The sequence below is a fragment of the Hibiscus syriacus genome, unplaced genomic scaffold (assembly GCF_006381635.1).
Source record: "Hibiscus syriacus cultivar Baekdansim isolate YM2019G1 unplaced genomic scaffold, ASM638163v2 tig00111640_pilon, whole genome shotgun sequence".
Taxonomy (NCBI): domain Eukaryota; kingdom Viridiplantae; phylum Streptophyta; class Magnoliopsida; order Malvales; family Malvaceae; genus Hibiscus; species Hibiscus syriacus.
In genome coordinates, this window is record NW_024063142.1 from 208,116 (window position 1) to 333,710 (window position 125,595).

At 33.4% G+C, this 125,595-nt stretch overlaps 8 protein-coding genes, 1 long non-coding RNA gene and 5 pseudogenes across 9 annotated transcripts; 8 read left to right on the forward strand and 6 right to left on the reverse strand.

Moving 5' to 3' along the window:
* The window catches only part of LOC120166523, an 8,509-nt pseudogene extending 4,263 nt beyond the window's left edge, over positions 1-4,246 (reverse strand).
* A 5,344-nt stretch (positions 4,247-9,590) lies between these two features.
* LOC120166465 (probable indole-3-pyruvate monooxygenase YUCCA4) lies at positions 9,591-11,104 on the forward strand. Its single transcript, XM_039175720.1, has 3 exons — positions 9,591-10,367; positions 10,459-10,830; positions 10,946-11,104. Exons 1-3 carry the CDS (start codon positions 9,720-9,722, stop codon positions 11,102-11,104), a joined length of 1,179 nt encoding a protein of 392 aa, XP_039031651.1. The 5' UTR covers positions 9,591-9,719.
* Positions 11,105-20,441: 9,337 nt separating this feature from the next.
* LOC120166464 lies at positions 20,442-23,902 on the forward strand (annotated as a pseudogene).
* Positions 23,903-24,852: 950 nt separating this feature from the next.
* Positions 24,853-25,757, forward strand: LOC120166467 (mediator of RNA polymerase II transcription subunit 15-like). The gene is made up of 2 exons (XM_039175721.1): positions 24,853-24,954; positions 25,006-25,757. Exons 1-2 carry the CDS (start codon positions 24,875-24,877, stop codon positions 25,751-25,753), a joined length of 828 nt encoding a protein of 275 aa, XP_039031652.1. The 5' UTR covers positions 24,853-24,874; the 3' UTR covers positions 25,754-25,757.
* On the forward strand, positions 25,734-29,529 carry LOC120166524 (annotated as a pseudogene).
* Positions 29,530-51,081: 21,552 nt separating this feature from the next.
* On the reverse strand, positions 51,082-55,620 carry LOC120166525 (annotated as a pseudogene).
* Positions 55,621-56,471: 851 nt separating this feature from the next.
* On the forward strand, positions 56,472-62,905 carry LOC120166371 (annotated as a pseudogene).
* Positions 62,906-63,623: 718 nt separating this feature from the next.
* LOC120166370 lies at positions 63,624-69,308 on the reverse strand. Its single transcript, XM_039175631.1, has 10 exons — positions 69,097-69,308; positions 66,355-68,878; positions 66,071-66,261; positions 65,908-65,979; positions 65,673-65,825; positions 65,407-65,570; positions 65,147-65,294; positions 64,419-64,541; positions 64,215-64,302; positions 63,624-64,105 (listed from the first exon to the last, which is right to left on the reverse strand). Exons 2-10 carry the CDS (start codon positions 68,855-68,857, stop codon positions 63,921-63,923), a joined length of 3,627 nt encoding a protein of 1,208 aa, XP_039031562.1. The 5' UTR covers positions 68,858-68,878; positions 69,097-69,308; the 3' UTR covers positions 63,624-63,920.
* An 855-nt stretch (positions 69,309-70,163) lies between these two features.
* Positions 70,164-71,476, reverse strand: LOC120166372. The gene is made up of 4 exons (XR_005519924.1): positions 71,375-71,476; positions 70,857-71,199; positions 70,341-70,517; positions 70,164-70,237 (listed from the first exon to the last, which is right to left on the reverse strand). It is a non-coding gene; the product is annotated as an uncharacterized LOC120166372 (long non-coding RNA).
* An 8,915-nt stretch (positions 71,477-80,391) lies between these two features.
* LOC120166526 (ADP-ribosylation factor 1-like) lies at positions 80,392-82,231 on the forward strand. Its single transcript, XM_039175781.1, has 4 exons — positions 80,392-80,583; positions 81,883-81,933; positions 82,022-82,084; positions 82,199-82,231. The coding sequence occupies exons 1-4, from the start codon at positions 80,392-80,394 to the stop codon at positions 82,229-82,231; spliced, it is 339 nt and encodes a 112-aa protein (XP_039031712.1).
* Positions 82,232-88,216: 5,985 nt separating this feature from the next.
* On the forward strand, positions 88,217-91,639 carry LOC120166368 (probable protein phosphatase 2C 27). Its single transcript, XM_039175629.1, has 4 exons — positions 88,217-88,716; positions 89,360-89,560; positions 90,013-90,224; positions 90,932-91,639. Exons 1-4 carry the CDS (start codon positions 88,600-88,602, stop codon positions 91,491-91,493), a joined length of 1,092 nt encoding a protein of 363 aa, XP_039031560.1. The 5' UTR covers positions 88,217-88,599; the 3' UTR covers positions 91,494-91,639.
* A 797-nt stretch (positions 91,640-92,436) lies between these two features.
* LOC120166369 lies at positions 92,437-93,904 on the reverse strand. Its single transcript, XM_039175630.1, has 5 exons — positions 93,752-93,904; positions 93,607-93,656; positions 93,438-93,510; positions 93,005-93,072; positions 92,437-92,867 (listed from the first exon to the last, which is right to left on the reverse strand). Exons 1-5 carry the CDS (start codon positions 93,813-93,815, stop codon positions 92,670-92,672), a joined length of 453 nt encoding a protein of 150 aa, XP_039031561.1. The 5' UTR covers positions 93,816-93,904; the 3' UTR covers positions 92,437-92,669.
* Positions 93,905-106,745: 12,841 nt separating this feature from the next.
* LOC120166410 (protein CHLORORESPIRATORY REDUCTION 6, chloroplastic-like) lies at positions 106,746-107,940 on the reverse strand. The gene is made up of 4 exons (XM_039175659.1): positions 107,689-107,940; positions 107,342-107,473; positions 107,044-107,252; positions 106,746-106,959 (listed from the first exon to the last, which is right to left on the reverse strand). The coding sequence occupies exons 1-4, from the start codon at positions 107,900-107,902 to the stop codon at positions 106,753-106,755; spliced, it is 762 nt and encodes a 253-aa protein (XP_039031590.1). The 5' UTR covers positions 107,903-107,940; the 3' UTR covers positions 106,746-106,752.
* Positions 107,941-110,827: 2,887 nt separating this feature from the next.
* LOC120166445 (uncharacterized methyltransferase At2g41040, chloroplastic-like) lies at positions 110,828-114,324 on the forward strand. Its single transcript, XM_039175700.1, has 8 exons — positions 110,828-111,069; positions 111,450-111,550; positions 111,622-111,762; positions 112,368-112,449; positions 112,730-112,923; positions 113,039-113,150; positions 113,569-113,673; positions 114,053-114,324. Exons 1-8 carry the CDS (start codon positions 110,905-110,907, stop codon positions 114,179-114,181), a joined length of 1,029 nt encoding a protein of 342 aa, XP_039031631.1. The 5' UTR covers positions 110,828-110,904; the 3' UTR covers positions 114,182-114,324.
* Positions 114,325-125,595: the final 11,271 nt, after the last annotated feature.

Below are 125,595 nucleotides of genomic sequence, written 5' to 3' on the forward strand. Positions count from 1 at the left end.
CTCTCTTATATAACTCAAATTCTCCAACTATTTGAGTTTTAAATTTGTTATTAGTGGTAAGAAATTTATTTTTATGTTAGTATTTTTTTAAATAGTTATTATTTTTATATTAATATATTTATGTAAATATTATTTTTTATTAAAATAATATTATATAATTATTATTTATTTAGAATTATTTATTTATTTTGCTAATTATATTGTTTTGTCTACAGTTATAATGGAAAACGAAATGCTGTTGCGATTGGATATTGATCATATCTCCAGACATTTTAGCGATATGGTAATATTTTTTATAATTAATGTTAATATTTAAATTTATTTTTATTTTAAAGTTATTATGAATTTATATTAATTTTTATTTTTTATAATATATATTATTTAGGATGCTGATCGTATTTTAGAAACTTTTATTAAAAATCCACGTATACCGACACCGGAACGTATTTTTCCATATTTGGCTTATACCGGGTTCGGGTATATTGCAACAATTATAGGCGGTTGCAAACTCGAACCTGTCCTAATTTCTGCACTAATTGAGAGGTGGAGGCCCGAGACACACACTTTTCACCTTCCATGTGGAGAGGCAACAATTACATTGGAGGATGTCTCTATGCATCTGGGGCTTCCCGTCGACGGAAATATGATGTGTGGTATGGCGGATGGTGATTGGCAATCAATGTGCATTGATTATCTTGGAGCTGCTCCGCCAGAGTTTAATGGATGTAGAATAGCTTTATCTTGGTTGAAAGCTAATTTTGAGGTTTTAAATGAAAATGCTTCAGAGGATCAAGCAAAGGCATGTGCTCGGGCATATATTCTACGAATAATTGGAGGAATATTGATGCCCGACAAATCTCACAACCAGGTGCATTGTATGTGGTTGCGGCATCTGATCGATTTTGATGAAGCTGGAAGATATAGTTGGGGTGCTGCAGTTTTGGCATTTCTCTTTAGAGAAATGTGTCGGGCGACGAATTATAAGAAAACTGCTATTGGTGGATGTCTTCTGCTTCTACAATCATGGGCGTGGTTCCGCTGCAAGGGATTGAAGCTAACTCTTTCAGAGTTAATCTGCAAGAGAGGTGGTGCGATTGTGGTTTCTTTCAAGCACTCAAATATCCATGCTCTCATGTCATTGCTGCTTGCTCACATTCGCATTTGGACTACAAAAATTATGTTGATCCCGTATACCAACTTTCACAAGTATTCAAGGTATATGAATTTGAGTTTCCGCCCATAGGAAACGAAAGAGACCCAAATGAGATTCAAACTTGGCTTACAATTGTACCAGATCCATTGCTATTGAGGGACTCAGGTCGTCCAAAATCTACTAGAATACATTGTGAAATGATATTCGGGAGAAGTCAACAGAACAAAAACGATGTGGGCATTGTAGAAACATCGGGCACAATAGAAAAAAATGTCCAGCTCTGTTATCATCATATAACCGTTAACTCTTATGTAATTAATATTGTATTTAAATGAATGTTTTTATTTCTAATAATTTTAATGTTATTGCATTTATATAATTTGTCAATGTATGTACACCTAAATAATTTGCATTTATATACGATGACACATTTCATGTTCTGATTGGAAGATTAAATTTATTAAATTAAATTTTCAATAAGACTAATTTTATAAAATATGTAAGTCTTAAAGATTAAATATGTAATTATACTAATTTATTAACTTATGCATCAATATTTTCGTTAAATATTGATATGAGATGACTAGATTGATAACATTTAAATAATTAACTGATAAAATTAATAGATCGATAATCAAAATCAAAAATACTCGAAACTTGATAATTCTTACATTATAATCGAAACATTTTACATAATATATTATTAATTTATAATAATAATAAAAATAAACTATTTATTATAAAACAAAATACGTGTCTGCTGAGTTGGCAAAGGCGCGTCCCCGGGGACGCCCTTTCACACGTGGCATCCAACTCAGCGAAAAACACGGGTAAAGCGCGCCCCCGGGGACGCGCCTTTGCCAACTCAGCAGAAAGGGTGCTAGTTCTGGAAATATTGGTCAAACGGTGTCAGAAAAGTAAAATTAAAATCAAACGGTGTCAGTTATGTAAAAACCCCTCCTAAACATTAGGATATCAGCGGTTTACAAGGAGCGACAAAGATGTTGCTCTGGGGGGGTTAATATTCTGACATTTTTTTCTCAGTGACACATGAGTTTCAAAACTTGCAAAATCCTGGTAGAAGAAACTTGGAGTTACATCCTAAAAATCAAGCAAAATTAAAAAATTAGGGCAAATCAGCAATTTGGTATTTATGATGGGAATAGAATAAGAAACTGAAAGTTGCAAAAAAAAAATGGGAAAATATTTTTTAAGACATTATAATTAGACTAAAAAAAGGGAAATTCGGACAAATATAACCTCGTCTTCTTGAACTCAACTTCCAATCTTTAAAACACTGACGGTGTAAAATAAAATCCCCTCGCATCGGTGTCTGACACGGCGGAACTAGGAAAATGCGTGACTAGGAAAAGACGTAATTGGACAAATGAAGGCTGAACTACCCGAAACAGATGCAGACTAACGAAATTAGGGTTTACTTTCAATTATGATTTGGGTTGGCAACCTTCATTCCAATCAGACTTGTAATTTAGGCCCAATAACACAAGGCTTTGATTTCAAGATTAATTCATTTCAATGCAAAAAAAAAAAATTATGAAAAACTATTTTTGTTGGTACATCAGATTTATGAAGAAGAAAAAAACTATTAGTATTAAGCTAACACTTTTAGAATATGGGTATATTATACCACTAGTTATCAAATAATTATTTCTTTTTTTTTAGCCATCAAATTATTCTTTTTGAAAAAAAAATCATTAACGTTTGTCCTTTTTTATTTCGGCCACCAACGATTAAAAAAATTAACGATGGTAATGTAATTTTCACATTATTCTCGCTTTCATCATCAACAATTCACAATTAATCTTTTTAATAAATTAATGCTCGTCTACAGAAAGGGTTCAACATTTTATTATTGAGCTAAGACATGTAATTATTATATTTCTAAGGTTAAATGGTACTTAAACCCTTATGCTTTTCGAAAAAGATGTAAACTTTGAATTTATTTTACATTCAATGTGAGTTTAAATTTTAGAAAAAATATTTAATCTATCTATTTGATCAATTCATTGATAGTCAGATATTGATATAGCAGTCTACAATACTAACATGACGACTCATGGTATTAATATGAAGTTTTGTGGCGAATGATGATATATTAGAGGGTTTAATTGTTTTTTTAAAATTAATAGCTTAATTAAGTTGTTAAAAAATTCAAGAGTCTAGTTGATTTTGAAATATTTAATTGTATTTTTAATATTTTTTAAAAAAATTTGCAATTAATATTGTTTATTTTATTAAGTTTACATTTATTTTTAAATACTTAAAGATTTTTATACTTTAAATTTAAATAATTTTAATATTTAATATTAAGAATTTAATATTATACTAAGAAACAATATATATAATATTAAGAATTTAATATTATACTAATAAACAATATATATATATATATATATATATATATATATATATATATATATTATGTTGTTTATTTCAAACCAAAAAATGAACTTGGCTCATTGGTTTGGCTTCTCCTTTCTTCCCAAGGGTTCTTGGTTTGAATCCTATATTCCAATTTACAAATCTTAATTTTATTTACACCAAAGAGTGAGAATTATTTTAATTTATTAAAATTATGACCAAATTGGTAGAATAGATAAGTAATAGTAACCAAATGTGTAATTATACTAATTTTATTAACTGTCGCATCAACGTTTCCATTAAATGTTAACGGCAAGGTGTTCAATTAATTAGTTGGATTATCAGATTGACAAAAATTAAAAAATGATGATCGAAATTAAAAGATATTATAATTAGGTGGTCAATGATATAATTTACCCTTAAAATAATCTTTCAAATATTGTACTTGCCCAACATCTTGCGGTAATCCCCAGCCGTCAGATTAATTTCTTTGTTCGTTTGATGTACCACCAAGAGCAAAGCCAACAACTATCTTCAAATCAAAAGCACCAAACCCGATGCTGTTAAAAACACGCTGTCAATCTTTTCCAAACGGGAAAATATGATTGATGACACAAAGAATTGGAAAACCACGCGATCGGCACGTGTTTTACTGGAAAATTCTGTCACCGTCATATCAAAATGCTCTAATCCTTGTGGGCATCTTTTCATCGGCGTCTAAACGTGCTAACGGGTTTGAAACTTCGGCAATGCCATTCACAGTCAAAACGTGTCGGGATTGTACAGTCATTTCAATAAATTCACGCGCGTACGGCGCACCTCGATATTTCACGTGACGTGGAAACAAGAAGTCTGTTGTACCACGTGACTACTAGTGGTGACGTCGAGTTATGTCATGTTACATCACTATCATCGTCCGGAACCCGGGGAAGGACCTGCGTCTTGACGTAACTGAATTCTGCGTTTTATGCACATTGAGGAGTCCGTACATACCTTCTCCCTGATTACTTTATAGTTTTTTAGCCGGGTAATCTGTTGGTCAAATAATATTTCGGGTAAATTATACGAGTGGTTAATTTTATACTTGGCCACCCTCCCAATTATAAGATTTTACTTTAATTTATTCAGATCGATTTACATTGTATACATAAATACTCCAACTCGAGACTTTACTTAAATAATATTAAATTATTTATCACTTTAATCAACTCTATTGACGGCTTTTATTACTATATCATTATCTCCTACATTAAACATAAATCATTAGTAAGCTTTGGTGTTTCAAGTACTATCACATGAACCTAAATCACTTTTATTAATTAATTAGGTCCAACTAAGGGAAATCGTATGCTTAAATCTTAATTAATCCCGACTAACTACCAGTATTCTCGCGAACATCATTGCAAAACCAGGTAATAAAATTTGTAGTCATTGAAAAAAGTTGTAGCAAAGGTACACACCTCCTTGATATAATATACTGATCGAATCAATGCTTGAATGATGGCATTTTTCTTCAATCTTTGCTCCTTTTGTTGAAGATTCGATTCTGTGAAACCAATTTAAGTTAAATAATCCGTGTAAGGGGAACAAAGAGAGGGGAAAGTAGGGGCAATTGAGTGTACTGGATGGGGCTAGGGTTTTGGTCGGTCCAATATTTGATTTTTAAGTACTTCAAGCATGCAGCAAAACGACTCGGTTTATTTGAAAGAAACGAGAACAAAAGCAGGATCACCCAATTTTAAAGTACAATAGACAAAGTAAACAACAAAAAAATCATCAATATTTATTGTGTTTGACACCAGAAGAAATGAAACAAAAGTAACGATTATTATTATATAACTTAAAAAGGTGTTGGTAAGGTTTTAATGAAACCTTGAAAACCTATATAAATTCAACCAGGACAACCTATTGAAGTTAATTTATTATCAGAACACTTTAAATAATAAATATGATAACATCTAAAGTTTATATAATAACTCAAGTAAGAATTACTTTCGTAAGATAGGATCTGGTTCATAATCTTATATAACTTAATATTGTCTCAATCAAAAAATTATTGGGTGGTTATAAAGTAATATTTGTTTAAATTTCTCTTAAATTACTAACGATGTATAAATATCTTACAAACACAACTTCTCAAACCATTATACTCAAGAAAAAATAACGAGTAGTATCCATTAAAGGATAACTCTTAATCATTTGTTATATTACTTTTGTAAGATGGGACCTGGATCTAACTCTTCAAAAATCTTATATATGTAACTCAATATTGTCTCAATAAAATATTATTGGATAATTATAAAATAATATTTATTCAAAATTCCCTTAAATTACTAACAATGTACAAATATATTACAAACACAACTTCTCAAACCAGGATACTCTAGAAAGAGTAATGGGTAATATCTATTCAAATATAACTATCAATCATTTGACATTGAACGCTCACACCCATGACGTTTTTTATGCTTGAACTCAAGACCTCAAAAAACAAGAATAATTCATTTACCATTGAGGTAGTTTGATTCGTGAATTAATATATCTAATATAAACATTTAAAAACATGTCTTAGCTTTATAAATCACAGCCTAAAAAGTTATGCCCATAATCAAACAATATTGCTTTTAGTAACATGATTAATTTAGACATTACTATAAACCTTTTTAATACTTTCTATGGAAATAAAAGTACATGGAGGACCATAGTCGTATATAGTACAGCAGTAATGTGGGCTCCAAATATATATATATATATATAACCTACTTACACAATATAAAACTCTTTTAGTTTTACACATATTTAATATGATTGAATGTATAAAATATATGGTTGAGATTAAAAGTAAGAAATGTGAAAATATTTCTTTTAAAAAATAAAAAAATAATCTCAATTATTTATTTTCACTCATCCAACAATTTTAATATCCTATATATATCATAAAAATCGTTGCAAGCCCCTTTAGATCCCATGTATCCAAACATTATTCATCGCTGCTATCATCTTTATTACGTAACGTAATATATAATATCTTATTTCTTAAAGGATTATTATTCCATAGTAGCAGTAAAAAGATACTCCATACCAATGCTTATTTGAATATCGATCACATTACATATTAAAATGATCATAAATTATAACACATGAATTAGAAATCTAAAATGCTATTTAAAATTATAAATTAAAATAATAAATGTAACCTCAAATCTTAAAATTTTAAAATGTATAACTTTAAATCATAAATGTACGAATCAACTTACCTCATTAGTTAAAGGAATCGTTGTTGTTCTTAGAGGTCACGAGCTCAAGCACCAACAACTACAACATGTAATTGAATATTCATTTTCAAATGATTGAGAATATTTAGAACATATATTAATTTGTAATCACCTTGAGCTTAATAAAAAAAAAGCCAACAACCAATTAGTCTAGTGGGAGGATCGCCCTCACCTCTGCAGTACCTAATATAGATTAGTCAATCAATATATAGAATACTAATGCTTATACCAAAAAAATAAATAAATAAACTTTAAATCATAGATATAACCTTCAACCGTGTTAAAATCTCACCAATTAATAAGATATTTTTTTTATTGAGACTATATGAATATACCAGAATTATTGATAGTGAACTGTTCTCTTTTGGCTCTTGTTTTTTCAGCTTTCAACAACTCCATGGCATGCAGAGATGGACTTGGGGAGTGGGTGGGGCGGTATTCTTCTAAAAATATAAAATTATCATATATTTTACATCTTTTATTGAAAATCTATTTTAATCTCTCTAAAATTTTATAAATTCAAATTTATCTATTTAAAATTTTAAAAATTTAAATTTATCCCTTTTAATTTAAAATCCTATATCCGTCTATGATGACATCTATTTTTTTGGAAGGGTGAAATTGAATTAGACGTTTGTATTCAAATTAAACTTGCATTAAATTCCTTTGACTCACGATAACATTATTATTTACTGCAATTATTATTGATAACGAAATACAGTGATTTGGACCCACTCAATATAGTAAAAGATGGAAGCTTTTAGAAGTCTACTACTTAAAACTTGAAATATAATGAATATAAGATCATAGCTGCAATGATATCAGCTCTAACTCGAGAATTATTGCACTCGAAAAATAAAACAAATATAATATTTGATTATCTTATTTAATTCAATCATGAATAGAGATGAATCAAGAGACGTGTGTGAAAACGGTCGTCATCTATGAATTTAAAATTATAATATTTTTTAAATTTTTTATATATATTTACTATTAAAAATTTATTTTCATCTCTTTAAAATTTTAATTTACCTCTAATATAAATTTCACCGCCATTATAGCTAAAATTGAAGAAGGAAAGTCAAGTAGCTAGGTAGCTGCACATCATCACTCACCAGCCACAAAGCTACTATGCACGTTCTTCAAGTATAATATAAATATTACATTAAAAGAAATTATTAAATTTAAACATTAAATGTTACTTTATTTTTATTTTAATATTATACTACAAATATAAATTTATCAATACAAATTATATTAAAATCATAATTTAAAAATCTAGTTACAAGCAACGGCGGAACTAAAGCAAGACTAGAGGGGGCCATGGCCCCAAAATTTTAAAAATTATAATTTAAATTCTTAAATTTAAAAAAAAAATTACCTCTTTAAATTTTAGAAATTCAGATTAAATTCTAAATTTTTTTCATGTTCTCAATTAAGCTCCTCCTATAATTTTTTTTAAATTCTCATTAAGCCACTCAAAATTTTAAAAATTTTAATTATACCCTAATTTTTTGGAAACATATATAAACTAAACCCTTTAAAATTTTTAATTTAAACTTCTAATTTTTTTAAAATTTTAAATTACCACCAAACTCTATTTACGCCTGCGGAAAATAAAAGCAAGAAAGTAAAATACTCCTTTCATTGACAACCTCTCTCCTTCACTCGGTTAATCCGCTCGATTTCCAAACATGCAACACCTAACGCAGTGCACAGCAAAATTCCACTCGATTGCCAACAGCAGCTCTGTACTTCTTTTAGCTATTTCTACCCCGACCTCAGTAAGTGTTAGATGAGTCAAATAAAATTTTGTTGAGTTATTTGATTTGACAGATCTTATTTTATAACTTGAGGTTGATTTAATTTTTTACTTTAATTTATAAAATTCAAGTTTAGTCAAAATTTTGAGTTTCTTTTTAAATTTAATTGGAAATATTTATAATGTATTTGACTTTAATTTAAAAAATAATATACTAATTATTAAAAAATTAATTTCGAGTTGTATTTTACAACTCGATTTGAACTTTAATTTTTTTCGAATCGAGTTTATAAAATTATAACTTGAAATTAATTTGAGTTATAAAATTATAACTTGAAATTGATTTGAGTTGTAAAATTATAACTGAAATTAATTTGAGTCGGGTCAAGTTTCGCTCATCCCTAAACCGGACGATGCAATGCGGTCGTGAAAATACACTCTTGTTCGAATAAATATACCTAATTACCTATTCACTGTCAATTGTTTGTGTTGAATTGAAATTTATATATTGATATTGAAGTATTCTTTTTATGAGAGAATAAGAAATTGAGTAAATATAAATTACCTTAATTGTGCAGATGAGAAAGAAAATATAGTCCGAAAAGCATTGAATTTGTAATTCACATGAACAAGCAATGTAACAAGTGGATTTCTCTGCTCAGTTTGCCTAACTTTGAATTGCAGCAAAAGAAGTACAAGTAAAAATCTGCAGAGAGAACTCAAAAACTGATAAGAAAACAACCTTGACAAACAGAACATATCCTTTTCCTTAAGCTTCACGCCTCCATTAATACCTATTACCTCCCTTTCTCCTTGCTCACTGCTAAAATTAATTACTACTTACAATCATAAAGAGAAATCTCCCTATTATTTGCTTTTTTTTTCATGCATTTATGATCCCCTTCTTTTCTACCTCCATTGACTCTTCGGTTCCTCCCTTTCGACTGCCTTTTAGAAACCCCACCTCATCTGCATGGAACTTGTATGAATTGATAAAACAGAGCATTACAGAGTGAAAAGAACAGGGCAAGTAAAAGAAGAAGAAAAAGATAATTACAGAGGTCTCTTTCTCCAATTCTTTTTAAGCTTTCTTTCACTATCTTGTTTTTCCAATATCATTCCTTTTTTCTTGGGATTGTTTCACGACATGGGTTCTTGTAAAGGCGAACAACAACAACATCGTCACGACGAAACTCACTGTGTTTTGGTTCAGGGGCCTATTATCATAGGTGCAGGACCCTCTGGTCTAGCAACCTCGGCTTGCCTTAAACAAGAAGGTGTACCTTCTCTTATCCTTGAGAAAAGTGATTGCATTGCCTCTTTATGGCAACATCGGACCTACGATCGACTCAAACTCCATCTTCCCAAACAGTTTTGCCAACTCCCACTCCTTGGGTTCCCGCAAAATTTCCCAAAGTACCCGACTAAACACCAGTTCATATCTTACATGGAGTCCTACGCTTCACACTTCTCAATCCAACCTACGTTCAACCAAGCAGTGACAAGCGCCGAGTTTGATCACGTTACGGGGTTCTGGAGGGTTAAAACTCAAGATTCTGAATACATTTCAAGGTGGCTCGTTGTCGCCACTGGTGAAAATGCTGAGCCTTTAATACCGTACATTCCTGGGATTCATACATTTAGTGGTCCGGTCCTCCATACAAGTTCATACAAGTCTGGTTCCGAGTTTAAAAACCAAAGGGTTTTGGTTATTGGATGTGGAAACTCCGGCATGGAAGTCTGCTTGGACCTTTGTCGATACAATGCAATTCCTCACATGGTTGTTAGAAGCACAGTAAGTTCATTTCATACATTAACTTGTACATTTTATACAAGTTTTCGTTGCCGCTCATGTTGTTTTCCGTTTGATTTTTTTCCTTGCATAGGTGCATGTATTACCGAGGGAAATGTTCGGTTTCTCGACATTTGGTATGGCGATGGCGCTTCTCAAATGGCTCCCTCTAAAGCTAGTAGATAAATTGCTTTTGCTGGTATCCAACTTCACCTTGGGTAACACGGACCAAATAGGTCTCCGGCGGCCGAAAACGGGTCCAATCGAGCTCAAGAATGTTACTGGAAAAACTCCAGTGCTCGACGTCGGTGCACTGGCACAAATAAAATCCGGTAAAATTAAGGTAATTGAAGGTGTGAAAGAGATAACGAGAAATGGAGCTAGGTTCATGGATGCGCAAGAAAAGGAGTTTGATGCGATAATATTAGCAACTGGATACAAAAGCAATGTGCCTACTTGGCTCAAGGTACAATATTAATGACCCCTTTTACAATATAAGATAATGTATTAATTCATGTGTTGGATAACCCAAATAGATTTTCCTTGGGAGTAACTTTTTTTTGCGTCGAATGGAAATATAGGGATGTGATTTTTTCACCGAAGATGGCATGCCAAAAACGTCGTTTCCTAACGGATGCAAACTGTACACAGTCGGGTTTACAGGAAGAGGGCTTTTAGGAACGGCTTCTGACGCCGTTAAGATTGCTCAAGACATTGGTGAACAATGGAGGACAATCTAAGACTGTAACGAAAAGAAAGTAAATTGTCAAAAATAAAGACGGTGATTTTCTTTTTTTTCTTTTTTTGGTCCTTTCTGTTGAACATTGTAAATGCATCAATCTTTTTTGGGGGGTCGGTTGCATCCATCCATTTTTTTTTACCTCTTATGAGGTTGACATGACGACGTATGTTTGTACATAATAAAGTATTAATAGAATAGACTGTTTAAAATTTTTATAGGAAGTTGTGATTGAAATATGGTAAATTACATTATGAGTCACCAATTTTCAAGTGTGATTTTTATTCAAAGTGTAACAAATTAATTCAGTGACCAGGCGCAAGAGCTCTAAGATAGAGGGTCTTGGGTTTGATTATTGTATTGCAAAAATACATCAAAATGAATGTTAAGGATACTATATTATAAAAATAGCAACATTAAAAAAAATAGTTGATCTTATTCCCATATGTAATGAGGTAAGGGAAGGTAGGGTAGTAGCCTTTCTCCAACGCCAGGTTGAGAGCAGCTTTCGTGGAAGACCTCCGTTATGAATTGCCCTCAGTGAAACTCGATCTCACGACCACAAGAGCTCTAGTAACAATAGGTTTCTAAAATTATAAAATTTCGAAGGTAAAAAATTTAAAATTGAACCAAAGGATGGATCAAAGCAAATCTAAGGCCTCTTTAAATCTAAGAATCAAAGTTCAAATAAGCATGCGAAGAAAGTAAAAGGCACGAAAAGCTATCTCTAAAGCTATTAATACAGAGGCCGACATCCTCCACGGCAGGACAGGACCACCAGAATATTCACTTGATTCTCAACATTAGTGCTCCATCGAACCTCAATATCTCCATTAGATTCGTAGTCTGGATTTTTTTTATTAAATAGACAATGTATTTGCGTTTAGAAGAGTCAGGAGAATTTTATAGGAAATTTTAAGATTCATCAACCTCTATTGACGGTGGATGACGACGAATGTGGTGATCAGCGGCAACTAATGCAGTGGTTGATCTCTAGTTAGTTTAGGCTGAGAGATGGAGAGGGAGAGGAGGAAAAGGAGAATAAAAAAGAAATAAGGAGAAATAAAAAAATATTTTTTTCTAAAAAATAAAATGATGCCATTTTAAACCGAATTTAGATTTATTGAGTAACCAAAATAAGAACAACGTCAAAGTTCAGTGAATAAATTAAAAAAATTAAAAGTATAATGAGTAAAATAGAAAAAAGTAAAGTGCAGTACTGATCTAAATAATTTATCCTATTATTTTTATTATAGAACCTGAAATCGCCTTATTAAAACGGATAGCCCGACGTTCCTGCAATTAACTCTTAGCACACATTAATTAACTTCTTAGATTTGTCCATCGTTATTATTTTATATTTGTTGTTATATATATATATTAAGGGTACACTACACCGATAGTCTCTTCTGTTTTCGTTATGATTGACTTTGGTCACCAAAAAAATTAAGGAGAATTGTACCTAACATTATAGATATGTTTTATTTTAGTTCCTAACGTTATTGATTCGTCGAATTTAAATCCATCCGTCATTAATTTATGTACATAAATTAATGAAATTATTACGTGGTAATTAAAAAATCATGTGGTCCCCATCGCCCCTTCTTCCCCCATTAACCACTCACGGTCTCCTTCCAATGTTAAAACCCCCATGTCACAACTCTGGTTCTTGGTTATTCTCCTATGAAAATTGTTGCACCTTTTCCTGTTGAAACGTCTCTAATGGGGTTGTAAGCTGGTGACGGATTGAGATGAATCCGACAAGAGGTTCCTTGAAAAGAAAAGAGTCTCGGTTTCATCTTAAGTGCTTAACCACCACCGCCCATTGTGATGATTATTACCAGTAGTCCATTTCTTGCCATCAAAACCAAGGGCTGAACCTGAACCAGAAACAATAAAAAGAGGAAATCCAATGTTTGTGTTTTGGACAACTCCAGCTTTGGTTCCGATAATACTTGGAGAGAAATGTTGTATGTTCCAATGACTATGATAATTTTCTCAGTTTTTCGATTCAAAACCTTCGATATTTCGACGCGACGATTCTGAATCCGGCGGCTATTTATCTTGTCGGAGAGTAAAGAGCAACTTATCGGCAACGTGTTAGGTTGTTTACAAGGGTTGTGGGAGATTAGAGTGTGGTGCGGTGGCCATAGCTACAAGGGTACTTCGTGGGGTGGCTAGCGACGGAGCTCTGTTTGTAAGCGTGCTTTGGTGGATATGGTGACGAAGACTGCATGAGTGGAAGGTGGTGGATATCTTAAAAAATTATGTTTTGTTTTTTAATTATTATGCGTTTAAGACTTTAAGCTCAAGAAGATGAAGAGAATTTTTATTTTTTATTTTTAAGTTCCACGTAAGATTTCTGTCAAGGGTTAACGGTAACAGACTTAAATTAGACGGATTTATAACGTTAGGTATCATCCCCTTAATTTTTTTGATGATCAAAATCGATCATAACGAAAACATAGGTGACTATCTGCATAATTTTACTCATATATTAAACTAAAGTCTTCAATGCAAACAATGGTTAACTTTTTCATTTTTGTCAGATAAAATAATAATATAAGTTATTTTTATTTGGTATTGGTATAGTTTACCCATATATTAAACTAAAGTCTTCAAGGCAAACACGAACATATTGTTTAATTAAAATTTCAATATAAAAAATGTTTACACTGAACTTTTTTAAATGTGGTGTCTAAACTTTTTTCAGTCTATTCAGATATTTAATGTTACAAGCATTATTATTTTTTATGTTTAATTCGTAACGAACATTACATTTCACCATTAATTAACATATGTTACATTCATTTTTTTTGAATTTTTTATTTTTCAAAAAGAACTTGGAATTTATTTTTTAATTAATACTATATTCGCCTGCCTCTCCCCCTTTTCCAGGCAGCGGCACCAATTTCCCCAGCTCAGTGGTGCTCGACGCTAATTCAATATTCAATCCATCAGTTCGGCATTTTTTTTTCCTCTCAAATCCTAGTATGAAACTTTCGCTTTGGGATTAAATCTTAACTAATTCTCTCACCCATTAAAATTTGGATTAGAAATTTAAAAGTTTATGATTTTAGGGGTCTAGGAATTGAGACTAAAGATTTTAGAGTTTTTCGGTTTTTTTGTAATTTATAAAGAAATTTGGATTTTTTTATAATTTTTATAATTTTTAAAATATTTTTTTAAAAAGATTTAATTACCACACGAATCAGTTAAACATTTATCAATAAAATTTAACCATGAATTTTTTATATAAAAGTAGACAATACACTATATGAATTCAAATAGAAATACGAAACAATAGAGGGTTTTTGTAGAAATAGTCAAATGAGGACAGAGCAGCCATGAGAAGGTAATTGGTGTTACTGAACACTTCACTACTGTGTGGCATTCCTGAGCATGACGCCGAGTACACAGTCTATCATAACACAACTTTGTTTGCATCTAAAATCACTCTACGCTCTACAGTCTTTCCTGAAATTTGCATTTACCTATGCATAAAATGAAGCTATAGACAACTTTTTTTTTTCTTTCTTCTTCACGCTGATAATTGAGACAATGGTGGGCCGATCTGACGCATTTCCTTCCGTTCCCTTCCAATGACGAAATTGTACGACTTTACTTTTCTTCGTAAAACGGATTGATAGCTCTGCTTCGTTCCTTTCTTTGCTCTCCAGGCAATTGCTGATGTAAACCCCTTTTTCTTCTCTCTGCCGTCATAACACAATTGTACAGTGAGAGAGAAGTGAAAGAACCGACGTGCAAAAAATGTGGGGAAATGTGAAAGAGTCCAAAGGGTGAGTTAAAATGGAAGGTGGGCATTTGGATTCTGGGAAGAGGAGCATTGAATTCGAATATCACTATCACACGATTTCAAAAAGCATGCGTTACGGTATTCAGTCTCACACCTCACTCTTTTTTTTTTTTGGCACTGAGAAGAGGCAGATTGAATTGTTCAATGATTACACAAACAAAGGTTTCTCGGTTTTTTTCGTTTTTGATATCCATCTTTTGCATGCACCCCACCTGCTCGATGTATCGTCCACTAATTTTTTTAATTCACCATCGTCGGGTAATTTAGGATGCTTTCAAGAGGAAATTTTTCAGACCCACACGAAGAAGTTTAATGCTCCCTTGAGGTGTGACGTTTTTTCTACTTAGTAAATAGAGACGAAGTTCGGGTATAGAGTTATGATATGCAACAGTTCTAAATATTCACAGAAATGTAAGCATTAACCAGAGAGAAAATCATTTTTAAAGTTTAAAAAAAACATAATGAATTGTAAATTAAATAAATTCAAATTCAAAATTTCCAAATTCTAAAAATAAGGTAATCAACTTGTGGCTCGACTCTCAATTTGTTTTAGAAAACAAAATATCTCTAGCGGAGTTGTCAAACTATCGCAACCAGCCCCTCGGGGGAAAGGCCGACGAGTTACAACGATGGGGTTTAGAAGTGTTTTTGAAATGAGTTTATGAAATGTTGAGAGTCGCCACCAACCATTTTAAGGGTGATTGGAACACAACAAAAACCAGATAATTTTAATGAAACGTTATATTTTTATCAAAACACCAAGTTTGAGGTATGTGAAAACCAAAAAACATGTTAGGGAGTTGGTTATGCGTGAGAAAGTGTTATCACCCCCACAGCGTCCAGAAATTAGTACCTAGTTGATTACCCTATATTTTAAATTGGAAGTTTTGAGTTCAAAATTTTATTTAATTTAGAAATCACCATGGATGCAAAGTTGAAGAATTAAATCCAATAATATTCACCCCCAAGCATGAATGTGTGAGATCAATTATTATGCCCAATAATCATACATTGCCTCGAAATTTAAAAAAAAGGTTTTGAAAAGGATATTCATCTACTTCGGGAATTACTAATGGTCACCCCTGAGCATAATGCGGAGAATACGCCATTAACTCCTTGGTAAATGAGCATTGCCTTACTTTTAAAATCGGAATGCAATCAAACGGTCAATTTATTAAACTTAATTAAACTAAGTGATTAATTAATGTTTCCTTTATTCTAAAGTGTCAAATTATGAAAATTAAAGAACCTAGAGGTCTAAACCTAAAAATTTAGGCTATAATGTTAATCCAACTTGATTTTAACCAGTTATTGAATATAATAATCAAGATGGTCCCTTGAGCATTTAGGCGAGGGCCAACTCATATTACTCCCTAAATTAAGGGACTAAAGTGAAATTAAACTAGAATGGAGGCTTTAATTAAGGACCTAATTAATTATGTTAAAAGAAAATCTAATTAAGTTCTAAGGACTAAATTGTGAAAAGATCTAAAGCTAAGAACTAAATCTAAAGTTTATGGACTAAATAAAAAATCTAAGGCTCTAATTATTGACTAAATTAAAGAGAACCTAAATCTAAATGATTCAATCTAAAATTAAGACTCTAAGACTACATTATAAATATACAAAATAAGGCAAAAATACATACAATGAATTACATGGCTAAATGAATCAAAATTAAAATAGGGACTGAAATGAAATCAATAAAATAATTCAGGGATCAAAATTAAAATAGAAACACTTAAATAAGGGACTAATTAAAACTAACGGAATAATTCAGGAACCTTATTTTAATAAAACACCAAAATTCAACATGGTAACCAAATTGAAATAAATGGGAATTAAGCATAAATAAATTAGAAATATGACATTGACCAGGATACAAAAACACGCGTGAATTAGAGGGACAAAAACACTATATTTCAATTTTTACAACCCTAAAACACACTAGCAAATGAAATCTGTAAAATTGCATAATCAGGATATCAAAATTAAATAAAACACAAAAAGAGCACTACAAATGACTGAAATGTAAAAACACGGACAAGTTCGATGGTTTGAATGAAATTAACCCAAAAAACCAGTTCATGTTAATTAATGCAACACAGAAATTCAAAATAGCACATTAAGGACAAATGAATTCAAAACAACACAAATCAGTGACCAAAATAGAAAAACAAAAGAAACATTCAGTAGGCCGTAATTTTCCTTTTCAAAACTATATCAAACAAAAATGAAAAGGTAATTTTTGCAAATAAAGCCTGAAACTTGAAATAAAGATAAAATAGCCATAATCAGTCACCAAAATGCAAAAAAGAGCTAAAAGTAGAAGGACCAAATAATAATTATTCCAAATTGTTTAACATAAAATAATCCTACATACAAATTGGGAATATTACAGAATCAAGCCGCAAAAATATGCCCAAATTTCTGGCAGCAAAAACAAGATCATATGCAAAAACTGCATATATGTGGCTGAAATCACTTGAGACTGCAAGAAAAATTCCCTATCAAAGAACTGTAGTCAGGATAGGTTCTCCTTTTGTTGGGCCAAAGTTCCTATTATCAAAGAACCTTTCCTGCTCAAAGGATTCGTACACACAAGATCATATAATAGGGCTCATCAAGTCGAGGATGTAAAGTTCACCTGGTCATGCACTCATGCTTGATTTAATATCAACACGGTCAAATAATAAAAATTACAATAAGATGGCACATGTAATATATTTATGTAATTTATATAAAAATGAAGTATTTTTTCAAAGAATAAGATTATAATATTCATTAGTTCATCAATAATTCTTTTATTATATACATTATAGACAAATACGTTTATAATTATCATAAATAAACTATAACATTGAGCGATTGGTTACAGTTTGATGAATAATAAAGTAAATAATTGAGGTAGTGACATGCATATATAGATCACTCTAACATCTTTGGAAAACTAGACATAGAGGAGGGAAACATGAAACATATCCAAAATGAATGAATGAAAAACTAATCCCTCCTTAATCACAATTTCTTTCGACACACATATCCAAAAACCAACGAAATATCATATACAAACGAATAGAGAAACTAAACATTGAGAAAGCAACCAACCAAGAAATCTTGTAGAACCACATACAAGAAGAAAACTTATAAAAGAAACTTGCATCGAGAATCCGAAAACATTGGTAGCTATATACCCTTTATCAATAAAAAGGTCAAAGGGAAACATTATTATAAATACGTTAAAATACAATTAGAAAGTAACGATATCAAGGGTAACCTAGTCACTAAAGTTTGAGTAAATTTTTATTCTCACCACTGAAGTTTTAAAAATTACAAAACAATCACTGACTTTATCAATTCCTAACAAAATGGTCACTTTATCTGTTATGTATTACCTACTAATTAAAACATATGTTTTATTTTTCAGTGGATGAATCTTTACTCAACACGCCAGAGGACAAAATTGACTTTGAGAGGGTGGCCTTGAAGGATCTCATTCTACTTTCTGATTATGAGGAGCGATTTGCGGTGCGAGTTCTGATTTTGTATAAAAGTTATGATACTTTCCACAATCCTGCATAGACTTTTGGCATTAGAATATAAGTTCTATAATTTTATATCTTTACTGATACATTGCAAAAAGGAATGGATGAACTACAAAAATAAACAAACCCAGAAAAAGAGGAAAAAAGATGATCCATTGCCGAGGCTCAAGTTAGTTCTTTGCTAATTTTTGTGACCTTGTTTTCATGGTGATATTAAAATCCTAAGCTTGGACCGTGGGAAGACTTTTGTGATAAATGGATGAACTATTCCCTATACTGCTGCTTTAACCCTTTCTATAATCGGTGGTATGATCTGAGACTAAACATTTGCAGCATAGGGATACAAAGATACAAAATAAACAAATCCAGAAAAAGAGGGGAAAAAAGAAAAAAGACCGAGTGAAGAAGGAAGGTGAGAGGAGAGTTGGAGAAGAAAAAATATATAATTTTTTATAGAATTTATATGTTTTGTTTTCTTTTTAAAGGAGTCAAAGTTGCAAAATACATCAGATTTCTGTCATGCATTTAATGGTCGAGTGACTATTTTGTTACAAACCGATAACGTTAATGATCATTTTATAAATTTTAAAAATTCAACGGTGTAAACAAAAATTTATTACAGTTTTAATGCTACCCTAAAATCAAACAACAATCAACTGAAAAATTTAAAAAGAAAGATAGAAATGACAGAGAAGTGGTTGAAGAAAGACACCACTGCTGCCCTTACTGCAATTACATATAAAAAATATTTTAAAAAAGATTATAATACAATAAAATGTACAAAATCACTATAGGTCTAGTGTGTAGGCCTTATAAGGCAAAAATGTTGAAAAGAGAGTGGACTGTTTTGAAATGGGCCCAATGTTTTACTAACCAAATACATTAATAAATTATCAAACCATGGTCTACTCTCATGCTGTTTAAGGTTATGCAAACGTTCATTTTCTATAAATGAGATTTATAAAAACTAATACTACTATGATAATATATTTATACCATATGGATTTTGATAAACATTCAAATTTATCTCAGAATATAATTTGATATTTTATTTTTAATTATTTTTATTATATTTATGACCAATGATTTTTATTGCGTTAAAAATTAATTAAATAAATGAGAAATATCAAAATCAAAGAGGTTGAAATCGGAAAAAGAAGAAGAAGAAGCAAAAAGGACATATTGTTACTATTCTTATTAGTATTCCTAAGAAACCTATCCAAGCAAACGGAGGAGGTCCAATCTTTACTAGGGATGATTAATGAGTTGAACATCTCGTGAGTAGTTTGAACTCGATTCGATCAAAGTTTGATAAAAATTTGACTCGAATTCGAGCTCGGCTGAAGACCTTAACTTATTGAGTCGAGTGAAGTCCAACTCAACTCGATAAGTTCGCGATATAATCTTTTTAGTAATTAACTTAAAAAATTACTTCATACATTCAAAAATCAAACCTTATTTATTATTTTAATGTATTTGTAAATTGTTACTCTAGAGTTTAGACTTTAAAAATGACTTAATATACTCTTTTGATAAATTTTTTATTAAATTTATTAATTTTTGTTTATATTAAATTTTATATGATTTAAGTAGATTTTACCTATAGTTAAGAAAATAAAGATAGTCATAAAAATATAATAATAACGTTAAAACTTCGTTGAGCTTAGTGAACAAAGAGACGAACAATGAGCATCGAGCTTAATGAACAACAAACCTAACGAGTAATAAATTTTCTTAAAGAGAGGAGTCAAACAAAAATTTAATGAACTTAACAACCAACGATTCAAATAACAAAATTTTGTAACAAATACAAATTAAATATTACTTAACTCGCGTCACTCAATAATCATATTTACTCCTCCCACCACTTTATTAATGTTGTTACTATTATTATCCGGCCGTACAAACGAAACCCTCCTCACGCGCTTTCACTTGACGCACTTTTCCCAAAGTTGAAAAAGACAGCAGAAACAGCACAGTTCATTCACTAACTCAATTTCGACGCCCTTTCGGTCGGTCTTCTCCGTTCCACTCCTTAGCTTCTATCAATCTCAATTCGGTTCTCCCCTGTTCAGTCCTTTCTGGTACGATCCTCTCCCCCTTGTGTGTTTGCCTATTTTTGTTCATTCGTGTATATCCTAATTGTTGTTTTGGGTTTTTCTTAATCTGTTGTTTTTAGATTGAATTTTTTTTTGGGGTGTTCGTTGACTGAGGATGGGTGGTTTTGTGTTTCCCTGGTTCATTTTGATAATTTTTGAATATTAGTCAACGATTCCACTTGTGCGGTTCGGGGGTATAGAGTTTCGTGCTGATCGAGGAACTGAGTGTATTTACATAAGGGGTAGGGTACTGATTTGATATCAAGTGAGGCACCTTCGATAGATTTTTTTTAAAGATTATATATATATGAGCTTGTTTTACAAATGGGTTTTTTCCCCTCTTCGAATTTCATTGAAGAAGAAATCAAGAAAGAGAACTAATACGATTTAGAAAAAAATATGTGCAGCTAAAGAACTGTAATGGTCACCCTCGGATTTGTCACCGTTCTTTCATTTTACAGGGAACTTCCATTGAAATGGTCACCGTTTTTTTATAGGGTTGGGTGGGTGGGTGCCGCTGGCATGAGGGCTTTGAGGTAGGCGGAGGTGGGGTGTTCACTGTGGTGAAAAAATAGTTCTTGAAACAAAGTTAATTTCCTTTTCTTCCAATACTGAAGCCGATACTAATGTTGTGTTAGTTAATCTTATTGCGGGATTTTGATTTTGATTTCTCTATCTCCTCTTTTTCTGAGCTGAAATTTCAAATGTGCAATGACTATATATTGTTTAAACTGAATTCTACTCTTAATTTCTTGTTTGTCAAAAGAAAGTGTTCATGGCCTTTGTTTGGTCGAGGCGTGAGTGTTCAATTCATTAGTAAGTCGGAAAGAAAATAGATGCAATGAGTTAGGAAAAATCCCCATTTAACCTTGTTGCACTGGTGTGCAGTTTAAGGGTTATGATATGAGAGTGCAAGTGATTTCGTTTCTTTCTTTTAAATTTGTTGTGTGAATGGAAGTGTGTAATTTTTGTGGATGTTGGTTGCTATAGTCCCTTTGTATTTCAGAATTATACTTTTATTATATATGTTTCTCTTTTTATTCATATTCAAGTCCAGAAGGGATAAGAGAGCTCGATATATTTTCTGATTTAGTTGCTTTTTCATTCTCAAGGGAACAGGAATTGTTAATTTATGCACCTTATGGTGGCAAATAATTTAAGTTGATCATCGGAACTTGACAAATACAAGGCACAAAAGTGCCCATTGTTTCAATTCCCGTTAAGAAGTGGTACATAAAGATGGTAACCTTGTTTTAGGTTTCTATGCTTACATCATTTCCAGCTGTGTTGGTGAACTTAGATGGGTGTTTCCTCTTTGGAACTGCATTCTGAAAATATAGCTGATACCTGTCAATTGTTAATGGAGAGATCAGACAACTTAAGTGAGCATGTTATTGACATGCCAAGGAGCGCTGATGCTTCCTCATCAAACTTGTCTCATGAAACAACTTCGAATGGTTTGGACGTCTTGCAGCATGATGACAGACCGTCTAGTAGTACAAGAGTGCTAGTTTCTCAACCTCCAACATCTTCTTCCAATGTTATGAACTCAAGGACCTCATCTGCCATAAGGAGAGGGGATGCCCGTCGTCGTCGGAGTCCATTGAATTCTGGTTTGTGGATTTCTATTGAACTGGTTCTTACAGTGAGCCAAATTGTGGCATCTATAATTGTCCTGGCTCTGTCAAGGAATGAGCATCCCCGTACACCGTTGTTTGTGTGGATTGTGGGTTATGCATCTGGATGTGTAACAACCCTCCCTCTTCTGTATTGGCGTTACTGGCACCGTAACTAGGTTTCTGAGCAACACTCGGCTCAACATCGCAACACTTCAATTATCAATGTCCCTGCTGGACCCTTTTCTCTCTCCGTTAGTAGGACTTCTGATGTGGGTGATCAGCATACTGCAACTACATCTCCTAGAGGTGGTCAAAATACAGTAGTAACAAGTGCAAGGTACACTTTTCTTATTGATAATTTGAAATGAGACATTCAAAGTACAATTTAGTTGCCAATCTACTGGTCTTTATCCTGTAGAGTTAAAGCGCTGGTGGATTACTTCAAAATGGCTTTAGATTGCTTCTTTGCTGTTTGGTTTGTGATTGGAAATGTCTGGATCTTTGGTGGGCATTCATCTGCCAGTGAGGCTCCTAACATGTACAGGTAGTGGGCCTAGTTGCATTTTTTGCATTCATCTTTTAATTTGTACTTTTTCCAAGAGTTCGCCTTTTTATACTTTGCAGGTTATGTATAGTTTTTCTTACGTTTAGCTGTATTGGATACGCAATGCCCTTCATTATATGTGCCACGATCTGCTGTTGCCTGCCTTGTATAATGTCTGTCCTTGGATTTAGAGAGGATCTATCGCAGACCAGAGGTGCCACATCCGAATCCATAAATGCTTTACCTACTTACAAGCTCAAGTCGAAGAAAAGTAGAAATGATGGTAGGGAAGTAAATTCGGGTGCCGGTGAGGGTGAAGTTGTGGCTGCTGGAACTGAAAAGGAGCGCATCATCTCCGGAGAGGATGCAGTGAGTCTTTCTTTTTATTATTGTTTACAGAATTCAGTTGCATGTCTCACAGATCTCTCCTTTACATATTTTCAGTTGGAATTCATGATTGAAGATCTCATAAACGACATTTTAGCATATTAAGTTTTATCGAGCATGTTTTCTTCTTACGTTGCTCAACTATTTTCTGGCCATCATATTATTTGGGTTCTGAATCTGCTCAGCTTTGTAAGTTGCCGTTATCACTTAACTATATGAGCTCCCAGATGACCAATAGATTATGCACTCCGTTTCTGTGATTACCATAAGTTGTGATGAATATGCAGCACTGGTAAATTTACTTGGGAATGGTTCATGAAATATTATATGGTTTGTTTTTTATGTGTGTTTTTGTTGTCCGATTCATACTGATACAATGGCACCACTGGGATTATGTGTAGATCTGCTGCATTTGTTTGGCGAAATATGCAAACAATGATGAGCTGAGGGAGTTGCCGTGTTCTCATTTTATGCACAAGGAATGTGTGGACAAGTGGCTTAAGATCAACGCTTCCTGCCCTCTTTGCAAGAGCGAGGTTGGCGAGAACTTACGGGACACAATCTCGTGCACAAGTGCCACCATCTTGAGTTCTCTCTCTGGAGCAAACAATAACCAGCGACGAGGTGAGACATGGACCTGTAACAGTTCTACCAATTCCGCGATTTAGTTCAATAATAATAGTGTAATGAAGATAGGGTAGTCGTATAATATATTGATCCTTTGGACGTGCAAGATATCTTTCATCTGTTGAGGCTGATTGCATGAATCGAAATGAAATTTGATTAGTGGCTTAAATGATAGGAGAGAGATATAATATATTGCAGGATTTGCAAGAATTTTTTCATATTTTTGTATGTTTGCTTTCAAAGCAATGAGAAATTTATAAATTTGATGGGATATTCAAAGCAATTAGGTAATTATTTCAACTTCAATATTTATTCACGGGATTCGATTCAATTCATTGAACTAATGAATTAAAAAACAAATTAAGAGATGAAGGCTTCTGCGTTAATAAGATTTATTGAAAAAAAATAGTCCTTTTATATATGAAAGTATCATTTGATTTTAAATTACATAAAAGTGACAACAAAATTAAGAGATGGCAAATGGTACATGCGCCAATCCATTAATCCGTCTATAGAATGTAGTAGAACTGTAGCACTTCAGTTTCATCTTAAAGAAAAGGGTAAATTACGCATGTAGTACATAAACTATCAGTTTTGATATGTTTTAATACTTAAACTTTTAATTTTTTCAAAATCATACTTAACTTTTAGTTTTTGTTTCATTTTAGTGCCCATAGTTAAAAACTTAACATGTCTACTATTTTAGTATCAATTTTAGTACCTAAACTTTCAAAACAAATATTTAAAAAATCAGTGTTAATTTTTTTTTCATGCATACTAAAATAAAATAAAAAATAAATTTTAAATATGATTTTAAAAAAAATTAAAAGTTTAGATACTAAAAGGGATTAAAACTGATATTTTAGGATAATATCAAGTGAAATCAAAATATACAACTAATTCTCTTTTTCTACCTTCCCTTCATTTTTGGATTTGGATAATAATCGATCCGAGTGTTTCCTCAGTTAAAATTATATGTATATCCAGCCATATTTTGTTTTTAAAATTATATGTATATGCAGCTATCTTTGCAGCATATAATCTTTGCAGCATGTCCTCAGTTAAAATTATATGTATATCCAACCTATGAATCTTTGCAGCACCAGATACCTATTAATACGCCTATTGGGCAAATGGGATTTGTGTCAAATGATCTCGGGTCACAGTTTGCCTCGGTACCAACTCCGCAAGGTGGAAACACAGAGTGCCAAACATATAATCAGCTACCACAACAGCTACAAAGTGGAAAGACCGAGTCCCAAACATATAATCAGCTACCACAACAGCAACAAGTTGGAAACACAGAGTCCCAAACATATAATCAGCTACCACAACAACTGCAAGCTGGAAACATCAGATCCCAAACATATAATCAGCTACCACAACAGCAGCAAGGCGGAAACATTGGATCCCAAACATATACTCAGCTAACACAACAGCAACAAGGCGGAAACATTGGATCCCAAACATATACTCAGCTAACACAACAGCAACAAGGCGGAAACATTGGATCCCAAACATATACTCAGCTGCCACAACAGCAGCAAGGTGGAAACATTGATTCCCAAACATTTACTCAACTACCACAACAGCAACAAGGTGGAAACATTGGTTCCGAAACATATACTCAGCGACCACAACATCTCTTAATGTCTGATAAGCCTGTAGGAGAAATAATTCCCACCAAGTTGGATAGCCCGAGACAACACCAGTTACCAACTTTGAAAAAGCGCAAAGCACCAATGGAACCAATTTCTCCTAATTCTATTCCTCAAACGTTATCTTTTCCAAACAAAAGAGTGGTACAAATGGAACACAGGCCTTGGTTGCAACCAATGTCTGCTCCTAGTAAAAGACCTGTTCAGATGCAGACAGTTTCCAATTCACCTGGATCACAGTCTTCCTCAGCATCAAACAAGAAAGCAGTTCCAAATAAATCTGGGTCAACAGCTTCAAGAAATCAGCCTGCACAAAGGGGGCCCACTACCAAAGGTTCAAAAGGAGTCATTTGAATCTGTGAGGTCCAAGATGCGGGAGAATTTAACTGGTGCACTAGCCATGGTTTCTCAGAAGCAAGGTGAAAATGCAATGGTGGAGAAGAAATCAAATGGTGAAGCTGTAGGTTCCCCTGGGAAGAGAGAAGATGTTTCTCACACTGCTAATTTGAGTTCTGGTAATTCAGATTCTGTTTGCGCTATACCTGCAGAACTGCAAGGGACATTGCTCTCCAATCTTGGTGGTTCTGCTGATGGAAATAATGATGCTGCTTCTCAAACTTTGCAATATGATGGGCAGCAACTTCAAAAAAGCGATAGGTTACCTGATGAGGATGTTCCATTTAGTGACAACATTTTTGCTGGAGATGAGCTTTTGCAGGGAAATGGCCTTTCTTGGGTATTAGCACCTGAAATAGATGTGGCAAAGGAAAAAGAATTTGAAATTGATGGAAAACAAATCCCGGATAATGAGAAAAAGGGAAAGGACGATTTAGAGCAATCATTACCATCTCCACAAGAGTTGGCATATCAAATTGAAGCAGAGCTCTTTAAATTATTTGGTGGTGTGAATAAAAAGTATAAGGAGAATGGCAGATCTCTGTTGTTTAACTTAAAGGATCATAATAACCCTGAACTCAGAGAAAGAGTTATGACTGATGAAATTCCCCCAGAACTATTATGTTCTATGAGTGCTGAGGAGCTGGCTTCTAAAGAGCTTTCTCAGTGGCGACAAGCTAAAGCTGAAGAGCTTGCTCAAATGGTAGTTTTGCCTGATGTAGAAGTTGATGTTAGACGTTTGGTGAGGAAAACACATAAGGGTGAAGTTCAAGTAGAGGTGGAACAAATTGACAGTTCTGCGGTGGAAGTTTCAGCTTGAATTTCAGTCACCCAGCGACCTAAAACTGATTCAAAACAAGCTTCTAAGAATGATACTGTTGGGAATAAAGATGAATCCGATGCTGCAGGTAAAAGGAATAATCCAGAAGACCCAAATCTTACCATTACCATTCCTTCAAGTGAAGGACCTGATCCAATTCAAGGGTTGATGGGAGAGGATGAATTGAAGGATGCAGATATTCTTCCCCCAATTGTTTCCCTTGACGAGTTCATGCAATCTCTTGATTCAGAACCTCCATTTGAGAACTTACCTGGAGATGCACATCCACTTCTGATAAGAATGACTCAGAAGTTGGGTCTCACTCAAAGTCTTCTGGTCTAGCTTCACAAGATCTTTTGGATACAATGCCTAATAAACATGGCAACACTGGTTCAAGCAATCTTAAATCTGATTCAGATGTTAAGCTGAATGACAATCCTACAAAAAAGGAAACTGTAGTTTCTGTGGCCCCTTTGCAGGGTGAGCGTGTCTGGGAAGGGATGCTCCAGCTGAACATCTCATCCATGACCTCTGTCATTTGTATTTTTAAGAGGTAAGTTGTGCAAGCAGCATGTTAGGCAAGCCTAGGTTGTTCGTAGCTCCTTTTCTTTTTTCCTGATCATAATTTATTATGATTCTTTCCTTCGTGTATCTGTTCGTATATGCTTCTGTTTTGATGCTACATACCACAATACTGATTTCATCTTATCTGTGTAGTCGGATGGGTGCAGAGGCATGTGTTTTTTTTGTGAAAACAGCTTAACTATATCACAAATGAATCTAGATGAAATTAGATTATAGTGTGTTGCTTGAAGAGGAATGATCACTTCTAGGTGGAAATTTTAAATAAATTGGTGGAAGACACCCAATATCTTTTTTGGCTTACGTGATTATATATTTTGTTATGGTCTCTTTTTTTGACTTGCTCAGTAATTGTCCTTGAATTTTAACCTCATAAGGAGGAGATTACAAATATTATATTAAGGTAGGGGTTGCTGCGCATATTAACTATTTAATTTTTCATGGTGCAGTGGTGAAAAAACTACTACAAAGGACTGGCCTAGCCTTCTTGATATTAAGGGCCGAGTCAGACCTGATGCGTTCGAGAAGTTTCTCCAAGAGCTTCCTATGTCCCGGAGTCTCCAAGAGCTTCCTGTACTGCCATATTGTTTCCCAAAAGAAAATTGGGGTACCGAAAACTTTTTTATCCCAGTTTTTGGCTTCCATTTGTTTATTTTTGTTCAGTATAGAGGTAAATCTCATTTATGGAACATTGATAAGCTTTGGGGGAATTTGTTAAGCCTTAACGTAAAAATTGAAAAGACGAAAGAGATGGAACTTGAACAATATTCCTCGTTTGATTTGAACAAGAAACATGGAGAACAAGGTATATTAATGAAAAGATTGACTGCATCATCTGAAAGGAAGGGATTAAACTGATTGGCATTGCGTACAGTTGAGCGATGAATATCTGGAAAGCAATAAACGTCGCCTTGTACAAACGAATTCCGCAGGAAATAGATTCAAGGAACAAAACGTCGCTAATATTGTTCAAATTCATTTCCCTTGGCAAGTCAAACGTTCGGTAAACTCGAAACATAAAAATAGTAGAGTAAATATTTGAGATCCCTGAAGCAACTATAATAAACCATTTTATTTAGGAGGAATTAAATTTGATTTGCTTTTTTGGGGGGGTTGAAAACGGGCCTTTTATAATTGGTGAACTCGCTAAACTGATGCAACTCTCTGATGTTTTGCAGGTGGTTCATGTAGTTTGCAAGGAGGGATCAACCGAGAGTGAGTCTGGGAGCCTTGTTGAGGTAAAGAATATAAGAAACATGGAAATGAGGATTCCGTCTTTTATCTTATTATTTGTACGGTTAACTTAAAATGCTGGCCTCGTGCAGGCGGCTGATTCATATATTTTGGACGGGAGACTGGGTTTTGCCGAGGCTAGCCCTGGAGTTGAAATATATTTTTGTCCTCCACACGCTAAAACTCTTGAAAGGCTGACTAATATCCTCTCCATGGACCAACTTCAGGCTCTTAAAGCTGTTGATAATGGTCTAATTGGTGTTGTTGTATGGAGAAGAGCTCAATTAATTTCACCCAACTCAACGTCGCACCATAAATACACCTCCAAAAAGCAACACTTTACTCCTACTCCTGTTAGACCTCATGAAAAGGAAGATGCTATTACCAACATGAATACTAATTTCCCACCAAAACCTACTTCAGTTAGTGCTACCCATGTTGGACCTCCTCTACATTCCGTACCTCTCCCTCCTGATGACGATAACGTACCCCCAGGATTCGGCCCTGCTGCATCCCGTTATGAATGTGACCTACCCGAGTTCAATTTCTCGGGTGATTCAAACCCATATGGCCCGAAATACCCCACTGGGTACCAATCTCAGCGTGTTGGGATGGCCTCTTCTCATTTACATAGTCGATCATCTCACCCTGTTGATCAAATGAGGGAGCTGATATAGAAGTATGGACAATCGAATAGTAATAATGGACCTGTAGGGGTTTCGATGCGACAGTGGGATGACGATGACGATGATATACCTGAATGGCAGCCCCTAACATCTCAACAGCATCATCTGCAGCCCCCACATGGCAAGGTTCGTAGATTTCAACAGCCGATGCAGGCACCTCATCAGTTGCCCCACCAGACGTTACCAGCCATGCATGTTCAAGGTCAACACGGGAATCGGTGGGTTCCTCCGCCTGGTTCACCTTCCCCAGGCCAACCATCTGTTAATGGACCTAAAATTTACGGAACAACCGTAGGAACCAGGCAACCTGCCTGGCGAAAAGATGCTCCCCACAGTAGAGGCTTTTAGTTTCCATCCTCTTGTAAATCCATCGTTTATGTAGCCGCTTCATTTCGCTCTCATCTAATCTTCTCTGAGTTTCTTTTTTCATAACGTAGTTTCTTTATTTAAACAAGAATGATAATAAAATAGTCGGTATCAGCTATTCATGCAAATTTTAAAAATGTGATTCCTCGTGATTGATATCGGCCATTCGAGGAGGTTCAACTCCCATAAAAGCTTATGTAACTCAAGTTCATAGTGATCTAAGTCCATATATCATCAGCTCTAAGAGTTTACAGTTACAAATATATAAATACGATTATACATTGCGTATACAATTTCAACCCGTGTCCCTCAAGAATATATGAATTACACAATACAACAGAGGAAGAAAATAAATAAATAAATAATCCGATATTAGGGTAAAGTTACAGCTCTGGTGTTTCAATTCAGCCTAAACAATGGCTTGGGTGGTGCACAGGGATCGACTTAGGGGGAGTGGGTGGGGGCGGTTGCCCACCTAAAAATAAAAAATTACTATATATTTTAAATTTTTTTTAAATATTTTCTATATAATATCTATTTTCGCCTCCCCTAAAATTTTATAAGATCAAGTTGCCCCGAAAAATTTTATAAGTTCAAGTTCGTCCTTGCAACTTAAAATCCTGCATCGTACCCTGGTTGTTTTTGCATATGATATATTACAAATACAAGGTCTGCCGGAAGCTGATTTTGCTGCTCGATCGTTTCCTTTATCCGGGAATGTTATATTGGTTCCTTTCTTCCACCCTGGCTTCACATAAATGCTAAATATTTCTGATTCCTCAACTTGCCGCCTCTATGATCTAAAATTAAAGATTGAATTTCAAGCATTACAAACAAAGTAACGATGCCATGACTGCTAAAATGCAAAGACGACTTACTACTTTTTCTTTTTGAAAGTTTAATTACTAGTGTAAACACCCGTTTTTGTCCGGGTTTTTTTTTCCGTTATTTTATTATTATTATTATTATTATTATCATTATATTATTATTTTATTATTATTTATTATTACAATTTTTGCAGGCCTAATCCCTAAGCCCAATTCAGATTACAGAGGCCCAACAACCCGAAGCCCATTTGGCCCAGAGACCCTAAGCCCAATTCAGATTACATTGGCCCAATCCCGGTTTCAAACCCTAAATCAATTTAGGGTTTCAAACCCTAAATCAGTTTAGGGTTTCAAACCCTAAATCAGTTTAGGGTTTCAAACCCTAAATCAATTTAGGGTTTCAAACCCTAAATCAATTTAGGGTTTCAACCCTAATCCCCTTCCAGCCGCCGTGTGACCCTTCTCTGCCTCAGCCGCCACAGCCGTTGGACCTTCATTTGCCCAGCCGGTCAAGCTGGCTGCTTCCCTCACCGCCGCTGTCATCGGAGCTGTGAAGAATCCATCCATCAAACAGTGACCGGTCCCTGTAAAAACAGTAACCAAATCAAAGAATAGTGGCCTAAACTTACCAAATCTAAAAACCCATTAAAATAACACCCGAAAATCCCGAAAAATCGGGATTTTATTCACCTAAATCAGAGAAATCAAAGGCTATCTACCTAGATATCATCATGATCTCAAGGGAAATCCACATGCAAGAAAAGATAAAAGACAAAAAGAAGAGAAAAGAGGGGGTGATAACCAGAAAAGGAGAGGGAGGGCTAAAAAAAAAAACAAAGTGAAGGAGATCTTACCCTTGTAGAAAACCTCGTCGTTGTAGCCTAGCCAGAACAGAGAAGGCCGCATTGAAGGTAAACTGTCCCTTATTTTGGATCTAGGGTTTTCGGATAGGGGTTTTCGGTTTTTTTGCTTGGGGTAGGAGAAAGGTTATTTGTTCTAAGGAAGAGAGGAGGGTTGGTCGTGGTTTGATCTCTCAAGCCATCGCCGCTGGCTGCGGCGGCCGTGGCCTTTTTTTTTTCTCTCCACGGCGGAGACAGAGGCGGAGAGGGAGAACTTTGAGAGCATTCTTTGGCTCTCTGTTTTAAGAAGAGAAGAAGTAGAGATGAGGGAATGAGGGCCAATCTCGTTTTAGGGCTTTAATGCCCCGTGTGAAACGGCCGTGTTTTAGAAAGAAGGGTTCTGCATTTTCCTCGTGTGGGTTAACTACACTTTTAGTCCCTAGGGTCTTGTAATCATATTGTTAGACCATTAAATGAAATGATAATTTCTTTGATTTCGAGCAATAAGTTTTCAGAACTTATAACTTAGTACTGTTATTGTTTGTTATGACATTTCTATTAACATTTGATTTTGGTCACGGCATTTATAAGTGTTGTAATTTAATCATCATGTGGAAATTGGTTTAACTGCTGTTGAATCCTTATGTTCCTGTTTTTTTTTTATTTTAGTCCTGTACATGATTTATGGTTTATTTTTAGCTTAGTACATATGCTATTTAGTATTTTTTAGTATGGACTCTGATTTATCTGAAATTGCTATTTTAATTTTTATTTTCTGTTTCTTTCATTGTAGTCCTTTAAGTTCCTGATTTTACCATTTTGGCTCTTTGAGTTTATGTGTTTGTTATTCTAGTCCTTTTTACTTGCTTTTTGATCATTTTATCTTAATTTGTAATATTTACTTATTTTATTGTAGTCAGTTTTATATGATGTTGTTATTTGGTTATTTGTATTATGTAAATAATGTTGTTTGTTTTATTTAATGTAAAGATTCTATGTCGCATATTTTATTTATATTTATTCCCATTGTATTTCTCTATTGTATATTATTCGAATAATTTCAAGAACACATATTTATAGAACGGGCGTGGAAAGTATCACTTGATCGAAGTGGTACAATCCGATACGACGTTCGAACAGAATAAAAAATGCAAATTCTTCCTTTTACAAGCTTATAGAAATTATTTTTATTGTTATTTTATTTTTTGTTAATTTATTTGATGTTCATATTGTTTAATATTTAAATTTTAATCGTTATTATTATTTCTTCATTGAATCTTAATATGAGTGATGTATGCTTTGGAAAAGTATAGTGTGATGCATTATGTCAATTTTCGTCATTTTTTTTAAAGAGAAAATATTCTTTACAAGTAAGAAATAGACGAGGTAGCTTTCCCGGCGGAGGATTGCAAATCTCGGGATTTCTTATCGAGAAAAGGATTTTTTTTTATTTATTTATAACTAATATTCAATAAATAGATCATAATTTATTTATTATTCTATTTTCATAATTTTCATTGTATTAATGGTTGTTATGTTGATATTAACGATACATAAATTAAGCATATTTTATTTTTTACTCATGATGATATTATTTAGTGGTAATTCAAAGATAGGATATACTTTATAGATGAGAAATAGATGAGATAGCTTTCCCGTTGGAGGATTGCAAATCTCGAGATTTCTTACCAAGTGAAGTATTTCTATTATTTTAACTAATATTCAATAAATGGATCATTTTTTTTACTTCATATTCAAATTGTAATTTCCACCATTTACGACGATGTGTAAGCGACACAGTACCAATTTTGGGCGTTGTGGGGGTGTTTATCCTTCCCCACATGTAACCGACTCCCGAATCCATTTTAATTGAATCTTTGGTAAACGCAGACTATTTTTGTCTTAAAAATGATCTTTCTTAAAATTGTTTTAAAAGACGTTTTTAGGTATTCGGCCTACCTAACCCAAAGGTCGATGGCGACTCTATTCAATTTAATTCAAATTAATTACAAATCACCAATTTTTCCAAAATAAAGTCGTAATCGTTTTTAAAATAATATTTAATTGTTTTACGGAAAAAAATGGTTATGACAGCTTGGCGACTCCGCTGGGGACGTCTAGAGAGTCAGGCTGTCGGTCGCTTATATATGGTCGTTATGGTGGAAATTATAAGTTCGAATCTTTAGTAAAGCTATGATCTATTTATTGAATTTTTATGTATTATTTTTATTTCTTTATTTTTATATACTAACATTTTAATTGTTTTCATTTTTTTTTCAGATATTTCTTAGTTCTCGTTGGGTGTTTTTTATTTATTTTTATTTTCCCTGTTTTTGAGTCAAAGGTTTGTTTGTTTCTCCTCACACACATCACTTTCATTAGCATAACATGAGCTCTAGACATGAGTTTCGATCCAAATTAATTAGGGTGATTGCTTTACTCTCGTAAGAATTTATTCTTCGTATGAGTTTTAGCAAATAACCCATGGGATACATACCTTATACCTTCGTAGGAATTTATTCCTCGTATGGGTATAAGGCAGTGAATCCCCTCGAATTGAACTCGGTCCGTTTGAAACCTGTAATGGGTGAGGATTGAGGGTTTGGTAGCCCAAGGGGGCACCGACATCCAGGACAATTCGAGTTCCTTTTTTCCTGTTAGAGCTGAAACCATGCATATAGTGAACCATAGCACGGTCACACTAGGTAGAGTCATACTGAACCTCTGTCCGTCAATAGGTACCCAAAATAGGCGTACACAATGGAGAAACTCTCTAACCTCTTTATTTTATTTTATTTATTTATTTTTGAGTGTGTAGAATAGATTTATTCTGTTAAAGCATGTGAAGAATTTAGGTGCAGTTAGAATTTAATTAATTTAGGAGGGTAGAGAGCATGTTTGGGTAGGACCCTTTTTGAGGAATATTATTCGGGTAGATAATACATAAATATAATAGATTTATTTACCGTTTTACTTATCTTTTTATGTTAAATTTATGCAATTGTTTTGACTAACTGTTTTGTTTGTTTTGTTTATTTTTTTCATACTGCATAGACATATCATTAGAAAAAGGCGATTGATCTGTGAGTAGCGATAAAGTGGAAAGACTTTCACGATGGAAAGGAGTTTCCTAAACAGAGAAGTGAATCCAGCAGATGTAAGGAACTGGTCCGAAGCCAAGCAGAAAGAACAGGGAGATAGTCTATCAGGGGACTACGTGTCGGATCTGTCTGATTATACACCAGCTTCTTTAAAACAGAATGAGCTTCAGGGATTGAAAACCATTTGGGAAAGTTGGAATCTTATTGAGAGGCAAGCTTTTCAGCAGACTTATGGGGATATATTTCATCTGATATACGTGAAGGTAGACCCGGTTCTCATACGAAGCATAATACAGTTTTGGAATCCGGCCTATAGTTGTTTCACATTCAACCGAGAGGACATGACTCCAACCCTCGAGGAATACCAATTTCTGTTGAATTTGACAAGCGTTAAAGTGGACAAAGTTTACTCCCGGTCGATAAAAGGGCCTTCTTTGAAGTCAAAGCTTGCAAAGATTTCGGGCACAAGCGACAAATGGGTGAATGATCGCTTGCAACGCAAGGGAGAAAGTGAGGGAGTACCGTGGTCTCACTTACAAAAGATAGCTGAAGCACATGTAGATGAAAACGTGCGTAGAGATGTATTTGCTTTGGGTATATATGGTTTGGTAATCTTTCCAAAATGTTTGGGGCTGATCGAGCTAGCAGTAGTCGATTTGGTTGAGAAGTTAGGAAGAGAGGTGAATCCAGTCCATGCAATTCTTGCTGAAACTTTCCGATCTTTGAATATATGTAGAAGGTTGGGGGGAGGTCGTTTTATGGGTTGTGCTCAATTGCTTACTGTGTGGATCAGAAGCCATTTCTGGAAGGAAGAAAAAGTCAACTATAATCGTTTTTTGAAAGATTATTCTCCTGTTGCTGAGTACCTTACGAAGGAGTGGCCTGAAGTATCTCAGAAAGATCAATGGATTGATTTCTTCCGGAATCTACAGAGTCAAAACATAGCATGGCGAACACCGTGGCTGATGCATACACAAATCTTGTTCAAGTGTGGAGATTTGGACTGGATTATATTACTGGGACTATGGGGAGGAGTGGGATACGCTCCTTTGTTGATATTGAGACAGTACGGTGCCCGACAGTTTGTTCCTGTGACTCATGGGTTGACTGGTGCTGAATTTGATTATAAAGAAGGCAATTATAGAAAGAAGATCAAAGATGTGGCTGATTCCTGGAGGATGACTTTTAGGACTAAAGTAATTGGAGCGGATGTTATCTTGACGCCTGATTATGAAGCCTGGAGAATCAGGAGGGTAAATGATAAGATACCTTTAACATCTGGAGAGGGATCAAGGTCAATAGAAGAACAAATCAGAAATATCCCTTCGAATTTGGAAATCCAAAGAATTGAGTTTGAAATGGAAAAGGCTAAAGATTCCAAGAAAATAGAAGAGATGGAGAGAGAAAACTTCATGTCGACTATCGAGGCTGAATTTCATGCCAGACAGTTTATAATGATGAGAGAACGGAAAGAGGAGGTGGAAGCTGATTTAGAAGACTTAAAAAAAGATTATCAAAGGGTGCAGCAAATGAGAAAGAAACTTGGATCCAGAGAATTAGCGGCTGCAAGACGGCGAATCAAAAGTCTGGAAATTGAGAACAAGTGTCAGATCAAGAAGATAGAAGCTGGAAAAGCAAAAGTATGCGAGCTAGAGGCCGATAAAAAGGAATTGATCAAGCAGTATAAAGCTGAGGCTCGTAGAGCTCAAAAACTCCATGAAGAAAAAGAAGTCAGCCTGAAAGAATTAGAAGAAGAAAAGAATCAAGTCCAAGGGTTAAAAACTGAGATGAACAGTATAATTGAGGACTTTGAGGACAAAGATCGAAGAATTTTAGAGCTCGAAGAAGAAAGAAAGCAAAAGAAAGAAGAGATGTGGTCTGAGAGACAGGGATGGAATCGATTCCTCGATAGAAAGCAGGCAGAGATTGGATCGTGGATGCAAAGATTCTCGACAAAAAGTCAGCAAGTAGATGAGCTCACGGGAGAAATGGGAGAATTACAGATAAGATTCGAACATGAGATGAACCAGTCTCGAGCTATGAATGATGAGCTCAAAAGTCATGTATCGAACCTTGAGCAGTCCCTTCTGCAAGTACAAGTTCCTCCCGCTTCAGTGGACCTAAGAGTTGCTCTCGAGGAAAACAAATCCTTCCAGAAGGAAATCAGAGAATTGAAAAGTGAACTCCAGAAATGTCGAATTCATATTACCAGTCTAGAAAAAGAAATCAAACGCATCAATAAGGGATGGGAAAATACATACGAGCATTATCGATCCTTAGTAGAAGAGCGCGAGCGCATGATGGGGGAAGCTATTGCTCAAATGGGTGAAGTGGCTCGGTACATGAACGAATTAGCCAATAGAGCGGAGATCATCCAACTGCGCACAAATCCGGTTTCTGAATATACAAGGGAGATCATCGCCATTATGAACGAAATTGTAGAGCTGAGTCTGAGGGCTAGGCCTTATATGTAATAGAACTCCTTTGTAATGAGTGAAACTTTTTATCCAATGAAAGTATTTCCGAATGGTTACTGCTTGGGTCAACGCCTTTTATTTGCATTTCATACTTGCATCATTCATTATGCATAAGAATATTCATCATGCATCACCAATAAAATGTATCATTTGTAGCACATTACCAATAATATGCATTCGAATTTAAAAGAACAATAAAATTAATTTCCGAAGGGTTATGTGACAGACGATTCTGGCAAGTAAGAACTCCAATCCTTATCACACGCGAAGTAGAGCCATGGAGGCCAAGCTTGATCAATTAAAGAAAGAAATGCAAGAAGATTTACTAAGAATACAACAAGAATGGCAGGCAAAGATGGATCAGTCACAAAAGTCAATTATAGATCAAATACTGCAAAGCCAGGCTAATATGATGAATGAGATGATGACCAAGATGTCTGGGTTACGTACTGAAACAGTTAAAGAACCAAGCGCTGCCCCTGTTGAAGTTTCTAGGCAGGAGTCTACCCCGAGACTAGTTATCTCACCTGAAAAGCTAGTTGAACATCCTGCAGGGTCTTCAGCTGTAAAGGTTCAAATGGCCACGACTAATCCTCAAAACAGTCCTCATGAGTATATTGATGTAGATCCTGAGGAAATGGAGAAACCTAAAACGGAAGTACCAGAGCATTTAAAGGACTGGTGCAAAGGGTTTTTTAAAGAAATGGGAAAGCAGGGTTCTCAAGACGGAATGAATGCAGAGGAATTGAGTCTTGTGCCAGACCTAGTATTACCACCAAAGTTCAAAATGCCGGAATTTGAAAAATATGATGGAAAAACTTGTCCTGTTGCTCACTTGACCATGTTTTGTCGAAGAATGACAGGATTCGTGAAGGATGATGGGCTATTAATTCACTGTTTCCAGGCCAGCTTGACGGGGTCAGCTGTCAGATGGTATAACCAATTAACCCGAGATAAAATAGGGTCTTGGAAGGATTTGGCCAATGCGTTTAAAGAACAATACCAACACGTTACCGATATGATGCCTGATCGTGTTACTCTCCAAAATATGGAGATGAAGCATAATGAGACCTTCCGACAGTACGCTCAGCGCTGGAGGGATATTGCTGCTCAAGTGCACCCACCACTTATTGAGAGGGAGTTTATAACCATGTTTATAGATACGTTAAAATCTCCTTATATTGATCATATGTTAGGAGTGGCAACTAAGAGCTTCTCTGATATCGTGATGTGTGGAGAGATGATCGAGAGAGCATTAAAGAAGGGGCAGATTGCCGGTAGCCAAGTTCCTGCAAAGAAACCCTATGTGAAAAGGAAAGAAGGAGAGGTGAATAATGTAAATTTCTCTGTGAGTAAGCCGAAGATGGGAAATTCTTCTTCATCCCAAGGAGAGACTAAGCGCGAGCATAACAATGAAAGGATGACGTTCACTCCCATACCAATGACTTACAGTGAGCTCTTCCATGGATTAGTCCAAGCTCACGTAGTGTCACCGAAATTCATTGATCCAATTAAACCACCTTATCCAAAATGGTTCAACGAAAATGAGACATGCGAATATCATGCAAATCTCAGAGGACATAACATTGAAAAGTGTCTCGCTTTTAAAAGAGTGGTTGAAGATCTGATCAAGAGAAAGGTGGTGTCCTTTAATGATTCTGAAGCACCCTGTGTTGCTGCAAACCCGCTCCCAAATCATCAGAATCAGGGAGTGAACGCTATTGAGGAAAATCAGAGAATTAAGAGGAGAATTGAAGAAATAAGAACACCACTGAAATGGGTATATGCTCAAATAAAGGACAGAGGGTTGTTAAGCCCTAGAAATGAATGCTCAACGGAAAAGACAGAGAACTTTTGTGAATACCATGGTGAAAATGGTCATCAAATTCAGGACTGTCAAGAATTCAGGCAAATAGTCCAAGAATTAATGAACAAGCAGGAGTTGCAGTTCTATGAAGAAAGAATGAGTGAGAATGAAAGATATATCTGCGCTTCTGAAGAAAATTCAAGGGAAGCTGAAAAGAATTTGAAAAAGCCTGTCCTGGTCATATCGAAACCAAATTACGGGGCCAGCAGTGGAAGTATAACATCTAGGGTGGTGATCAAAACCCCTACGCCTTTTGCCTACAAGAGTAACAAGAGTGTTCCCTGGGACTATACATGCCAAATTAATACTCCTGAGAGTAAGGAGGAAGAGGTTGCTGAAGTTGGATTTTTCACCAGGAGTGGAAGATGCTATGCTCCTGGAAAGGCTGATAAAGCAAGAGATGTGGTTATTAAAGATCCTGATGATAAATTGAATGAGCCTGTTAAGATTGAGGAGGCTCAGGAATTTTTAAAGTTTCTGAAACACAGCGAGTATAATATTGTGGAACAGCTTCATAAGACCCCAGCACGGATTTCAATGTTATCTCTACTATTGCATTCGGAAGTACATCGAAATACTCTGATCAAAGTGCTGAATGAAACTTTTGTAGGGAAGGATATACCAGTGGAACGTGTGGACAGGATGGTAAATCATATCAATGCAGACAATTTTATTTATTTTTATGATGACGAAATACCTGAAGAAGGAAAAGGCAGGGGCAAGGCTTTACACATTACGGCTCATTGCAAAGGAGTCATCGTCTCAGGGGTGTTAATTGACAACGGATCGGCCTTGAATGTTATGCCATTCGCCACTCTAAATAGACTTCCTGTGGATGTATCACAAATGAGGGTTTGTAGCAATGCTGTAAGGGCATTTGATGGGACAGAACGCAAGATAATGGGGAAGATGATTATCCCTCTCAGAATTGGCCCTACAACATTTGAAGTAGATTTTGTTGTCATGGATATCCATCCGAGTTATAGTTGCTTGTTGGGGAGACCCTGGATTCACATGGCTGGGGCAGTTCCTTCCTCCCTTCACCAAAAGCTCCGATTCATTGTTGATGGGACTCTAGTGACCATCAAAGCGGAAGAAGACATCATTGCCTCTATCACTACAGATGCACCATATGTAGGGGTAGATGAAAATGCACTAGAGTCCTCCTTCCAGTCCTTGGAATTTGTTAATGCTACTTTTATCTCTGAGGGCAAAAGAATTCCCATTCCTCATCTTTCAAAAAATACAAAGATGCAATTAAAGGAGACCTTAGCTAGAGGAGCAAAGGTAGGGAAAGGCTTGGGAAAGAAACTGCAAGGAATCACAGAAGGGTCGGCTCCAGTTCCTAAAAGAAATTATTTTGGTCTCGGATACAAACCAACGTACCATGATAAAGTCAAGGATGCACAAAAGCTTAAGGAGAGGAGGAAGGCAAGAGTAAAGGGAGAAGATCTTGTTTGGGGACCCATGGTCATTCCACCACTCTCCAAATCTTTTGTGTCTGGAGGATTTGTGATTGACACGCTGAAACAGTTAGGGGATATTGAAGATACAGAGTTTGTTGAAGATTTATTGGGAAGCCTGAGCATCAACGTTATCACAGAAGATTCTACTGGAGAGTGTTCATTGGCATCAATTCGTCCGTGTCCTCCTGGCTATGTTTTGAACAATTACACTGTTGAAGAACTCCCTGTGTTCTATAAGCACTTTTCAAAGTAATGCATAATAACAAATCTGTCTCCTTTTGACCCAAATATAATAGGGCTTTTGTAAAAGGACAAATTGTTATTTGTCATTGCTTTAATGAAACAGTGTTCTTCTTTCATTCTAATCTTAGCAAGTATTTTATTCATCTCTTGAGTATTCTTTATTCTTTATTGATAATTATTCTCTTGATAAATATTATATAAAATTTTTGTCCACATCCAAATATACTCCTTTTGATTCGCAGGTCTTCAGATATCAACTGTTCGAGTAATGATATTTTTGAACCACAAATTGATTTTGAAAATGACATGTGTCTCGAAGAATCTGAGGGTTATAAAGATGAAGAGGAATGTGAGTTAAACTCTGAGCTTGTTAGAATGATGGAGCAGGAAGATAGACAAATATTGCCCCACAAAGAGACAACTGAAACAATAAATTTGGGAACAGAAGAGGATATAAAGGAAGTTAAAATTGGCACTTCACTCTCACCAAAAGTAAGAGATGGTCTTATAAGCCTTCTTCGGGAATATAGGGATGTGTTTGCTTGGTCTTATCAAGATATGCCGGGGTTGGAAACCGACATTGTGATGCACAAGCTACCAATAAAGCCGGAATACAAGCCTGTTCAGCAAAAACTTCGAAGAATGAGACCAGATATGCTATTAAAAATCAAGGAAGAAGTGAAGAAACAATTCGATGCTGGATTTTTACAAGTGGCCAAGTACCCTGAATGGGTAGCAAACATAGTGCCAGTTCCAAAGAAAGATGGCAAGGTTCGGATGTGTGTTGACTACCGGGATCTCAATCGAGCGAGCCCCAAAGATAATTTTCCACTCCCACATATCGATACTTTGGTTGACAATACGGCTGGTCATGCTCTTTTCTCTTTCATGGATGGTTTCTCAGGTTACAATCAAATTAAGATGGACCCAGGAGACATGGAAAAGACAACTTTTGTGACAATGTGGGGTACGTTTTGCTACAAGGTGATGCCCTTTGGACTTAAGAACGCTGGGGCAACATATCAAAGAGCCATGGTTACGTTGTTCCACGATATGATGCACAGGGATATAGAAGTGTACGTGGATGATATGATTGCTAAATCACAAACTGGAGAAGAACATGTAAAAGTCTTAAAGAAACTATTTTTAAGATTAAAGAAATACCAGCTCAAGCTTAACCCGGCCAAGTGCACATTTGGAGCTACTTCAGGGAAGTTATTGGGATTTGTAGTCAGTGAGAATGGGATAGAAATAGATCCTGATAAAGTCAAAGCAATTTTGGAATTACCTCCCCCTAGAACGCAAAAGGAAGTACGAGGTTTTCTAGGAAGGTTAAATTATATTGCCAGATTCATCTCTCAGTTGACCGAGAAATGTGATCCAATATTCCGATTATTGAGAAAGCAAAACCCAGGAGAATGGGATGATAGTTGCCAAGAATGCTTCGATAGAATTAAGAGTTACTTAATTACTGCTCCTGTCTTGATGCCACCAATCCCAAACAAACCATTGATTTTATATTTGACTGTCTTTGAGAAGTCGATGGGATGTGTGTTGGCCCAACATGACGAAACTGGAAGAAGAGAACGAGCTATTTACTATCTCAGTAAGAAATTCACTGACTGTGAGACTCGATATTCCTCTATTGAAAAGCTGTGTTGTGCTTTAGTATGGACTACTAAGAGGCTGAGACAATATTTGTTGTATCATACTACCTGGTTGATATCAAGACTGGATCCGTTAAAGTACCTGATGGAATCAACGGCTCTAACTGGAAGGATGGCGAGATGGCAAATGTTGTTGTCCGAATTTGATATAGTCTACATGAACCAGAAATCAGTTAAAGGGAGTGCTATTGCAGATTTCCTGGCAAGCAGAGCATTAGAAGACTATGAGCCAGTAAAATTTGATTTTCCGAATGAAGACTTGATGAGTATATTTGTTACTGAAGAAGATACTCCGAAAAATGAAGCATGGAAAATGAACTTCGATGGCGCTTCTAATGCTGTGGGACATGGAATTGGGGCAATATTAGTTTCACCTGAGGGAGATCATTATCCTTGTACTAGTAGGCTCGCCTTTGAATGCACTAACAATATGGCAGAGTATGAAGCATGTATCTTGGGTATTCAAGCTGCAATTGAGCGCAAAGTTAAAAGCCTGGAAGTATTCGGCGATTCTGCTCTGGTTATTTATCAGCTTTGCGGGGAATGGATGACTCGAGACTCCAAGTTGATAGAATACAAGAACTTAGTGATGGAGTTGATCAAAGAGTTTGAAGAAATTTCTTTTGCTTATCTTCCTCGTGAAGAAAATCAAATGGCGGATGCCTTGGCTACGTTGGCAGCTATGTTCAAGGCCGATGATCAATCTCGAATGATGCCTATTCGGATGAGTATAAGAGAAATGCCAGCTCATTGTTGCAACATAGAGGAAGAAGAGGATGATAATCTCCCATGGTATTATGATATTCTCCAATATGTGAAGTATCGGGCTTACCCGGCGGAGGCAGCTGAGAATGATAAACGGACCTTAAGAAGATTAGCAATGGGGTATGTCCTTGATGGAGATATATTGTATAAAAAGGGCAAGGATCAGGTGCTTTTGAGATGTGTGGATAGAATTGAGGCCAAGAAAATACTTGAGGAAGTCCATGAAGGAGTTTGTGGAACACATGCTAATGGATTCACAATGGTTAGAAAAATCATGAGGTTTGGGTACTATTGGTCCACTATGGAAGGAGATTGTATTAGATTTGCTCGAAGATGTCATAAATGCCAGATTCATGATAACCAAATACATGTTCCTCCTTCACCACTCCATGTAATGAACGCACCTTGGCCATTTTCAATGTGGGGCATCGATGTCATTGGGGCAATTTCACCGAAGGCCTCAAATGGACATCGTTTTATCTTAGTGGCTATAGATTACTTCACCAAATGGGTTGAAGCTGCCTCTTATGCTAATGTCACAAAAGGAGCAGTGTGCAGATTTCTAAAAAGAGAAATCATTTGTAGATATGAAACACCTGAAAGGATCATCACAGATAATGCATTGAATTTGAACAACGATTTAATGAAGGAAGTTTGCACAAAGTTAAAGATCAAACATCACAATTCGGCTCCTTATCGCCCAAAAATGAATGGGGCAGTAGAGGCAGCGAATAAAAACATCAAGAAGATCATCACAAAAGCAACTGAAACATATAGAGACTGGCATGAGAAATTACCTTTTGCATTGCTTGCTTATCGCACGTCCGTTCGTACATCTACTGGGGCAACACCATTCTCTTTGGTATATGGGATGGAAGCAGTTTTACCTATTGAGGTGGAAATACCTTCTTTGAGAGTATTGATGGAGTTGAAACTAGACGAGGCTGATTGGGTACAAAGTAGGTTTGATCAATTAAATTTGATTGAGGAGAAAAGGCTGAGAGCTATCTGCCATGGCCAAATGTACCAGAGAAGGATGATACGAGCATATGACAAGAAAGTCAGACCTCGAGAATTTCGTGAAGGCGATTTGGTACTAAAAAAGATCTTACCTATGCAAAAAGACTTTCGAGGGAAGTGGATGCCGAACTGGGAAGGTCCCTATGTTGTAAAAAAGGCATTCTCAGGAGGAGCTTTGGTGTTAACAGAAATGGATGGGGAAGATTTGCCTAATCCCGTGAATTCAGATTCGGTCAAGCGATATTACACTTAAAAAAAAAAAAAAAAAAAAAAAAAAAAAGAGAAGGAAATGAAAAATGAAAAAGAAGAAAAAAAGGAGGGTTCAAGATGAAAACCCAAAATGGGCATCTTGAAACCAAAGGAGGATTCGAGTTGAAAATCCGTAATGGACGGCTCGAATAATCAGAATTTGAAATGGTGGATTCCCTTGGAAGCCTAACAGTTTAGGGAAAGACTCTCATACTCACACATCTTTTGTACGATCTGAATCTTCGAAACACATGTCAACTTTCAAGAAAGATTTGGAGTGAAGAAGTAAAAGGATTCAGCATTTGATATTCACTATATTTGTCCATTATTTTTTCCTTTGTATATACTTGTTTTCTTGTCCCAAAAGATTGTACTTTCTCATTACCTATCTTCAGTAAAATTTTTGAATTTGATTCAATATCCTCGCATATATTCACCAAATTACTAATCAATAACATCGGTTATTATGCCTTACTCGGAAAAGTGTCAGAGTATGGGGATTTTGAAACAGATGTTCGCCAGAGAACACATACAAAGGCACGCTCCCATAAATCATTGAGCAAGCTATTGAAAAAAGGGTTCAGATTAAAGAAATCAGTTTCAACATAATCATACTTTTCCCAAGCAAAGAAGTCCCAATTTAAAGGCATGCACCAAGGAAAGGTCATTCTGAATGAATTTTCTCTGAAAAATCAATCAATGACCAAAGAATCAAAGAGGCAAGATAAACTCTCTTGGGGTAGATCAGAAGGACCAAGTCAAAGAATATCTAATGAGAGGTCAAGGAAATAACCAGGCATGGATAAATGCATAAATATCGCATGTTCCGATCAAAGAGTATGAGAGATTCTTAATGCCAGGAACGAGCTGAGCATAACCCTTTAAACATGCATTTAGATCATTCTTAGAGCATATTGATAACATGAAATCATGGCATATGACCATTTTACAGGATCTTCAAGACTTACTGAAGCAATGAATCAGTCAACATCAACTGACCAGACTTCCTCATCACGTAGGAGCCGTGTCAACATTAGGATAACCAGCCGTCCTTATCACGTAGAAACCGAGTTATCACCTCACCTTTAGATGGCCAGATCTCTTCATCACGTAAGAGCCGTGTCAACCTGATAACCAGCCGTCCTCATCACGTAGGAACCGTGTTATCACCTTTAGATGGCCAGATCTCTTCATCACGTAAGAGCCGTGTCAACCTGATAACCAGCCGTCCTCATCACGTAGGAACCGTGTTATCACCTTTAGATGGCCAGATCTCTTCATCACGTAAGAGCCGTGTCAACCTGATAACCAGTCGTCCTCATTACGTAGGAACCGAGTTATCATCCCTAAAAATGACCAGATTTCCTCATCACGTAGGAGCCATGTCACCCTTAGACGACCAGACCTCTTCATTGCGTACGAGCAGTGTCGTCCCCACCAACAAAATTATCCATCTTTTCAAACCCAAAAAGAGGAGAACCAGACAAAAAAACGTGTTTTCTTGTCGTCTTTGCCCTATTCTTGTTAACACAAGAATGTGCAAAGAGGGGCAGCTGTAAACACCCGTTTTTGTCCGGGGTTTTTTTTCCGTTATTTTATTATTATTATTATTATTATTATTATTATCATTATATTATTATTTTATTATTATTTATTATTACAATTTTTGCAGGCCTAATCCCTAAGCCCAATTCAGATTACAGAGGCCCAACAACCCGAAGCCCATTTGGCCCAGAGACCCTAAGCCCAATTCAGATTACATTGGCCCAATCCCGGTTTCAAACCCTAAATCAATTTAGGGTTTCAAACCCTAAATCAGTTTAGGGTTTCAAACCCTAAATCAGTTTAGGGTTTCAAACCCTAAATCAGTTTAGGGTTTCAAACCCTAAATCAATTTAGGGTTTCAAACCCTAAATCAATTTAGGGTTTCAACCCTAATCCCCTTCCAGCCGCCGTGTGACCCTTCTCTGCCTCAGCCGCCACAGCCGTTGGACCTTCATTTGCCCAGCCGGTCAAGCTGGCTGCTTCCCTCACCGCCGCTGTCATCGGAGCTGTGAAGAATCCATCCATCAAACAGTGACCGGTCCTTGTAAAAACAGTAACCAAATCAAAGAATAGTGGCCTAAACTTACCAAATCTAAAAACCCATTAAAATAACACCCGAAAATCCCGAAAAATCGGGATTTTATTCACCTAAATCAGAGAAATCAAAGGCTATCTACCTAGATATCATCATGATCTCAAGGGAAATCCACATGCAAGAAAAGATAAAAGACAAAAAGAAGAGAAAAGAGGGGGTGATAACCAGAAAAGGAGAGGGAGGGCTAAAAAAAAAACAAAGTGAAGGAGATCTTACCCTTGTAGAAAACCTCGTCGTTGTAGCCTAGCCAGAACAGAGAAGGCCGCATTGAAGGTAAACTGTCCCTTATTTTGGATCTAGGGTTTTCGGATAGGGGTTTTCGGTTTTTTTGCTTGGGGTAGGAGAAAGGTTATTTGTTCTAAGGAAGAGAGGAGGGTTGGTCGTGGTTTGATCTCTCAAGCCATCGCCGCTGGCTGCGGCGGCCGTGGCCTTTTTTTTTTCTCTCCACGGCGGAGACAGAGGCGGAGAGGGAGAACTTTGAGAGCATTCTTTGGCTCTCTGTTTTAAGAAGAGAAGAAGTAGAGATGAGGGAATGAGGGCCAATCTCGTTTTAGGGCTTTAATGCCCCGTGTGAAACGGCCGTGTTTTAGAAAGAAGGGTTCTGCATTTTCCTCGTGTGGGTTAACTACACTTTTAGTCCCTAGGGTCTTGTAATCATATTGTTAGACCATTAAATGAAATGATAATTTCTTTGATTTCGAGCAATAAGTTTTCAGAACTTATAACTTAGTACTGTTATTGTTTGTTATGACATTTCTATTAACATTTGATTTTGGTCACGGCATTTATAAGTGTTGTAATTTAATCATCATGTGGAAATTGGTTTAACTGCTGTTGAATCCTTATGTTCCTGTTTTTTTTTTATTTTAGTCCTGTACATGATTTATGGTTTATTTTTAGCTTAGTACATATGCTATTTAGTATTTTTTAGTATGGACTCTGATTTATCTGAAATTGCTATTTTAATTTTTATTTTCTGTTTCTTTCATTGTAGTCCTTTAAGTTCCTGATTTTACCATTTTGGCTCTTTGAGTTTATGTGTTTGTTATTCTAGTCCTTTTTACTTGCTTTTTGATCATTTTATCTTAATTTGTAATATTTACTTATTTTTATTGTAGTCAGTTTTATATGATGTTGTTATTTGGTTATTTGTATTATGTAAATAATGTTGTTTGTTTTATTTAATGTAAAGATTCTATGTCGCATATTTTATTTATATTTATTCCCATTGTATTTCTCTATTGTATATTATTCGAATAATTTCAAGAACACATATTTATAGAACGGGCGTGGAAAGTATCACTTGATCGAAGTGGTACAATCCGATACGACGTTCGAACAGAATAAAAAATGCAAATTCTTCCTTTTACAAGCTTATAGAAATTATTTTTATTGTTATTTTATTTTTTGTTAATTTATTTGATGTTCATATTGTTTAATATTTAAATTTTAATCGTTATTATTATTTCTTCATTGAATCTTAATATGAGTGATGTATGCTTTGGAAAAGTATAGTGTGATGCATTATGTCAATTTTCGTCATTTTTTTTAAAGAGAAAATATTCTTTACAAGTAAGAAATAGACGAGGTAGCTTTCCCGGCGGAGGATTGCAAATCTCGGGATTTCTTATCGAGAAAAGGATTTTTTTTATTTATTTATAACTAATATTCAATAAATAGATCATAATTTATTTATTATTCTATTTTCATAATTTTCATTGTATTAATGGTTGTTATGTTGATATTAACGATACATAAATTAAGCATATTTTATTTTTTACTCATGATGATATTATTTAGTGGTAATTCAAAGATAGGATATACTTTATAGATGAGAAATAGATGAGATAGCTTTCCCGTTGGAGGATTGCAAATCTCGAGATTTCTTACCAAGTGAAGTATTTCTATTATTTTAACTAATATTCAATAAATGGATCATTTTTTTTACTTCATATTCAAATTGTAATTTCCACCATTTACGACGATGTGTAAGCGACACAGTACCAATTTTGGGCGTTGTGGGGGTGTTTATCCTTCCCCACATGTAACCGACTCCCGAATCCATTTTAATTGAATCTTTGGTAAACGCAGACTATTTTTGTCTTAAAAATGATCTTTCTTAAAATTGTTTTAAAAGACGTTTTTAGGTATTCGGCCTACCTAACCCAAAGGTCGATGGCGACTCTATTCAATTTAATTCAAATTAATTACAAATCACCAATTTTTCCAAAATAAAGTCGTAATCGTTTTTAAAATAATATTTAATTGTTTTACGGAAAAAAATGGTTATGACAACTAGTTTTTCAGCAAGAAAACGAAATGCAGAGAGGAAAAAAAATGTCAAAAGCATTCAAGAAATAAATTAATTTAGCCGTCAACGAAAATGCATATTTTGACCCTCAACTTATAGGAAATAGACACGTAGAAAGAATTAGCCTTTTTCTCGTTGGGTACCGCTCATATATTTTCTTTTTATCTTTATTGATAAGTGATTGTATCAACTTTAATATTAATCGTTAATCGTTAATTTTCTTTTGTCGCTTTTTTTTTATATCGTATCTTTATTTTTTTTTATTTTTTTTTTATTTTTGATAAGTCTACTTGTATGATATGTTTTCATCAATTTATATAATAAATTTTCTTATGTTTTTCTTTTGTTTGGCCGTCTTTCATTTTTTTTCTTAAGAGTTGATTTGACATCGCCACGATGGCGCTTATATGATATCTTGTTGATATTCCCTGCTTTGGAACATCTGATTGAATTTGGATATCTGATTTGTGTTCGTTGATAATTTTTCACGTTGCTCGAGTCTTATTTGCGGTTTGCCGGTAGTTTTTCAATAGCTTGATTCATTTTTGTGGTTCATTTGCAGATGCAATCAGATCTGTTTATATCTATCTTTGTTGGAGTTTCTTAGTTAGATTTTTAATCTTTACTTTAATGGTCTTTGTGTGATCTTAAGATGTTAGTTTTGTTTCAATGATTATAGGAATTTTTTTTAATTATTTATTTATTTAATTTACAATTACTATTGTAAATATTGATTGTTGAAATATTTCATATTTTAAATAAAATTAGTTGTTTTTATAAAAAAATTGTATAAAAATAATTTTATCAGTTCGAGTACAAGTTTACTGAAATAAAAATTCAATCAATAGTTAAAAAAGGTTAATTATTTTTTAACCTCACATGTCAACTAGGACAACTATAATTAACATGTCAGTAACTAAAAATATGACAAATATAACTTTTTTTAAATCAATAATTAGAAGTGAAAAAAACTAAAACATAATTGACAAATCTTGTAATTTACCCTTAATTAAAATGAATTACCAGAAAATGAATTACTGGAATTTGAATTACTGGAAAATGAATTACTGGAATTTGAATTCTGGAAAATGAATTACATTTATGTAAAATGAATTACATTTCTGGAAAATGAATTACATTTCCAGAAAACATCTGGAAAACGTTTTATGATGTTTGGAAGATGTTATTTAAACATTTTTTCGGTATATTTTAGTGAAATAAAATTTTATAAATTATATTAATTATTTATTAAAGTAATAGTACTATATTATATTTTAAAAATATTAATTAGTATATTTTAATATCTTTACTAAAATATTATTGAAATATATAAATAATATTATTCATTATTAAATATATAAAAAAATTATTATATATTTATTAAAATAAAAATATAATATCTTATATTATTATAATATAATTGATTATTTTATATAATATTAAAAATATAATATTATATTATTATAAATATTAATAAATATATTTTAAATATTTTAATAATTAATATTTTGATGAAAATGATATTAAAATATTTTATTAATATTAAATTCATAAAATAAAATTATTTTGAGTATTTTTGTTTTGAAGTGAAAAGTTCGGAAAATGACTTACGGAAAATGAATCCGTAAGTCATTTTACAGAAAACACAAAGGAAATTCTGTTACTAGGAAAATGAATTACATTCCGGAAAACGAATTACGTGAAACAAACACGGGAAAACGTTTTCCGAAAAACGAATTACGTGAAACAAACACGGGAAAATATTTTCCGGAAAACAAATTACGTGAAACAAATACGGGAATTCGGGGAAAACCAATTCCGTAATTCCAATTACGGAAACAAACGTACCCTTACCTTTTTTTCTACCTTTTACTGTTGATTATCTTTAAAAAATACTGTTGATTAAATTAAAAAGATTAGTATACTTTAAAGTAAAAAAGTAGTCGGATTAATAAATTAGAGCAAGTTTTTAGACCGGGGAATTGTTTTTACAAAATAGAAAGATATAAATAGCTTTAATTGATTATATTATTGTTATTATAATTTAAGTTGTAACATTTATGTAACTTGTTAACTTGTCACTAAATTCAGTAATGTTATAATAGTATGCATTTACTGTAATAACTACAATCGAACTCAAGAAAACAACAAAAACCGACAACACATATTTATGTTAAATATATAAAATCAATCTATGATGGAATATATAAAAACGACTTCAGTGATAAAAAAATTATTATTATTCTTTGAGATCTGGAGTTCAAACATAAGAAATATTAAGAGTGTGAACGTTCGACGTCAAATGATTAAGAATTATCTTAGAACATATAATATATTGTACTTATCCGAGATTAATAAAAAAAAAATATATGACGAGACTGGTTTGATATAAAAACGGAAAACCATTGCTTTGGATTTATATGACTGTATAAAGAAGAAAGATGAACGATGAAACAGAGGCGAGTTCATCGCTTCTTCGAGCAAAGAACATGCAACCAAAAAACCCACCTTTACATTTTCATTATAAAAAATACTGTCCCTTCCTTACAACTCTTATTGCTCTGCTTTCACTTCCAAAGGCGGGCAGCTTTGGCAAAATATGAAGGAAAAAAAAAAACTCTAACGGGCTAGTCCTGCGAGGTAGCAGAATACTAAAAAAGAAGGCGTTTGGAAGGTGCAGATTGTAGGAGCAATCGTAGCCGGCTTGTAAGCTTGTAGATCAAGGTCCACTGCATAGCCATCTCTGAATCTTTTAGCTGCCTAACTATGAAAGCCTAAGAGAAAGAGATGAAACCATTAGGAAGCGATTAAGGGTTCAAACAAAATTCAACAGTAGTTCATGGTTTTACGAATGTCTGAATTTTAGATTCACCATTAGAAAGAGATAAAACAAAAATTCAACAACCAAATGATTAGTGAAACACAAATCAAACAAAGCTCCTTCTGTGTTCACCTGCAGACGTTTCCCGAGCTGGACTTCAACTTCTGTACCAAAGGATATATTACTGGCCAAAGATTTAAGAGGATCAGCCGTGGGATCAACCGAGAGCAAACTAGGGATTTGTGGCGCATGCACTAGCCTCCACCTGGCCTGACCAAACTCTCCCTTCCCTTCAATTCTTGGCGTCAGCGTCTCAAGTGTTGCAGTTGAAAGCTTTTTAAACGCTAGTTGGCCATCACCTTCCAATATGGACTCAACCAATTGACTCTCAAATACTCTGGCAGCCTGTGCTCAAGGGAAATTTACAACAAACAACTATAGTGCGTGAGATTTTTTAAAAAATTATGAATTTGGAAACTGCAAACGGGATGATTAATTACACTGAAACCTAGGGCAAAAGTTGTAGACATATCCAAGCTAACCTTATATATTCACTGCCGCATAGCACAACTATCTTGTTAGACCAACAGAACCCATTGACACAGACAGAGATCAGACACATGCATTCAACAAGAATGCAATTACGCGAAACAAATTATATGATATTCAACTCATTATCTCTAGAGAAAATTTGCATAGCATGGCAAAGAAAGATATTCCAGTTCCAGAATGGTTTGGCATAATCCTTCCTTTGACAAAAAAGCTAATTCACTGTATAAAGCAAAAACAATAAATTGTCGATCATAGTTTACAAACGATAATTCATTAAATGATACCATAGGATGCAACCCTGGTACAAGAGGTTGTAACCTACTTCCTTAAGGTTAAAAGCGGGACACAGGCTTCCGGATCATGTTATAGAAGAAATAGATCATTTCAGAGAATCCAGTGGATGAGTATCTGTTATATATTAATGAGATCTCAAATTCTTATAAAAAAAAAGTATCTGTTTTATATTACCTCAGTGGATGAGAGAACATCCTGCTCCACAGAATGAGTTGAGGTCACCACCACAGAATGAGTTGAGGTCACCACCAACTTGTCCTGCCAATTGCTGGCTCGACTTTGAATCCTGAATTGCCATTCCGACCCAACCAAAGCTAAGTTCAGCATTGGATCTAGACCATGCTCAGGTTCAAATTTAGAAAGGTTTAGATGTTCCCTCTTAAGCCTCACCTGCATTTGCAGAATTCAACATCAACATATCAAATTCAGTAATAAAACCAACCCACAAGAAAAAAATTTGGAGACGAGAGAAAATTAACAGAGAATGCATAAGAGATAAGATCTCACTTGAGTTGCAACAAGATTCACATCGCCATTCTCAAATGTTAAAATGCCCTTGGGTTCAATCCATTTTGGATGAGCCGGGCCATTCAACTCGAGTTCCCCACTAACAGAAAAGTTAAGAAATAAAGGAAAAACTATCCTCAATTCTGGTCCTAAAACAAGCCTCAAATCACTAAGGCGGACATCAAGGCTTGGTTTAATTTTCACTTGGTCCATCCCCTTCTCCACTTCAGCTGATTTATCTGCACAAAACAATAAATGATTCATTTAGATGATCGGAAACAAATAATACATCCAAATTGACAAGCAACAATAGATAAAAGGCTTCAATTTCACAGAAATTCAGTAAATATAAACCGATGGAATATCCTTTTTCTTCATTTCAGGAAATTGATATTCTCTCTTATTATCTTTAATATGAAGCTTCACCTACACATTAGCAACCTAATTTGCGCAGAAAATAAGAACAAAAGATAAAGATATGTTTAAGGTCAAGGTCAATAGAATTGGAACGTAAGACATGATTAGACAAGCACATATACCAGTCACTTATTTTCTAATATAAAATTTCACCAATAGACAAATTCTTAAATCACTGAATTTTTATTCTAATTTTAAAGATTTATTTAACTTAGCATTGGTATACTCTCACAAGTAAATGGGCGATAAATGCAACACCAACTAATAGGCGGCAAGAGGAATATTTAAAAGGATCTGTTATAAGGCACTGCATTAAATAAGATTCTTTTTCTATATAAGCCTAGAAGTCTTATCCAGTTATTGAAAAAGGAACATTTCAACAATATCTACAGACAGTCCAGAATTTTAAAATCAAATTAAAAGTATACTTGATTTTTATTCAAGTCTCCAGTGAGTGCAAGAGGAAACAAGATGGCATCAGAATTGAAAATATGGGAGTTTGGTCCTTGAAAAAGCAGGTTCAGAACAGGAAAACCGTGAAGCATAGCTAGAAGCAACTGCTTGATTGAATCCAGCACCTGGAAGCCGGGACTGGTTTGATGCCAACCTATTAAAAGGTGCAGGTCCACTACCCTTATCATGAGACAAATATGCCTCTCCATGGCTCAATTTAATATTCCCCGAGATATTTGGCTGCAATATGGAACCAGTTATCTGCAACTGGGTGTCAACCTGGCCACTGATATCAGCAATATGTCAGTTCTCCGCAACGAAAATTAAACCAATGATAGATAATAAAAACCCTAATATAAATTACATTAGGAACCAACCCAACCCAAAATAATTTAGTTTAACCTTCAAACCAAGTTAAAACGTGAAGGGAAAAAAATCATTCTAAGGTTCAGAGGGTGTACTGTGGATAAGGAATCTCATCTATGTCAATGCAATCTTGCTCATTGGTTAGATTGCAAAGAACCAAGGAAAAGGAAAACGGATATGAAATTGAACCACTACACAAAATGAGACAGATATAGGTCTTCATTATTTATTTTGAGAGAAAATGATAGAGCGTAAAAATGTTCCAAAGACAGAAAAATTTACCTCAGGATGTTCTTTGATAGTACTTCGAGAAATTCACATTTCAGCTCAATTTTATCACCCAGGGATGCCTCACTTGTTCTAAGTGGCAAATTCCCTGCTCTCCAAGGATGCAATGCATACCTTATTTTCTTCCACATTTACAGTGCCACCAATGTTTGTAAGAGGTTATCTGAGTGCTGGCGAATATATAGATGCCTTGTGGAATGATGCAGATCCATCAAGCACAGGTTGTTCAACTGTGCCTTTAACCTGGGCATTAAAAGACATAAAAAGTTGATAGTTAATACTAAACAAATCTAGCTTATTTATGCAAATTTTCCATAAGTGATTAGGTATTTCTTCAGCTAACCCACCTGCAGCGTAATATCAGCATTGCCGCTAATCCAGTCTGCATAAGGAGATAATCCTGTCAACAACATCATGTCCTCATCCTTTATATCAGCGTCAATTCTAACTTCTACAACATCTAAGATGTTCCAGTTTACACCTTTAAGGCTTTCTGCTAACTGTGCATCCCAACCTTCTTCTGTTCTCTCTCGAAAGGTACTAGCTTTATCAGTTGACTCCTTATCCCTTTCTTTCACCCATCCAGGGGCCAATGATCTCCCGCTTTGTTCTGTGTCTGTTTTACTAAGTTGTTATAGTTATATCAGTAATATTTTTGGAGCATGAGAATACAACATCAGAATTTTTAGATGTAATAAAGAAAAATGAAGAAGAAATACAATTAGACTTAAATTTTAAGGGAAAAAAACAACATAATCATATTTTATTAAGTTGTTATAGTTATATCTGTAATTTTATAGAATTATTAATTTGTAGTATTGAAGGACCATAAATTTACATAAAAGTCTTTCAAAAAATTATTATGTTAATTTATTGAATTATTAATTTATAGAATATTAATTCATAAAAGTTATACTGTATTTTTATTCACCGTGACTTTGTATGCACTGATTTCTTTTTATAAGTAATGAACATGTAAATACTTTATGTAAGAGGGTTACCTCTTTTTGGATTACATCAACTATAGTCATATGAGTGCATTGTAAGAGTTTTCTTTTTAAAAAAATAGTTTAAAATTTAAATATTTAATATTATTATTAAAATATTTTTTAAATTAAATAATAATATTATACATTAAAATTATATGTTTAAATAATATTTAAGTTCTCTAATATTAAAATGTATACAATGATAGAATTACTCGAATACTTGCACTTCTAAAATTATTCTTTTATTTTAGGATATTTTGAACAACAATTTTGGAAGACGCCGGAGTACAATGCGTCTTTAGCAAGACACAAAGATCATAATGCTTCTTTAGGTTTTTTGAAAAAGATGGATAAAACAGAAACAAAATTATCAAGGTGTGTATAGAGAAGACACATTGTGGTCCATACGTCTTCTTTGAGAAAACTAAGAATGTATTGTATTTCTGACATCTTCTATATGACATTGTAACAATCGTCATACTTCAATAAATAATTTACGATAAATATTATGTGAAGAATTTTTTTTCTCACAATATTATGTGAAGATTTTTGCATTGTTTGTATATAATATATTAATTTAATATATGAAAAATATAAAAAAAAAATTATTAAAAAATATTAGAAATCTTACGTGTTTTGGGTGAAATATCAGCCTTTTAACAAATTTTCATGTACGATAGTTTTTCTTTTACTAATGAATTTAGAGTAGAAAGATTATGAGGTAAAAATGATGAAACATAAGAGAGGCAACCAAATTAACCAACAAACGATTAAAAAAAAAGGTATAATGCCAAAAATAGATCACAATGTTTATTAAAATAATTATTTTGACTCCTATATTTTTTTAGAATATTTTCTCCCCCAACGTTTCACTAAAAATTTTATTTATAGATGAAAACTATTAGTTAACATACGAATAACGCTATGAAATAAGAACATTTTTAACCTAAAATAAATTGTGAAGAGTTAAAATGTTATAGAAAAAAATAAATAAAATAATTATTTTGTCAAATATTAAACATTAGTACTAAAATACTTCAAAAAGGATAGAACATAAACTAGGATGACTATTTTAATAAAAATTGGACGTAATTTTGGTATATACTAAAAATTTAACTCAAACGTTAATGGTTGTACCGCTATTGATCCTGCATCATCATCATCATATGATCATGGATCTCCCCTCTCTCTGTCTTTTATTAAACAATCTTCCGATAACCCCGTTTTCCTTTTTTTCTTAGTTTATTTCATTTCATTTAATTTATTCTCCAAAGCCCTTTGTTTATATCTCTAGTACTCCTTATCCTCTTCTTCTTCTCTGAACATCAAACCCCCTTGAAGCCTCGTTCCATTTCTCTGATCAACACGACATGGCTTTCGATGGTTTTGTCTCCGACCATACTAAGGGCCTGCAAACCCTTGCTCTAAACGATCCCCAACCCTCAGCTGCGGACCTCGATCACTGGGAAAGAGTCCAATGCAAGGCAGAGATAGTAGGGCACCCCATGTACGCCAGTTGTTGGAAGCTCACGTCGCCTGCCTACGTGTTGCCACTCCTGTCGACCAGCTTGCTCAGATCGATGCTCAGTTGGCTAGGTCTCAACAAGTGTTGGCTTAGTACTCCTCAGCTGCTGCCGCTGGTGCTGCTGAGGAAGAACTCGAATACTTCATGGTGATCCTTTTCTTTTCTCGTTTCCTGATATGGATCCTTTGTGTTTTTTTATGAGTCATATCATATGCAATCATCGGCATCTTTTCAGTTACAACTGAAAAACAGAAATAACAAATTTAGTTTCTTAACACTCCCCCTCAAGTTGGTGGGTAGAAGATATCCTTTACCCCCAACTTGGATACAAGATATTCATGTTGTTGCACTCCTAAAGCTTTGGTAAAAATGTCTGCTAACTGCTCTGAAGAGGATACAAACTCTGTCTTGATGAGTCCTCATTGTATTTTCTCCCTTATAAAATGACAATCGATTTCTATGTGTTTGGTGCGCTCATGATAAACTGAATTCGCTGCAATCTGAAGGGCAGCCTTGTTATCACAATATAACTTGACTGGGTGTCTTTTTTCCAATCCAAGCTCACTGGCTAAACCATTCAACCATGTTAATTCTGCTGTTGTAGCAGCCATGCTTCTGTATTCTGCTTCAGCAGATGATCTGGCAATAACGTTTTGCTTCTTAGACTTCCATGAAATCAATGAATTCCCAAGCTTAATACAAAAACCTGAAACATACCTTCTTGTAATAGGACATGCAGCCCAGTCTGAATCACAATATGCTTTGAGTTCATAGTTGCTGTTTGAATCCATCAGAATCCCCTGTCCAGGACTCCCTTTTATATACCTCACTATCCTTAATGCAGAATGTAAATGAGATTCCTTAGGCTGTTGCATAAACTGGCTCAAGTAATGCACAACAAAGGTTATATCAGGTCTGGTATGCGTGAGGTAAATAAGTCTTCCAATAAGCCTTTGATAGATACTCTTGTCAACTAACAACACATCATTTTCAACACTTCCTTTTGTGCACAACTCATCATACTCTGTTGTAGTGAGCCTAACATTTTGCTCAAGAGGAGTTCTTGCAGGTTTTGAACCACTCATTCCTGATTCCTCAATCAATTCAAGAGCATACTTGCGCTGATTAACTAAGATTCCTTCTTTCGACCTCATAATCTCAAGCCCCAAAAAATACTTTAGTTCACCAAGATCCTTCATCTTAAAACTTTTGTTCAAAAGAATCTTTAAATCATTAATCAAACAACTATCATTACCAGTAATCAGCAAGCCATCAACATAAATCAGCAGAACTACAATCTTCTTATCCTTTCTCATTGTGAACAAAGAATAATCAAATTTGCTTTGTTCATAACCAGCCCCTAAAAGAGCCTCAGTCAACTTTAAATTCCATTGCCTAGATGCTTGTTTCAAGCCATAAAGAGATTTTTGCAGTCTACACACCATATTTTCCCCCTGACTGCAAAAACCAGGAAGAAGTTCCATATATACTTCTTCAGAAAAATCACCTTGTAAAAAAGCATTATATACATCAAGCTGAAAGAGAGGCCAATCAAACACAGAAGCAATGGCAAGGAGAAAACGAACAATAACCAATTTGACTACTGGGGAGAAAGTATCCACATAATCCACACACACTTTCTGATTATATCCCTTGGCCACCAAACGAGCTTTATATCTTTCTATGGCACCAAAAACATTATACTTAATCCGATAAACCCATTTGCAACCAATTGGAAATTTTCCATAAGGTAAAGAAACAACTGACCAGGTTTTATTTGATTCAAGAGAAAGAATTTTGTCCTTCATGGCCTGTACCCATTCAGGATGTTGAATGGCCTCATGATAAGACTTAGGTTCAACAGACTTCGAAATAGAAGAAACAAAAGACTGTGTGCGACAGGGAAGATGATTGTAAGAAATGAAATCTGAAATGGGATAATTGGAGGTAGAAACAGAATTGCAAATAAAATCATTTAACCATTGAGGTTGCTTAGGAACCCTAGTAGATTTTCTAACCAAGACTGGAGCTACTGGAACTATAGAAGATTCTAACTGTTGTGATGATTGCCCAAATTCAACATTAGAAGAAGAAACAGGTGGGACAACAGGAACATGTTGCTGACCAAAAGAAAGATTTAAGAACTTAGAGTCAGGAACAAAGGGAATAAAAGGAAAGAAAGAACTTGTTTGAACAGGAAATTTAAAAGGAAACACTTGTTCATGAAAAATAACATCCTTATTTACAAAGAACTTCTTAGAGGTAAGATCAAATAAGAGATAACCTTTTTGAGTGTTAGAATAACCCATGAAAACAGAGGGTAAGGCTCGAAGAGCAAATTTGTCAGTTGGCTTTGGATCAGTAGCATAACACAAACAACCAAAAATTTTCAGAATATACATGTCAGGGACTTTATGATAAAGAAGCTCATAAGGTGTTTTCCATTGTAAAACAGAAGAAGGGAGTCTGTTTATAATGAAACAAGTTGTTAATACACATTCACCCTAGAATTTAATAGGTACTTTTGACTGAAAACGTAAAGCCCTAGCTACCTCTAAGAGATGTCTATGTTTTTGTTCTGCAACTCCATTTTGCTGTGGAGTTTGAACACATGAACTTTGGTGCAAAATGCCAAGAGAAGAGAAAAAAGGAGAGCAATGAGAATTGAAAAATTCTGTACCATTGTCACTTCTAATAATTTTAGTGACAGAGGAAAAATGAGTAGAAGAGAATGAAAGAAACTGTTTAAGAAACAAAATAGCATCATTTTTTACCCTCAAGAGATAAACCCAAGTCATTCTTGTGCAATCATCAACAATAGTAAAAAAATATCTATGACCACTATGAGTAGAAATTCTATAAGGACCCCATAGATCTATATGAATTAGTTCAAAGGGTATTGAAGATCGAGTAGAACTAAGAGGAAATGGCAACCTAGTTTGTTTTGCTAAAGGACAAACATTGCAAGTGTGAATAGAATTTACATCAAACTTATCATAAACATAAGAAGTAAGCCTTTTCATAGAAGAAGCAAAAGCATGCCCAAATCTAGCATGCCAAAGACTAGTTTTATTAGAAACAACAATATCATGTACAGAATGAACACAAGAAACATCCCCAGTACTAGTCAAAGAATTTGAAAACAAACCAATAGCTCCTTTAGACTCAAAAATGTAAAGTCCATTAAACCTTCTACCAATCCCCTTGATCATGCCATTGTAAAGATCCTGCAAGATACAAATGTCAGGATGAAAAGAAACGACACATGCATGATCTTTAGCAAGCCGAGAGACAGAAATCAAATTATGGGAAAAGCTGGGAACAAACAGAACATTGGAAAGAATTAATTCAGAATTTAACCTATGAGACCCTATATGAGTGACAGTTTCAGTATGACCATTAGGCAAATGAACAAAACGGTGAACAAGACATAAAACAAGAAATTGCAAGCTCTTGAATACAGACAAAATATGATCAGTTGCACCAGTATCTATAATCCAATAGACACAATAGTTACTGGAAGCAGGTAAATTACAACCAACAGTACCTGCAAGATTCGCACTGGAATCTAAGGTTGAACTTTTGCTCAGCAAACCCAAGATTTGATGATACTGCTCGGGAGTGAAAGAAGGCACTGCTGAAACGGTAGAGGAAACCATCGAGCCACTCTCAACTTCTCCATTAACAGCAGGCATAGAGTTAACTGCCATGGCAGCCTGAGAAACTTTTTTTCTGTTGAATTTGAAGTTTGGTGGAAAGCCAATAAGTCGGTAACAACGATCGCGACTGTGGCCCTTGATTTTACAGTAGTCACACGTTCCACTGAAACATTTTCGTTCACTGCCTTTGGAAGCATTTGTGAACATCACAGAGGCTTCAATAGGCGAGACGGACAGTTGAGCTCGATGCAGCTCCTCCTGAATAATCATGGAGTAGGCTTGATTGACAGTAGGCAGAGGCTTCATGAGGAGAATTTGTCTTCGAATAGCAGAATAAGTTTCATTGAGTCCCATCAGAAATTGGAACAATCGTTGTTGAGCCACAAGAATCGAATTCTGTTGAGCAGCCTCGCAATCACAAAAGGAGAAAGGAACAAGCGTCGTGTACTCGTCCCACAAAAGTTTAAGACGAGTGAAGTAAACGGAGATAGATGAGTCACCTTGTGCGAGCGTTGCAATTTAGCGGTGGAGAAAGAAAACCCTAAAGCCATCGATTTTATCGAGTCGCTCTTTGAGATCTTTCCAAACGGCTTCGACAGTCGAAGCAAACACGATGCCAGTAGAGAGATCCTGGCTAACAGAGTTCAAGATCCACGAGAGCACGAGAGCATTGCAGCGCTCCCATTGAGACTGCAGCAGACCTTCATAATCATCCCTTCGATAACTCCCATCGACAAAGCCAAGCTTGTTCTTGGCGAGAAGCGCGATGCGCATAGACCTGCTCCACAAACTATAATTCTCGGCACCAGTAAGCTGTTGTGACACCAATTGAACTCCCGGCGTGTCTGAGGGATGTAGAAAGAGGGGGTGATTTGAGTCAATCGTGAGTGCCATAATCTCTAAGAGAAAATGATTTGGGGAAGAGAAGAGAAACACTGGAACTGCTGAAAGAAAACGGGCCACAAAACTTAGCAAAGTATGGGCCAAACAGGAAACCCAAGAGAAAATAACCCAGAAACTGATACCATGTTAAATTTACAAAGATTGTTCTGAATAATACCTCTCTTATTAATGGATAGAAAATGTTACAAATATATACAACTCTAATCTAACTAATTAACTGTAAATTAGTTACAACTGAAAAACAGAAATAACAAATTTAGTTTCTTAACACATTCTCTTTTTCTCTTACATTTGATGTAGGCAAATTATGTTCTATTGCTTGGCTTCTTCAAAGACCAATTGCAACAACATGTTCGTCTTCATGCAATGGAAGCAGTTATGGCTTGTTGGGATCTTGAGCAATCACTTAAAAGTTTAACAGGTACACCCATCTCCCTACAGTAAACAGCTTCCGGGATGGATAGCATGAAGTAGGATTAGCATCTCGATTCATCGTTATACTGTACATGAGCTATGTTATTCGTTTCGGTTATATCTTGGTTTCACTTGTCAACTTCCCTTTTGCCAACCATTCCTCTTGGTCCCAGCCAATTGTTTCCGCTAGTTCTCTACTAGTGAACATTGCTTGAGATTTTCCGAGTTATATAAGTTGTAGATTGTTAACCAATCTCTCTCAGAGCCCAAACTAGACACCATGGCAGAGCAGTGGTAATCACTATGATCTTGCTACATTAACTCAATAGGAACTGCAAAAAAGTCTATTGATCAGCCATAGAAGTTGGTTCAGTCTTTGAATTATACATCCAGCTTTCACGCTTTCTGTAAGTCATAATAATGAATTTAATCCTTCCCTGTTTATTTTGATTGTTTTGGAAAATGACTGCATTAACTGCGGATTGAAGTGGTAAAAACATAGAGCTAAACTAGACATCATGAGCAGGTGTATCTCCAGGTGAAGGAACTGGTGCAACCATGTCTGATGATGAAGATGAGGTTGTAGATAGTGATACCAGCTTGTTTGATGGAAGTTTCGATGGGATTTACAGCATGGGGTTTGGCCCCCTGGTCTCAACCGAGACCGAGAGATCATTAATGGAGCGAGTTAGGCAAGAACTGAAGCACGAGCTGAAACAGGTATGACTTTACGAATTTAAAATTAAAATCATTCGACATGTAACACTACAGCTAAATATGCTCTGGTCATTCAGGGTTACAAGGAGAAAATTGTGGACGTTAGAGAGGAAATTCTGCGTAAGAGACGAGCCGGAAAGCTACCAGGTGATACCATCTCATTTTAAAAAGCTTGGTGGCAGTCACATTCCAAGTGGCCGTACCCAACCGTAAGTGTGATATGTTTCCCTGATAGTTCTGATCATCAAAGTATGTTGTTTTCAACTGTTTTTATGACAAAAGTGTCTCCTCAAAATATTGCTTCAGGAGGAAGACAAATCAAATTTAGTGCAGGAAACAGGTTTGCAGTTAAAGCAGATTAACAACTGGTTCATAAACCAGAGAAAAAGGAATTGGTATAGTAACCCCTCTTCCTCTCTGAAGAGCAAGCGTAAGAGGTAGACTGCTTATGTCGCATTCATATTTCTCGATCAAGATGAGCTTTTCTCGAGTACCATTGACAAATCTTGGATTGGAAAAGAAGTAACACAGGTTAAACCTGTAATGATCACTTGGTGTAAATTAAAGAGAAAAAAAAAGGATATCTTAATAGTTAACTCCACGTTTCTTTGTCGATCTGTTCATAGTAGTGGGACTTCAGCTTGAAACTGTTGCAATGGGAATGGCCAGCATTCCTCTGTAAACCTTTTCAGCTTTAAAAATTGCTTGAGGTGAGCACCAGTCAGTTCCAGGTGTATGGTAATCCGCTGATATATGCGTAACAATGTTGTTTTAGATTAAATTATCTACTCGAATGAATATACATATGTGTGTGTATGTATATATATATATATATATATATAATGTTTCTACATGTAAAGTCGCTGTTTATTTAATGTAATAATGCTTCAAAATTTTGATCAAGTTTCCAGCTGCAAACACTAATATCTAGAAGACTGCTTAATTTGTGCAGAACTAAGGTTCAAGCTGAAGCTTGCGAAAGCATCAGGTAAAGTTACTGAAAAAGGTTTATCAATATGCCATGGATTTAAATATAATTGCATCTGCATGTAAAATGTTGAATCAGATATTTATAAATAAAAATGCAATTATTCTACTGGAATATTAAGAGTTAAAACAAGATGATTTATTTTAAAAAAATTACTTGGAGCCATAATAGAAGTGTAATAAAAGAATTCCATGTAGACAAATTAATGAATCAGAAAAAAAGCCACAAAAAAAAAAACAACTCAACCCTGTTAGGACGGAAGTTTACAGATGAAGAAAAGATTCAACATATAATTCCCCAACAATATAAATTGTACATAAAAACAAACTTCAATCAGATGTAAAGTCTAATGTCAACAAAATCACCAAATATAATTTCTATATGTAAAATAATTAAATAATAAACTTAGTTCCGTTCCTCTTCCAGCGCTGCGTACGTTCATGCCAAGCAGCAGCACATTTACGACCTCCTATTATTCCTCCAACTGCCAGCAAATGCAAAGGAAACAAGAGATTCCAACAATGACCAGATTGTCCAAAATCATATTTGAAAACCGAGGGTTGAGCTTTCTGCTTATTTTTGTGGGTTTTGTCCCTTTGGTTGAGCTTTTGCTGCAATTGAGCGCAACTCATTTGCTATCTCGGTGAAGTTTGGTCTCTCTGATGGCTCGGGTGACCAGCATCTCTCCATCAATGATCTCCATTCCGGGTCACAGCATTCTGGAACCGGTGGCCTTAGTGTATTACTTACAATGCCACCTGAATGAATTCAATTCAAGGCAAATGTTCAGTGACAAAATGTGAGCCATCAAAATACAAAGCTTTGAACAATTGAATTAAAGAATACATTTAAAGATAGTGCAATTACCAATAATTGCCCCATAATGTAAGTCTGAATATGGTTCTTCTCCAGTGAGAAGCTCCCACATGACAATACCAAATGAGAACACATCGACCTAAATTACGGGAAATACCAAAACAGAAATCTTATGATGATAATATGCAGCAGAAGTTAGCATGCAAGAAATGAATTGGTAGTGGGCATTGAACCAAATAATGTGCAATCACAAACCTTTTCTGAGACAAGACTGCTGCTGCCATTCAGAAGTTCTGGAGCCATCCACGGAAGGGTTCCACGGACACCACCTGAGATCAGAGTTTGACATTTCACCTTAGAAAGGCCTAAATCACCAACCTGGTACCCAAAAAACTTGGCGTAAGAACTGAAGAATGGTTAGGAATGAAATTGAAGTTATCGTTATTAAAATCACTAAGCAAATGAAAGGGAGCCTTCATGTTACCAAGTTAAGATAAACAACATTAAGACTCAGTTTGCTCCAGCTCTTAACAGTCGACAAAAGAAAAAATATATACCAGAAACCATAATTTTACTTTGAGAGAAACAAGGTCTAAAACCTAAATAAGTCTGTTATTCATATTATTGAGGTTACTCTTAAAAAAGTTCAGGAATTCGTTCAAGACCCTTCCCTGTTCGTACATACTGACTTCTGTTATTGAACCAAACATGCCCACAGAAACCTCAATCCCACAACATAATATGAATATTTAACATATCAGCCAACTCAGTCACAAAATTACTCACCTTGAGAATTTAAGACTATTTTAAATTTTCCAACTTAACCTCCTCAAACCAAGAAAATATGTCCAATTAATACCCAGAGTAAATCTATATAATTTCCAATTCCATCTCAGGATGTTTGGAATAAATAATGAAAACCTTCCCACCATAGAACTGGAACCAGAATTGCTTGCAAGTAAAACTTAGAGCCGACAACAAACCTTGCTTATCGGGCGATGGGGATCTCGAAGATTGACAAGTAAATTGTCACTCTTCAAATCAAAGTGCACTATATTCTTTCCATGCAAATACTCCATTCCAAAAGCCACATCCATGGCAATCAAAAGTCGCTTACGCTTATCAAGATTCCTGGAAAGAGCAGGTTGTCCAATAATTATTTATAATCAGATAAATTTTCAATTAAAACACAATCATAGGAAAGCTTATATAATATAGCAAACAAAACTATAACTTCTAGAACCTCTCATTCTTCTGCAAAGCAGTTCTTAGAGAACCATTAACCATAAATTCTGTCACAGTTGCCACAGAGCCACCAGGACCATCAAGAACAACTCCATAGAAAGCCACAACATTGGGGTGGTGCAAGTCAGCAAGCTTAATTGCCTCATTCCAGAAATCATCAATCTTATCATATGTGTTTTCCATAGTACAAGTTAGTGAGTAATACTTCATAATAGAACCACCATGGAGAAAATAAGCGCATGCAAAAAGAAAATAAAGTCGTACCATGCGTTCTTGTTCAGAAGGTTTCCCTGCGAAGCATCTATCATTGATCCGTTTGATTGCAACATCAGTACCCCGCCACTTCCCATGATAAACAGTACCAAAGGTGCCAGACCCAAGCTCTCGCAGCTCTTCAAGGTCAATATTTTTTATAATCTGGAAAATGAATAAAGCTAAATTTATGGGCAAAAGGAGTTAATATAAAATCACAGACATCACGTAAAAACAATTATTCAACCTGCAAGCAACCAATGCCATCTGAAACTCGTAAACCAAAATTTGTTCTGTCCGGTTGTTTGGTCTTGATTTCCTGAATTAAGAAAAAACATTAAAGATAGTCCAAGGAATTCATCTGCTTGTAGAGACACAGATAAAGAATGAAGAGATCTTAGATTGCACACCTCAAATTTAGCTTTATGCTGCATTTCAATGTTTCTAGTTGAAACATCAGTCTCTTGCTTGCCTTCAAAACCATATTTGTCGGTTGTTGCTGGTATGTCGGGATTGGAAAGGGTAGATGACTGGAAAACAGAAGCAGCGACTCCCTCAGCAACAGCTTGTAGTTCTTTCTTGATGAGTTCCTCAGCCGAGCCTTTACAATTGAAAGCAAAGACAATAAACATTTACTCCATGCATAAAGCAAGAAATGCCAACATCTGTAGCAAACAGAAATCAAATACCTCACCTTGTGTGGATTGTGTGTTGTCTGAAGTGAAATCCTTGTTCAAATGATTTAATGACTGGTAAACTTCTTCTTCCAATTGGGCTTTAGATTCACCATTGATTACTGCACTGTTCTCTCCAAAAGGGTCTTTAGTTGCTAATCCATCTCTATGTGTTTGAATCTTGTTAGGTCTAGGAGGAAATTGAGCATCTTGTTGTAAATTCCAAGGATCTTGATTGCTAAAAAGTGAATCTGTGGAATCCAAAACATCATCCACTTTATGTGCCGACTGAACACCAGAAAATTGAGGGTTCCCATATTGAACTTCAATAGAACCCAAGTTTTGGGTTCCAATTCTTGGTTGGTTATGTGTTATTACATAATCCAAAATAACCATCTCATTGGAGTCTATTTCTTTGCTAAAGATGTTATCCAAAAGGACATCTCTCCCTGCTGTTTGTGGAATTCTCTCATCTAAGATATCTTTTCTGGTTTTGTAAAGAGGTAAATTACCTTGCTCATTGGTTATCCGAAGAGCTTCCATCATCCCATCAACGGGAATCAGATGGTTAGGGTCTACAATATCATTTTTGGGGACACCAGGAATATTGCCATGATATTCTCTTGAGGCTTTGGGCACTGGCTGTTCTGCAGCATGAATGCCAATGGCCCCAGTACGCGGGACCTCCTGTTTAAGCTGGTATTGTGTCGGCAAAACATATTGTGATTGTAAGCCACCTGTCATACCCATCAAACCCTGACTTACTGGAACCATTGAGGTTGGAATATGAGCCTGATAAACATTTTGTCTCTCATCAACAGGAAGCTGAACATTCTCCATCGGCATTTGTTTGGGTTGGAACAGTGGATGAACTACTGTTGGTCTAACACCAACATGTGAAGTGGAGGGAGTCATTGTCATGTGCAACGCAGGAATGAACTGATGAAAGGAAGAATTATCACAAAAATGTTGTTGGTTAAATACAGAATCAGTTTTGCCCATCAACATAGGACTTGATCCCATTTGAGGTGCAAGATGCACATGATCAGAATGGTTAATAACCTCACGGCGAGGATCAATATATGTAGTAGATGCATAGTGTTGTGGCATATCATATATCACTTGTTGAGGTGGCGAACTAAGGGGCATTGGCCTCTCTGACTCAACCTCATGTTGAGAAGACAGTGTTTGAGGAGGAGCAGATTTTACCACTGGAATTCCTAAATGAACAGCACCATCTGCATAAACAGCCGGACTAGGATCCACAACCATTATTTTTGGACCAGTATCAACAAAAGTAGCTGAATTCCCTCCAGGTGACAACATGCTTGTTGATGGAGCCCCATTATCATCCCCCTGACCAGCACCAATGCTATCAACAGCCTCACCCCCACTCAAATCAGAATTCCGTGTTGAAGCCAGACTTGCTAAGCTCTCCTTCCGTGTGATGCCACCAGCCGATCCATGCACAATTCCATTCACGGCTTCAACATATTTCTGCCCATCGTCAAGTAAATCCCCAAATTGAACCATACCAGAAGGATCAAGCTCCGAAGCCGAAAACAAAAATACCCTTAACTTAGCTGACCCATCTGAAGACCTTTCAACCACTTTGTCATACTCATCCATCATATTATCAAGATCATCCACGGATGAAATGGATACCAATGCATCGAGATCCTCATCAGGAAGCTGGTACTTAATAACCACAGGTTGCCCATAAGCATCCGCCATCTTTTGCACAAACTCATTAAAGCTCACATCCCTCCTGAGAGTAATAATCCTTGTCTGCCCCCCAACATATCTCAACACCCCATCACTAGGTCTAGGCAGTACCTTCCCTCCAAAACTACACAAAATCTTAACCTTTTTTCCTGACACCGAATCACCTCCACCCTCATCACTCACCTGATCAGCCCCGCTGCTACTGCTTCTGAGTCCTGAACTTGGCTTATGAGCAAACCCACCTAATAATTCATTCTGCAACTGATCATTTCCATTGCCACTACCCCTATTTTCAATATTGGAACTTGGTGCAAAACCTGTTGTCGTAACATAATTACTCATTTGATCACTTCCATTCCCACTGTTTCTATAGCCCAAACTAGGATTGGAACCATGCCCAGCTACCATACCATTACTAAACTGATCCACAACATTAGCAACAACCATATTGCTCAAATTTGGATTATAGCCAAACCCAACAACAGGATTCATACTTGGGCGCCCCACCGGCAAAGGTACATGCATTGGCATGGGAGGCCTCCATGCAGGGGCACCCGGTGCCAAGGGCACTGCATTTGCATACCCTAAACCTACAAAACCAGAATTAGCCATAGTTGCTGGATAAAAAATAGGCACCGTACCAGGACTTGCAGGCTCCAGAGATGGATTGGGAAAAAACCCTTCAATGTTTCTACCACTGACATTACTAGTAGCTGCCATGCGGGGTTCTTCAGTCATAGAGCTAACCACATTCAACGGTCTCAGGTCTTTTGGTATAGCGTTGTGATCAAATGCCATAATCTAGAACACAGGATTCAGCTAAATGGGATATTGGCTTAGACTAGTGAAAAATCAAGTGTAGAGAGATAAAGCTAGGGTTTTGGTTTCTGGGTATTGTTTATTTTCTTAAAACATACTAGAATTTTCACATCAAAACTCTGATAGACGGTAATAATACTTGTTTTACATAAAAGTTTATTTCCTAAAACCAACAAACAGAGCTAAAAAGTACTAAAAAATTGAAGGCCAATAGGTACCAGACTCGGGCGGTGATAGAGATGGAGACAGATAAGTGAGAGTATACGAGACAGAGACAGTGGATCGGCGGTGGACCGGAACCGCCTTTGATTCAGGGCATTTTCAGCGCTTACGACGAATCATTAACTCTCCTTTTTGTATCTAATTTTCCTCTCTACTTCTCTCTCAGGAAATCCAGTCTTCCGGATTCTATATATATATATATATTGATAATTAAATTCACTGTCGCCTTTTTTTTCCCTCTTCTTTTAACTGTGGGTTTGATTTTCTCGAGAAAACCGAGAGGATTGAAATAGGCTGGCAGTGACTTTTATTATATTAATTATTTTACTCTCGAACTTGTAAAGGTTAACAAGAGATAAAACAGAGAGATTAGGGGTGACGACACGTGTATTGTTTCATGCAAAATTCCAGTCAAGATCCTAGGATGATTTTGATTTCTAAAAGAGAAAAGAAGAGAAGATTGTGACTAGTAGTAATCTGGGATTGGGTGGGCTCTGCATGATTGCATCTTAGATCCATGTCCTTCTTCTATGGAACATCAATTACGTACAGTGTTTACAAATATAATAAATACTTTATTAAGCTAATATTTTAAGAGTGGATATTTTTTAATTATGTGCGTAGAGTTAAATTAAGATATTAAAAAATATTCATCTTTTAAATAATTTTACTATCGAATATATTTATACTACAGGTTGAATTCATGAAGGTGAATTAATTTGATCAAAAAATAACTAAATATTTTTTTTATCTTTTCATATTAAATAATAATTTTCTTTAAATAAAATAATTAAAATTCATGCGGATGTGGATGTGGATGTTACTAAGACCGGTGGCATTAGAAGTCTAGTGCAATCCAACTTCTATTTTATAAAAGCTTACAAGTTGAAACTCGAAAGTCGATTTATTCTAACACGATTCATTTACGACCCTACTTGAATTATTAGATAATAAGATCCCGAGTCTCATATCGGGAGTTACGACTCTTATTATTCGAATAATTCTCCACATTCAAGCAGCTACATCAGTAACAGTGGGGACTTTATTTATAACATATATAGGATCTCCCGCTTTAACCATCTTTGGCTTCCCTTCAGCGAGACTTTCCTTGCAAACCAAGTTCTGCCCGAAATTGACCTGCCATATCGTTGGACAAATAGTTATATAGGATCCTTTGTGTGGACAGTAACCGGAAGGATAACGGCATTGCAGCAGAAAAAGCTTTTAATTTCCATCTTACCTTCCCCTGCTGCTTCTTGTCCGGTCGCAGAACCATATCCGACCTCACTTTCATAAGAGTTTCATTCGGTTCCGGGCCAGCGATTGCGGTGTCTTGGTCGATTGTAGGTACCTGATAAATGCGGACTCATCTTCTTAGCCATTTGAGGATAGGATCCTGCAGCTGTGAGAGGTCATCCTGCAAGGATAGATGGAGTTGTGAGGACAGCAAACTGCTTCCCATTTAGTTACTCACTTACTCTTAGAATTATGCTAAAAGCAACACTAACAAACACTTTGTTCAAAAATACAGTTCTTCATAGCACCACTACAGTATTTAATCTGTGTGAGTACTGAATCCAACAACCAAATCCCAATGCTTCAATTCTATCAATAAACTACATCACTCCCCACCATCAATTCATCAAATACGAAAAATGGAATTTAGCAACAAAAAAAAACAGAAGGGGACTAAAAATAAAGCAAAAGAAAATAAACATTGAAACGATAACGCAACATGTCTTCCCATTTTACACACCTCATTAGCAAGAAGCAAGCTGGTACACTCATCTGCACTAGGTAAGAAGTCTCCATATAGTTGCCAAAAGTTATCATCCCTATCCAGTGCATACAAGAGAAGGCAAGCCAATCGCAGATCCCAATCTGTCTGCCAAGAAAGAATACACATGAGTTACAGTAAATAAACGGTGTGCTAGAGCACTCACCGAATTGAACAATAACTGCAGAAGACTTGTCTGATATAATTAAGTGTTTATGATATCAAATATGGGATGACCCAAAGGCACTATATCCGGGAAGAACATCCATGGCAGCTTCTGCCTTATTGTCAGCATCAATTCCAGAGTTATTTCCATAATAACCTATTCGGCAAGTGTTAGAAGCATAGTTACCAACATATAGATATCATTTCTACATAACTAGCACAACGTTCGTTACAGAAGAATGTATGACCACTAGAAGGGAAACGAGTTACTTTGATCTACATAAATTGGGAAAAACGAGAGAGAGATAAAGTAGAAAAAGGCAGAAACAGACCCTGGCACGGCGAAGAGGTTCAACATCTTTCGAGGCGTGGACCCCAAAACCGTCAGGTCCTTCCTTAAACTCAATCCCATAAGCTCCCATACTTCGAACATAGCCTATCTTGTAGTAATCAGGGCTCCAGCTACGATGAAAACAGTTAAAAGGAAAAAAGAAAACAAATGGAAATGAAGATGTTAGAAACCCAGAAGGCAAAAACTAATAGGAAATGAGCATATATGTACCTGAGAAGGAGATTCATCTAGTGGGGGAGGCCGAAAGAGTCAAGAGTGGAAAAAGAGGAGTTTCGACCGAAGCATTAATGGGTCTCAAACGATACTTGGGACCTGGTGTTAGTGACAACCACTGTCCATGAAAATGGAAACGATGGCGAGGATAGGTGAAGCACCCACTTATGTGAGGAAGAGGAACAAATGACGTCGCCATTGGAGTGTGAAGAATATGAAAGGCAGAGTCTACTGGAGTTCAAAATGGAACCATGGTGACAACAATGGCAGTGTGCTAGTCCGGTGCTGGTCTTTTTCTTTCGTTTGTTATGACAAGAGGATCAACTCTAAACTCAAAGAGAAAAGCCATTAGAAAAAACGTTATCCGCTTTCAAGTCGTAGCCAGAGACCAGGACAGACCCCCCAAAGAGCAAGAGGGCTTGGTTTTTTTTTGGCCCAATACTCCCAGGCGGGTCAATTATTTAGGGTATAAGGCCTACCCAAATTTTATTTTGGAAAATATGATAATTTCTACATTACACTTCGTCGGATATTATTTTTAAATGATCCTCGAGTAGTGGGCTTCACGAGCTATTATTTTAATTTTATTAAAATGATTCGTCACGCCGACGTGACGAGCCATTAAAAAATAATTTTTTAAAAAAATTTAAATAATTTTTTTATAAATTTTAAAAAAATTAGGTGTAGTTAGACCAGATAAAATTTTAAAAAATTAAAATTAAAAGAAAAATAATTTATTTATATTTTAAAAAATAAAAAGTAAATAAATAATTACAAAATTAAATTATTTACAGAAAAATTATAAAAGAAAATTTATCTACATTTCTTAAGATTTTGACGATGCCGAGGAGTTGTCGAATGAAAATGGCGCGGGGTTCGTCAAGTATGTTGGAGTTATTGGTCTTGATTGTCGTCGTCGTCGTCTTGCCGAGAAGGTGTACTCAACACATTTTGCGATCCACCTTTGAAATACGATGATGGGTTTATGACATTTGACGCCATCACCCGCAATTGCATGTTCTGTCAAAGATGCTTGAGTGTATTGCGGTGCATCCCATGAACCTCCAACCCAATTTGATCGATTCTCTATTGAAGTATGAAATGGAGGATAGAAACTGAAACTAGCATGAGATGCGTAATAGTACACTTCATCTGTAGATGCTGAAGCAGAAGAAGACGATGACGTTTTCTTCTTGGACTTGGCGCATGTGGATTGATGATGTTTCCATTATCCATTCTCTTCCAGTGTCTTGAGATATGATTTCCCATTTTCTTTTTAAGTTCGGAGATAGGGAGAACGATCGAAATATAGGTCCGGTGGTGTAATGTCGTCACGCGGGGGGAGCGACAGTTCACGTTGATTCCATAGGTCGATTGTAACACCTATTCCCCGTAAACACCCCCGTACACGAGTCATAGATATCATATGACTTTTAAAACAGTTTCGTACTTGAAACCCGTAAAATTTTATTTCTTTAAATAAAACAATTTGATATAATAATATTATAAACATTCATTAACTACTAGTATGTAAAATAGCATTTAAGTTCGAACATAATATAATACTACAACCCATATGTCAAATACATATCAGAGCATCATCATATAACTAATACATGTCAACTAGTAATATCAAAAGTAAACATTTAAAGATGTCATACAACTACTGATGAGGCGACCTTTGATTTACGATGTCAGCTGCACTCTTTACTACGATTGTACGCTATAACCTACGCTTGAAATTATCACACGCTAAGTATTCACTTAGTGAGGCATAATAATATAAATAAGACATTTTAAAATCATGAGTAAACCATTATAAGATCAAAATACGATTTATCGTATAAAATACATAAACGCATAAAAACTGACTTGATAACCCAAGTTTTCGTCAAATAACCTGCGAAACAATATTTAGTATGCCCATCATACCTATCATTCAATATATTCAAAACTCCTCATTCATAGCCCAATGTATGTCAAATGAGAATGCAAGGAACATGAGTTGCACATAAGTGCTAAACGAAAGTATATGTATTGTAGTAACAGCGACACTATACTAATATATCGAAATGGTAATTCACCAACTCATTATGAATACCATGCATGCACACATAGTGTTGAGAGTACAAAAAGGTACTGATACGAAAATGCAACGTATGGATTAAACAAAATCGATCGATAATCATCATACTCCAAGTTAGGGATGTAAAATCGGGTAATTGTTCAGGTTTCAATCGGATCCTGTCAGGTCGAGTAAAATCGGATACTTGTCAAGTCAGGTAAATTTGACACCAGATCCAGATCGGGTTCAGGTCAGGTCAAATCAGTTCGGGTTATTTTCAGGTTGATTTGACACCAGATCCAGATCGGGTTTAGGTCAGGTCATTTTCAGTTCGGATCGATGTCAGTTCATGTCAAAACAGTTCAGGTCCGAAGTAGATAAAGACCAGGTTAATTCAGGTTCGGGTGGACTTCAGTCGCATCTCGTTCAGATCGGGTCACATCATTGACATATAAAATTCAGGTCGGATGTTTACCAGATATGGATTGAGTTCATGTCGTGTCGTTTTTATTTTTGGATTAATTATTTTGTCATATTTCGTGATTGTTGAATTGCAAGTTGTAATTGTATATGATTTCGAGTAAATTAAGAGAAAAATAAATATCCATGGATCATTTTTCCACTTGTATTTGATTTTTTATTTCTTTCATTTTAGTCATGGTTTAATTGTAAATATCTTCTTGAATTTTCAATTCGATGCAATTTAATCTTGTATACATTCTAATTACTTTTAATTTTCTATATATATGTATGTATGTATGCATGCATGTAAACTTTATATGTATAAACTATATACATACATACATATATATAAAGTATATAGTTTATAAAAAAACCTAAACCCTAAATCATAAAACCCTAAACCTTAAACCCTAACCCCTAAATTATATATGCAACTTATAATTTATAGAGTAAATTACTTATATAGTTTATAGAAATACTATGCATAAACTATATAAAGTAACAAAATATATAATTTTATAAAACCCCTAAAATTTAAATAATAAACCCTAAACTTTAAACCCTAAACCCTAAACCCTAACCTTTAAACCCTAATATAAATAAACTAGCACTAATGCATATATATTTGTAATAAAATAGTGGGCTTATGTATTGAGCCTATGTAAACTAATGTAAATGGACTAGCACTAATGTAAATGGATTTATTTTTGGGTTTTATTATTACTTATTCATAACAACAAAATAAATGGGCTATTAATGTGAATTAACCTAACATGCAACTAAAATACTAATTATGCAAATGAAATTAATATGACATGTACTACTATTTATGAACCATATAATATCCAATGTGACATATTAATTATTTAACACCTAATTAATCATGTTTTATATAATTTACATTTAAATAATTTTATTAAATAATTTTATATAATATGTATGTATAAACCAAGTATAGTATATATAAACTATATATATATATATGTATAGTTTATATAAAGTAAATTACTTATATAGTTTATAGAAATACTATGCATAAACTATATAAAGTAATAAAGTATATAGTTTTATAGAAACCCTAAACCTTAAATCATAAATCCTAAACCTTGAACTTTAAACTATAAACACTAAACATTAAACCCTAATATAAATGGATTAGCACTAATGCATATATATTTGTAATAAAAGAGTGAGCTTATGAATTGGGCCTATGTAAACTAATGTAAATGGACTAGTACTATTGCAAATGGACTTATTTTTTGGTTTTATTATTACTTATTCATAACAACAAAATAAATGGTCTATTAATGTGAATTAACATAACATGCAACTAAAATATTTATAATAAAAGAGTGGACTTATGTATTGGGCCTATGTAAACTAATGTATTGCAAAATTATTTATATTAATAATGTAAAACGTTAATATATATTACATAATAAATACTTTCATTATTAATATTATTTTTTCTTTATATAAATTAAACTATATAATTTATATAAATTAAACTATATTAATTTTCATTTTCATTATTAATCATGTTTTATCTAATTTACATTTAAATAATTTTATTATTTTATTAAATAATTTTATATAATAGATCTATTTATTAATTTAATTATAATAATAAGTATTTTATTATAACATTTAAGAAGTAATCATATTAATTTTTTAATTACATCATAAACTAAAAAACTCATAATTTTATTAAAATCTTATAATTTTGTCCATGGTAATATATAAGTCATGTAAATATCATATAAGGTCATTAACAAGTCGGATCATTTACAGGTTAGGTTAAAAACAGGTCAGTTTAAAAACAGGTCGGGTAATACCAGTTATTTACTAGGTCAATCTCGGGTTCGGGTTCATATCAGTCGGATGCAGTTCGGGTATCATATTTTCGGTTCAATTTGGGTTCAGGTCGGATGAAGGTCGGGTTCAGATCCATAATTTCCAGGTCCAACTTGGGTTCAGGTCAACACCAGTTCCGACTCAAGTCGGTTTCGGATTGTCACAACGCAAGTCAAAAACAGTTTTAACTCAAGTCGGTTTCAGTTAGTTTTACAGGTCAGGTCGGGTCAGTTTTTTACACCCATACTCCAAGTATGTCAAAATGCACCTATGACTCTCAATGCACATACAATAGGCCTTTAAATCAAATTCACAGATTAAACATTTATTCTGAAACATCGACAACTGTTAAAATAATATAAAAGTCCATCCATCTATCTTAGGGCAGTTCATACCCTAAAATTATTCGTAAAATCATTTTCATAAACTTTATGAAAATATTTCAAAATATGGTAACACATGCTTTTATAAAAACATTAGAGGTTGACTCATCGCAAGTCATCCTCATAAGTACATAATAAATGCACTTACCTGGTATGCCTCACTATTGTGCCTTACTGACAAAATCCGACTATTCTTGAACTTTTTCTTTGCCTTTTGATTTGCCTTTATCACGAATTTGATCACGATCTACACAAGTATCCATAATCACACATACAAATATAAAATATAATGTTAGTATCTTAGTAACATTTTTACAAAATAATAATACTCAAAAACACTATTATTTTCAAATTCTTTTAAAATTCATCTTAATTTTTCCTTTTTATTCATAATGAGTCTTTGTCATATATTCTTCAATTCAAGCCCAAATAAGCCAAATAAATTTCCAGCATTTAATTTACATCCCAATACCTCAACAATGTCATATTTACCACTTAAGTCACTAACTTTTCCAATATTTGCCATTTTACACTTAAACTTTTTCAACTTTCCAAAATAGCTAAATTTTTCATTCTAACTTCAATTTCATCCCTCAAACAGTGATTTCTAGCAATGTACATTATCTATTGGATAATTACACATTCATCCCATAACTTTTCAAAATTTCCGAATAAGTTCCTCAACTTTTGAAAAATTACACATTGGCCCAACAAATTTTCTAAGGCTTGTAGAACCTTCTAAATATCATTTCTAAGCCATGGGAATTTTTCTACAAATTTTCCCAACTTATTTTCTCAAGGTCGAATGATATGTAGTTTAGGGTTTCAAGATTTTCACTAGATTCGAACACGAAATCAACCTCGATTTGACTTTTCAAGACCTATAAAATCAAAGCCCTAATCAAATTTCATCTAAACACTTCTTTCCCCTAACGCTAGGGTTTGGTCAAATTCAACATGAGCTTATATAGCCATGTACAAGTGATTTTAATCATCAATCATGCTTGTCTATGATTCTACAACCTCAAAAATATCAAAATCCTTCATCAATTCCATAAACTCTAATGTGAACACAAACTCTAAAATTTGGGATCTTTCAACACAACCAAGATTAGCATGCAATATTGGTACCAAATGATAGCATTTTTCGCGTAGAAAAACTAAAGAAAATTACTCAAAAATTGAAAATAAATTTTTTCTTAATTTAGGAGGAGGAGGCTCATGACTTGATGACCGATTTTAGTCTAAGTTTCATGAAATTTCTAAGGTTAATTTCATCATGTTAATTTAGCCTTATTTAAGTTTAATGAATTTAATATTCATTTAATTGGGAAAAGACCAATTTACCCTTAATGAAACTTGATAATTACCATCAAACCATGCCACATCAACCTTATCATCTTCTAAAAGTCAAAGACATACAAAGTATTTCACCCTTTTGCCAATTTTACCAAGCAACTTTCCAAAAATTGCAATCTTGTCACTTTGATCTAACGGGCCAAATTAAACATGGAAATAAGTTCTCAAATCCAATCGTTTCCATTATTTTCCATCATTTTAACATGTGGAAATAATATTTTTAAGCCTAATTTACCATCCTTCATTTTTTTCTGAAATTTCTATGTGATTCGGTTTACTGATTTCTTACCGGACTGTAACCATTTCTAATTTTCAACATAAATTCCGGATCAAGAATATGATTTTAATAAAACCTCACTCTCAAAATTAAATTATATATTTATGGAATAAAAATTATTTTTTGGAAACTTACGACTTAGGTCCCTAAATTTTTTCCTAATTTTATATTTTGGCAACTAAACTTTCAAAACATATATTTTGGTCACGAACCAAAATTTGGGGTATTACATCGATGTAGTAAGCGTGCCTCACCGGCCAAATTTCGTTATGTTTCCCACGCATATCGATTGCTTGGAGCACGCCCATATCAACCATTTGCGTAGGAATCGATTGATGCTACACAAACGGTCACATCACTCTATCAGCAGCGTGTCACTCAACAATCGCTTGGTGCAATAACGGCGTCACAGCACACCATAAGTGGGACCCATAAAAAATCGCACCGACTATAATTGATTGATCTCCTCGTCAACATACAGAAGCCAAGAAAACCGTAAATATTAAATATCGAAGTTAGTATATATAAAGTTAAAAAAATTAAAAAAATAATTTCGTATGTCATATCGCATATCGACCGGTGATGTCGATCCTCATCCGTATCCAACTCTGTCTCCGATATTTTATGACGCCATCTAAAATATTTAAAAATAAAAAATATTATAAACAAATAATAAATAAATAAATTTATGAAATTCAAAAAAATGTTAAATAAATGATGCAGGCATTGGAAACTCGATCGGGGCTAGTGTAATTGGCATAAAAATGGGAAGCGATACCAAGCGCAAGACTGTAACATCATTAGACAACTTGCTACATCGGCTTTTCGACCCAGTTAGAAAATTGCAGCCTTGCAAAACTCCCAGTATAGAAAGGCTAGAATTGTCGAGCCCTAACTAGTATTACGACACATAACGAAGTCTTCCAAATATTACATATACTGAGTGTGTGCCAAATTATCGGATTTATCCGGTAATAATATCCCTCCGATCACTTGGAGAAGCAATGCTCGGGACGCAAAAACAACCTCTGCCTCGGTAGACTCGACAGTCACTTGGAATTCGGACTCCAACCACGTTATCATTACCCGATAGCCTTTGATGACGTCGGATGATGCCCTTTTTTTAAAACTTGGTAGACCAACGTCGTAGGGTCGTAAATGTTCTGCCTTACCACGGGGGCTCAATTCACAAGAACATCGAGTTGGTTAGCGATGTCTTCCAAAATTATCGTCGCTTTATCACTCGGGATATGGAATGTATACCTCTCAGGCCGCCAACATTCAATCAGAGCCTCAATCAACGTTGGGTATAGCTTGAAGCCACATAAAAATATGGCTGGAAATATAGCGGATTGATGCAGATATGGCATCATTCGCTGATACGGCTATCTAGTTGTCATCCCTCGCTTACAAATATTTCATTCATCGTCGTCTGACTGGCGTTGGATCGACGAAACATGGGCTTTATCCAAGCGCAACATATATTCTCGGGTTGCCATTTTTTGGGATTTTCGCACAATATATGATCTTTTTCATGTATTCAAGGTTTGGTGAAAAGCTAAAACCCCAAACCCCTCACTACAATAAAATTGTTCTACAACGACGTTTTTAGCGACGTTTTAGGAGTAAATGCTACTAATTTTAAACATATAGCGACATTTACATAGCAAACGCCACAAAATGGTAACTTTAGCAGCGTTTTTATAAAAACGCCGCAATAGGTTCATCGATAATGGCGTTTTTTCAATAAACGTCGCAAAAGAGTAGTACTTTAGTGGCGTTTTTATACAAACGCCGCTAAAGACTCGTAATTTAGTGGCATTTTTATACAAACGCCGCTATAGAATTGTACTTTAGTGGCGTTTTTATACAAACGTCGTTATACACATGTACTGTAGTGGCGTTTGTGTTTACAAACGCCGCTAAAGACTCATAATTTAGTGGCGTTTTTATACAAACGCCGCTAAAGACTCATACTTTAGTGGCGTTTTTATACAAACGCCGTTAAAGACTCATACTTTAGTGGCGTTTTTATACAAACTCCGCTAAAGACGCGTACTTTAGTGGCATTTTTATTCAAACGTCGTTATACACTTGTACTATAGTGGCGTTTGTGTTTACAAACGTCGCTAAAGACTCGTAATTTAGTGGCATTTTTATACAAACGCCGCTAAAGACTCATACTTTATTAACATTTTTATACAAACGCCGCTAAAGACTCGTACTTTAGTGGCGTTTTTATTCAAACGCTGCTATACACTTGTACTATAGTGGCGTTTGTGTTTACAAACGCCGCAAGTTTACAAATTTTAAGTGTCGCACCCTTTAACCTTTTTTTCATTTTTTTCCCTTTCAAGCATTTTTCAATCCCGCCGATATGAAAGATGGTGGCTTTCATATCGAAGTTTTGGTTTATGTTATTTCCGGCGAAGGAATATAAGATTGTGGTGGTCGGGTTGGATAATGCCGGCAAAACAACGATGCTCTACAAGCTTCACCTCGGCGAGGTTGTTACCACCCATCCTACTGTTGGTAGCAACGTTGAAGAGCTTGTTTATAAAAACATCCGCTTCGAGGTAACTTTTTTTTTGGGATTTTATTTACGATTTCTCGATGGTTTAATTTATGGGTTTTCATTGCTTTAATCTTATTCAATTTAATTATGTTAAGTTCTTAGTTTCCCCTAAGGGCTTTGTGTATTAGTTCAATGATTTGAATCTTTTAGATTTGGAAAAGGTTTGAGGGGCTGAATCGAATAGGCCTAAAACTTGGAAATCATTTCTTAGTTTTCATGTTCTGATTATTTAGCCTGTTGAATGTGATACTTTCTGATTCTTGAACCATGGTGAATATCTGTCTAATTATGATCTTTTACGAGCGTGGTGAAATTAACTCATATTTGAAGGGAAGTTAGTTACCACATAGGTTTTGATACTAAGAAAATGGTTTTTTGAATTTGTTTGATGCTTAGAAACTGGCTTTTGGAACTTGTTTAATATGTGTTGAACATATGAGGATGCCTCCGGAAATAAAAACGAAAACAAGCATGATCAAAACATGGTCGAGACACGACTAAACATGTCGCTGGATGCATCGAAGGTTTTCTTTTTATTATTTTTCTCTTAAATATGGAATCAACAACTAGTAATTAGGTTCCAATTGTTTTTTTAAGGTTCATGTTCTTACATAAAAAAGTAATTTTTTTGTTAATATTTGATTTTTTTTAAAAATAGCTTTACATTTAACTGTATATTATCATAAGAAGTTGTTTTTATTGTTGTGTCTTGCCATGTTCATGTCTTAATTGTTTAGAAGCTTTCGTTCCCCATCTGTGTTCTGTCATGATTGCATGTGCATGTTAGTTAATTATGTGTTATGGTAGTAACAAATACATGTAAGTCCTTGAATATATTATTCTTTTTATTTTTTTCTTTTTGTTTATATTATACCGTACTGAGGTCAAGCTTTCATTGGCAATGAAAGAAGAAAATATAACCAAACTCTCGAAAGTTTTATGGTCCATGTTTTTCTTTGAAAGCTTCACTCTAATAATTTGATACTTTTCTAGGAGCTGCGAAGCTCAAACTCAGATATAATATATTTTCTTTGTTATCTCTTTGTTTTCTGTATATGTACAGTCCTTATGGGTTTGAAGTAATGGTATAATTCTTCATTTTAAGGAATTCAGAAGAATCAAGCAATGAGGGAACATGCTTGTTAGCACAGTGTTCGGGGACTTAGAGGACTTGTCTTGAGACCAAATATTCTTGCTTGTTGTAGTACAATGGTTCTACCCTTATTTATATTTTTCAACTGTATTTAGCAGTGCTAATTTGACATTTCTTATTCATTCACTTGCCCCTTTTTTGTAATAGGCACTTGATGATAATGTCAAGTTAAAGCTCTCTCCGTTTTGCCATGTTCCGGTAATGAAACATGAATTCTATTTGTCTGCTTCTCTTCCATCTCCTAAATCAGTAACTACTGTTATTAAGAAATATGACTTCTTTCTAGGCCGAAAATACTATCACTCTCTATGATGTTCTAAATATTTGGCACATTCCTTTACTACTAAGAGTAAGTAGTTCACTTTTTGAGTTCTTTTTATCGTCTAAAATTCTTATAGTACAAAGTTATAACTGGAAATATATGTTCCTTGATTCATTTGTTTATTTTACTGATCATGAATAGGATCAAAAGGCACATGAAGCAATCTTGAAATGATTGAACCTACTAGGGTTTTCCCTATGAACTTTGAGGGACTTAGACATGCATGCTTTCTTGATCCAAAATTATAAGATTTCATTGCTTATCCCTCTTTTGTATTTCCTTAACTTTTCTAAGAATACAAACTTGCTCAGATTCTTGGGGTAAGAATTCTAACTTCTAAAAGTAAGATGGCAACCAATACATTATTAAATTCTTTCTTTATGATGACATTTTTTACATTCTTATGTAGAATATATTTTAGTTTTCATGGTTCCTGACTTCCTGTTTTTGTTGTTTGTTGCAACATCTTTTTTCAGTTCTCAATCACTCACATGTATGTTATGAATGCAAGTTCTGCTGCTTGTTTCCTTCTCTTCTTAGTCTCATCTAAATTATTGTAATTGCAGTAATCTTGAAGAACAAACTTCAACAAAAAGCGGCTTCTTCAATAGACTGGCACAACGTTTCCCATTTGTTTTTAATCTATTGAGGAGAGATCATTCACTGTCAAATGATACTTTCAAATAAGATGTCAAGACGATGAATATGACAAATTCCAATGAAGTGGGAAACAAAGTAGCTTTAGAAGGCATATCTGGAGGTTATGATGATGACGCTAGTGAAATTGAGGATGTATCGAATAATAAATCCATATATATCTACACTTTGAGGTTCAGTTGTAACTTATTTGTATTTTAATGTCTTTTAAGGTTCTCTCTCCATAAAAAAACTTTAATTTATTTTGTTGTTAAGTATTTTTCTTTATGTTTTTTTGTCTTAATTAAAATGTATGGTTGTTGTTAATTAGATAAAGCTAGATATAAATTTAGGTGATGTATAGCAGAAATGAAATATGCAAAATCAATTAATATTAGCTAAATAAAGGTAATTAGCGGCGTTTGTATCCAAAAACACCGCTATAGGTCTAACTTTTTGCGGCGTTTGTGTTCAAAAACGCCATTATAGGTCTGACATTTTGCGGCGTTTGTGTCTAAAAACGCCACTATAGGTCTGACCTTTTACGTCGTTTGTTCTAAAAACGCCAGTATAGGTCTTATCTTTTGCGGCGTTTGTATCCAAAACGCCGCTATAGATCTTACCTTTTGCGGCGTTTTTTCTAGAAACGCCGCTATATATCATAACTTTTTGCGGCGTTTATTCCAAAAACGCTGCTATAGATATCGACCTTTTGCGGCGTTTGTTCAAAAAACGCCGTAATAGATATTAACCTATTGCGGCGTTTTTTGTTCTCAAACGCCGCTAACTTTAGCGACGCTGGTATTGCCGGCGCTTCTTGCGGCGTTTTTCCTATCGCCGCAAATACTTTTAGCGGCGCTTAAAAACGCCGCTATAAGACTAAAAAAACGCCGCTAAAACTATGTTTTGCTGTAGTGCCTATTTATAATCTTACCATCAACGGCTATAAACGGCTAGAAATTTAAATTTTATCTGGCATCGTTGCTCTGTCTGCTCGTTGTCCAACGATTAGAAAACATTTAGTATTTTTGAATTTGATGGAACTCTCCACCTAACTTTTTTTAATTTATACATTTTATTTTTATATTTTTTAATGGGCTCGTCACCTCGACGTGACGAGTCATTTTAATGATAATAAAATAATGGCCCATGTAGGCCCACTACTCGAGGACCATTTAAAAATAATATCAAATGTCGAGGTGCACTGTAGAAATTATTGTATTCTCCAAAATAAAGGTTGGATAGACCCAACACTCTAAATAATTGACCCGCTTAGGATATTGGAAAAAAAACCAGAGGGGTTTAGCAACAGGCAGCCTAGCCCATCTTAGAAAGCCTTAGTTATCATTGGCACATTCAATCATTTAACTTATCCAAAAGACCCGAGCTGCTCAAAATATGCTAATGTGCATCGGTGCCTAAATGCTTCGAGCATGCATATGTATGGGAATTTCTGAAAGGTGTCATCACGGCGTTGGATCTTACATGGAACTGGTAGGTTGAATGAATGGCTTACAATTAAGACTGCCTTCTCTACTTCACTTCTATGATATGATCATCGAGAAAACTCCACGAGTTTTTTTAGGTGAATAACTACCAGCATACGCATATCCAACGCGGCTCTGACTTGTAGTTGAAAAAATAACCAAACCTTCCTGGTTTTGAGTTCAATTTAACTGTAGATATTCACGAGATCCTCTAAGATAAGCTATCTGTTGGGGGGAAATTGAAAAAGATAAGGAGGAAAAAAAGATGCATAACCTCCGCCACCCCATGCTCCTCCACCAGGTCCACCATCAGGCCCCCACCACCCAGCACCGCCTCCCCATGCTGAACCTCCTCCTCCTGGGGGAGGTCCCAAACCTCATCCACCACCTGGACCCGGTCATCCCCCCAAACCACATATGCATCTTCTGTGAGCCCTTGGCTTGGAGCTGCTACTTATGTAACTCTTTGGTGTTGGCGTTTATGTAATATATTTGATATATCTACTAGTCTACAAGAATAAAACCACGTTTCGGTGTATCTTCTCTGGCTTCTGCGTTATGGGGGCGATGGCTTATGTAAATGGGCATGTTTAGTTGTTTATTTTTGCCTAATTTTTCATGGCCATGTCCGCAACCTACGTGTATGAATTATGATGTTGGCATGTTGTTCAGTGTTCATTAATTTACTTGTAATAGATATTTTGCTTTCTGTTTTTTTTTATAATTTTGATTTATATAAATCACCACAAATATAATTATAAATACAAATAATATAAATATAAATCATCATCATAATTGACTATTGAAAAGACAATTGGAATGATATTAAAATAATAACTAGATAAGTTGTTTTTTAATTAAACTAAAATCAATATTAATTGATAAAATATATAAATAACGAGAATCAAATGTATAATTATATCAATTTTATTAATTTTTATATTAACATTTTCGCTAAATGCTAATAAAACTTGATTAACAGTATTTAAATGATTAAATCGTAGAAAAAAATTAAAAGGTCATGGTTAAAATAAAATTCGTATTAATTAAATTATGATCGATGTAGTTTACCTTGTATTGTTCTTGTAATAACTTTGTGGTTGAGTTTTTTTAACTCCTTTTTATAATTTCATTTTTCTTTTTTTAATTATTCTTTTTATTATTTCATCATTTTAAGTTAAATGACCGGTTAATACAAATAATTTTACTTTAAATTTTATATGCTTTTCAAGATTATAAAATTTTATTGTATTATATTTTTATTTACTTAATAAATATAGTTGTATTATCCTTTAGAGAAATAGCTGGCCTTTGTGGAAAATAAGTAATTGCTGGCTAATGGCCTAATGCCTTCCGCTGAATGACAAAAGTGGGTAAGCAATTTGGGTTTAGTTTTGTCAGTGGGCTACGGTGTTTGGGTTTTGTTTAGTCAGTGGGGTAATACATTAATTAAGCCAATGGCCTAAGGTTTTCTTGGCCCACTAAACCATGCGAGTAAAAAAATTAGGTCATCTCTAAAATTATTTTGGGATATAAGATAAATGCTACAGTGTATGATAAACTCGTCATGCCCACATGATGAGTTTTCCCAAATAAATTTTTTTTATTTAAACTCATCACGTTAAAGTGATAAGTTCCAATAAAATATATTTTTATTAGATTTTGTGATGTCGGAGTGACATGTTTTAATAAAAATATATTTTATTGAATTCATCATGCCCACATGACGAATTCAAAGTCATTGCAACAAACGTCATAGTTTTCAAAATAAAAAAAATTCTGGTGTAGTATTCAGCTAAATAATTAGCCCGGCTATAATATTGGGCCAATTTTACCAATGACCTATATCATCAAGCATAATAATGTAAATTTAGGAATATATATAATAATTGATTAAGTGAACATCTTTTAGAAAATATAGATTCAAATATATTTAAATGTAATTAAATTTAGTTTAAAGTTTTAAAAAATACAAATGATCTAAATACTAAATAAATAAGAATACTACTTAATATATATTTCAAATTCATAAACAATGCATATACTTTTTTATTTTATTTTCTGTTTCAAATGTAATTCAAAGCTTATAATAATGTAAAATTTTCGTAATCAACATATCTAGTAATTAAAATTGTTTTAAGATAATGATTATCTAATATCTTGTGATCTTCCTTGCTCTGGACCTTCGGATTGGATTTGTATACGCGATTTGTGTTCGTGGATAGCTTTTTACGTCGCTTGAGTCTAATTCGCGGTTTGTCGGTGGTCTTTCAATAACTTGAACCTTTTTTGTGGTTTGTTTATAGATGCGATCAGATCTGTTTGTATGTATTTTTTTTCGAGTTTATTGATTAGATTTAATCTTTCCTTGTATGGTGTTTATGTGATATTAAGTTACTAGTTTTGTTTAAATGACTATAAGAAAATTTTCTAATTATTTGCTTAATTTACTATTGTGATTGTAAATCTTTATTGTAATTTGAGATTTTTCTGTTTCAAATCTGTAAAAAAAAATGTAATTAGAACTGTTTTGAGAGAGAGAAAAAAAGAGTAAAATGTATTTTTTTTTTCAATGCATTGGTATAGGATCAATCCGATAACAAAAATGCCAATCCAGAGGATCTCAAAGGAGTGGCAAAATAAATTATTAGTATGATAAAATAAAGGGTAAAATATGCATTTAGTACTTAAATTATCAGTCTTAATCCGTTTTAATATCTAAACTTTCAATTTTTTCAAATCATACTTAACGTTTAATTTATGTTTTATTTTAGTACCCATTGTTAAAAACTTAATGTGTTTAACACCTAAACTATCAGTTTTGATCCATTTTAATACCTAAACTTTCAAAATAAATTTAAAATTTAATGTTAAATTTTTAATATGGGTACTAAAATAAAACAAAAACTAAACTTCGATATATTTGTGAATAAAATGAAAGTTTAGATGTTTAAATGGACCAAAAATATAGTTTAAACACTAAATACGTAATTTACCCTAAAATAAAAGAGTTTTAGTATTAATCTTATTGAACAAGGAATGCTCCATCGGACAACATCATGCGTCGCGTACCAAAGCAACAAAAACAGATTCCTTGTCATTTTCAATCGTCAACCATACCGAATTTATGGTCAATAAAATCTATCTAAGAAATGCCTTTTAATATTTTTTTATTAATGTTGATTTTCTTATATTTCTTTTTCGGGTATTATAAACAAAAAAGGAAAAAACTCATAATTAAATCAAAATAAAGAAAGAAAGAAGCTACTATTTACTGTCAAAATTTGCAGCTTAATCTTATAATAAGCAACCACTTGAAATCAATGGCGAATCTAGAAATAATTGAAATATATACAAATAAAATTTTAAAATAGACACACGTAATAAAATGAACAATTAATATAAAGAAATTTGAATTTTAAGATACGGATCCATCCAAAATATACTTTAGCCTCTACTTACAACGATCTTAGACTCATGCCTCCTTTTTGCCTTTTAAGTATTTGAATTAAAATTAGTGTTTTTGTTATTTTTTATTCAATTAGTATTATTTTATAAGAGAAGATGCTAGTTCCACATGGAAGAAGGCAAGTATGACGGGGCTAAGAAAAGAACCTACTTTTCGGTTAGTGGCCAAGGCAACAAGTCTGCGACCCAAATATTGAATCTTTGAACCGAAGATATCGTTTTCTATATGGGAAAACATACAAAGCAAATTCAAGAGATATCTAACGTCATTTTCTACTCACTTTTTGGCGCAATTACTACCACTAAAATAAAACAAGTCCAATGATTTATTACGTCATTGTTCTTCAAAACTCATCCCAAATAACGTGTAGCCAAATATTCTTTTTCCTGGAAATGTTTTTTCCACCTTCCTCCTCCTCCGTAGAAAACACGCTGAAATTTCATAAAAGAAAAGAATCATACTCTATTATAGTTCAAGATGAACTCTGCGGAATATATATATATATATATATTTAATTGGAAGAAGAAAAGATAGGGTGAGGCAGATCAATTTTAGAGAGAGGACGTTTCCTGAGACATGATGTGACGGCAACGTCTGGAAAAAGGCTTTATATGAAAAGCAAAGCATTAAGGAAAGCCCGTTTCAGCCACGCTTTCATAAGAAAAATCTGGAAACCTTATTTCATTTCACATTATAATGATGATGATAATGATAATTATAATTATAATAACAAGGAAGGCGTTTTCATCTCACAAAAAGTCACGCACGCACCAATGCATTATATTCTCAAGAATCTTCTCCCCTCGCCCACTCCATAATTTTCCTTTTGATTCTTACCCTCTTTGTTGTTGTTTTTTTTCTTTTTACTTTCTTTTCTCGGTCCTGTAACTTTGGATACGCCTAAGTTCTTTTCCTTTCCTTTCCTTTCCTTTATTGTCAGCAGTATTACCATGTGTGTTAATGATGCAGAGCAGGTGAGCCAAGAAATGGAGGACCTTGATGACAGCACCGGCATAAAGCCTAGGCCTTCGCTTTCTCCCCTGCCTACGGTCACTGGCAGCAATAGAGTTAGTATCCAAACTTCATTTCCTGCAACGTTTTCTCTTTACTGACAAGAAAGTTGCTTTTGATGAGACAGTTTCCTGTAAATATGTTCTGAATATTTATCATTTTGGTTAATATTTTGCTTCAAGTTCAGAAATTTGTCCATCCGTGTTCTTGGTAGCATTAACCTTCATGAAAAATATCCAATTTTAGTACTTTTTCTCTGTGTAGGCACTTTGACCATTACTCATAACTGCATTTTTTATGGATTATCTCAGTTGCACGAATGTTATGTCGGCTTCTGATAACTTTCTTTCTATAATGCTCAAATATTGAATATCACACAATATACACTTCGATATAATGGGTCTAAGTAGGAGTATAGTTGAAGTACGTTAAGAATTTAGCTTTATTTTCTGTATGGATTTCAATCAAACTGTGTGGTCTTTTATCGATGGAATTGGCGTTCATGACATTACACCGTTATTCTCTTTTTCAAGGCTTTATCTCTTCGTAAACTCAACTGTGCTGCGTCCTGCATCGACAAATTCGTGACAAATTCGTATCTTATGCAGATCATTTATTACCATTGACAATGCTTCCACGGGTTTCTTCTACAGTATATTTTTTTTCCTGATAGTCTTGTTCTCATTTGTGTTCCACCAGCTTGAAAGTATATCCGAGGATGCAGTTGCCACAGATAGAAAACATGACCCGTTGACAAGTTTTATCCCCACTCTCCGGTCTGGAGAGTGGTCCCACATTGGGGATCGCCCTTATATGGAGGATACTCATATATGCATTGCAGACTTGGCTAAGAATTTTGGTTGCAATTTACTGAATGAAGAAGCTGTTTCCTTCTATGGTGTAAGTTACATATTGTCCCATCAGCCTTTCTTGTACACAAACATTCTAATTTTCTTAGCATATGATTTTATAAAACTAACTGAAATTGGTCATAAATTAGTTTAGCCTTCTCAGCTTTGAATCCATCAGACACTACCGGTTTTGTCTTCTTTCTGTTTATGTTCTTAGTTTAGCTCTACTATGTGTGCAAACTGCAAGGCAAGGGTGACAAAACAGAAATGATACGGAAAGAATTTGATGCAGAGTTGTTAAAATGAAAATTTTGCTAATATCTTTCCTGCTTAATATTTCTTTTCAAACATGATCTTTAACCGATGGTTATCTGTTAGATTGAAACTCGGTTTTTCGGCTAAAACTAATGATTTGGGATCACATTAGATTTAGTATAAGAGGGGAAAACGAAGCTCACAATCATACATATGCATTCTCTTCTTTGACTTTAAAAAGAACAGGTTTTCGATGGGCACGGAGGGAAGGACGCATCACAATTCGTCCGTGATCATTTGCCTAGAGTTATTGTTGAGGATGCTGATTTTCCCTTAGGACTAGAGAAAGCGGTCACCAGGTCATTCATGGAGACTGATGCTGCATTTGCGAAGTCTTGCTCTATTGAGTCTGCCCAAGCTTCTGGCACTACTGCTCTCACTGCTATGATATTTGGGAGGTAAGCATTTCTGAAGCTTTTCTTGTTGGCCTTACTCTGCTTGTTTTCCTCTCTTTTCATTACAATTCCTCTCTTTCCATACCATATAAATGATGGAATTCCAAGCCAAATTCAAGATAAGTAGAATCAAATATTTCCCTCGCAGCGTTGTAATTACCCATGTCACCTCTTGTTCCCAGTTCATTGCTTGCCTCCTTAGTTGACACAACTCCAAGATGCCAAGCTACCATCAATCTCCCTGCCATAAGATATCAGCTTCTGCTTTCTTTGCAATTGCATAGCCACACAAGAGATAACGGAGTGTCTTGGAAAATGTAGCTTATGCCATATTAATTTCTCCCAAGCCACCTTTGATTAGCTGAACTTAGCACTGGTTGACCAAGATCTCTCAGCTTTAAAATATATCTCCAAGTCCAGCTGCTTGCAGTAATGGCCTGAATCTCCCAAAAAGGGTTGTCCTTTAGAACATAGGAATAAATCCAAGCAATCCAGAGAGATTCTTGCTTTGATCAGAATACCTCTAATTTGATGAATCAGACAAGATTGGTTCAAAGTAAAAAAATTCTTCAAACCAGTCCCTCAAGATTTATCCAAGTTATCTTTTAGTGTGCTTAATCTGCTCATTTTTTAATTTGTTTTACATTATATGTTTGAATCAACACTTTAAATTTTTGGTTTGCCTGAAAAGATGACGTTATCTTTGACAGGTCTTTACTTGTGGCAAATGCTGGTGATTCTAGGGCTGTACTATCGCGGCTTGGAACAGCTATAGAGATGTCAAAGGATCATAGGCCCTGTTGCATGAAAGAGAGGAGACGAATCGAGTCTCTGGGCGGATTCGTCGATGATGGTTATCTTAATGGCCAACTAGGCGTCACCCGGGCATTAGGTGATTGGCACCTCGAAGGCATGAAGGAAGTGGGGGAGAGAATAGGCCCTTTAATTGCCGAACCAGAACTCAAAATGATAACATTGACCAAGGAAGACGAGTTTTTGATCATTGGTAGTGACGGAATATGGGACGTTTTCACCACCCAAAATGCCGTAGATTTTACAAGGAGGCGACTCCAACAGCACAATGATGTCAAGTTGTGCTGCAAAGAAATAGTCGAAGAAGCACTAAAAAGAGGAGCAACAGACAATCTAACAGTTGTCTTAGTGGCTTTTCACCTGGAACCGCCTCTTCATTCTATCATACAAAGGCCAAGGTTCAGGAGAAGTATTTCTGCTGAAGGGCTTCAGAGTCTCAAATGCCTCTTAGAAGGATAAGTCCTATAGATGTTTATTCATCTCTCCATACACGGCATACAAAGGAGAAAACTAGTTAATGATTATACTTGGCTGTTCTGGTAAAGATCTTCCTGTGTATATACATTCATCAACAAAAGGAGATTCGAAATAATCAAATTATGGAATTATGGCTTATAACTTGATAGATTTTAGATTCTTTGTTTGTGATCATTTGTATCGGCTTCATACTGAAGCTCTAGGATAATTCCAGGAACAGAACCGATTTGTGTATTGGTGCACACTTGGTTGTAAACAGATACAATTCTGTTTTAAGTATAGCTATGAGCTATCCTACTGATGGTGCTTCGGACATTTAAGATCTTAGAATGTCAATGGAGACATGCCAACTAACAGCATTTCGTAAGATGTTCTGCATTTTTCCTTTGGGGCCAATAAATGCTTTGCAATTATATTGGGAACAGCTCGATACGTCCAGCCATCAGTGGTTGCACCGGTGAACCGAAAACATTGTCCCGAACCACGTTGAGAGCATTTACTCATCTGCATGGTCCACCCTAATCTTGGCTGTTGAGGCCACAACACATGAGCCCACATATAGGTGTGACCACTGACCATTCGAACACAAAATCAATAAGTTAAACATGGTGGGTCTAGCCCAAAATCCATGGGTGGGTCACTAAATGAGTAAAGAAAACACACAAGGGTCAGTTTACAGATAAGGCTCCATACCTACTTTCATTTAAGTCTCGTCTATTTTTCATTTTCATTGAAAATCTTAGGTCCCCCATTTCTGCACTTTTCTTTATGCTTATTTGTACACTTTTATTAAACTCTGTCCACATCCCGTTTTGATCTAAGTTCAGCCTCCATCCAATGCATGTTATTAAATCCATAATTTTTAATGTTGTTTGTGAGTTTTTGATTCTATGGTACTAATGTAAAGTTATAAAACCTAAAAAGGGTACTCCAAAAAGGGTGCATCATTACTCAATCATCAAAAGTGATGGTTTAACAACTAAGTATGATGGTAATAAAATACTATATTACATGTACAAAAGCTCATTCTCAAACCCTAAAAAACTGCAGTATTCCTGGGAAGCTGTCAGATTTCTCATTCCTTCAATTATCTGGAAAACTTTTGCTTCTTCTTCTTCTCTTTTTAGTATTATCGTTGAATCCCCCCCCCCCACATTCTTAGTTGTGTATTGGAGGTTTCCTCTTGGCTGGTGCATAGTCCATTTCAGCTATCGCCATAATATCCGCATATTGGTCATGGACCTCGGGAGTTGTCGGCGAACTAACAGGGACTTTCTCTTGCTTTCCAACATTTTCTTGGTTTCCTAATTTGACTTTTGAACTAGTGTTAGCTTTGTTATCTCCACTGTCTTCGCTCTGGATACACGGAGAGAACATAATGTCAAAGATAATATCTAAACCCTATATTACGGGGTAAAAAAAGGTAATAAATGCATGAATCAACTAAACACCGAGTCAAATAAATAAATTACTAGTGGTGACTATTAATCAACCTTTGGACTGGTGGCAGATGCAGCAGTAGCAGTAGCAGTAGTTACAGTAAGAAGTTTCCTACTGTTTCCTGCAAAAATGAAAGTGAAAAAAGTTGTCAGTTGGTGCAAGAGACAAGGTGAAGTTTGGTGACTACGCCACGCATTTCTTTCACAAAATGCTCCATCTAACATATAATTGATCCAACCCAAAGAGGAATTAATCATGGTTTTGAGAAGCTTCTTTGCTGACAAAACTGCTTTGTCAGAATATTCTGAGACCTTGTTCTTATGAGGCTTTTTGAGGAATATTTACACTAAGAATACGGAAGAAAACTGCTCCTAGGGGAGGGTAAATTTATGATTTTTTGTGCTGTGCCTCCTAGGTCCACGGTAATCTTAATGAATTCTTGGTAGCCAGTACCAGTGGTGTGCTATTTTTTCCCCTTCTGGGTACCTGTACAATGCTCTTCTTTGCAGAAAATGACTTCTCCCACAACTCCATCACTGCTTTCCCTGAAAGCTTCTTCCTGCATAATACAACAGGTCTACACTTTAAATAACATCTCTTCAAACTATATTGAACTGAATGCATAAAAAAATACTGAAGCAAATTGGATACTAACATGCAATTTCGGAGGCCATGGTGATTTGAAACTTTTCTCCAATCTAATCCCTACCAAAAACAAACAACGAGATAAGACGTTAGAATCTAAATGATATGTAATGGAGGCTTTGTTGTGTTACTGAGAAAGAATTGCTGGAATTTACCTTGAACACTGGAAAGGAAAATGAACAACGCCATAAAAGATACTGCTAAACTGGAAGGCCTCATTTGCAGGATTCTAAACAAAAGTTTGAAAAGGTGCAGGGAGATTGTTAAAGTAATCTGAGGGCAGTAAAAGAAAATTTGTGTCTCAGTACTCTTTCTTTTTCTTCTTGGTATTAGGAAATGAACTTTGAATGCAAGTCTCCTGATGAATTTCTACGCCATTGGAACTGCCTGCCTTTATATGTACTACAACATTGCTATGAGGACCCACTTCAAGTTCCCAAATTTTAACTTGTATTTTATATATATATATAAATTAAAGTGATTATAAAATAGTATATGTTATAAATACTTTTAATCTTTTGATAATGAACGTTAAATTATCATGTTGCAATTGCATGTATTCAAAACCGTGACTTCTAAGAATAATAATGATTTAAGTTAATTTGTGTAATATATATATATATATATTGATACCGAAGTCAACTTACAAATTAGGATTATATTAATAAGGTTTAAATTCTGAGTTTTTAGACGCTAACAATGACTTTAAGTCTTTAACCACTGTTCGATCAAAATGTCGGTTATTTTTGCATATTTATATATAGAGAGAGAATGTTTGATATTGTATTTTAATTGTGTTTTTTTTACCAACAACGCAAAAAAAGTTCTAAAATCCAATCTCAAAGTTAATTCAGACACCAACTCATGTGTTAATTATAAATTTGTTTATATTTTTCAGTTTAATAAATATTTATCTAAAAAAATATAGTCTCATAGATTTTTAGATAAAATATATTAAAGCTCATTACTGGAGATACTAATATATGACAAAAAATTGTTATAGCTTCGTCGATAATTACTTAATAATTTAATTTTCTAAATTTAAATTTTTAGCGTAAAATTTCCTTTTTCTTCTTTAATGTTTGTCTAATAATAAAAGAATTGTGAACAGATTCAGTTATTGAAAAAAAAAACCAGATTAATTGGACACATCCCAATACCCCATTGTTGATTCATCAACACATACGGAGGCATAATTTTACGTTGAGAAAATAAACTTTAATTTATAAAATTTTAGATGGACGAAAATAGATTTAAAATAAAATATATATATTAATTAAATTTTCAAGAGAGATAACTCTCTTATTTACCTGATCTAAGTCTAACCCTAAAATCATGGATTACGTGTGGTTGCGGGAGGAATCATAACCACAAACACTTGCAAACCTTTGTGGGGGATAGATTTTGTATTTTCGACTGTGGAAATGAGACCCAAGACAGACGGTAAATTTTAGGAGAACCAAAAACGTTAATCGGTGTATAGTGAAGAGTTTGACGAATAATGTAACACCCCAATCCGTACCCGACCCGGATACGAGTTTGAGGTGTCTCATTGACTTTTCAAACTTTGACTCTTGATAAAATTCAAAGAATTTTATAAATATTTCATTAAAATAAAAGAGGTTTAGTTACATAAACTGACCACAATAACCAAAATCAATCAGAATATATTTAGGGTCTGTTTGTTTAGCTGTAATTGGTTTTCCAGAAAATGAATTACTGGAATTTGAATTACTGGAAAATGAATTACTGGAATTTGAATTATGGAAAATGAATTACATTTCTGTAAAATGAATTACATTTCTGGAAAATGAATTACATTTCTGGAAAACATCTGGAAAACGTTTTATGATGTTTGGAAGATGTTATTTAAACATTTTTTTGGTATATTTTAGTGAAATAAAATTTTATAAATTATATTAATTATTTATTAAAGTAATAGTACTATGTTATATTTTAAAAATATTAATTAGTATATTTTAATATCTTTACTAAAATATTATTGAAATATATAAATAATATTATTCATTATTAAATATATAAAAAAATTTATTATATATTATTAAAATAAAAATATAATATCTTATATTATTATAATATAATTGATTATTTTATATAATATTAAAAATATAATATTATATTATTATAAATATTAATAAATATATTTTAAATATTTTAATAATTAATATTTTGATGAAAATGATATTAAAATATTTTATTAATATTAAATTCATAAAATAAAATTATTTTGAGTATTTTTGCTTTGAAGTGAAAAGTTTGGAAAATGACTTACGGAAAATGAATCCGTAAGTCATTTTACAGAAAACACAAAGGAAATTCTGTTACTAGGAAAATGAATTACATTCCGGTAAATGAATTACGTGAAACAAACACGGGAAACGTTTTCCGGAAAACGAATTACGTGAAACAAACACGGGAAAACATTTTTCGGAAAACGAATTACGTGAAACAAACACGAGAATTCGGGGAAAACCAATTCCGTAATTCCAATTACGGGAAACAAACATACCCTTAATTCAACCAATTAGTACATGTCAACTATACTCAAATAACCAAAAACATTTAAATCCTCTATTTTCTGATCTGAAATTTTGTAAGGGAGGTGCTGACATGTCTTACTCTTCTTCTCTTCTCTTCTTGCTTATGTACCCTACGTGTGAAACAATCACACGCTAAGTCGAAGACTTAGTGAGGCATAAAAACTTATAATGCACTTTATAACATATATCAATACATGCATGTTCTGTTCTATCATGTTATACCAAATTACATGATTTCCTCGTATCATATAAAATCATATCAGATTAATTACAGTAAATACATACATACACATAACTCACCATTAACAGTTTATCATGTAATCACATACTTTTATACTTAACCTTTTCAATCAAACACTATACATACACAACATCATATTATTTCTATAACATTTATCATATCACTAACATATATTTGTTTATATGTCTTGATTAGCCCATGTACATATGTGAGAACTATAGATATGTGAGTTTATGGAGGTTGTGCACTAATGCTGTCACCACAGCTCATATAAATGCACCGAAGTGCCACATAGAATTGCACCGTAGTGCCATATAATAATGTCCATAAGAACCACATATCATTCCTTAAGAATCATATACATATACTAGGGATCAAGTATGTGTCTCACCAGACTTCACACATGTTCCAAAGAATACATATATGTCCCGAATGACCACATATCATTCCTTAAGAATCATATACATATACTAGGGATCAAGTATGTGTCTCACCAGACTTCACACATGTTCCAAAGAATACATATATGTCCCGAAGGACCACATAGACCCTCGACTCTTGGCATGCCAACTATACCCCTAGCTCTCATGACACATAACATGGGCATTGTCATTTATATCATTTCATATTCACACATGCATATTAATTATCTTTTATCACATGTCTGATCTCTTATAATCATGTAATCACATAGCTCATGTCATTTCTTGTAAAATCACATATATCATGTAATACATATAACTTATACACTTTCTCATATGTTCACATGGTTCACATCACATGAATCATATCTTTTCATATAATTTATGCTTTATTCTCTTATATTCCCATACATGTAATACATATCAAGCATGGTTACACAACTCCTTACGATATAACTTGCATGTACCTATATTCTTTTTCATATACTCACATAGTCATATAGTATAATATTTCATATAACCTCATGAAACAACTCACATGGATACATACTCAAATACTCATAGTTACATATCACTTAAATTATTCATATTTACCTAATCCATGGTCATATAGCTTTTATCACCAAGTCACTTATATAATCTCTTATTCTCATATGTTCATATTTATCATATAACACATAAGTTTTATTGCATATTTATATCTCATTCCTACATCACTAATTCATAATATAATTTACATCATATCATCTACCTTATTCTGTATTTCTTAGTATACACTTACATTACCTAACCTACATTATACTTATAAACCTGAATATATTACTTCTATTATTTCTTTTATGTACAATTTAATCTATTTACTTAATTCAATTCCGTACAACTCCTATAATCATTTCATATCACTCCATAGCTTCTAGTATACAACTAATGTATCATAATTTTATTTAAGCATATGAATCTTTCTCCTCTATCTTATCTTACATGCTCATAGTATCACTGAAGTTCAAGTCTCCTAGTTAATATATTATTTATGTAACCTTTGCTTACTTAGTTCATATCCTTTCTCATAAACTCACTTTTACCATATTCTCATATTATTACTTAAATTATCTCATAACATGTATTCACGTAGTAATATTTCATTTATATATATATATATATATATATATATCAAAGATCTTATCACATAACTTATCTTTTATATTCATTAGCATATCATATGGTTTATATCATCATAACATATCACATATTCACATCAACCATATAATACATATATGCAATAACATGTCAACAATATAAATCATACACATATATACTTCTATTTATGAATTCATGCATTTTACTATGGAAATAGACTTGTCGCAAGTCTTATTTCCATTTAACATCATATAATACTAATATGCACTCACCTGGCCTCACTAGTCCATTCCAATCTCTTATCTTCCTTTTTTATCGATCTTACTTGTCAATGATTCCGGAACTCGTTTAGGCTCTGAATCTACATAATTATACATTTTAAGACAATTATTATATACCTACACCTTGTAATTTGATACTAGCAACTTAAACGAACTTATTAAACCAATATTTACAATTTTCCTTTAGGGGGAATCGGTTCCCTCCTATGGGGGTATCGGTTCTCCTCTGGCATTCTGGAATTCCATGTTCGTTTGAGGGGGTATCGATTCCCCTTGAATGGGTATCGATTCCCCTAGCCCAGAAATCCTAATTTGAGCTCGAAATTCACTTCATTTCAGCTTAAACCTTCATATTTTACTTCCTTTAATATTCCTAACTTCCATACACATGTTTTAACTCGTTTCTATTCCATAATCACTTCTTTAAACCCAAAATTCCATCATTTACATGGCATTCAAGAATCACACTAAATTTTCAATGTGTTCTAATTCCAATTCTAACACTTCATACTTCTTAATTAGATTGATGACAAGTCAAATTCATCCATAAAACTTCAATAACCATACCATATCAAAATTCCATCTTAAAACTCATATTACAAATTCCTTCTTAATTCCTTTATCTTATTGTTTAAATCCCATATAAGCTTTCCTTAAGCTTATTTAATACCCAAAGAATCAAAATCCACTTAATATTTACAGTAATTAACTATAAAAACCCAACTTACCTATTGTAGCTAAGCCCCACGTGAAGAAGAGAAAGCAAGAAGAAGAAAGCTTCCAGATAGTTCTCTTCCCACGTTTTTTCCACTCTTATAAAAGGAAAAAATATCTTTTAAAGGAAAAAGACCATAATACCCTTAATTTCCTTTAATAATTACTAAATAACCTTCATCATAAATTTCCAATAATCATTGAATTATTTCATTCTTCTACTTTAGTTACCAAATTCTGAAACTTTTCAATTTAGTCACTAACCCGGTATTGCGGATGTTACAAATAATTTATTTGTTTATTAAACAAATGAATATGAAGAAGAGTTTATGTTTATTTAATTAAATGAATAAATATGAGTAAAAGATTCATTTTTTTATTTACGTTTATGAACGTTCGGTAGTATGTTCGTTCGTTTATATTCAACTCAATTTTCAAATCCGTTTGAAACATTAAGACCTAATAAATTTTAACCTTAAATTCATTAATATTTGGGTAAAGTAGACAAATGGTCCTTTGACTATAGAATACTGCTTTATTAAGTCTCTCAACTATTAAAAGTTACAAAATTATTCTCTGACTATAGAGTATTGCTTTGTTGAGTCACTCGACTATTCATTATTGTTCGAAACTTGTTATTTTTTTGATAAAAAATTAGTGGTTGTCTAAGTTTGACGTTAACATGATGACTGAGATATGATGGTCGTTTGAGATTCTAGGATCAAATTTTATTATATTATAGTCAGCAGTTTAATATCCAACTTAGAATACTATCATTTTTTAACGGAAAATGGCGAGTTTGGAACATAATGAATAGTGGGGTGACCATTTTGTAACTTGTAATAGTTAAGGGACTCAACGAAGCAACACTCTATAGTCAAAAGACTATTCTGTAACTTTTAATAATCGAATGACTTAATAAAGCAATATGCTATAGGTAAATTACCATTTGTATACTTTACCCTTAATACTTTAAAACTCAATTAATTTCAAATCAATTAAAGAAAGTATAAATCCTAAAATTATTTGGAAAGAAAAGAACTCTTCTCAAATATAAATTCATTTATGTTCGTTTGTATATGTTCGTTTGTGTTCATTTGTTTGTATAGTTTATCATTTCAACGAATAAACATGAACGGACATGAATAAGCTAATTTCTTAATGAACGGACACGAACAAGAAAATTCTTTTGTTTAGTTGTTTATGTTTATTTGTTTTTTCGGTTAAAGTTAAACGAACGAACATGAACATACTCTAAATTGTATTCATTCGATTTGCTTACAAGCCTAAAATTAAATATATTCATATACAAATAAATAAAATACCTTACTATTATACATTAATTTGATATCAATTCAGTTTATTAACTATTAAATTATTTTTATAATATATATACATATTATTCAACATTTTTTATATTCTTGTATACTTTTTAAATTAAATAATTATAAATTATCACTAAAAAGTAAAACACTGGACGAATAGCATTTGTATACATATTTTGTAACACTCCATTTATGATTATTTTTATATAATTACTTATATTTTATCTATTAATCGATTAAATCAAATTTTTAATATCGAACTTGTATAAACAATTATTTTTTTATTAAGCTAGTTGATTACAAAATAGTACATGTTCTAAATATTTTCAACCATTTGACAATAAACATTCAATCACCTTGCTGAAGTTGTTGGTGCTCGAACCCGGGACCTCTAGGAAAAACAATGATTCTTTTAACCACTGAGATGGATAGTTTTGTTGTACGGTAACCTTAATATAGGGAAGACCCTACAGGAAATGTTAATATTTTTTAACATTTTTGGTAAAGCGCTACCTAAAACAATATTTTTTTACCGAAAATGTTAATTTCCCTACCTAATTTCCGGTAAAAAAAATAAAATTTTAGGTAGCGACCAATATTAACATTTCCGGTAGAAAAAAATAATGTTTTAGGTAACGCTTTATCAAAAATATTAAAAAATTATTAACATTTTCGATAGCACTTTTTTTAGCCGTATATTAAGATTGGCGTACCTTAGACATCCATCTTGTGCCAGTAAAAACTATTACTCAGACTGAAACACATTATCTATAAATTTTAGGGCAAACCACATAAGAGCTCATTAAACTATGTTTAAACAATCATTTTGGTTATTAAACTTTCAAAAGCTATAAAGAAATTATTAAATTTATCGAACTAGTGGAAAAAAATATTACATTTATATAATTTTTACAAAATTTTCATTAGATTTATAAAAAGTTTACATTTAGTATAATATTATACTTATAGTGGTCATTTTATAACAATTCAACAAATTTAATGGTTATTTTATAACTTTTAAAAGTCCAATGATCAAAACAATTATTTAAGCATAATTCAGTAATTTCTTATGTACCCTATAATTTACATAGAAACCTTTTACGACTTCATTTAAATCAATCATTATGTATTATTATTTAATTTAATTAAATATAAATATATAATTTAATTTACAGTAAAATTTCAAAGTATTTGTTTAAATTTGATACCACTTAATGACACTTAATTTAAAATGTACATAAAAATAAAATAAAATAAATATGAATTCATAATATTATAATAAAGAGTAAGAGAGAAAAAAAATACACTGTTGTTTTATCTCAGTAGCGGAGGCCAGACTTTGAGATCTTCATTTATATGTATTTTGGATAACTTGTTATTTTATTGCCAATATTGAATTGCTCGTCCCTTTAAATGATAAAGTGATCCAAATTAAGTTTATTTACTGAAAAACTGAAGATTGATTAATGTGTTTATTTTTCCGAGATTTAAACTTATATAAAATAGTTTTTAAATAAATATATTAAAGAATAAATAGTTTAAATAAACAATTAATACCACCTGATGGATTTTTTTCAAAATATTTTGATATTAATAATATTTATTTTATTTTTAATCTAAATAAAATTAAAATATTTTATAAATAATATCATCCAAATCCGTAAGACGAAAAACATTATATCATTTGCCGTTAGAATCCTGTTTAAGTTAGACTTAATGACAAGTTTAAATATAGGGATAGATCGAGGAAATGTTAAGAGTTCAGTTGTATCTCTAGAAATTTTATTTTTTTATATATAATTTTAGTTTTTTTTTTGTATTTTTACTAATTATTTAATTTTATAAGGCCTAAAATTTTATAATCTTAAATCTTATTAATTTTTAATATAATTTTTTATATTCACACTTTCTTAATTTTTAATATAACTTTTCAAATTAACACCTCTTAATCAATATTTTTGTATCCCTGTTTAAATGTAAGTTATAATAAATGGAATTAATTAGATGTTGCATGATTAGCATTTTGATGGAGACAAGGTGGGCCAAGTTCCACGTGTCGAAGGAAACAACCGGAATTAATGTGACGGTGACGGAGAAGTGTTAAGCTCACTCGTTGTGTCACCAAAATAGCCTTATATTGACGGGGTACTTTCGTCTTTAACAGCTCAGTGGCGCGGTCACTCGACGTGGAAGTCTACAATCATGGAACCACGAAGGATTACATGGCAGGTGATTGAGCCACGTGAGCATAAGCAGTTCACGTTGCATGTTCTCACTTCGGCCAACCGCTAAACATTTTGGGCCTAACTGTCGAGGAAAAATTGAGCCAAATTTTCAAAAGAAATTTCAAGTTAAAAATGTTTTCTGATATTAAAAGTAATAAATGATAGATTTAATAACATTTAAACCAAGCATTGTTAATTTAATCGCCTCGGTTTCCATCACTTAAATAACATTTAAACCAAAACTTCATCCATTATATATATTGACACGGTTAATTTCATGTTGTTTTATTTTCTATATTATTAATAGAATGCAAATGATACTACTTCCTCACTTCTGCTTATAGTAATTTATAATCATTATTATAAGCTACATGCCTTTACTTTATCTACACGTAGGAAAAATATAAAGATTCATCTAAAATATAATATAAAAAATTATTATTGGTTGAAACTACAAAAAACGTAATAAATCATGTTTATCTAATAATTTTTACGATGTGGACTCAAATGTAACGAAAGCAAAAGAGCAAGAAAATTCATCAGACACAGCGACATCTCATGTTCGAGGACTCGTTAAAAGATATTGGACCGCATATGGTACAAATCTATGTATGTTCTTCCCAATGTTTTCTTTGTGATACATCCCATGGTCTGCCACGAACCGTCAATCAACTTGGCTAATATCTTTAAGGGTAAGCTACGTAAATAATCATCTAATTGTATTTATTTTCTGTCATTAAATTTTTAAATTTTATAATACATTAATTAAACTTGGCTAATAAAAAATGATACTATCAAATATTAAAGTCGTATTTTTTCGTAAAAAACATTAAGTTCCTCATATTAATTGGTAGTTGTCGACCTCTTTTTGTATGTATCTTCATTGTCCAACATTTTTTTTAATAATCATCACCACCAGACACAACATTCGTTATACTCGAGTTTTCGTATGTATCTTCATTGCCCAACATTATTCTAATAATCATCACCACTAAACACAACATTTGTTATACTCAAGAGCTTCATTATCTTTCCACGAAAGCTGAACCATTTATCACAATTGTTACAATACATTTTATCTTAAAACTAAAAGGTATGCTTCATTTGAAACATGTCCTAATTTGTTAAAAGTTTTTCCATGACAGAAAGACAGAGAAAATTGAATGAAATGATGGTGAAAAATGGTTTAGTAGTCTTTGGATGTTGGTGAAACACACGAGGATGGTGAATATTGTATTTAATGGCGATGACAATTGAAAGAACGTCGGAGGATAATAACACAAGCTAAAGAAAGTTGGTGACTGCCAATTAGTATAAGAAAGTTAGAACTTTTAGAGGATGAAGATACCTTTAACATGACATGATAACATTTCTTAATAGTAATTGATGATAATAACTATAATGAAAATGAATTAAAAGTTTGACGATTATGTTATAAAACTTTAACGTTTGATGATCAAAATACATAATTAAAAAAAATCTATGAAGTTTAGCCTATCCTTATTTGAAGTGGTCCAATATCTATTCTATCAATGACAATTAATGGAACTACTTTAAATATCATTTAGGTTTGGCCAAGTAGCAAGATCGTCAACCAGCAACAGTCGCAGACCAACTCTCTGGTCCCAAAAAGACAACAAAATTTGAACCAATCCTTGATGGAGATGTATAAGCATTGCAGCAGCTAGTTGACGACATTTGTCTCACCATTCAAAGGCATTGCAACAAAAGCAATTTTTCCTCAAATTCATCAATCTCTCATGTCCATACAATATTATAGGTAGATACATCGGTTTCTTGCCTTACCATACCTAGTCTTTCCCCCACATGTTTTGTCGTACTCAAATTCTCACATGGGGCGGCGTGAGCCCCTGCCTAGCTACTCCTTATATGTGAGTCCATCCTCTTTACGATATGGCGTGAGCGCTCCGAGGAATGTTGCTGATCAATACACCGACCACCGACACCACCCAATTGCCTTTATGCTTGGCCTTTGTTGGAAACACAAATTTTAAGACTCCCCTTTTGGTCGCTGTTAAATGAAGGTTAGTAAACAGGAATGAACGTTCGAATTCTGTCTCTTTATACTATAATATATGAAGTATCATCACTCAAATCTAACTGTTTGGCCATGGCACTTTTAATTGCTAAAATGATTGATTCATGTAATTTGGGAGAAGATAATTGCAGTGCATGGTTATGATAAAGTTGATGGCTTATTCAAGCTTGAGTTCCAGTCATATCATAATAAAAGAATGAAAAGGATATAAGCTGGAAGCACTCCGATCATTTTCGACAGTGATTATCTCTTCGGATCGATGTTGTCTAATTTTTTGTACAAGTTTAGGATTCCTAATCTAAAATTTTAAACACCCTAAATCTGATACATCAGAGAACACTAAAACTGTCTGTCAATGTCATTCTTGCAGGGATTCAATTGGATGGATAAATATTAAAGTTAATCTACTTGTCTATTTCTGTTGTGAAAGAATATAACCTAAAATATTTTTTTGATTAAGCTAATTGTTTATAAAGTAATATATGTTTTAAATACTCTCAGTTATTTAACAATGAACACTCGATCACTCTACTGTAATCGTTGGTGCTCGAACCCATAAACTCTAGGAAGAACAATAATTCCTTTAACCACTGAGGTAAATTTATTCGTGCAACTTAAAATATTTATGTGAGAATAAATTTTTGATCCGAATTAAATCAAGGGTAAATTACGTATCTAGTACCTAAACTATTAGTTTTAGGATCCGTTTTAGTATCTAAAATTTTAACTAACGTTTAGTTTTTATTTCATTTTAATACATCGTCGGTATAACCACCTATATCCAATTTATAGATTGACTAATCCGGATCGGGTACTGCAGAGGCAAGGGCATCCCTCTTAGTCTAGTTTACTTCATTCACAATCACTATGATTCGAACTCCTAACCTTGCTCAAGGGATCTAATGCCTCATCCCTAGATTAACTAGTTGTTGGTAATAAGAGAAATTGTATTATATCTATCAATTATTTATCCAAGAAAAAACACAGGCACCTCAATTTATTTATTTATTTTAAAGAGGGCATTGGTGCATTCCAGTTTAGTGATTAAGGCCTGATCCAATAATATTATAGTAGGCTTTTATCCTTAGATGAGTGGATTGCAATTGAAGCCCATTAATAGCGTAGCCAAAGCACCAAATGCTCCGATTCTCATTTTTCAAACAATATTATATCTGCGTGAATCGAGCAATCTCAATGATAAAAGAAATATTTTTATTCTTGAAGATTCGGATTTGATTATCAATAATATCATAGGTGTGAGTATTTAATGCCAAATATTTAAAAATTATCTTTAAACATATATTTGTACTTACCCTGATTAATAAAAAAAACAATACTATATTTATACCGAACCTTTCCTATAAGATTAAAAGAATTGTTGTGATTTGTGAAGGGTAATTTCAGAATTGGTATAATATTATTTTTCAAAAATGATCTACTAAATCATGAGTGAACTGAAATCCTTATTAGTCTCTAGGAAAAAAAAGTTAAAATTATTTTATTAATTTTTACTTATGATCTGTAATAGACTATATATTAATTCTTTTCAGTTTTTTTATGATAGTTCTTTTCAGTTATGTTTTACTATTGCTCATATGATAATTTCATTAATTCATACAGAGCCTATGTCGAACTTAATAAAGACATGATTTTCTTTTTTTTAAATATGAATTCCACTCTTTAGTTAAATATTTTTTTACTACACTGAAGAAGGAGATATATGAATTCCACTCTTTAGTTAAATATTTTTTTATTACACTGAAGAAGGAGATATAAATACTAATAACAAGCATTAATAACATAGTTTTTTTATGTGAATGTAGAAATAAAATTTTAGGATGGACACAATCAATAAAATAGGTACATAAACAAAGAAAATTCAGATATAGAATATGCACGTTATCAATAATTAAGAAAGATTCTGAAAATGTATTGCCTTATAATCAATATATACTATTCAAAAAACTAAAGTAAAAAATGATGATAATGAAATACTCATCTGATTTGTTTTGGGTTTTTATCCCCGTTTCCTCATTGGTACATTTAAAATATGTTACATAAACACATACAAGGCGGAATAATGCTTCAACTGGGTGAGCCGCTAACTAAAACTCCATGCTCACAGCTGGGAAAAAAAAAACCTTTTATCAGTTATTGATGAAGAACACAAACATGGAGGTGATGCTCAATTCTAGGATGAATCAAGTGGGCGTTGGTCAATCAAGTCAAAAAGTTCATCTCCAATCCCAAATCCAAGCATCCTAGCCATGTCGCTCGTCTTCAATCTGGGTTTTGGAATTCCATGATGTTTCAGCCAAGAGTATACAATGAACACCTTTTTCATGATGAACAATTCCAAGGCCTCTGGATTAAACACAACCCCCATTCTCATACTCATCTGCCAACAAAAGAAAAAAAAAAGTTCATCTACTGATCTTATTATTAGATGGTGCATTTCAAATTTTCAGTACAGATATGGTACCTGGTGGGGGACTAACATGGCGGCATAACGAGCTAATTCCCCAGCTCGCCAGTCCAACAGCACGGGGAGCCAAGGATAGGCAGCATCAAGCCTTACGAACCATAACCTTATATCAGGGAATTCAGACAATTCTCGTGGATCATGTGGATCATCTCTTTTATAATTAATTGTAAACCCAATTGTCTTTTCCAGATACTCTTTTGGTTCAGCTGGGAACATCAGTGCCATAATTCATCAATCAAACAACAACATGATCGAAATAAAAGTAAAATTGGCGTCTTTTTTCTACGATCCATACCAGATAAAGGTGAAGTGATTCCTGTAGCATTCTGAAATGGGAACAAATCAAGCCGGCTTATAACATCATTATCAATAATCACTTCAATTCGACCTTCACTTGGAGGCATTGGAGGCTCTACTTGAGTGGAATCTGTCAAAAAACAGTTTCGGATGCATGAAAAAAACTAAACCCTTATCTACTTTTATATTCCTAACCACAATTCAACCCTCCAATTTCCAGAAATCTAGGTAACTTTTTACAGCTAAGATGAACTCGAGAGTGAGCTAAAAGTGGGAACAAAAAACGAAAGAAACCACAGAACCTTAGCGTGGAACAAAGTTTAGTAATGGAATTCAGTTTCGTACCATCCGCATCACCATAAAAGGAGAGGTCAAAATTTCCTGAAGGATTGAAGGAAACAGATGGTGCAAGCAGTCCTCTTTGGGGAGTGAAGTGGGAGACAGGGAGAGCTGGGATTGAAGCTGAGATGGGTTTGCATGAAATCCATGGGGTTGAAGAGGGAATGTTATGCTTGAGGAAATGAGAAAGGGTAAGTAAGGGATTAAGGGCAGTAGCCATGGACTGTTGTGGTCCGGGTGCAGTTTTTATAGTTGGATTATGTTATTTAGGTTCCAGTTTTGTTATCTGAAGCGTCCTCTGCTAGAGGCCATATGTTTTCGAAGCTCGTATCATATCCGTTGTGTGAGGTTTTTGAAGGATGCAGCTCAACCCTGTCACGTTTCCTGCTTAAAAATTGGTACTCTACTTAAATTATTCTTTATTGACTTTTTTTTGTTAATTTTTATTTATTTATTATCATTTAAAATTTAATATTATTAAAAATATGAAAAAATATATATTTTAAGAATTTTAATCAAGTAATTTAAAAATATAAATTTAATTATTAAAATATTTAAAATAATCATAGTCAAAATTTATAAATTTAAAAAGTTAATGAGAGATAATTTTAGTGGGAGGAAGGTAGTAGCTTTGAAGTAACCTATTATTGCAAAGGACAAAGTTTTAATAATTTTTTTAGAAAACAGTCTCGATATTTAATTTTATATCTTAAATTTTTTTGGTGAGTTTAATATTTAATTAAAATTTGAATTTAAATTAAGTATATAAATTTAATTTTTTAATTCAAATTGATACTTATAAGATATATTAAAATAATTTATAAAATAAAATTTGAAGTAAATATTACATATCTCTCTTTTTTAAATATTACATATCTCGTCCTTGTAAAATGTGGACTATAATGAGTCATATATTAGTTTATGGGAAATTATGTATTTTGTACTTAAATTATTAATTTTGATCCATTTTAAAACTTAAACTTTTTTTGAAAAGATATCTAACATTTAGTTTTTTTTTTTCATTTTAGTACCCGTTAAAAAATTCTAAGGTTAAGTTTTGAAAAAAATTAAAAGTCTAAGTACTAAAATGGACTAAAGTTAAAAGTTTAGGTACTAAACACATTAAATTTTTAATGACGAGGTAATAAAATGAAACAAAAACTAAACTTTAAGCATAATTTAAAAAAAATGAAAGTTTATGCACTAAAATAAACCAATAATTATAGTTTATGTACTAAAATAAACAATTATTTTTTAGAGTAAACTATATTGGTGACCACCCAATTATAATCTTTTTCATTTTGATCATTATTTTTTAATTATTATCAATAAGACCAAATTATACTAGTGACCACCCAACTATAGATTCTTTTTATTTTGACCGTCGTTTTTTGAATTCTTGTCAATTAGATCACCCAACTATTTAAATATATTCAATTAGATCACTTACCGTTAATAGAAGTATTGACATGACAATTAATAAAATCGATATAATTACACATTTGATCCTCAATATTTATATATCCTATCAATTTAGTCATAATTTTAATTTAATTTAATAAATTTAATTTCCAATTAGATGGTTACATGTGTCATTTTTAAATTGTTTTATTTTTCATCTAATCATGTGGTGATACGGATCACTTATCATTAACAGAAGTACTGACATGGAGATTAATAAATTCGATATAATTATACATTTGATCCTCAATATTTATACATCCTATCAATTTAGTCATAATTTTAATTTAATTTAATAAATTTAATTTCCAATTATATTATGACATGTGTCATTTTTAAATTGTTTTATTTTTCATCTAATCATGTGGTGATACGGATTTCCACCTTATTTAATAAGCAAAACACTTTAAAACATATCTTGATTCCATAAAGGATCGAACCTACAACCTGGGGAAAATTAAGGCTGGCCTAAATCACTAGGCTAAGCCTCCCAATTGGATACAATTTACAAGATCTTATATATTATCTGTTATAAATAATGGCAGGGAATTTAAGAAAGAATGCAAAAACTTTCTAATTTATCATTATCTGTTTTATTATATTAAATCAATCAATAAAAATAATTAATTTATTAATTTATCATTAACTGTTTTATTATATTAAATCAATCAATAAAAATAATAAATTTATTAATTTATCACTAACTGATTTGTCTTTTTATATACTTTATTTGTATTTCTAATATTTTTATAAACTTTACAATTTTCTGATAATTCAAATATATTTGTTTATATTTATATTATTTTAACATTTTATTAATAAATAACATGTTTTTTTTATTTTTTACATAAAAAATCGTTAATAACAATAAAAATTTATAATATTATATATAAAAAATATGTTAATTTTTATATTATTTTTAACACTAAACTGACATTTTACATATATTAATTTTTTTATATTATTTTAAAATTTATCTATATATTATAGTTTTTAAATTTTTAAATTTAATTTCATTAATTTAATTGAATATAAGGTTTGGTTTAAGGGCTAAAGTGCTTGCATTCTTTCTTAAATTCACTAGCATTATTTATAACAGGTTATATATGATATGTTGTAAATTATAATCAATTGAGAGGCTTAGCCTAGTGATTTAGGCGTGCCTTACTTTGCTCCTAGTTGCAGATTCAATTCTCCATGGAAGCAAGATATGTTTTAAAGTGTTTTGCTTGTCAAATAAGGTGGTGACATGTGTCACCACATTAGTGGATGTAAAATAAAATAAAATTAAAATTAATAAAATATCATTCAAGCTGATAGTGACGTGTGACAACATCTAATTGGAGATTAAATTTATTAAATTAAATTAAAAATATGACTAAATTGATAGAATGTATAAACATTGAGGATCAAATATATAATTATATTAATTTTATTAACTGTCACATCAATATTTCCGTTAACTGTTAATAACAAGTGGTCTGATTGAATGTATTTAAATAGTTAGGTGGTCTGATTGATAAGAATTCAAAAATAGTGATCAAAATGAAAAGATACTATGATTGGGTGATCACTTATATAGTTTACCCTAATTTTAGTAGCAGGGCCATGCTTGCCGACGTTTCAGCCGCTAATTCCACAGGAAGGTTAAGCACAAACAGACGAAGAGATCTGCACTGTAAAATACCCAAAGCGCCAAACTTTGCATAAACCACATTCCAGCGAGTCGGTGAGTCAATCTCTCCATTTCATGTCCCTTTAATGGCGATTGCTCCACCCTCTCTTCACCCTCCTTCCAAATCTCTGTTCCCGAAATACTCTTGTTTTTCTCATGAGTTGCCGTTTCTTCCTTCTCCTTCCCTCCATTTCTCTTCTCCGCCCTTCCGCTTCACTGTTCGAGCGAGCTCAGCAGTTGCTATGGAGCCGGTAAACACTTTTACTTTTTCCCCCTCCTATAAAAATTTATTTTTTGGTTGAATTCCAACTAGTTTTGAGCAACTTGAATATTTGACAGATAAAAAGTCTGAATTTTATAGTAATTGAAAAGTTCGGATTAATTAATGAAAGCTTAAGTTGTTAATTACTTTCTGATGTTCTGAAAACACCATGCTACTTTTAGGTAATACATTACTGAATTTCAAGAGTTTGTCGTTGGCCTGTACTCTGCTTGCACTGTATTTTTTTTGGTTCTTCTTTACCCCTTTGGTATCACTTCTCTGTGCTGCAAAAGTGTCATGAACCTTAAATAGAGAAGTCAGATGCCTTGTGTCGGGTGTACGTAAGGATTAATGAAATATTTTTTTCAGGGTTTAAGAACTCAGCAAAATCAAACAGTGAAAACCGAGTTGTTTGCCTGCCCTGTATGCTATGAGCCACTGATAAGAAAAGGCCCTCCAGGTTTAAACTTGTAAGTTACAGAATATTTAATCTTTGATCATATTGTTGTATATCAGTCTAATGGGTTTGCAAACCTTGCAGGGATGCTATCTACCGGTCTGGATTCAAGTGTAAAAAATGCAACAAGTCATACTCGAGTAAAGATGTTTATCTGGACTTGACTGTCACTGCTGGATTGAGAAACTACACTGAAGTCAAACCAGCTGGCACCGAGCTATTCCGGTATGCCTAGTTAATATACAAACATTGTTTTACGCTGGATACCTTGACACAAATCTGGTTGAGTGTTCTATCTTATGATTTAGGTTAACAAGTAATTGAAATCCCGGAATTACAATATCTTTTAGAAACTGATTCAGGTAGAAAGATGATCAGCACACTGAGTGAAACGATGTACTAGTGTTCAAATTCCAAATATGTCCGGAATCTGATTACATTGGAATAAAAATGACTGTAACAATTCTCGAAACATTTGTAGACATTTGGAGTCTACTTTCAATTCTTTAAAAGATACAGCTTTTGTACACGATTACACATTTTTTACTCTGCTTCCTGTTAAAAGTAAAAAGCAAGTAATTTAAGTAATAACCAATAGAGCCTAAATCTATTATTTGAGTCACTAACTCACAATACTTATTATCAGTTATTAATTTCTAGATTGTACTAAGTCTCAATTAAGTTAATAGTCCTGAACAATTCACATGCTGCTACAAGAATGATAACTGCCTCATAATGCACCTCCAACCATGACATTTTGTCGCATAACTATTGTTTTTTTTTGGGTAGAAAGTTATTGTTTCACTAGATCGTGCTTTCATATTTTCTAGGAGTCCTTTGGTATCGTTTCTCTATGAAAGAGGCTGGCGTCAAAATTTTAATCGAAGTGGCTTTCCTGGGGCTGATGAAGAGGTAAATTTTTACCAGTTTCATATCACGTCTAGATTAATCAACATGGATGAATGGATCTTTGAAGGCCATTCCAAAGAAATGAACCCCTAGTATAATATAAATTTATACATATGCTTATACCGTTTTATGGAGCTTCTCAATAAAAGTGGATGGCATAGAAGGGTAATGTGTTCCAAGTTGTTTGTTTCTCCCAAGCAAGCTGAATTAGTACCTACTGGATTATCACCAAAATCCTTATATCATATGTTTGTCTAATATTTATGTTTTCGAAATAATGCAGTTCAGAATGGCTCAGGAGTACTTTAAACCTGCAGAAGGTGGCACTTTAGTGGATGTTAGCTGTGGAAGTGGTTTGTTTTCCCGAAAATTTGCCAAATCAGGGACATATTCTAGTGTTATTGCACTTGATTTTTCTGAAAACATGCTCCGGCAATGTAATGATTTCATTAAGAAAGATGTGCCTATTTCCGCTAGGTATTTATCTTTGCTGCTTTAGTTTTAAAGTTGAAGCAGCTGTTGCAGATATAGTTAAAGGTTTTATATTTCATTTCATGCCAGGAACTGATCAATACTTCATTGGAATTTTCAGCAATATTGCGCTTGTCAGGGCTGATGTTTCCAGGCTTCCGTTCTCATCCAGTTCTATTGATGCTGTGCATGCTGGTGCTGCCTTGCATTGCTGGCCATCTCCTTCCAATGCCGTAAGCATTCTTTTATCTGCTTTATACTGCAGTTTTACTGAAACAATTCCTTGCAGATCTCCCATAATGTTCTTAGTTTGACACCTCCAGGAAGCATAAACTTTGTTCTTTTCTTCTTTCTGTCCTAGTTCGTTTGTCCTTGAAACTGGTTTGATTGGGAAAAATTGTCCTAGAATTCATTTGCAGGTCTAATCTAGAGAAAAAAAATCAATTCTATAAGCATCTTTGAATTCGTTTGTCTTGTAGACTGAGATGTGAAAAATCCTCGCAGCTGGAGTTTATGATGATTGAATGTTTTTTTTCATAGCATGCTACTACAGGGCAACTTTACTTCATGTTTATTGCTATAGCTTTCCGGACTCTTTTTCTGAGCTAGAGAATTTCCTTATATGGCCACTTGCTTTTTTTTTCTTTTCAGTTTGCTGAAATTAGTCGTATATTGAGAAGTGGCGGAGTCTTTGTTGGGAGCACTTTTCTTCGTTATACTTCTACTACTCCCTGGATAATACGACCTTTCAGAGAGGTAAACTACAGTGTTTTTGGTTGTGTTTGAAAAATTGTTAGTGTATTATGATGTTCTTCTTTTCTTTTGCAAATATGCCTAATTGTAAAACATTTTAGCATTGGCTAAACTGAGCGTTTGATCAGGCTGCATCTCCCAACTCCCATCTCATTTTATTTATACCATTCACTTTTGCTGATAAATATTTGTTTCGAAATGTCTTAACTATAAATAACATCCCCAACTTATGCAAAAGGAAAATTCCAATGGGTATTTTGATGTCTTCCATCCGTGTATTGCAATGCAGAATGATGTTGCAGTACCAGGAGTTCTATCAGACATCATTCTTAGATTTCGTTGCAGTTTATAACATTTAAAAAAAATATCATGTTTGTTGCAGAGGGTTATGCAAAGTTATAACTTCCTTACAGAGGAGGAGATAGAGGAACTATGCACGAATTCTGGTCTCACCAACTATTCAAGGAAGGTTCAGCGATCTTTCATTATGTTTTCTGCTCAGAAGCCCTGAGGCTGGGATCATTTGAAGTGTTCTGCTTACGCAACATCTATTATGATCCTTATTGATTTGTTTTACGATATAATCGATTATACAAATGCAATGCATAGTGCTGGTGCAGTTTCTTATTAATGCGATATAAACATTGCCAGCTGAACTGATGATCGTGTAAATACTTGAAAGACTTTATTAGTGCTTCATAATGAACATATGATGACATTCTGATGATCCAAATTAGCTTACCGAAAGCGGTTCCCGTTTTGTTACAAAGTATATGCTGAGATGGTTAAATTCGATAACTCCTCATTTTGTTGTTATATTCTAATGAAAACTTATTGTATCTGCACAAGGATGAGGGTTGCATATGAAAATAATGTTCATATGGGTATTTCAACTTCGATCTTATTTGTTAAAGGATCAACCAACTGAAACTTTTAATAATTAGGTATTATATCTTCAGGATCAGGTTTTTAATCATATTTCTTAGAATATATACGTATTCACTCCGCAAAAAGCGTAGCTAAAACAAGCACGTTATTTATCTTTTCTTTTGTGATGTTTGTAAAAAAATGACGTTAAATGTTTTTACTTATAGTGACGTTTGTTAAAAAAAAGTCGATAAATGTAATGACATATAGTGGCGTTTGTGAATGTAAAACGCTGCTATTGACAATGTAAATTCAAATAAAATTTGATTCAATTCAAACCGAATAATAATGGTTTTTAACTTGTGAATCAAAAACCGAAGGAAACAAGTTTAAATACGGCACCAAATCAAAACTAAACCAAATTTAATAAACTCAAATGGAACACTGCAATTCGAATCGGTTTTCGGATTTTTTCTGGCCGCGGTCCTACCAAAGGTCAGAATTGCAAATGTTGGATGACATGTGCTGGATACAGATAAATAAGTTAAATGAAATCCGTCATTTTACATTCAAGATATCCAAGCAAATAAGTTATACATTCAGTAATGCGACCCTTTTGGAACCAAAAGTTAGCCGCATCCTTCTCTTGACCTAGGCCTATGAACTTGAAATCGTTATTCCTGCTGTAAACAGTGCTTCTTTTCCAAGAGATGATATCTCAATTTTCCTACAGGATGAGATGTAGAAGTGCACTTGATTAATACATACTACGAAGCAAAATTGACATAGATATGTTAGCTCGAGCCGAGATGATCATCTTGCGCCTAACATGTACTTAAATTGCAGGTATAGCAGAATATGGAGAAGTAATAAATACACAGGAAAAATACAGTGAGATAAAAAGAAGCTTACTCATCTGCTTTTCTTAGACTATTGAAAGCAGCAGTTACGTTCTTAGATATTTCCATGAGAGACGAGTTTTCTGTTACAACTTCATTGCGATCCGGCATGGTGGAAAGATGCTTCTGAGATGCCATGGATGTATAGGCCTGGAACAAAAAATCATAAGATCTAACAAAATCAAACACGGGAAAAAATTACAGAGATTAGCTTCGTACCGGTTTTGTGGTAGTAATCATTGCCCTATAATAGCCTTGAAATTTTCAGGTTAATAACACCAGAAGAATGAATCAAAATTGAAGCTCAAAAGCTTCAGTTTAGATTCACAGTTATTTCACCCTCTCATGTCTTTATCTAAAAGATTATAACCATAAAGCATTGCACTTTTCAATGAAGATAATTCTGATTAAATTTCTCGAATCTTGGTTATCATCGTATCAACAAATTGACCAAACATAATATGATATGAGTGAACATTTTGAATAAGGAACCATAGGGGGGGAAAACGCAACACATGACCAAAAGAAAAACCATCCTTATAAGCATTAGCAACAAGATAACATTTTTTTTGCTTCGCTCCAGAAGACAAATCAAAACAACAGAAGATATTCATATCAACTAATTCTACTTGCAATTAAAATAATTATTCAAAGCAGTGAATAGCATCTGCTTTAACAAACAAATGGAAAAGGACTTCAAAATTCCAAGAAATGGAAAATCTTCCGAAGGGCCATTTGATCCACAAGTACGAACAGACGGCTGCATTACAAAATAAGATTTATCTAAATTAGATATTGGCACAGACTTTGTATCACAATTTGCAGAAACACTAAAATTTGCAATACAGATCGTTGGCAACCATTTGCTGAGATGCCATGGATGTATAGGCCTGGAACAATAGGTGAAGGAAAAAAAAATGAAAAAGTAGGGTTAAAGGTTAGAAACGCAAAACTTGCGGCGTTTGTGAATACAAACACCACTAATGAACTGATGTGGCGTTTAATGAAAAACATCAGTAAAGTATGTTTCTTTTGTTATATTTTTAGCGTCGTTTAAAAATGCCGTTAATATTAACATACAGTGGCGTTTTTCCCTCAAACGCCGCGAGTTCATACGTTTAGATCATAGCTCCGCTATAAGCGCCGCTACATATCTGTTTCACTGAGTGGTTATTTAGCATTGTTTTAAAAAACGCCACTATATATCAGTCTATTGCGGCGCTTTTACTAAAAACGCCACTATAGGTACATGAATATTGCGTCGCTTCCAAAGAAACACTGTTATTTTTTTTTTTATTTTGTGGCATTTGTTTTCAAAACTCCACCATAGGTATATAATTACCGCCGATTGTAGTAAAACGCCGCAAAAAGGCCCATATATATCAAACTTGGGTACTCAAAATTACGGCGTTTATCAACCAAAAGCCACTGAAGTATGTGTTTCTAGAGGCATTTTCAAAAAAACGCCGCTATATATAAAAAATTAACGGTGTTCTCTCTAAAAACGCCGCTACAAATATTATTTTGCTGTAGTAACAATAATTATCATGAGTTTTCTCAAACAACGAAATTTATTTTATCAGTATACTTAAATTTAAATGAAGAGTTTTAGAAAAAATAAATGAAGAAAATATGAACTTTCTTCATATATGATAATACTAAAACTAATTGCACTTGTTAATAATATTATCATTTGTTCTTAATCCATTGTTCTTAGACCTTAAACATGATTTGTAGCAGTCCAAACTCTTAATACTAAGCCGATCCAACAATTCAGGTCTAATTTTAACAAGATATTTATTTTCATAATAGATTCTTTGACATTTAGAAAGGGCTTTTTTAAAAGTATCATATAAAAACTTGTATTGTCCAAGGGTATTTACTAGTGGTTTCTATTATAAAATCATAATTCTAAATTTAGAATAAAAATTTTCAAAGCACAAGACAACTTGTCAACGCGGCAGAAGAAGGGTGGCACGACAAAATTTTCGAAAATTTGGCTGTCACTACCACGTACAAACCGCCAAACCGACCGGGTAAGAAACGACGTACTTGAGCTCCAAGCGGTCAAAAGGCTAAAAAAATAAAGTAAAGGCTGAGATTTGACCCCAAGATAGCATAAAAAAAAACGGTTGGCCTCTAAAACTTGCAATCATGTGGAGAAGGAATCAATCGTATGGGCCTAAAAGCCGACTGCTCAACCACATTCCTCCACTTGTTTCCTTTGATATAGTTCTCCTGCCTTCTTCGATATGCATGTGATCTTCAGACCCCCAAAATTCCAAGGACCATATTGCAAGTTGAGGCCATCGAGGCTTTTGCTTGGAACCACAAATCTCTTATTTCCCGTACGATATAATACAAAAAAACAAGTCATTTTAACTCTGAACTTCAAAACAAAAGGTCTGAAAAACATTCTACGCTGTTTAGAAGAGGTTGTGTAAATTATTTTCTACTAGTTTATGATTTTTTTTAAATTATTTATTTCGAATATTAAATATAATAAATAATATTGCTTGTCATAAAACTTAATATTATTACTTTCAAAATATTAGAATAATTTATTTTTTATTATTAAAATATTATCTTTATAATTTTATTAATAAAAATATTAATATTAGTACATTTTATTGAAATAAAAATATTATAGATTATATTAATTATTTATTAAAGTAATAGTATTATATTATTATTTTAAAAAGTATTAATTAATATATGTTAAATATATTTATTAAAATATTATTGGATTATTATATTGATATTAAATAAATAAATAATATTATTCATTGTTAATAAATTTTTTTATATGAAATTAATGAATAATATAAATTTTATTAATAAGGTTTATATATTATTAAAATAAAAAAATATAATATCTTATATTATTATAATATAATTGAGTATTTTGTTATAATATTAAAAATATAATATTGTAATATTAGAAATATTAATAAATATATTAAAATATTTTAATAATTAATATTTTTATTAAAATTATATTAAAATATTTTAATAATATTAAATTCATAAAAAAAAATTTGAGTATTTATTCTTTGAATTGAATAGTTCGAAAGACAATTTATGGAAAATAATATCATAAGTCATTTTCCAGAAAATATAAAGGAAATTTTGTCGATCATAAAAATGTTGTATGTTGACCAATCAATTTTCCTTCAACAAAACATTAAAAAAATAAAGAAAACGTTTTCCATAAAAATATTTTTACGTGAAACAAACAGACCCAATAAAAATTCAAGTAGATAAAGAATGCACCGAAGTTTAGGTGCACAAATACATTTCTTTAATTCTTTGCCGTTCAAAAAAAATTAGCTGACCATTTTTTCCCATATGCAATGGGATTAGGGGAGGTATGATAGTAGGTTGCCCCCAACGCCAGGTTGAGAGCAGCTTTCGTGGAGACCTCCAAAAATACATTTCAATTCCTCTAATTTTTTTCCGGTAAATTTGATTTTATTCATATGACTATAAAATCTTTAATCCTGATTGTGAGCCTTATTAAACCCTTCCCTAAACCAAATTAAAAAAAAAGTACATCACAAACGGGTAAGAAATAAGACAAGTTCAACAAAACAAAGATTTCACATATTGACATAATGCAACACAATTCTAGGGCGGAAACGAAAAATAACCCCTTAAACATCCAACACCCCGTAAAACTTACCAAAACCAACAAGCTTTGAAGAATACAAGTCTTTAAAAGACCATCTTTAACGAAGAACCACCACCTCCAAATTCAAAGCCAGGATTGAAGCAACTCCGGACCTCAGCCACTGCCAAGATGTTAACTTAAGAAAATTCCAACACATAGCAATACAAAGGCTCGCTGAAAACAACCAAAGCAACTAACTCCTATCAAAATTCAATTGGTAATTGATTGACTGAAATTATATCATTAATTAATTGATAATTGATATTATTGTAATGTATTTGTATATGTTCATATTATCGTTAAATTTAATATCGTTTTAAAAAATAATTGTTTAAATATAATTTAATAACATCCTATATACTTAACTTTTTTATATAAGAAACTAATTTTATTTAAAATGGAAAATATATAAAATTATAATAAATAATTACAATCACAATCGTAAACTAAACACATAATTAGAAAAAATTTCTATAATCATTGAAACAAAACTAACAATTTAATATCACATAAGTATAATACAAGGAAAAATTAAAAATATAATCGGGAAATTCGCACAATGATAGATACAAGTATGGTGGGTGTGGAGCCCTTGTTTTAGTGAACAAATTCGTATACTACATATTGTGTTAGCCTACACCCCTTCCTCCCCATTAGAATCGTTCTTCGGCTCTTCGCCCATTTCATATATACATCCAATTACAAATAACGAGAGTTATTTATTCGTTTTGATGGGTGAATCTTTCGGTAGAGATTTTTTGTTTATATAAGGACTCGCACTCGAAACCTTGCTTAAGTGATATCAAGCTGTTTTCCACTTGAATCAATCTATATTGGTGTGAAAATAGATTTTCAATAGAAAATATATGTGAAAATAGATTTTCAATAGAAAATATATGGATAAAATCTAAAACATATAGTAATTTTAAATTTTTAAGAGGAACGATTGTCCCACCCATCCCGCCTAAGTCCATCCCTGTACCATTGCTTTAATGTTTTTTTTTCTTTTTAAAATTTAATTTATGTTGTTAGTATATCAATTGGGATTTCTCCGATATGTATCAAAGAATAGGAGAGGATCCAAATCTATTGTCTCCTCCGCTAACAAAGCAATAAGGATATTAATTACAACGAAACTATGTCGAGTCATCATGCAACCAAATAAAGATATCTTCAAAGTAGATCTCACGCTAATGTTGGATTCCCATTCCTTGAACCACAACACTGACTCCACCCAATAGTCTACAAAAGAGGACCTTTCCTTTTTATTTTTTTCAATTAAATCCGATCTGTTTAGGTACTATTAATTTATAATCATAACGCATACAACTAATTTTAAGCAGATTAGGAAAAGAAAAAAAAAACATGTTATATAATTATTAAATATAATAATTTATTTCTCAAATTCAATAATATATATATAAGAAAGAGTATTACAGAATTGGTGGGCGTGGGAATAATGAAGGTGAGATTATAATAATGGTAGATGATCAATGTTTGTAAGAGGCAGACAAAGTTTTGGTGTAACAAAAAAACCTAAGATTAATGATTGTTACTTACAACGTTAACATGCTCCATGTTTCCTTTTCCTCTTATTTAAATTAAACGAAATCTTTTAATCTAATAATAAAATCATGGTCCTAAACGCTTTTCTATTATATAGAGGTTAACCTAATTGGAATCTTATTTGACGCTTTCCCATAGTTGTTGATTATGTCAATTGGCTATGAGCATTTGGTATTTTGCTTTAGTGCAACCATGAAAGAAGATTCACCAATCTCTTTCATTAAATTATTTCATTTCTTTGTTTTTAATTATATTCTCTTTTTGGGTCATATCTCTTGTTTTATTTTTTATTTTTGATGCTAAAGAAAAAGGCTAGGGAAAGGCAACTAAATTGTAGTCAATTTACCTTGCAATTAAAAACTAAGCATTTTTTATTGTTTATTAGGTGGGGAAATGCTTGTATATTTTAAAAGCACTGACAAATAACCCCAACGAATTAAAATAAAAAAAAGGCAAAAAATATTAGAGGTCCTTGTACTTTTGAATAAAAAACTAATGTGGTCTTTGTATTTTTCTCTCTCTCAATCTAACCCTTCAATTCAAAAAACAAAACCAATGTAACATTTTGACCAACTTTTTTTGTCATTTGATCGTTACGATGATGATATGACAGTTCACGGTGCTGACATGACCGCCCACAGTACTGACATGTTAGTCTATCTGTCATGTTTAATTTACTAATTTAGCACATCTACTATATTATTTGTCACGTTATAAATCATTGTGGATTACCACGTCAGTACTGTAGACTGTCACATCAACACCGTAACTGTCAAACGACAAAAAAGTTGGTTAAATAGTTACATAGAGTTTGTTTTTAAAGTTTGAGGGCCACATTGAAGGAAATAATAATACAAGGGCCAAATTGATTTTTTCTCTCAAAAGTATATAGATTTCTGATGTCTTTTTTCATTAAAAATATATACAGGAAGTAAATTCAGAAAAGAAAATATATATATTAGCCAAAGAATTAAATGAGAGGAGAAGAGAGGAACATGAAGCCCATGCGGGAGCAATCATAGTCAAGAATATAAGATGCAGGTGGAATGTGGATAAGGGAGAATTAAACAATAAAAAAAGAAAGGAAATTAATTATATTTGTTTTTAAGAAAATGAAAGGCAAAGGAACAAGGTATGGTTGGGGTGTTCAAAATTTTGGTTAATTGAATAAACCGATCGAATCAGAAATATTTTTGGTTAATCGATTGGTTAATTTTAAGTTCGATCGGTTAACAGTTAATGATTTTTTTCAAAGTTCGATTATCGGTTAATTCGATTTGAAATCGATTAAATAATCGATTTAACTGAATTTTTAAAATATTTAATATATTATTTACAGTTTTAGGAGTGTTTAAATTTCGGTTTTAGCCGAATTGATAAACCAAACTAACTGATCTAATTAGCCGAATTAGTCAAAAATATTTAATATTTAATATATATTATTTAAAATTTTAATTAATTCTGTTAACTGACTAATTAACTGAACTTTGTTTGATTTTATTAATTATTTTTAAAAAAATTAGTTTGATTAACAATTAAAACAAAGGAAATAGTTAATAAAAAATTTAATTTGATCCGTTAATCGAACCTACGGATAAATCGATGACCCCTATTAAGGGTATGGAAAGGGTAAAAATGGTTAGTGTGGAGAAGAGAATTAAAAGAGGGTGGAGTGTCAAAGAGCTGGTTAATTAACCCTATTCCGAATCCTAACCCCAGCTGCGGTTAGCTCTTTTCTCTTTTGTTTTTTGCTCCTTCCACTTTGCTCTTTTCTTATTTTTCACCTTGCAAACGTCAACGTCTCTTCCATACCATTCTTTTTTTTTCCTCCCCTCAAATTGGATTCTTTAAAATGTTTTCATAATAAAGAATACTAAAATCGTTCATGCATTTTATAAAATCAAATAATTTCAACAAAATGAAAATTAATTAAAATATGACACTTATAAAAAAATATATTCAACACCACACAATGACAGATCTATAAATTTAAAAATGTGGGTCTAAAATTTTAATTTTCTTTCTTTAAAAATAATTAATATACTTAATAAAAAAATAGGTATATAATTATTTATTTTTCCCCTTTTTCCCTTAACACATTAAGTTAAATTTAACCATTTTCTCAAAATAATAGCGATGCACTTGGCCTGTACGGGGATTTAGTGCATCCGCCCTTGATAGCATACTATCAAAATGTATTTAAATTTTAAATTTTTAAATTTTTAAATTTTTATTTATTAATAATTAATTTCGTTAAATAAAGAAGAAATACAATAAAAATATAAAAAAAATTCTAAAATTAAAGTAAACTAAAACACATTAACTAGTCATCTTTGTTAAAATCATCTATGTATACAAACTACTCACTAAATAATAAAAATATGATGATATAAAAAATAGTGAAAAATTGAATTAAAGAACTCAAAAATAACAATACATACAAGCAAATATCGTCATCAAACGTGAAAGATAAATACCAATTGCTTATAATTTCTTGAGCTGATAGTTAAAATCTCTTAGTTGACATCTCTCATATTATTTAGATTGTGAATTTAACATTAGTTAAGAGTAAAATTCACATCCCTCTTTCCCCTATGTAGGAATTATACTAAAAAAGAAGAATATATAAATACGAATTAAATCTAACATAAAAACACGTATAACAATAATGATATATTAATAACCAGACTTTATCATGACTTAACTAATATATATATTTGATAATTATAAAGTTTTATTAATAAAATATAATCAATTCTATGATCTAAAATAAAAGTAGATCAATAATATAATTGAATAAATTACGTCAAGTATAATTATGAGAAATAAAAATATATAAAAATTATATAAAAACGTTCTACAAAAATAAAATATATTATTTATTATTTTTCTTGAAAAATAAAAGATTTATTAAATAATATAAAAGAATATATAAACTTTAGGATTGTAAAAAACCCTAGCTTCCTTCTTCCTCCTTCAGTCTCTTCCTTTTTTTTCATTCTTTATAATTTGTGTCCATTTTATTGATCAATCTAATTTTTTATTCTTTAATTTTGTTTAATCGATAGTAACACCGATTTTGATGCTGGTTTTCGTCGATGATTATCTTTTTTATTTGTTTTTTTTTTATTTTTTTTCATAAAATTAATTATATTTTTGTGACATGTTCACTGCCTTTATGACACGTTTATCTCTGTCTTTGTGGCATGATTTTCTCTACATTTTGGTAGCTTAGAGTTTTTTGCCCTTTTTTCCGTTTATCTTTTTTCACAGGGTTATATATGACATCGCCACGACTGATCAATATGCGCTTACTTGTTATCCTACTGATCTTCCCTGCTTTGGACCGACAGATTGATTTGGATACGCGTTTTGCGCTTGTGGATAGTTTTCTCACGTCGCTTGACTCTGATTTGCGATTTGTCAGTGGTCTTTCACTAGTTTTATCTCTTTTTGTGGTTCATTTGCCGCAGTCGGATTTGTTTGTATCTTTATTTTATTCGAGCATTGATTAGGTTTTTAACCTTTTTTTTCTTTTATGGTCATTGTATGATCTATGTTGCTAGTTTTTGTATTAATGATTATAGAAAACTTACCTAATTATAATTTAATTTAAATTTACGGTTATACTCGTAAATCTTTATTATAATTTTAGATATTTTATATTTTTAACAAAACTAACAGCTATCTATAAAAAATAATATAAAAGAATATCACTAAACTTACAAATTCAAAATAAAAATATGATAGAAGTTAGTTAAATATAAAATTAGGAAGGGTGAAAAAGAATAAAAAAAAACAATTGATTTAAATTTGATATTGCCATCAATAAGAAAAAAATAAAAAATAAAACACGAGCGATACAGAACGAGAAAAAATAGAATGCTGTTAGGATTTTATATTTTAATATAAGCTTACTCGTAATAGTGCTTCAAAAAAAAAAAAAAAAGGAAAATCTGGTCATGATAGTTGACCTCTTCAAAATTAGTCGACTTGCCTTACAACTCAACTCGAATTATTTGTGATTATACACTCCTTTCTAAAAAGTGGTATTGAAAATTCGATATGAATTATATAGAGACTAAATACATAAAAAAACCAAGAAATTAATTTGCGGCTTTATTCTTCTTCTTCGTATTATTATTATTTCTCCAACTTATTCACTTTAAATGAACAATAATATTATACATTTAATGAGTTTTTTTAGGAAATAAATTCATAATTTGGAGATCTCTACGGAAGCTGCTCTCAACTTGACGTTGAAAGTAACATACTATCTTACCTCCCCTACTCATTATATATGTGAATGAGGGTCAGCTCATATATGTGTATTGTGAATATTGTAGTAGGTCCATTATTTTAAATATATTTTTACTCGTTCTAAATTGATTGTATTCACTTGATTCAAACGCAATAAATGATACCAGCTGTAACATGAATCTCCTTATATGGCATAATGTTTAACCTAATGGCACAAAAGCAAAAAGGAAAAGGAACTCGTATCAATGCTAATTCATAAATGTCATCATTGTGTTATGAATATGTCATTTTTAGCGTCCTAATTACAAGAATGACACTAATTTCATAACATATTGAACTCATTTAATATTGAATGCTCACACTCTTTGTATCTATGATGTTCAAACCTAAGATCTTAAGGAATTACATACATTATTCGTTGGACTGCTGGTAGAAAAATTAGTTTCATGAATATCTCTGAGATTAAAACAAAGATAGCACGAATCAAACGATCTCAATGATTAAAAGAGTGATTGTTATCTCTAGAAGTTTTGAATTCGAACACCAATAACTACAAAGTATTTGAACGTTCATTATTAAAATGTTGAAAGACTTTAAAACAAATACTATCAATTGTAATCAACCTAAATTAATAAAAAAAATATCTTTATAATATATTTAAAA

Excerpts from the sequence above, each read along its gene's own strand:
- LOC120166465 (XM_039175720.1), top strand. The coding sequence starts at position 9,720 with ATGGGTTCTTGTAAAGGCGAACAACAACAACATCGTCACGACGAAACT. Across the intron at positions 10,368-10,458 it reads ACATGGTTGTTAGAAGCACA|GTGCATGTATTACCGAGGGA; the intron begins GTAAGTTCATTT and ends TTCCTTGCATAG. Across the intron at positions 10,831-10,945 it reads ATGTGCCTACTTGGCTCAAG|GGATGTGATTTTTTCACCGA; the intron begins GTACAATATTAA and ends ATGGAAATATAG.
- LOC120166467 (XM_039175721.1), top strand. The coding sequence starts at position 24,875 with ATGGGATTTGTGTCAAATGATCTCGGGTCACAGTTTGCCTCGGTACCA. Across the intron at positions 24,955-25,005 it reads GGAAACACAGAGTGCCAAAC|ATATAATCAGCTACCACAAC; the intron begins ATATAATCAGCT and ends CGAGTCCCAAAC.
- LOC120166370 (XM_039175631.1), bottom strand. The coding sequence starts at position 68,857 with ATGGCATTTGATCACAACGCTATACCAAAAGACCTGAGACCGTTGAAT. Across the intron at positions 65,826-65,907 it reads ATGGCATTGGTTGCTTGCAG|ATTATAAAAAATATTGACCT; the intron begins GTTGAATAATTG and ends TTCATTTTCCAG. Across the intron at positions 65,295-65,406 it reads GCTTTGCAGAAGAATGAGAG|GAATCTTGATAAGCGTAAGC; the intron begins GTTCTAGAAGTT and ends TGCTCTTTCCAG.
- LOC120166526 (XM_039175781.1), top strand. The coding sequence starts at position 80,392 with ATGGTGGCTTTCATATCGAAGTTTTGGTTTATGTTATTTCCGGCGAAG. Across the intron at positions 80,584-81,882 it reads ATAAAAACATCCGCTTCGAG|GCACTTGATGATAATGTCAA; the intron begins GTAACTTTTTTT and ends TTTTTGTAATAG. Across the intron at positions 82,085-82,198 it reads ACATTCCTTTACTACTAAGA|GATCAAAAGGCACATGAAGC; the intron begins GTAAGTAGTTCA and ends GATCATGAATAG.
- LOC120166368 (XM_039175629.1), top strand. The coding sequence starts at position 88,600 with ATGTGTGTTAATGATGCAGAGCAGGTGAGCCAAGAAATGGAGGACCTT. Across the intron at positions 88,717-89,359 it reads CGGTCACTGGCAGCAATAGA|CTTGAAAGTATATCCGAGGA; the intron begins GTTAGTATCCAA and ends GTGTTCCACCAG. Across the intron at positions 89,561-90,012 it reads AAGCTGTTTCCTTCTATGGT|GTTTTCGATGGGCACGGAGG; the intron begins GTAAGTTACATA and ends TAAAAAGAACAG.
- LOC120166369 (XM_039175630.1), bottom strand. The coding sequence starts at position 93,815 with ATGAGGCCTTCCAGTTTAGCAGTATCTTTTATGGCGTTGTTCATTTTC. Across the intron at positions 93,073-93,437 it reads CAAAGAAGAGCATTGTACAG|GAAACAGTAGGAAACTTCTT; the intron begins GTACCCAGAAGG and ends TCATTTTTGCAG. Across the intron at positions 92,868-93,004 it reads CATCTGCCACCAGTCCAAAG|AGCGAAGACAGTGGAGATAA; the intron begins GTTGATTAATAG and ends CCGTGTATCCAG.
- LOC120166410 (XM_039175659.1), bottom strand. The coding sequence starts at position 107,902 with ATGGCTACTGCCCTTAATCCCTTACTTACCCTTTCTCATTTCCTCAAG. Across the intron at positions 107,253-107,341 it reads AATCACTTCACCTTTATCTG|CTGAACCAAAAGAGTATCTG; the intron begins GTATGGATCGTA and ends TGATGTTCCCAG. Across the intron at positions 106,960-107,043 it reads CCATGTTAGTCCCCCACCAG|ATGAGTATGAGAATGGGGGT; the intron begins GTACCATATCTG and ends TTTTGTTGGCAG.
- LOC120166445 (XM_039175700.1), top strand. The coding sequence starts at position 110,905 with ATGGCGATTGCTCCACCCTCTCTTCACCCTCCTTCCAAATCTCTGTTC. Across the intron at positions 111,551-111,621 it reads GGCCCTCCAGGTTTAAACTT|GGATGCTATCTACCGGTCTG; the intron begins GTAAGTTACAGA and ends CAAACCTTGCAG. Across the intron at positions 112,450-112,729 it reads TTCCTGGGGCTGATGAAGAG|TTCAGAATGGCTCAGGAGTA; the intron begins GTAAATTTTTAC and ends GAAATAATGCAG.